This window comes from Hypanus sabinus, chromosome 4 (assembly GCF_030144855.1).
Source record: "Hypanus sabinus isolate sHypSab1 chromosome 4, sHypSab1.hap1, whole genome shotgun sequence".
Classification (NCBI taxonomy): Eukaryota; Metazoa; Chordata; class Chondrichthyes; order Myliobatiformes; family Dasyatidae; genus Hypanus; species Hypanus sabinus.
In genome coordinates this window covers 124,277,527-124,397,169 of record NC_082709.1, presented here as the reverse complement: position 1 = coordinate 124,397,169, position 119,643 = coordinate 124,277,527, and the positions used below count along the sequence as shown (strand labels likewise).

Genomic DNA, 119,643 nt, shown 5'->3' with positions numbered 1-119,643 from the left:
CTTTCATGGTGAACAGTAGAGCCCTGGGGAGTGTTATAGCACAGATGGACTTTGGAGTACAAGTACATAAAAAAACTAGAGGGCGTGGGTTTAAGTGAGGGGGAAAAGACTTAAAAGAGACCTAAGGCCAATTTCCTCACAAAGAAGATTGTGTATACACAAAATGAGCTGCCTGAAGAAGTGGTCGACACAAGTGTAAGAACAATATTTAAAAGTACCTGAACAGTTGTAGAGAAAGGAAAGGTGGATATAGGCCAAATGTGGGCATATGGGAGTAACTTAGATGGTATCTTGGTCAGCATGGATGAGTTGAACTGAAGGGCCTGGTCCTGTGCTGTATAACTCTACGTCACTTTCTTTATCTCAAAAGATTCGAAGTACATTTACTATCAAAGTATGTATGCAGTATAAAACCCTGAGATTTGTCTTTCCCACAGACAGCATCAAAAAGAAACTATGGAACCCATTCTAAGAAAAACAACAAATAACCCTCTGCCCACACCAAAAATAACGAGCAAGGAATACAATATAAAACACAAAATTGGAAAGAGTCAAGGCACAATTCAGTTCAGCTCAGTATTCGCAACCTGCAAACTGCGTAGATTAACCCTTGCCCAAGAACTCCGGCACCATCTTCCGACAGCATCCAGGGAAGGGGTTGGACCATTTGAGCGCAGGGTCCTTCCTTCCGTAACAGTGAGCGAGAGGAAGACAGAGACCATCAGATGCAGACACCTTCCTCCAGCAGCCGTGAACGAGAGGTTGGAGAACAGTGCTGAACACCCTCACACCTTCTGCATCACCACAGTGATTTCAGTCTTGCACGGTGCCTTAATCGGCAAGAAATATAGTCGATCAAGGGCTTGCATCCCGTCTCCAGGGTTCTCAGCCTTGAGGCCGCACACTTCGTTCGAAGCCTCCCAAAACACCCTCGGAGACAGCAAGGTGCCAGCCAATAGTACTAGAATCACATTTGAAAGAGGAAAAAGACGTAGTTTTGTGAACCATCCAGAGGATGTTGCCTTTGGTCATGTTGTTCGCTGGCGCCATCTTCTTCAGCAGCTGTCTTTCAGCAAAGGTAGACATCAGTGAACACTAGAAATGGACAGAAAACGATAGAAGGTAGCAGAAATTGATTTGGTTAAATTAGACCTCCACAAAAATTTCCGTAAATTTTACATGGCTGCCCTATCATGTAAATGGCAATTGATTACACACCCATTGCAACAGCTTGAAAAAGAGGCTGCAGCACCTATTCATTCTGGGTTCTTTCTTTTCTGACCCTGATGAAGGATCTCGACCTGAAACATCAACTGTTTATTCATTTCCCTAGGTACTGCCTGATCTGCTAAATTCCTACAGCATTTTGTGTGTATTGCTCTGGATTTCCAGCATCTGTAGAATCTATTGTGTTGGAGAAACTGCAGATACTATTAATGTAGTTGGTTAAAAAGGAAACAAACTGCTAGACAAACTGCATGTCCTAAAGCAGCAGGACCTGGACAATATCGAGGCTTGCGCTGACAGGTGATAAGTAACTTTCGTGCCACACAAGTGCCAGGCAATGACCATCTCCAACAAGAGAGGCTCTAACCATCGTCCCTTGATATTCAGTGGCATCATCATCACTGAATCCTCTGCTATCAACATCCTGGGCGGTACCATTGACAAGAAGCTGAGCTGGTTCAGCGACATAAACACCGTGGCTACCAGAGCAGATCAAAAGCTAGGAATCCTGTGGTGTGTAACTCATCTCCTGACTCCCCAAAGCCTGTCCACCATTTACAAGGCTCAGGTCAGGAGTGTAATGGACTACTCGCCACTTGCCTGGGTGAGTGCAGCTCCATCAACACTCAAGAAGCTCAACACCATCCAGTACGAGGCTGCCCATTTGATTGTTATCTCTTCCACATGCATTCAATCCCTCCACCATTGACAAACAGTTGCAGTGGTATCTACAAGATACACAACAAAGTTCCTAAGGCAGCACCTTCCAGACCCACGACCATTGCCATCTAGAAAAATGAGAACAGCTGATACCTGGGAACACCAACAGTTGGAAATCCCTCTCCGAGTCACTCACCATCCTGACTTGGAAACATATTGCCGTTCCCACCTTGTCGCTGGGCCAAAATCATGGAATTCCCTCCCAAGCAGCACTGTGGGTGTACCTACACCTCTGCTCAAGAAGGCAGCTCATCACCACCTTCTCAAGGGCAACTAGAGATGGGCAATAAATGCTGGCTTATCTGGCGATGCCCACATCCCGTAAATGAATAAATTTTAAAAAGCTGAACAGGCGAAGGGATCGTTGACATTTCAGAAAAACAACCTTCATCATGACTACAAGTGCAGAGGGTAGGTAGCCAGTAAACAGAGGTGAAGAGAAAGCAGGAACAAACAGGCCATAGATGCAAACTGGTGAGGAGGGTGATAGTCAGCAGATGGGACAGGAATAGAGCTGGGAGACCATGCCAGATGGGTGATAGGTAGAGGTCAAGGGAGAGAAATAGAGAACAGATAGTCTGTTATTGCTACAAGATGAAAAACTGGTAAACAGACCATAAGCTTATTCTTAAAACAATTAGCTTCTGTAGGAACACAAGGAGGTAGAAAAGTATTGTGAACCCATTTGACTACAAGAGGAAATGTGGCACTAATGGAAAGCCTCTTGACTACAAATGGCCTTTGAAAGTATGTGATGTTGATTGGTAAATTAAAGAGATACTAGAAATGTAGTGGTAATTGGAGATAGTATAGTCAGGTAGAGTGTTGCCTGCTTGGTGCCCGGATTCAGGATATCTTATCTGACCTGCAGAGGAATTTGCAGTGGGCAGGGAAAGATCCTGTTGTTCTGGTCCATCTGGGTACCAACATTGATAAAACAAGAAAAGAGGTTCTGCTGAAGGAATTTGAACAGCTAGGGGCGAAATTAAAACGTTAAACCAAAAAGGTGGTAATCTGGATTACTACCTGAGCTGTGTGCAAATTGGCATAGGGTCAAGAAAATTAGAGAGTTAAAAGCATGGCTCAAGGACTAGTGTGGGAGAAGTAGGTTTGAATTCATGGGAAATTGGCATCCGTATTGGGGAAGGAGTGTCTGTACCAATGGGACGGGCTCCACCCGAATCGTGATGGACCTGGATCCTAGCAAATTGCATATCCAGGTCTTTGAAGAGGGCTTTAAACTAAATAGTAGTGGGGTGGGTTCTACAGATTGGAGAAGTATGGATAAAGTGAAAAAGAGGAGTGTGGATAAAGATGAAAAGCAAAAGGTAAGAAAGAGAAAAGTAAGAGTGAAGTGAAGAAAAATCAAGTGAAAAAGTGTAAAAGATTACAAAATTTTAAAAGCACAATGAGTGTAAGGGCACTTTATTTGCATGCCCGTAGTATTTGAAACAAGGTCAGTGAACTTGTAACAAATCAGTAAAAAGAGGTATGATTTGATGCCCATTACAGAGATGTGGTTGCAGGTTGGAGAGGATTGGGAATGAAATATCTAAGGATATCAGGTAATACAGAAGGATAGACAGGAAGGAATGGGAGGTGGGGTAGCACTCTTAATTAAAGATGAGATCAGGGCAATAGTGAGAGACGATATAAGATCTAAGGAACAGAATGTTCAATCCATCTGGGTAGAGATTAGGAATAGCAAAGGGAAAGAACTCACTGGTGGGAGTTATCTATCGATCACCGAATAATAACATCACAGTGGCACAGGCAATAAACCGAGAAGTATCTGAGGCATGTAAGAATGGAACAGCAGTTATCATGGGAGACCTTAACTTGCACACAGATTGAGTGAATCAAGTTGGTCGAGGCAGTCTTGAGGAAGACTTCACAGAATGCATCGGTGATGGCTTTCTTTTTAATTTTTGCAATCTTTTTATTGGCACGTAATATTCTACAGCTATAAAATGATACAAAACTTCAACAAACTAATATATATGTATACAATTAATAAGGCTGAAGAAAATAAAAACTGATAGTAATATATAAAATGAAAAAAAATATATGTAAGGAAAAGAAGATAAAAAAACGAACCCCATCTAACTAAGAAAAAAACCCACTGACTACAAAAGAAAGGGAAAAAAACCAATTAGGAATCAACCACCGGATCAATACATATATATATATATAAAAAGAAAAAGAATCATCAACCGCCAATACATATTTATACAGAATAAGATTGGAAGGAAACCATATAAAATAATTCAAATTAAATGATAATATTTGGCAAAAGAGCCCCACCTTCTCTCAAAATTGAATTGGGGATCAAAAGTTCTACTTCTAATTTTTTCCAAACTGAGACATAACATTACTCGAGAAAACCATTCAATTAATTTAGGGACAGTGGTATCTTTCCATTTTACTAAAATAGCCCTTCTGGCCAATAATGTAACAAATACGATTACATGTTGATCTGAAGATGAAATACTATGAATATGATGTGGAACTATTCCAAATTGAACAGATAGTCTATTAGGTTGTAAATTAATTTTCAGAGCTTTAGAAATTGTAGAAAATAAAGATTTCCAAAACAGTTTTAATAAAGAATATGACCAGAACATATGTGACAAAGTAGCTACTTCAGTTCTACACCTATCGTGGTAGTTGTCTATACTAGTAAATATTTTAGATAGTCTCTCCTTTGTTAAATAATAACGGTGAACAATTTTAAACTGAATTAAACAGTTAGAAGAAGAAGAAGAATATAGAAGAAGAATTTACGTTTTTCAAAACTCACAACCAATCTTCATTAACAAAGGTCATATTAAGTTCTCCCTCCCAATCTTGTTTAATCTTTAGTGAGAGGTTCTCTTTTTGTAATATAAGTAAATTATAATTTCTGCTAATGGAACCTCTCACTAAAGGATTCAACTTCAAAATGGTATCCAACAAATCCGATTCTTGTAAATATGGAAACTTAGATAAATACTGTTGTAAAAAAATGTCTAACCTGAAAATATTACAGAAAATGTGTATGAGCGAGAGAATATTCGTTAATTAACTCTACAAAAGTCATCAATCGACCATCACAAAATAAATCTCTAAAGGAATGGATCCCTTTCTTTCACAATAGGAGAAAAATGGGATCAGTTATTGAAGGTTTAAATAAAAAGTTTCCATATAAAAAACTAGACAACTTAAGTTGTTTAAAATTTTAAAAATTGCGAAACTGAAACCTATTCCATAAGGACTGTTTAATAACAGGGTAAAGATTTAAATTTGGAATTTTAGAGAGTTGTAAAGGTAATGGAGCTCCTAATATTGAAGTTAAATGAAATTGTTTAACAGCCTTTAATTCCAAATCAACCCATAGTGGTTTTTGGCTCTTGTCGAGCCAATATAGCCAAAAATATAATTGTTTGATATTAACAACCCAATAATACAGTCTTAAAATAGGAAGTGCAAGTCCACCATCTTTTCTAGATTTTGTAAATGATACTTATTAATTCTTGGTCTTTTATTGTTCCAAATAAAGGAAGAAATAAGAGAGTCAATTTGATCAAAAAAATTTCAGTTAAAAAGATAGGTATATTTTGAAAAATCTATAAAAATCTAGGTAAAATCATCATTTTCACAGCATGGATACAACCTATTAAAGAAAGAGTAAGTGGATTCCATCTAGAAAATAGCAGTTTCATGGAGTCTATTAAAGGAACTATATTAGCTTTATAAAGATCTTTATATTTTTTTAGTAATTATAATACCTAAATATTTAAAAATATTAACAATTCTAAAAGGAATATCATTATATATAAAAACAGGGTATTTAATGGAAACAATTCACTTTTATTCAAGTTAAGTTTATATCCTGAAAATTTACCAAAATCTTTTAGTATTTCCAAAAGATTAGGAATTGATTCCTCAGGATTCGAAATAAAAACCAAAAGATCATCTGCATAAAGAGAAATCTTATGTATGGTTCCATTCATAGAGATACTGTAGCGATGTGCTACACACAGCACTGAAATAATGACACACAGTTGGTAAGTTGCTTTGAGACTAGTTTATACAAACTTCGCGGCGGAAATGACATCAGAGGCGCATTACCAAAGTCTCCCCCTGCGTGCTGGCTATTTGTGAACTGGTTTGCCTGCGCAGAAAGTGGGTCACCACATAACCCCCCCCCCCCAGAACCGGTGATACACCCCCCAATGTCCACAGTCTGGATCAGCCTCTGTTTGGGAGGTCTGCCTCTGCACCGCGGTGCCTGAACATCGACCGGCTGCGCCAAGTCCACATGGGCTGGTTTGAGTCGGTCCACCGTGAAAACCTCCTCTTTCCCCCAATGTCCAGAACATACGTGGACCCGTTGTTGATCACCTTGAACGGCCCCTCGTACGGCCACTGTAGCGATGCCTGGTGTCTGCTCTTTGTACAAACACAAACTTACAGTTCTGCAGGTCTTTGGGTACATGGGTTGGGGTCCGTCCGTGCTGTGAAGTCGGTACGGGGGCCAGGCTGCCGAGCCTCTTGCGTAGTCTGTCCAGGACTGCCGCGGGTTCTTCCTCTTGCCCCCTTGGGGCTGGTATAAACTCTCCTGGGATGGCCAGGGGTGCACCGTACACCAACTCGGCCGATGAGGCATGCAGATCCTCTTTGGGCGCTGTACGAATTCCGAGCAGGACCCAGAGAAGCTCATCCACCCAGTTAAGTCCTCTCAGGCGGGCCATGAGAGCCGACTTCAAGTGACGGTGGAAGCGTTCTACCAGTCCATTCAACTGTGGGTGGTAGGCAGTAGTGTGGTGTAGCTGCGTTCCCAACAGGCAGGCCACAGCTGACCACAGGCTGGAGGTGAACTGGGCGCCTCTGTCGGAGGTAATGTGGGCCGGTACCCTGAAGCGTGCTACTCAGGTTGCAATCAGTGCTCAGGCGCAGGAATCGGCAGATGTGTCGGTGAGCGGGACTGCCTCTGGCCACCTCGTGAACCGGTCTACCATAGTTAGGAGGTACCGCGCTCCTCAGGACGCTGATGGGAGGCCCATGATATCCACGTGAATGTGGTCGAACCTCCGGTGTGTGGGTTCGAACTGCTGCAGCGGGGCTTTAGTTTGCTTGCACCTTGGCTGTTTGGCACTGCGCGCACGTTCTGGCCCATTCACTGACCTGCTTGCGAAGTCCATCCCACATGAACTTGCTGGAGACCAGCCGGACAGTTGTCCTGATAGATGGGTGTGCCAAACCATGTATGGAGTTGAAAACTCGCTGCCTCCAGGCTGCCAGGCCGATGGGGCGAGGTTGGCCGGTAGCCACATTGCACAGGAGGGTCCTCTCACCTGGGCCTACGAGAAAGTCCTGCAGCTGCAAACCCGAGACTGCGGTCCTGTAGCTGGGCATCTCGTCATCTGCCTGTTGCGCCTCTGCCAGTGCTGCATAGTCCACCCCCAGGGACAGGGCCTGGACAGCTGGTCTGGAGAGTGCGTCCGCCATGACGTTGTTCTTTCCCGAGACATGCTGGATGTCCATCGTGTACTCGGAGATGTAGGGCAGATGTCGCTGCTGGTGAGCCGACCAGGAATCGGACACCTTCGTGAATGCGAAGGTCAACGGTTTGTGGTCCGTGAACATGGTGAACGACCTGCCTTCTAAGAAGTACCTGAAATGCCGGATTGCCAGATACAGTGCCAACAGCTCCCAGTCGAAGGCACTGTACTTGAGTTCGGGTGGTCGTAGGTGCTTGCTGAAGAACGCCAGGGGTTGCCAGCGCCCCTCGATGAGCTGTTCCAGCACCCCACCGACTGCTGTGTCAGATGCGTCCACCATGAGGGCGGTTGGAACGTCCGTTCTGGGGTGCACCAGCATCGCGGCATCTGTCAAGGCTTCCTTGGCTTTACCGAAAGCGGCCGCGGCCTCCTCATCCCAAATAATGTCCTTGCCTTCACCTGACATCAGGGTATACAAAGGGCACATGATATGGGCTGCTGAGGGGAGGAAACGGTGGTAGAAGTTCACCATACCAACAAACTCCTGCAGGCCTTTGACCGTGTTGGGCCGGGCAAAGTGGCGGATCGCGTCTACCTTGGCGGGCAGAGGTGTTGCCCCGTCTTTGGTAATCCTGTGGCCCAGGAAGTCGATGGTATCAAGACCGAACGGGCATTTGGCCGGGTTGAACGTGAGGCAGAAATCACTCAGGCGGGAGTAGAGCTGGTGGAGGTGGGACAGATGCTCCTGGCGACTACTGCTGGCTCTAAGGATGTCGTCCAAATAGATGAATGCAAAGTCCAGGTTGCGTCCCACCATGTCCATTAGCCGCTGGAACGTCTGTGCGGCATTCTTCAGGCCAAATGGCATTCAGGGGAACTCGAACAGGCCGAACGGGGTGATAAGTGCTGTTTTGGGGATGTCTTCAGGGTGCACCGGGATTTGATGGCATCCCCGGACGAGGTCTACTTTGGAAAATATTCTTGCCCCGTGCAGGTTTGCTGCAAAGTCCTGTATGTGCGGCACAGGGTAGCGGTCTGGAGTTGTAGCCTCGTTCAGTCTGCGGTAGTCGCCGCATGGTCTCCAACCCCCGGCTGCTTTGGGCACCATGTGCAGGGGGGAGGCCCATGGGCTGTCGGACCTCTGTACGATCCCCAATTCCTCCATTCTCTTGAACTCCTTTGCCAGGCAGAGCTTTTCTGGGGGGAGCCTTTGTGCGCGGGCATGGAGGGGTGGTCCCTTGGTCGGGATGTGGTGCTGAACCCTGTGTCTGGGCATGGCTGCTGTGAACTGCGGTGCCAGAATCGATGGAAAGTCCGCCAGGATTCTGGTGAATTCGTTGTCCGACACCGTGATGGAGTCCAGGTGAGGGGCCGGCAACTTGGCTTCACTCAGGGAGAACGTCTGGAAAGTCTCAGCATGTACTAGTCTTTTCCCTTGCAAGTCGACCAGCAGGCTGTGAGCTCGCAAGAAGTCCGCCCCCAGGAGTGGTTGGGCCACTGCAGCCCATGTGAAGTCCCACGTGAACCGGCTGGTGCCGAACTGCAGCTGCACTGTGCGGGTTCCATAGGTCCGTATCATGCTGCCGTTTGCAGCCCTCAGGGTGGGTCCTGGCTTCCTGTTGCGGGTATCGTACCCCGTCAGGGGCAAGACGCTGATTTCCACTCCGGTGTCGACCAAGAAGCGGCTTCCCGACTGTTTGTCCCAGACATACAAGAGGTTGTCCTGGTGGCCAGCTGCCATAGTCATTAGTGGCAGATGGCCCTGGCCCTTGCAGGGTGGGCGACAACGGCAGGCTTTTGTGCCCCACTGCTGGTGATAGAAACACCACTGTTCACTGGCCTCCTCACTCCTGCCTCTGTATTGTATGCACCCCCCTGCCGAGCCTGGTCTGGTCTGCTGTTGGGCGCGTGGCCTGGTAATTTGACCGACGGACGCCACGGTCTCCCTCTTGGCTTTCCACAGAACGTCTGCCCAGGCCGCCTCCTTCTGGGGGTCACTGAAATCTGTGTCGGCCAGCAGCAGGTGTATGTCCTCAGGCAGTTGCTCTAGGAACACTTGCTCGAACATAAGACAGGGCTTGTGTCCGTCAGCCAGGGCCAGCATCTCATTCATCAATGCTGATGGCAGTCTTTCTCCCAAACCGTCCAGGTGAAGCAGGCGGGCACCTTGCTCACGCCGTGAGAGGCCAAAGGTCCCTATGAGCAGCGCTTTGAATGCTTCATATTCGCCTTCTTCCGGGGACAACTGTATGAAATCCGCAACCTGTCTCCTGGTCAAGGGCGCTCACCACGTGGTAGTAACGCGTGGAATCAGAGGATATCTGCCAAATCTGGAACTGGGCTTCTGCTTGACTAAACCACACGCGTGGTCGCAGCGTCCAGAAAGTCTGCAGTTTTAGCGAAACTGCGTGAACAGATGAAGAGTCGGTCATCTTTGGTCCAAATCCCATTTGGACCGTCAGGGTCACCAATGTAACGATGTGCTACACACAGTGCTGAAATAACAATACGCAGTTGATAAGTCGTTTTGAGACTAGTTTATTCAAACTTTGCAGTGCTGGCATTTAATCTGTAGCGCCTGCCCTATCCAGGTGGAAATGACATCAGAGGTGCATTACCAAAGTCTCCCCCAACGCGCTGACTATTTGTGAGCCAATTCACCTGCACAGAAAGTGGGTTGCCACAATACCATGAATATTTTTAGCTTCACGTAGTATTATTGCCAAAGGCTGCAATACAAGAATAATAATAAAGGGCTTAATGGACATCCCCATCTAGTACCACGAGAAAGTGAAAAAAAGAGGACCTGAAATTATTAGTAATGACCGTGGCAATAGGATTCTTATAAATCATTTGAATCCACCTATTAAAATGATTACCAAAACCAAATTTTTCTAATACTTTAAACAAATATGGCCACTCAACTCTATCAAATGCCTTTTTTGCATTGAGAGAGAGAACACATTGAGGTTGCTTAGATATTGCTGAATCAATCTCCGAACATTAGAGAAAGAGTAACGGCCTTTAATAAAGCCCATTTGATCCATAGAGATGATTTTATTTAAAACATTTTCCAAGTGATTAGCCATTATCTTAGAGAGAATTTTTGCATCCACATTTAATAGTAAACTAGGTCTATATGATGAACATTCAGTAGGATCTTTATCTTTCTTAAGGATTAAGGAAACAGATGCTTCATAAAAGGAAGAAGGTAAACTACCCTTCTCAAAGGATTCATGAAATATTTCCAAAAGATACAGAGAAAGTAATCTTGGAATTTTTTTGTAAAATTCTACCGAATAGCCATCAAGTCCAGGAGCTTTACCTGATTGCATTAATAAAATAGCTTTCTGAATTTCATGCTCGGTAATTGCAGCATCAAGCATCTGTTGATCTTTAGCAGAAATTTGAGGAAATTTATCTTACGCAAAAAAACCCTTCATTTCGGAGGAATTTGCAGGAAATTGAGATCTATAAAGATCAGAATAAAAATCTTGAAAAATATTATTAATGTCTTCATGGTTACTTGCTATACCTCCATTATTTTTATGAATCTTTAAAATTTGTCTTTTAGCTCTAGCTGCTCTTAATTGGGAAGCTAAGAGCTTATTATTTTTATCCCTGAAAATATAAAATTGACTTTTCAATTTAAGCAGATATCCTTCAATAGGATAAGTTAGTAATAAATTATATTGTGGTTGTAATTCCACTCTTCTTTTAAATGAAACAACATTTGGAGAGATTGCATTGATATTATCTAATTCTTTAATTTGTTTAGAGATCTTATCTAATTATATTCTTGTTAGCATGATTAGAGATAACAATTGCATCATACATTTCTGAACATTAAATAGGTCAAGGGTCAACTATAAAATAATCGATTCTCGATTATATATTATGAACATGTGAGAAGAATATTCTCTTTCACTAGGATGCATATACCTCCATATTTCAATTAGCCCATAATCAGTTAAAAAGGAATTGATAAATGATGCAGAATGATTAGGGAGTTGATGTTTGGGTGATGACTTTTCCTTAAAGGATTTAAACAAGTATTAAAATCACCACACATTAATAACATATATTTATTTAAATCAGGTAATAGAGCAAAGACAACTTTAAAAAAGAGGGATCATCTATATTTGGTCCATAAATATTAACCAAAACTGTTTTCCTATTATAAATTAATCCTTTAACAATCAAAAATCTACAATTAATATCGGCTATAATATCCTCCTGATTAAAAGGAATATTAGAATCAATAAAAATAGAAACACCACTGATTTTACTCTGAGAGTTTGCATGAAACTGAGAACCCTTCCAAGATTTAAAAAATTGATTTTTATCACATAACCTGATATGCGTCTCTTAAGCAAAGATTATATCAGGTTGGAATTGGTTAATAATTTTAAATGTTTTCTTATACTTAATAGGATGATTCCAACCACGGACATTCCAACTTAAAGCATTTAACTGTTTAGATATCATCATGAGACTTTGTATCTAAAAAGAGCAGTTGGACGCATATCAGGATAAGATAGTCAAAAATGGCGGAGATGAACAACAATAATAATTTGTGTATACTCCAGGATTCCATAATGGGGATTAAAAAAAAGAAAAACCCACCCAAACTACAAAGCCCAGAAATAAGTCGATATCAATCGATGCAAGCCCCAAGAAAAGCATAGAAGCGATTATAAACTCCACCTACCTAAATAAAAAAAGGAAAAAAGAAATCTCTCTCTCTCTCTACCAAACATAAAACTCATTACAGTCCACATGTATCCCAACGTAATTAAATTGGAAGGAACAGTGTTTTTTTTTAAAAAACAAAACGACCTTCAATTTTGAAAGTAACCTTCATAATATTAGATAAGGGAAGAAAAACACATCCAAAACAATTCTTGAAATACTTGCACAAAAGAAAAACAATCACCATCTTTAAATTATCCAATCTATCTTTAAAGCGTAAAGAAATCCAAATAATTACTTAAAAGATCTTTACAAAAGCATATGGAACAAAAAAACAGTTAGTTCATTTAAATGCTGCACAGAAAAAATTCTAGATGGTTCAAAATTATGTACCGTCTTTCAACAGTTCTCCTGCTATGTCTTCTGAGGTTAAAACCATCCTAACCAGTTTTTTTTCAGAGATAAAAATACATTTTAAGGTAAAGACTTTCTCTAACCATAAAATCTTTCAATTTCATCACTCTTTACGCCATGAGACAATCAAACTGTTGTAAATCATTCAAACTTCAGGCGTCAGACTCGTCATCAGTCTCGTCAGGCAGAGTTAATAAAACACAATGCTTCGGCTGGGTCATCAAAAATACGAGCACCAGAATTTTTAACAAAAAGCCTTAATTTAGCTGGATATTGTAACGATGGGAAAAGCTTTTTTTGATACACTGATCTCATAGCCGAAGCAAATCCAGCACGCTTCTTAACAATTTTGTGTGAAAAATCTTCAAAAAAGCAAAATCTCCAAACCTTGAAATTGAAACAACCTTTGTTTTCTTGCAAGTTTAATAACGCGGTCTTTGTCTCTAAAAAGGAGAAAACGCACAACAATATGCCTGTTTTTACCTTGATCCAAAAGTTTTAAAGCACCGGTTCTGTGAGCCATTTCAATATTCGGAGGTAACAAACAAACCTCCGGAAATAAAGACTGAAACATTTTAGCAAAATAATCCAATGTGTCAGCAGATTCTGATTTCTCTTCTAATCCAACCATTCGAATATTATTCCAACGCGACTGAGCTTCCAGATCCACAATTCGATGTTGAGCCTTTTCCAAACGAGAAGAAAGGTCAGCCGCATTTTGACTAACTTCTTTAACATTGAGGCTCAGAGTCAATTCTCTCTTCAATTTTCTCTTTTAGTTGAGTTACTTCAGTGCCGGTACTGCTGATTTGAGACTCTAATCTCTTCACCCAAGGGGGTTCCTCCGAGAACTCATCAGTTTTTTTAGACTTTCCGTTGCCTGGGTCCAGGTTCCTTTTGGTGCTTCTTAAAGTAGCCATAGTTATAAATGTTGCTCTACAGATCTGATTGAATAAAGTTGAAATTTGAAAGCTTAAGTTGGAAAAGGGAGAGATTAAAGGCGGACAGAAAGAAACTGAGTCTTACATGTCTGTGAGCGGACGGCGGAGTCTCCCGTGATGGCTTTCTTGAACAGCATGTTACTGAACCTGCAAGGGAATGTCCTGACAAAGGGCCTCGACCTGAAACGTTGACTGCTCCTTTCAACAGATGCTGCCCAATCTGCTGAGTTCATCCAGCTTTTTTGTACGTCTCTGTGCTATCTTAGATTTGGTCCTGTGCAAAGAGACAGTTAGATTTTAAAATTGTGTATTATGCCTAAACAATGGAGACTATGATGGGATGAGAGAGGATTTGGCTAGTGTAGACTGGGAACACCGGCTATATGGTGGGACGGTGCTCAACTAAAGTATATCCAGTTAAAAGCAAGGACAGTACCGGTGTGGAGAGCCATCCTTGGATAACTAAGGAAATAAAAGAAGGCATCAAACTAAAAGCTCGTGCATACAAAGTCACCAAGTGTAGTGGGAAACTGGGAGATTGGGAAAACTTCAAAAAATAACAAAGAACACTAAGCGAGCAATAAAGAAAGGCAATATAGATTATGAAAATAAACTAAAGCAAAATATAAAAACAGATAGTAAAAGATTTTATAATTATGTAAAGCAGAAAATGGTGGCTAAAGTGAACATTGGTTCCTTGGAAGATGAGAAGGGGGAATTGATATTGGGTAATAAGGGAATGGCTGAGGCTTTGGATGACTAATTCTGTCAGTCTTCATTGTGGAGGACATGTCTAACATGCCAAAGAGAGATGATATGGATGTGATGGGAGATGAGGACCTCAATACAATAACTATCACTAAAGAGGTAGTGCTGAGCAAACTTGTGGGCCTGAAGATAGACATCCCAGGGTACTGAAGGAAATAGCAGAAGTTATAGTAACACACACAAAATGCTGCTGGAACGCAGCAGGCCAGACAACATCTATAGGACGAAGTGCAGCTGGCGTTTCGGGCCGAGGCCCTTCGTCAGAACCCTTCATCCTGATGAAGTGTCTCGGCTCGAAACATCAGCTGTACTTCTTCCTATAGATGCTGCTTGGCCTGCTACGTTCTGCCAGCATTTTGTGTGTGTTGCTTGAATTTCCAGCATCTGCAGATTTCCTCATGTTTGCGGAAGTTATAGTAGAGGCTTTGGTGATGATTTACCAAATTCTCTGGAACCTGGGCAGGTCCCGGCCGATTAGAAGATGGCAAATGTCACACCATGTCAGTACCTCCAGTTGAACTCTGTCTTTTTGTGTGTTTCCCCCTAGCTGTCAGTCTGTGGTTTTGTATTGCCATGTGCTTCTGTCCCCACTCCTGCTCTACTCTGGCCCCTGTATCACTGACTACTCCGTCTCTCATCTGTTTCTCATTATTACCTGTATTGCTGTCACCTGTGTTTCATTGTGCTCCACCTATCATCTGCCTCTCTGTTTATTACTCAGTGTATTTCAGTCCTGTGTTTTCACCTGTTTGTTGCTAGATTGTACCAGTGAATTTTCCTGAGCCATCCCAGCATTTGTACCTGTACTCTGTCCGTCTGAATATTGACTCTGCCTGTTTGCCAGTTCTGGTTTTTGGATTTTTCTGGATGATTTGATCTCTGCCTGAAATTTGATGCTGACTTTGTTTGCACCTTGGGATTTGTTACTCAATTAATATCACTGTGTGCACAGCACTGGGTCTGCGATTGGATCCCTGCTCCAGTGTCCTGATGTGCCACTGTTCAGAAAAGGATGTAGGTGAAAAGCAGGTAACTATAAGCCAGTTAGGTTTAACATCAATCGTTAAGAACATGCTTGAAGCTCTCATTAGATAAGAAATAGTGAGGCATCTGGAAAGAAATGGATCCATCAGGCAGATGCAGCATGGATTCAGCAAAGTCAGATCCTGTTTGACAAATTTACTGGAGTTCTTTGGGGAAATAAAGAACACAGGGGATAGACGGCAACAGATAGATGTTATTTCCTTGGATTTCCAGAAGGCTTTCGATAAGGTGCTGCATAAAAGATTTATCCATAAGATAGGGATGCATAAAGTTGGGGGTGATGTATTAACATGGATAGAGGATTAGTTAACTAATAGAAAGCAGAGAGTTGGGATACATGGGTGTTATTCTGATTTGGCAATAAGTGATGAACGATGTGCTGCAGGGGTCGGTGCTGGGCCCACAACTGTTCATGACATACATTAATGATCTGGAAGAAAGGACCAAGTGTAGTGTATGAAGTTTGCTGATGATACTAAATTGAGTGGAAAAGCGAGTTGTGCAGAGGATATGGATAGGTTAAGTGAGTGGGCAAGAGTCTGGCAGATGGAGTACAATGTTGGTAAATGCGAGCTCATCCACTTTGGAAGGAAAAATGAAAGAGCAGATTATAATTTAAATGATAAAAGATTGCAGCATGCTGCTGTGCAGAGAGACCTGGGAGTGTTTGTGCATGAATCACAAGGTTTGCAGGTGCAGCAGGCCATCAAGAAGGCAAATTGAATGTTGGCCTTCATTGCTAGAGGGATTGAATTTAAGAGCAGGGAGGTTATACTGCAACTGTATAAGATACTGGTGAGGCTGCACCTGGAGTACTGTGAGCAGTTCTGGTCTCCTTACTTGAGGAAGGATATACTGGCTTTGGAGGCAGTGCAGAGGAGGTTCACTAGGTTGATTCCAGGGAAGAAGGGGTTAGCTTTTGAGGAGACATTGAGTTGCCTGGGACTGTACTCACTGGAATTCAGAAGAATAAAAGGTCTTATAAAAGCATACAAAATTGTGAAAGGGATGGATAATATGGAGGCAGATGGAAGTTGTTTCTGCTGGCAGGTGAGATTAGATTTAGGGGACATCGCTTCAAGATTCAGGGGAGTAGACTTGGGACGGAGATGAAGAGGAGCTACTTTTCGCGGAGAGTGGTGACTCTGTGGAATTCTCTGCCTGATGAATCAGTGGAGGCTACCTCAGTAAATATTTAAGACAAGGTTGGATAGATTTAGCATAAGGGAATTAAAGGTTATGGGGAAAACGCAGGCAGATCAGCCATAATCTTATTGAATGGTGGAGCAGGCTCAACGGGCCAGCTGGTCTACTCCTGCACCTGTTTCTTGTGTTCTAATTTTGTCTTAGTCAAATATTGACCAGGGAGGGAACTCATCTCAGTTTTATCCAGAAGTAAAAGTTTTTTTTGTAGGTTTGTGACAAAAATGCTCAAACATGACCTGTAATCTCAGAACCCATCAATGCAAGTCACAACTAGTTATGCTTGGGGCCTAATAATCTCTAAATGAGTTATGATTTCATGAAGTTTTCGTGAGTTATGAAGTCACGCAGAACTCTGTATCTAAATGATTTTCTTGCACAATCTTGAATAAACCAAGGAAAAAAAAGAACCAATAATGACTCTGTGGTGAACTACATATACCTATATACCTGTATGGACACGCCCCCCCCCCCCCAACTGACTGCTCCTGTGGCTCCTCCCACAGACCCCGGTATAAAGGCGATTGAGGCCTGAGCCAGGCCCTCAGTCTCCAGGATGTAGTATGGTGGTCAATTGCTGCTTGTTCTTTCTTCCAGTCAATAAAAGCCGATATCTTGCCTCACATCTCAGAGAGTTATTGATGGTGCATCAAATTCTCAAGGAATTACTGCAATCAGAGGAAAAAAATAATACAGGCAGCTTCTGAGTTGCTGTGTATGTGGGGGTGGGGTGTGGTGAGGTGTGTTAATAGGAAATGGCCCATATTATGATCTTCCACATGCATCAAAGACTGCAAGCTGCATAAAATAAACTTTATGTTGATATATTTACTTTTTCTCACACATTCCATGAGAACAGGTTTTATTCCGCACATCAAATTCGTGGGCAGTGGTTTGTCAATTTTGTAAGGACAAATTTCCATAAGCGAGATAGCCTTATCCTAAAATAAAATATCCAAAACAGACTTCAGAATGCTAATACTCTTTTCTGCACAACTTCTGATTTCCTAACTCAGGAAACTGAGGACGGACTCTGCATTTCAAACCGAGAATCTTTAGCTTGAATGTGGAGTAGCCACTTAAGCATGCAGTGGCCTTTTTCCCTTTTCCCTTTTTTATTACTGAAAGGAGCCTGAAAAAAAAACAAAGGAACAAGCACACATAAGTTTTTCAAGCAGTGATAGAGGATTGTTGAAGGATAAAGCAACATTTACACAAGCACATGAAATGGAGGGATAAATATCTGTCATAAGCAGACAGATGCAGTTTGTTTAAATCATCTTCATGGTCAACACAGATACCGTGAGATGAAGGACCTGTTCAGCCTAGTTCTGTTCCATGTCCTATGTTCTATGTCAATAGGCTTCAGAGTCAATAGGCTGAGTCCACAGCTGGAGCCCATTATCTAAAATACAAGCATAGCTTACCAACCAGATAACAGCTGCGGACACGATTGTTGGCATTATGCAGGCAATACAAGACATACAGTCAGGGTCCAGTCGTTACTCCATGAGCTCCTGGTGCTTTTTTTGCAGAAGTGATTGACACAGTTTCAGACTTGGAGGAACGTTTGACTTCTGGTCAGCTGAAAGATTTAAAAATGTTGAAAATGGAGCACACATCCATGCAGTCACATTAGAAAACTTAAATACCTGTCAGAAAAGGCATCCAAGGGTATAAGTGGGGACATGGTATTAAGATAAAGACTGAACCATGATTGAATGACAGAACCATTCCCCTCCCCTATTCCTACTTTTCTATGTTACCATTCACCTAATTTTCATAGTGTTCAGCAAAATGTCAGATTGGATTGAAGGCAGGCCGCTCAGGAGGATTTGATTATTACTGATGTGAGCTGTTGAATTTCATCTTCCATTATAAGGCATGTCAAAGAAAAAACTGGGGAAAAGAAAGCAAGCAGTCCCTATGTAGAGAGGGCACTAGAGGCAACATTTCTGGACAATGAGAAATAAGAAAAGTTGATAGGCAAATTGTTGGAGAACTTGTTAGGCAAGTCTGACATCTGCTTTGTTGATGTAATGGAAATTTTTTTACTGCTAACATGCAGAGGAATCCCTATACAATGGAAGCTTTCTTTCAGCAGTTTACTCATACTGAAGGAATTGTTTACATAGCAATTTCTTATGAACTGTAACTTATAAATGTGTGCCCAGAACAAGCCAGTCGTATGTTGCAGGCTTAAGAGTTATTTTTTTAATTACTGGAACCTAGATTAGTGATTTTATGGACTAAAAGTCAAATTATTTTCCCCTTTCAGGAGATGATAGAAACAGGTATCTGGGGCATATGTGATAAATGTGGGAGGTCCACAGGATAAGTTGAGGAAATTCTAAGATCATACTGAATAGCATAAAAGCAAGAAATCTGTGATAAAGTACTAGTTATAATCGAACTGCGTCATTTTGGGTATTTCCAGGTATCATGATTGAAAATGTATTAAGATTTAAAGATCTTTTAATGATTTGGTCAGAAACATAAGACTTCCACTGTGAGAAGTGGGAATGTTTGCATTGAACAAATGTACATAAAGGGTAGAATTTGTAGAGGTATTCCTAACCAGAATAGTTCTGTGAAGTGAATACAAGGCGGCCTCTTGAATCTGCAAAATTCCTTATAACATTTTAAACTGAAAGTTGTTAGTCGAGCAAGGGAACTATGTATGAGTTACAAAAGTAAATTTTCTAATTTGTCAATTGCAATACTGTATTTATCTATTTTACTATTAATGTAGCAGGGAATTTTACCTGTTGACTTAATCATTGATTAATGAGATCTGGGGGGAGTGAAATCAATGGTCAAAAAATAATGTGAAGCTGTTGTGATCAGTTTCAATCTTGTACTGTTCAACACGTAAGGCTTAGAACATAGAACATAGAATAGTACAGCACAGTACAGGCCCTTCGGCTCACGATGTTGTGCCGACCCTCAAACCCTGCCTCCCATATAACCCCTCACCTTAAATTCGTCCATATACCTGTCAAGTAGTCTCTTAAACTTCACTAGTGTATCTGCTTCCACCACTGACTCAGGCAGTGCATTCCACGCACCAACCACTCTCTGAGTGAAAAACCTTCCTCTAACATCCCCCTTGAACTTCCCTCCCCTTACCTTAAAGCCATGTCCTCTTGTACTGAGCTGTGGTGCCCTGGGGAAGAGGCGCTGGCTGTCCACTCTGTCTATTCCTCTTAATATCTTGTACACCTCTATCATGTCTCCTCTCATCCTCCTTCTCTCCAAAGAGTAAAGCCCTAGCTCCCTTAATCTCTGATCATAATCCATACTCTCTAAAACAGGCAGCATCCTGGTAAATCTCCTCTGTACCCTTTTCAATGCTTCCACATCCTTCCTATACTGAGGCGACCAGAACTGGACACAATACTCCAAGTGTGGCCTAACTAGAGTTTTATAGAGCTGCATCATTACATCGTGTCTCTTAAACTCTATCCCTCGACTTATGAAAACTAACACCCCATAAGCTTTCTTAACTACCCTATCTACCTGTGAGGCAACTTTCAGGGATCTGTGGACATGTAACCCCAGATCCCTCTGCTCCTCCACACTATCAAGTATCCTGCCATTTACTTTGTACTCTGCCTTGGAGTTTGTCCTTCCAAAGTGTACTAAGTCATACTTCTCTGGGTTGAACTCTATCTGCCACTTCTCAGCCTACTTCTGCATCCTATCAATGTCTCTCTGCAATCTTCAACAATCCTCTACACTATCTACAACACCACCAACCTTTGTGTCATCTGCAAACTTGCCAACTCACCCTTCTACCCCCACATCCGGGTTGTTAATAAAAATCACAAAAAGTAGAGGTCCCAGAACAGATCCTTGTGGGACACCACTAGTCACAACCCTCCAATCTGAATGTACTCCCTCCATCATAACCCTCTGCCTTCTGCAGGCAAGCCAATTCTGAATCCACCTGGCCAAACTTCCCTGGATCCCCTGCCTTCTGACTTTCTGAATAAGCTTACCATGTGGAACCTTGTCAAATGCCTTACTAAAATCCATGTAGATCACATCCATTGCACTACCCTCATCTATATTCCTAGTCACCTCCTCAAAGAACTCTATCAGGCACAATCTGCCCTTCACAAAGCCATGCTGACTGTCCCTGATCAGACCATGATTCTCTAAATGCCTGTAGATCCTATCTCTAAGAATCTTTTCCAACAGCTTTCCCACCACAGATGTAAGGTTCACTGGTCTATAATTACCTGGACTATTCCTACTACCTTTTTTGAAGAAGGGGACAACATTCGCCTCCCTCCAATCCTCCAGTACCATTCCCTTGGACAACGAGGACATAAAGATCCTAGCCAGAGGTTCAGCAATCTCTTCCCTTGCCTCATGGAGCAGCCTGGGGAATATTCCGTCAGGCTTCGGGGACTTATCTGTCTTAATGTATTTTAACAACTCCAACACCTCCTCTCCCTTAATATCAACATGCTCCAGAACATCAACCTCACTCATATTGTCCTCACTGTCATCAAATTCCTTCTCAGTAGTGAATACCGAAGAGAAATATTCATTAAGGACCTTGCTCACTTCCACAACCTCCTGGCACATCTTCCCACTTTATCTCTAATTGGTCCTACCTTCACTCCTGTCATCCTTTTGTTCCTCACATAATGAAGAATGCCTTGGGGTTTTCCTTTACACTACTCACCAAGGCCTTCTCAATACCCTTCTTGCTCTTCTCTGGCCTTTCTTAAGCTCCTTTCTTGCTACCCTATATTCCTCAATAGACCCATCTGATCCTTGTTTCCTAAACCTCATGTATGCTGCCTTCTTCCACCTGACTAGATTTTCCACTTCACTTGTTACCCATGGTTCCTTCACCCTACCATTCTTTACCTTCCTCACCGGGACAAATTTATCCCTAACATCCTGCAAGAGATCCTTAAACATCGACCACATGTCCATAGTACATTTCCCTGCAAAAACATCATCCCAATTCACACCCACAAGTTCTAGCCTTTTAGCCTCATAATTTGTCCTTCCCCAGTTAAAAATTTTCCTGTCCTCTCTGATTCTATCCTTTTCCATGATGATGCTAAAGGCCAGAGAGCGGTGGTCACTGTCCCCCAGATGCTCACCCACTGACAGATCTGTGACCTGACCCGGTTCGTTACCTAATGCTAGATCTAGTATGGCATTCCCCCTAGTTGGCCTGTCAACATACTGTGACAGGAATCCGTCCTGGACACACTTAACAAACTCTGCCCCATCTAAACCCTTGGAACTAATCAAGTGCCAATCAATAATAGGGAAGTTAAAGTCACCCATGATAACAACCCTGTTATTTTTGCACCTTTCCAAAATCTGCCTCCTAATCTGCTCCTCGGTATCTCTGCTGCTACCAGGTTGCCTATAGAATACCCCAGGAGAGTAACTGCTCCCTTCCTGTTCCTGAATTCCACACATACTAACTCAAAAGAGGATCCTGCTACATTACCCACCCTTTCTGCAGCTGTAATAGTATCCCTGACCGGTAATGCCACCCTGTGGTGAACTATGTGCCTGTCGGGACACGCCCCTGCTGACTGCTCCTGTGGCTCCTCCCACAGGCCCCTGTATAAAGGAGACCTGCGGCCTGAAGATCGGCCTCAGTCTCCAGGACCTTGTATGATAGACACTCACTCCTGGTTCCTTCTTCCAGTCAATAAAAGCCGATATCTCGCCTACGTCTCAGTGTGAGTTATTGATGGTGCATCAATTTTATTGACTGGAAGTTTTAAAACATGGAACCCGTTTTGCGTCCGGACCGGTTGGATTTGGACCCTCAAGACCCTGACGCAGCTCTCGCTTTTGAACACTGGCTTGCATGCTTCCAATCGTACTTGGCGGAGCTTCGTGCGACTGAACCCGCCGTTATGCACAGAATCCTACTCTCGAGGGTCTCCTCCAAAGTTTACTCCTTTATCCGGGACCTGCCGACCTACGAAGGGGCACTGGACGCCCTCAAACGACAGTACCTGCGGCCGGTGAACACCGTCTACGCAAGACATCGCTTAGCTACCCGGCAACAGCGGCCTGGCGAATCGTGCGCTGAGTTTCTCCGAGCACTACAGACACTCGTCCGAGCTTGCGACTGCAAGACGCTCACGGCAGAACAGCATGCGGAGCTGCTGGTGCGAGACGCCTTTGTGACGGGACTGAGGTCAGTGTACATGCGCCAGCGGCTGCTGGAGAACTCGGATCTTACCTTAAGCTCGGCGATAGAGAAGGCCAACGCTCTAGAAGCTGCGCGGCATAACGCCGACGCTGTCCAGTCGCGCGATTCCCCGCCGGTTTCGTGGACGCCTCAGACCCCGCCACCGCCGGCTCCCGGGAGCGAATTCGCCAACGCCGCCGCCAGTCGCCATTCCACGAGCTCCCCGACCCAGACCACGGCTGTGGCCCGTAAGGAACTCGTGCTTTGTTATTTCTGTGGCCAAAAGAAACATCCTCGACAACGCTGTCCAGCGCGAGAAGCGACCTGCTCCAGCTGCGGAAAGCGGGGCCACTTCGCCAAGGTCTGTAAGTCTCAACCTCGAGCGGAGTGCAGCGCTGCGGGTGAAACGTGGGGGCTGCCATCTTGCATGCCGGGATGTGGGCGGCCATCTTTGTCGACGTCAGCACGCCCCGCCCCCGATCCTCGGATGCTGACCGGGTACCCCGGATGTGAGCGGCCATCTTTGTCGGCGTCAGCATGCCCCGCCCCCGACCCTCCGATGCTGACCGGGTACCCCGACGGCGATCCAACTCTGGCCACTGTGACTCTCGACCAAAGCGCCCCACACCAGCTTGCAAGATCCATGATGGACATCCAGGTGGAGGGGCATTGGACTGGATGCCTGTTTGACACGGGCAGCACTGGGAGTTTTATTCACCCGGACACAGTGCAACGCTGCGGACTTGCAACGCGGCTGGTCAGTCGGAGGTTCCATTTGGCCTCTGGGTCGCAGTCCGCAGACATCCGGGCGGGTTGTGTAGCGACTTTGGTGGTGCAAGGCACAGTATATCGGGACTTTGAACTGCTGGTCATGCCTAATCTGTGTGCACCTGTACTATTGGGGCTGGACTTCCAGAGCCATCTCGAAAGTGTGACTATGGTATACGACGGGCCCCTCCCACCACTCACTGTCAAGAATCCTCAGTTTTGTGGGACTTCTTCACATACCCCGCTACTGACCACACACACACACAGACACACACATCCCATCCAGAACCAGGCCAACAGCTGCGCTACCGACACTTGCAGCCTCTCCACTCTCAAGATCCCTCCCCCACCGCTGTTCGCCAACCTGACCCCCGACTGTAAACCTGTGGCAACCAAAAGCAGGAGGTACAGCGCGGGGGACCGGGCCTTCATTCAGTCGGAGGTGCAGCGGCTGCTCAGGGAGGGGATCATTGAGCCGAGCACAAGCCTTTGGAGGGCCCAGGTGGTTGTTGTTCAGACTGGGCAGAAAAATAGGATGGTGGTGGACTATAGTCAAACCATCAATAGGTTTACGCAGCTTGACGCATACCCCCTACCCCGCATCGCGGATATGGTCAACCAGATTGCTCAGTATAAGGTGTACTCGACAATAGATCTGAAATCCGCTTATCACCAGCTCCCCATCTGCCCAGAGGACCGCCCCTACACCGCCTTCGAGGCGGGCGGCCGGCTCTATCACTTCCTGCGCGTCCCTTTCGGTGTCACGAATGGTGTCTCTGTCTTCCAGAGGGAAATGGACCGGATGGTGGACCAGTACCAACTGCAGGCCACATTTCCCTATCTGGATAACATCACCATCTGTGGTCATGACAGGCCAGATCACGACGCCAACCTCCAACGGTTTCTCCAAGTGGCCGCAGCTCTGAACCTTACTTATAACAGGGACAAGTGTGTTTTTGGTACCACCCGCCTTGCTATACTTGGGTATGTCGTGGAAAACGGGGTTATTGGGCCTGATCCCGAACGTATGCGCCCCCTGTTAGAGCTCCCTCTTCCCACCACTCTCAAGGCCCTCAGACGGTGCCTGGGGTTTTTTTCCTATTACGCCCAATGGGTCCCCCATTACGCAGAGAAGGCTCGCCCCCTGGTCAAGTCTACCTCGTTTCCCCTCTCTGCTGAGGCCTGCGCGGCCTTCAACTGCATTAAAGCGGACATTGCCAAAGCTACGATGCATGCAGTGGACGAGACCGCTCCCTTCCAAGTGGAGTGTGATGCCTCCGATTTCGCTCTGGCTGCTACCCTTAATCAGGAAGGCAGACCAGTAGCATTCTTTTCTCGCACCCTCCAAGGCTCTGAAATTCGGCACTCCACGGTGGAGAAAGAAGCCCAGGCCGTAGTGGAGGCTGTTAGGCACTGGAGGCACTATCTTGCTGGCAAAAGATTCACTGTGCTGACCGACCAGCGCTCGGTTGCGTTCCTGTTCAGCAACCAACAGCGGGGCAAGATCAAAAATGATAAGATTTTGCGGTGGAGGATAGAACTCTCCACCTACACCTATGATATCCTGTACCGGCCTGGCAGACTCAATGAGCCCCCTGATGCCCTATCCCGGGGAACATGTGCTAGCACACAGCTCGACCAGCTGTACGCCCTTCATGCACAACTTTGCCATCCGGGGGTCACCCGATTTTACCATTTTGTGAAAGCTCGGAACCTGCCGTTCTCCCTGGAGGACATCAGGACGATGACCAGGGACTGCCAAATTTGTGCCGAGTGCAAACCGCACTTCTACTGTCCTGACACGGCACAACTTGTCAAAGCCACCCGCCCTTTTGAACGCCTGAGTGTTGACTTTAAGGGCCCCCTTCCCTCCACTGACTGCAATGTCTATTTTCTCAGTGTTATTGACGAGTTCTCACGGTTCCCCTTTGCCATCCCCTGCCCCGACACCACTGCCACGTCCGTCATAAAAGCCCTGCGCCAGCTCTTCACTCTGTTCGGGTATCCCTGCTATATCCACAGTGATAGAGGGTCCTCCTTTATGAGTGAGGAGCTGCGCCAGTACTTGCTAGCTAGGGGCATTGCTACCAGTCGGACCACGAGTTATAATCCCCGGGGTAATGGCCAGGTAGAGCGGGAGAATGCCACAGTGTGGAAGGCCACACTTTTAGCCCTTAAGTCCAAAGGGTTGCCGGTCTCTCGATGGCAGGAGGTCCTCCCTGAGGCACTGCACTCTATCCGCTCTCTGTTATGTACGTCCACCAATGCCACCCCTCACGAACGCCTATTCTCTTTTCCCAGGAAGTCTGTCACTGGGACCACCCTACCAGTTTGGCTGACGTCCCCGGGGCCAGTGCTGCTCCGGAAACATGTGAGGAGCAATAAATACTCCCCGCTGGTGGAGAGGGTTCACCTTCTCCATGCGAACCCCCAGTATGCTTACGTGGTCTTACCTGATGGGCGGGAGGACACGGTCTCCATCCGCGACCTGGCACCCGCAGGTGCAGCAGACCACTACCCTGAAGGCTCTCCGGTAACTGTGAACCCTGCACCAGAGGTGACACCGTACTCACCAGGCCCTACACAGACTCCTCACGACACTTGTATACCGGGCGTTTCATACGCATTTATACCAGGCGCCTCGCACATGCATGAGGGATCACCGGCGCCTAGTGGGCAAGAACACGCGCAACCCCCGTCCCCTGTGCAATCGCCAATGTTGCCGGCACCTATGCGGTCACAGCCGGTGCTACGTAGATCGCAGCGACAGATTCGACCGCCTGATCGGCTTGACTTGTAAGAACCTTCGCTACATGAGGACTTTTTCAAACGAAGGGGGGGTGAATGTGGTGAACTATGTGCCTGTCGGGACACGCCCCTGCTGACTGCTCCTGTGGCTCCTCCCACAGGCCCCTGTATAAAGGAGACCTGCGGCCTGAAGATCGGCCTCAGTCTCCAGGACCTTGTATGATAGACACTCACTCCTGGTTCCTTCTTCCAGTCAATAAAAGCCGATATCTCGCCTACGTCTCAGTGTGAGTTATTGATGGTGCATCACACCCCTCCTCCCCTTTTCCCCCCTCTCTATCCCTTTTAAAGCACTGAAATCCAGGAATATCGAGAATCCATTCCTGCCCTGGTGCCAGCCAAGTCTCCGTAATGGCCGCTACATCATAATTCCATGTATGTATCCAAGCTCTCGGTTCATCGCCTTTGTTCCTGATGCTTCTTGCATTGAAGTACACACACTTTAGCCCTTCTACCTTACTACCCGTATACCCTTTATTCTGCTGCTCTTTCCTCAAAGCCTCTCTATATGTTAGATCTGGCTTTACTCCATGCACTTCTTTCACTGCTCTATCGCTCCAGGTCCCATACCCCTTGCAAATTAGTTTAAACCCTCCCAAACCATGCTAGTAAACCTACCAGCAAGGGTATTGCTCCCCCTCGAGTTCAGGTGCAACCCATCCAATCTGTACAGGTCCCACCTTCCCCAGAAGAGATCCCAATGATCCAAAAATCTAAAACCCTGCCCCCTGTACCAACTCCTCAGCCACACATTCAACTGTCATCTCCTCCAATTCTTACCATCACTATCACATGGTACTGGCAGCAATCCTGAGAACGCCACCCCTGAGGTCCTGTTCTTCAGCCTTCTGCCTAATTTCCGAAACTCACACTTCAAGACCTCATCTCTCTTCCTGCCTATGTCTTCCTTCCTTACAGGATACAATTTCAAACCATCAAAGGTAACAGAGAGCAGGAGATAGATGCCAGAGAATTTTTTTGTTTAAGACTTAACAAATTTCTATCTTGAATGTAACCACAAGGTCTTCAGAATAAGGCGCTGCTGAATCAGTTTTCCTGCTTTCAAATGAATTATTGCAATAAATTTTAATAAAGATGTTGATTCATATTTACAGGTGGACATTGAGCTATTTCAAACAGATAGTGAAGGATGTAGAGGGTACAGTTCTAAGAGCATAGAAGGGAAGTAGTTAGCATAAAGAGATGAGGCAGAGACATAAGGAGATGGGTGGGACCAGATGAGGAGTCCAGTGATGGGCAGGGATGGAAGTGGGAGACCGTGTCTGGTGGGTGATAGGTAGAGATAAGCAAAGGAACAGAAAGGAAAAGGCAGATTGAACCATTTTAGGGGAGGGAAGAGCAGATGTAAAAGCAGAGGCTGAAAGAACAACACCTGATATTCTGCTAAGTGGTCTACTGTATAACCTAATGATAGGAACATTAAACTTCCCAATTTCAGGTAAACTTTCTCTCTGCTGATCCACATCGGTTTTCCCAATACAACCTCTTCCCCCTAACGGCCCCAGATTAGTTGCCTTCCCCCACCTGGTTTTGTCTGTCCACCATCGCTGCCATATCTAGGTCCAACTATCTCCTTCATTGCTTGTCTGTGGCTTCTTCATTCTCTCTGTATCACCTTCTACCCTCTCTGTCCCCATTCTACTCTCCTCTCACCACCTTTCTCTATCCCTCCCCTGCCCACACAGCTTCCCCATTCTCCTTTGCCTCCCCGCCCCTTCCCACTGCACACATCTCCCCATTCACTCTCCTCCCCACTTTCTTTTCCCTTACCATATTATCATGATAGTAGCACATTTAAAAAAAAGGACATGATTCCTGTGGGGATATTACCATCCAGTAATTTTGGCATGAAAGCAAAGATCCATACTTTTCTTACAATTTGGGTCAATGTTTCATTGACAATGTTTGTTTATTCTACTAATCTTATCCTGATCTTTAAATACCCCATTAAACATAGTATTTATGGAATCACAGGCATGTTGTTACTATTATCAACAGTTAGTTTCTTATAGTTCTTTGTGTGATCAGTCCATTCACATGTGACAGTATTTTCATGCTGCTGTTCATACAGGAGTACTTATTCCAGATACTGGTAAGACAAAATGGAATAATTTCTGAAAGATTATATATTTATTTACCCAAATTGACACTTTCCTGAATTCTCTAGAGTTACCTACTTTAAGTGAAAAATAAAATAGAATGATGATTGCTGACATAACTGAAGCTGAACTAAAAACTGCAATTAGTAGGCTTAAATTAAGCAAGTTAGCAGGATCAGATGGGTATACGGCAGAGTGGTACAAAGAATTTAAAAATGAGTTAATTCCTGTTTTACTCCCCACACTGAACTGAGCTCTAACAAAAGGCACAAATGCCACCCAGCTGGAAGGAGGCAATAATCTCAGCTATACCGAAAGAAGGCAAGGATAAAATGGAATGTGGTTCATTAGACCAATATCTGTTCTTAATGTAGATTATAGATTATTTACCTCCATCATTGCCAAACGATTACAAGAGCTCCTACCCACATAATGATCAGACAGCTTTTATACAACAATGCCAAATACAAGACAATATACGAAGGACACTTCACATTATGGATCATATACAAAAAAATTAAATTGAAGCAATAGTGTTAAGCGTGGATGCTGAAAAGGCATTTGATTCAATTAATTGGAATTTTCTTTACAGAGTTTTACATAGATTTGATTTACATGACACAATTATTAAAACTATACAGGCACTATATGACAATCCTACTACTAGGATTAAAATCAATGGATATTTATCAAATAGTTTTACCCTAGAAAGGGGCACGAGACAGGGTTGTGCATGGTCACCGCTACTCTTCACATTAGATCTGGTACCATTAGCTCAATACATCAGACAAAATGAAGATATCAGGGGAATTACTATTAAAGGGACAGAGCATAAATTGGCTTGTTACGCGGATGACATTTTGATCTATCTAGGGCAACCAACATACTCTTTACCTAAATTGATGCAATCCTTTGAACAATATGGTCAATTATCAGGATACAAGATCAACATAGATAAAACCCAATTACTTTCATATAACTATAGCCTACCAAGAGAAATTGAAAGTAAATATCCCTGGGCATGGCACACAGAGTCTTTCAAATATTTGGGCATCATTATGCCAAAAGATTTGGCAAAATTAGCAGAATGCAATTATTCGCCTATATATGAAAAAATGAAGGAAGATATAACAAGACGGAACCTAATTCCTCTTTTTAGTCTCAGTTCAAGGATTGAATCCATTAAAATGAATATACTGCCCAAACTATTATATCTCTTTCAGACCCTACCAATAGAGATTAACCAAAATCAATTCAATGAATGGAACAAAATGTTATCAAGATATATATGGCAAGGTAAGAGGCCTAGAGTTTGTCTCAAAATTTTGCAATTAGCCAAGGGAAAGCGGGGAAGGGGCCTACCTTCTCTTAGAGATTACTATTTTGCAGCACAGTTGAGAGCTGTGATATGTTGGTGCTACCCATCATATGACGCTCAATGGAAAAACATCGAGGAGCGGGTACTTCTCATCCCCATACAAGCAATTTTGGCTGATAACAACCTAAAAGTTACATAAATATTATTGATAACCCATGGGTGAAATAGACTCTTAAAATATAGAAAACTATTATAAAAGAATATAAACTAGAGGGAGATATTGCAATTCTTAAATGGTGTGCATATGACTTGGATTTTACACTGAATAAACTGGATGCTAGATTTAAGGATTGGACAGCTAAAGGAATAACAGTTCTTTGTAATATAATGAAAGAAGGAACACTATTCAGTTTTGAAATGCTTAAAGAGAAACACTTATTAGAAAAGCAAGATTTTTATCGGTATTAGCAGATGCGACAGTATGTTAATAGGGGGGTTAAAAATGTAACCAAGGCAAGTACATGTTTGGTAGAGCTATTTAGAAAAGCATTTAATTCAGATAATGGTAGTAGAATCATTTCAAGCATGTATAAGGGGTTGTCAAATCTTAAAACACATTCGACTTCATACATTGAAACAAAATGGGAGAAGGAAGGAGGGATAATTATATCTGAGGAAGAATGGACAATAATATGGAGGTATCAATGGAAGTGTACCAGTTCACAGAAATGAAGGGAGTTTGGATGGAAAAACTTGATAAGATATTTTATTACACCCTCTCAGAAATCCCATTGTGATAGTAACCTCCCTGTTTGCTGGAGAAATTGTGGAAGTCAAATTGCAAACCATCATATTTTCTGGGAATGCCCCATTATCAAAGACTATTGGAGTGGGATACATAATGCCCTCCAAAGCATCTTAAAATGTGAAATACCCTTAGAAAGTAAGACCATATATTTGGGGAATATGCTCAAGAATAGTTGAAAAGAGATAAATATTTAATGAATATACTGTCGGTGGCTGGTAAAAAGACTCTTACCAGGAAATGGCTATCACAGGAGAGCCCAACTTTAAGTGCATGAATGGAAATTATAATGGACATCTACAAAATGGAGAAGATAACTGCATCTGTTAATCATAAGTTGGAACAATTTAATTCATACTGGGAAAATTGGTTTAATTGCATAATACCTCATAGGCCTGATTTTATTCTCACAAATCAATGAATATGTTGTAAAAAAAAGATCACTCCCTACTTGTACATAGTTTTCTCCTTTCACTTGTTCTTTCTTTCCTCTCTTTTCTATAAGTGTATACTTCAGAAAAATATTAAGTGGAGATTTGCGGCATGATATATATGTATAGTATCTGAAATATATATTGTGGAAATGTTTGTTTGATGATAAACTTCAATAAAAATAAATTACAATAGAAGATTATATATTTATTTCAGTCGGAGTATTGAAACAGCTGTTAATATGTTTCACAAGCTTTTCTCTGCTAAAAAAGTCCAAAGTTCAAAGTAAAATCCTTGTCAGAGTACATACATGTCACCACATACAACCCTAAGATTCTTTTTCCTGTGGGCATGTTTATTAAATCTATAGAACAGTAACTGTACACAAGATTAATGAACACAAAACTGTGCAAATGCATATATAAATAAATAGCAATAAATAACAGGCATGAAATGGCATGAAATAACAAGATAAAGAGTCCTTAAAGTGAGACCATTGATTGTGAGAACATCAGAAACAGAATGAGTGTAGCTATCCACTTTTGTTCAAGAGCCTGATGGTTGAAGGGTAGTATCTGTTCTTTAACCTGGTGGTGTGAGTCCTGAGGCACTTGTACCTTCTATCTGTTGGCAGCTGTGAGAAAAGAGCATGGTCTGGATGGTGAGGATCATGTAAACATGCTCAATGGTTGGGAAGGCTTTACCTATGATGTATTGAGCAGAATCATCTACATTTTGTAGGATTTTCTGCTCAAAGCCATTGGTGTTCCCCTACAGGCCATAATGCAGCCAGTCAGCACACTTTCCACCACACTTCTATGGAAGTTTGCTAAGAGTTTTGAGGACATGCCAAATCTCCACAGATTTCTGAGGAAGTAAAAGCGCTGTTGTGCTTTCTTTGCAATCATATTTAAATGATGGATCCAGGCTAGGTCCTGTGAGATAGTGACACCCAGGAATTTAAAGTTACTCACCCCTTCCACCTCGGATCTTCCAATGAGTACTGGCTCATGGACCTCTGGCTTCCCTCTCCTAAAGTCTACAATCAGTTCCTTGGTCTTATTGATGTTTTGTTATTACACCACTCAGCCAAATTTTCAATATCACTCCTGTATGCTGATTCATCACCACCTTTCTTAGGGCCCACGACAGTGGTGTCATCAACAAACTTGTATATGGAGTTGGAACTGCACTTAGCCACACAGTCACAGGTGTAAAGCGAGTAGAGGAAGGGCCTAAGTACACATCACTGCTGTGCTGATGGAGATTGTGGAGGAAATGATTTTGCCAATCCAAACCGACTGGGGTCTGCAAATGTGGAAATCCAGGAATCCATTGGCACAAGGGGTATTGAGACCCAAGTCTTGGAGTCTACTGATTAGTTTTGAGGGGATGATGGTGTTAAATGCTGAGCTGTTGTATGTATCAGGATACAAGTCAAACCACATTTCAGTAGGTGAATTGGCAAACTCTATAAATAAGTCATAGAATCAAAGGGATGTACAACATGGAAGTGGCCCTGTGGCTCACCATCCATGTTGGCTATCAACTATACTTTTGCACAAATCATATATGATTCCTGGTATTTTTCCATTTTACCCACATTCGCACTAACTCACTTCACATTCAGCCATTCACCTGCACACCAGGAGCTGCAAGGAAAAACATGGTAAATGTCAGTAATTGATTGCTGGTTTAACCTAATACAATTATTTAAGATAAAGGAAGATCTATAACTTTATATTAGTCCTTTGGTTATTTCATTCCAGGTGCTAATAGAGAACTATTTAGTCACTTGGTGGCAGTGTTATACCATTTTCAATAAGATCCTCCCAAAACAGTTGATTTTTTTATATATAGATGTGAAAAAATCTATATATGAAATAAGTGTGGTACCGAATCAAAAGTATCAAGCTTTGCATTTGGTCTTTGCTGGTAGTCCAATATTGTATTAAAGAAATGCACTGACTCTGACAGACTCTTTACTCCACCTGAATCACTATCTAAACAAGTATGACCAGCTTTCTTAATCAATGACCTGTTATGCCTTTCATAATCTCAAGTTACATGAAAAAGCTTGACTGTAGTCACTGCGCATGTTTTGGAAAATGTGGTGGCTAGGCTCCAACAAGTGAGGTTTCTTAACCAGTTTCAATAACACTAGTTGAAGGACACAGGAACATCTCTTTTCTTTAAAGGAACAATCCCTCTGAATGTTGCACATCCTTGAAAGAGGCTAGGAAGAACCATTTTTAATGAATCATTCAAAATACAGCCACTAATTTCTCGTTTGCACACTGTCCAATGGTGCCACCAGTCCCAAATACGGAGTCATTTCCACGTGCATGCTGGCAACAGTCCACCTTTTCATTTCCCCTCTTAGTGTCTCTTTGACTCCACATTGTTGAAAATTTTGAATATGCTGTTTCTTCTCCAGTTCAACTATGAGAGAGATGAAGGTATCAAAGTCCTATATGCTTGTCATCAATTTCATCTTTCTCTGGGGAAATTGGTAAATCAGTTTATTGTTCTCATGTCTACTGTGGTACAGTGAGAAAGCTGTCTTGCATACCATCCATACAGATCAATTCATTACAACAGTGCATTGAGCTGTTACAAGGTAAAACGATAACAGAGTGCAGAATAAAGTGGTGCAGTTACAGAGAAAGTGCAGTGCGGGTAGACAATGAAATCAAAGTCATAACACAATGGATTGTGAGGTCACCAGTTATCTTATTGTACTGGGGGACCATTCAGTGATAGCAGATTAGCTTCATTCATCATATGTACACCAGAACACTGAAACATACAGTGAAGTGCGCCTTTTGCATCAAATTGACGGTGATTGTGCAGAGCAGCTGTAATTGTTGCCATGTTTCTGGCACCAACTTAGCATGCTCAGAGCATACCCAAGCCTATGTCTTTGAAATGTAGGAAGAAACCAGAGCCCCAGAGGAAAGGGGGAGAACATACAGTAGTGGGCACAGGAACCATCTGCCATTGACCTTTTTGACAGTAGGTGGGTCATGGTTGTCTGGGAGGCTGGCGTTAATGTGTACCATGACCAGCCTATAAAGGACTTCATGATGGTGGGTTTCAGAGCCATTGGCCAGCTGTCACATCCAATAGGTCTACCTTCTGGGACCCTTCATTCATTTAAATCTAATGCTTACATGCAATCCCACATCCAGTGCGGTTCACCCGTCACTATGCCGGCTGACTTACTGCCAGGTTCCCAGCACCTGCAATGAAATGTCTCTTCGTGGTTTCTGGTGCTTCAATGTATCAACATACCACAACTCTATAATCCCATCTAGCCTGAAACTCAACTCATTGCTCTATTCCTGTTATTGGCTTTTGTGAACCCCCTTTTTGCCTCATTGTTGACAACAATGCTTCAGCCATCTATGTGTCCTAATCTGGAATTCCCATGTGAAACCCCTCTTTCTTCTCCTTCACAACATCTTTTAAAAACTCAGCTCCTTGAATGACTTTGCATCCCATTGACTGAATTCTCTTTGACTCGATGTCTACTTTTATAATTTCACCTCTGAAGTACACAGGAATATTTTTTTTCAGTTTGAGGAAAAGAACTTTGATGGAATTGATATTTAGAGAGAGGATTTTAAGTAAGAATATTGAGAAAAAGGACACCAAGCAAGGAAATTTAAGGGCAAAGCCTACCCAGAGTCCCAAGGATAGGAGTACAGTCCTCTCCTTCAGTAGCTCCCCATCATTAACTCTCCATTACTCTTGGCCTCTTATTCACTTCCCACCTTGGACCAAGGTACAATATAGACTCTATATTGTACATACAATATAGGATGAAGACTCTATCACCAAAGGTGAATCAAAAGAATAGTGGAGGTGTTATGACATGCACCCGACCGCACCAGCTTACAAGGCTTAGACACTCTGACTCTCTGGAATATGGATAGCTGGTGAGGCCCCTTTAAAGACTCCGGCCTGTTCTGCTATTTGGTGGCCATGTTTTGGCAAATAGATTTTAATATTTAAAGAACACCTGAACCGAGATTTAGTGCTCAATCGTCAGCTCTACTTTGGATTCTCATCTAGCATCTAGTTTGGAACCCTGTCCTTGTTTCAGTCTAGTATCATATCTCGATTCTAGTCTCTGATGCTCCAACACTTTGGCCCTAACCATCCTCACCTAGGCCTCTCATTACAGTACAATTAGGCTGAACATGAACCCAGTAGGGAATCGGAGCCTGTTGTCAACTGTGGGCAGCCACAGCGAGAAAATTGCAAGACACAACCTACACATCATCATGAACCAACTGTCGTTAGGAGGAAGCCAGAATCACTCGGGTGAGGCTGTCAGTCGCTCTGCGGAGTCAGTCCATCTTTTGACCTTGGAGAGATTTTGCAGTGACTCAGGCTCATGCCTCGGTTTCCTCACTCGTTGTGTGAACTCCTGCTGTACTGGCTCTTTGCAGAGCGCGGAAAGGTGGCCTTCGTGTTCTCACTACTGACTGGGAGAGCCCTGGCCTGTGCCAGCATGCATTGGCAATAGAGTTCGGAAATCTGCTCTGGTTCGTAACAGTTCAGAAATCCCTGGTGTTCATCATCCGGCCAGAGCTAACAGACCCTCAGGCCTTCTGATGAAGATGTGTCAGCGTGGTCGGTCAGCAGCTGAACATGCTATTGAGTTTTGGACTTTGGCCGAGGAGTGTGACTGGAACGAAAAGGCCTTGACCATTCTGTACCGCCACCAACTCTGAGGCAAGTTAAAGAATGTCCCTAGCTTGTGAGAGCCAGTGGTGGACTTTGAAGCTCTGGTTGATCAGTCTCAATAATCGCCTGGCAAAGCGTAAGAGGGATTATCTTAGGACGTCGAAGCGGGCTAACCCATGCCCAGTATCAATGCATCACAGTTCCGCTTCTCGACCTCTGACTATCATCTGCCTGTCTCCTGCACAAGGTCCTGTCAAACCCATGCAGATTGGTCGCACAAGGCAAATAGCCGATGAGAGGTCCCATGGTTGGGTTGGGTTCAAAGTTGCTACTTTTACTGTGGGGAAGCAGGTCACCTGTGGGCCAAATGTCCAAAGCTGCAGCAGTCAGGTAAGCTGCTAAGACTGTCCAGTCAGGAGGACTATGACGGTAGTGGCCATTACTCCCAACCCTACTGATTCAGGGGTCATGCTGAAGGCAGAGGTCTTCTATGGAAAGAACCAGCGAGAGGTGAATGGACTGTGGAGCAGCTAGCATCTTCCAGGATTTGGGGACAGACTGCAGGCTCACCATACCTCAGTAGGAACTGAGCCAGCCCATGCCCAAAACTGCTTTGGACACTTGTATCCAGGCAGGTCCTGCAGTAGACATCGGTTTTGTGAATGAGAACAGGGGAACATGTGCAGGACATTTGTTTCCATGTCATCGATGCTCTGCACATACCCCTGATCGTTGGGTGCTCTTGGCTATTCAAGCAAAACCCTTCTGTGAACTTGAACAAAGGGAAGATCATGCTCAAGTTGCTGCAAGAGAGGATGTTTTTGATCCTGAGACCAGCAGCCGATGAGGAGGCAGACTTTTGTTTGGGGTAACCTGAAGCCTTTGGGAGACCCAGTCCTGCCTCCAAGAGCAGACAAGCCAGCTCCAGTCAATGGGACCATGCAAGTCCCGACTCCTACCTGGAGTTCTTCTACCTGGAACTGGAGAAGAAGTCTGCCAATGAAGTGCCGAAGAATTGTAATCGCCAGGTCCCATCAAAATGTAGACCCTTGGAGCCTAGTCCCAGGAGGTCAAGAACTATTCATAGCACCTCGACACCATTGTCTCAGGATACAGATGAGGATTTGGACTCTGTTTCAACTCAAGACTCTTGTAAACCTATGGAAGAGACTCTGCCGAGTTACCCTTGCAACCCACGGACCCTCAGGAATCATCCTCGGAGGGATGTTTGGGGTTGTAGCAACACTCAAACTGGTTGAAATCCCCTCCATCTACGAGGATTTGGAAGAGGCTTTCATCAAGGGAAAGGCCTTAATTCTTCCACAGCACCAATCCTACAACTGTGCAGTTGACCTACTACTGCCTGGTACTCGATCTCCATGAGACTGATTGTAAGCGCTCTCGGGCCTAGAGAGAAGCACTATGAGGAGTACATAAAAGATGCTGACAGTGAGATTCACTTGGCCCTCCTCCACACCAGCTGGCTTCTTTGTCCAGAAAAAGGACGGGAGCCTACAGCCATGCATTGATTCTAGAGGCTGAATCACATAACAGCCACAAATCGTTACTCACTTCCACTCATGAACACGGCCTTTAAGGTTCTCCAAGGGGCAAGAGTACCCTTGAATCTAGACTTGCGGAGTGTGTACAATCTGGTCCGCATAAAGGAGGTGACTGCATTCAACAACTGACAGGGCACTATGAGTACCTGCTCAGCCCTTTGGCCTTGCTAACTCACTAGCAGTTTTTCAGGCCTTTGTCTACTTAAATAACATGCTAATCTTCTTGAATTCCATGGAGGAGCACGTCGCTCATATCAGGGACATCTCACATCAGAGGCTTCCAGATCATGGATGTCACGTGAAGCTGGAGAAATCTGAATTTCATGTAACCACTGTTTCATTTTTGGGTTTTATCATCTCTAATGGAAATCCCAAAGTGGCCTCTATTAAGATACGGAAGGTCAGAGATTGGCCACAGCCATGCGATGTGAAACAAGTCCAACAATTTCTGGGATTTGCCAACTTTCACAGAAAGCTCATCAGGAACTTCAGCTCAGCGGTGGCTCCACTGGAAGCACTAACTAACAGTCCCATGGACCCTTTTGTTTAGACTATTGAAGCAGAGGTCACTTTCACAGAACTCAAACCGTGGTTCAAGATAGCTCCCATTTTCACCTCACTTATCCCGGACCTTCCCTTCATCATGGATGTTGGAGTAGGTGCAGTTTTGTCCCAACGGACACCTTTGGACAATAAACTGTGTCTGTGTGCGTCCTTTCCAGGTGGCTATCCCTGGCAGAGGGGAACTATGACATTGGAAATGGAGAGCTGCTCCTGGTCAAGTTGGCATTGAAGGAATGGTGTCACCATCTTGAGGGGGCAAAGAAATCTTTTATTGTACGGACAGACCACAAAAACCTGTCTTATATTCAGGAGGCCAAAAGACTGAATTCCAAGCAGGCCAGATGGTTCCTTTACTTTAACCAGTTCAATTTTGTTCTGACCTATCAACCGGGTTCAAAGAATCAAACACCAGATGCCTTGTCTTGTCAGTTCAATGAACCCAAAAGAGAGGAGCAGCATACCACCATTTTGCCCCAAGCTAAGGTGATAGTACCCATTTGTTGGGGAATCAACACACTTGTTTGCAAGGCCCAGGCACAAGGGGAGATTCCCAAGAACTGTCCTCCTGGTCTTCTGTGCATCCCAAGTTCTATCAGGTATAAGGTACTTCAATGGGGACACTCATCACGAATGAACACTCACCCAGGGGTTGGCAAAACTCTCGAGTTCTTTAAGAGAAGTTACTGGTGTCCTGGAATGGCTAAAGAGTTCCGATAATACGTGCAGGTGTGCAAGGTGAGCGCCCGGAGCAAGGAGCTCTGCACCCAATCTCAAAGACTCCTTCACACTCTACCTGATCTGGACAGACCATGGGCGAACATCTTCATGGACTTTGTCACGGGCCTTCCTCCTTCCAGGGGGAAGACTGTCATCATGGTAATTGTAGATCGTTTTTCAAAAGCCTGCAAATTCATTGGATTGAACAAACTACCATCAGCAGTGGAGACAGCTGAGATTGTCCTGCATCAAGTCTTCAGGACCCATGGATTTCCAGTGGACATTGTGTCAGATCGGGGTCCACAAATTGCATCAAGTTTTTAGAGGGCATTCTGTACACTGATCAGAGCTACAGAGAGTCTTTCCTCTGGGTTTCTCCTGCAATCCAATGGGCAGACAGAACGGGTGAACCAGGATATGGAACAAACTCTAAGGTGCCTCAGAAAAACCAGATCAGTGGTGTGACTATTTGATGTGGGCAGGGGTCGTCCAGAACACTTTACAGACTTTTGTGTGTGGGATGTCCCTATTCAAATGCCAATTTGAGTATTCTCCATCTCTCTTCCCTGAGCAGAAGTTCAAGATTGGAGTTGTTGCGGTTGAAGATCTCATCTGCTGCTGCAAGGGAAAATGGACAAGGGCTAGAGAGATTTTGATGGCTTCTACCTGGAAGGCTAAAATAAACCACAGCTGAAGAAAGGGATCAGCTTTGCAGCCTGGGCAACAGGTCTGGCTGCGTACTCAGGATTTCCTTCTCTGGGTGGAGTCTAGGAAGTTGGCACCCAAGTTCATTGGACCCTGCAAGGTACTCAAGAAAGTAAACCCGGTGTCTTACACCTTGCAGCTCCCATGACACTCAAGATCAATTCCACGTTCCACATTTACAAATTAAAACCTGTAAGAACCTGTCCATTAGTCCCACTAGCATAAGCCCTATCACCACCTAGGTTTGTCGATGGGGAACATATTTTCACCATAAAATTAATTCTAGATTCACAAACTCTTCAGGGTGTTCCACAGTTCCTCGTGGACTAGGAACAATTATGACAGATTTGGATAAAATCATGAAATTATGACCAGTTAGATTATGTTGACAAAGAAAAGCCATCCCATGCGTCAGCACTCACCCTATCTTCCCACCACCTTAACAGGGATAGCGTTCCTCTTGCCTCACCTACCACCCCAACACACCATTCAACACATCATTCTCCACAACTTCCGCTATCTTCAATGGGATTGTGCCGCCAAACACATCTTCACTTCTCCCTCACACTCCACCTTCCTCAGGGATCACTCCCCCTGTGATTTCCTCGTCCATTTGTCATTCCACACTGATCTCCCTCCCGGCACTAATCACTGCAAGTGGCAGAAATGCTACAGCTGCCCATTCGCCTCCTCCCTCACCCCCGTTCAGACCTTCCAGGTGAAGTAACACTGTGTGAGGTTGTCTGCTGTACCCGGTGCAGCCTCCCCTACACTGGTGTCATCCACATAGATTGGCAGAATGCTTTGTTGAGCACCTCCCCTCCATCTGGAATTTCCTCCTGGCCAACCATTTTAATTCCTGTCCCCATTCCCACTCTGGTACGTCAGTCCAGCAGCTCCTCTTCTGCCACTCTCAGGCTGGAGGAGCAACACCTCATATTGTGTCTAGAATATGCCTACCCCATGACATAAACGTTGATTTCTCTAACTTCTGGTGATTTTTTTCCCTCTTGCCTTTTCTTCATTTCTTCACTTTGGCCCCTTAACTCTTCTAATCACCTGCTTATCACACCATTACATCCTCCCTCCTCCCCTTTCTCCCATAATCCACTCTCCTCTCCTATCAGATTCCTTCTTCTCCAACACTTTGCCTTTTCCACTCATCAGGTCCCAATTTCTTTTTCATCGCATTGCATTTATTTCCATACACAAGGAGATGGACATCAGTTTAGAGTTTCAGGCAGGTGGGTTAGGAAGATAAACAGATTGAGGAGGTGCTTGAGGGAAATAAACTTGTTAGACTGTGTTCAAAGAGCTAATGGTAAACACCATAGCAAAATGCAGGATATGTTACAGAGAAAGTGCAGTGCCTAATCCTGACCCTAATCTTAATCTTTATTGTACAAAAGGTCCATTCAAGAGTCTTGTAAAACAGGATGGAAACTATTATTGAGCCTGGTGTTGCATACTTCCAATCTTATGTGCCTTCTGTCTGATAGAAGTGGAGAGCAGAGAGATTGTTCAGGGTTGGAGGGGTCTTTGAATATGTTGGTTGCTTTCCTGGGGCAGTAGGAAGAGTAGACAGAGTTGACAGAGAGGAGGCTGGCTTTCATTAAGTGCTGAGCTATGTCTCTGCAGTAGTTTTCAATCTCGGTTGGAGCTGTTGCCATACTAACCTGTGATAGGATACTTTGTAAGGTCCATCTATCACAACTGGTGAGGTCAGCAGGAACATGCTGAAATTTCTTTTGGAGAGGGAGAGGCACTGGTGTACTTTCTTAGCCATGACATCTATGTGGCTGTACCAAGACAGCCTATTAATGGCATTTAGACCCAGCAACTTTAAGCTCTCAGCCGTATATACTTCAGCAGCATTAGTACATAGAGGAGGGTGACCATACCCCACTTACTGGAAACAATGACCAGACCTTTTGTTTTGCTGACATTGAGGGAAGTTTGCTGACTTGGCATCATGTCACTAGGGCCTCCATCTCATTCCTATACTCTGACTTGTCATTGTTTGATGTCAGTCCTGTTATAGGTGTGTGAACTTGGCAATGGAGTTAGGGCAGAATCTGCCCTCACAGTCACGAGTGTAAAGGGAGTAAACTGGATTGTCCTGACTGTTCTCTGTCAAATCCAATTATCTGGGGACTGATAGAGAGAATTTTTTTTTAAACTGTATGAGATGTCATTTGGAGAATCCTTCCTTGCCTGCTCTTGTTCAAACTTGGTCTAGTGCAAGTTCAGTTTATTTTTGGAGCTCATTTTTGCAGTTCCCTCTCTTATTATTTCAGCAAGTAAGTTTTCTGTCATTATTTGTTCTTAAGAACTTGAATCACATTAAAAATTCCAATGCAAGTAATTGGGGTAAAACCAAATGAATTTGGAACCAATAATGGGGAGGGAGTCCAGTGTTTGAAATTGCATGCTGATGATATAATCCGAAGACATTGAAAGCCATCTGATTAGGATTGGCTTCATGACAAGCAGCAGATGGGAAGGATGAAGAGAGAGAGAGAGGAAAATCTGATTCAAAACAAAAGAGCGAAAAAATGTAGGAAGTATATTGTCTTCTTGAAATGATATACATTTATGCAGAACCGACTAAAATAATTTGGATAATTTCAACACTACGGTTAAAACCTGAGTAACTCCAGCCACCTTCCACACCACCACCACACCCCCTTCCCGGGTAAATAAGTGATGGAATTTGACAGAATTGACAAATGAGAACTAATTTTTCTTTAATTCGCGAAAAATCAATGTAAGAAGATCTGCCTCCTTGAGATAACCAGTAATGCTCACAGTACGGAAAGGCAACGTGGTCCTTTGAAACTAAACCAGAGTTCCCTCTACTCTTTCCGTACAGTGTTGCAATTTTCAGCATGAGTCCGACTTCCATTTGAATGTGTTACAGACTCGTACACTTTCTTCCTCTCTCCTCCGCGTCTGCCTCTAATCTCAATGCCCCCTCCCTCCCCCTCCGCCCATCCTTGCTATCCGCTGCAGTTCACCTCGGCATCCCCAGTCAGTTCACAGTTGGCTCCTTCAAGCTGCAGCCTCCGGCGGGTCTCCTGAGTTCTGAACCGCGATGAGCGAGCGACACGTCTCCGGCAGATGATAGGGCAGTACAGAGCACATCTGGCCAACTTGATGCTTGAAGTGAGGAGAGCGCGCGCAGCGCTTTGGCTTTTATTATAGCGCTGAAGCGCAGCTAACGGTTCTCACAGCCCAGAGGAGTTGCGACTGGAATCTCGATCCTCTACATGTGCCCCTGTATCGAAGGTAAGGGCATAGCCTCTTTAACCATTTTTAGCAGCTGGGCTTTACTTTTAATCCTTTACCGCTAGAACAAATGTCCAATGGTTCCCAATTGTTCCATTGGATTCTCAAACCGCTGTAAACTGCGCTTTGTACTGTTATCACCTCAACAATGATGTAGGTTGCGTTTGTCCTATTTTGTATAAGCAACAACAATCGACTATTTAAGACCGAGCCTTTTGACGGAATTCGGTAAGTGAGAGTACAGGATTTCCAACATCAGGGGAGAATATTTCGTCCAAGACTGGCCAACCAGATGAATTAAACCCGGCGTACTTTTACAGGAGAACCCCGGTGTAACGCAATTAATCTGTAAATTGATCGTTCTGAGCCTTAAGCGAAGGCTTAAGCGGGAAGTGTTAATCTATTAGACCCATTTGAGCGACACAGTGGCGCAGTTGGTAATGTTGCTGCCTTGCGGACACCCGGGTTAAAGTCTGAACCCAGGTGATGACTCTGTGGAGCTCGCGTGACGCCATGGTTTTCCTCCGGGTGCACTGGCTTCCCAAAGCTCTGTGGACCAGTAGGGTAATTGACCACTGTAAACTGTGCCTAGTAGATAGGTGAGCAATTAAAAGGGCAATTAATGGTATGGGCCCAAGGTCCCGTTCCTGTATTGCACGTGGCTGTGACTGTGCATAAAACCTTACTAGTTGTTTATCAAGCCCAAATGGGCATCCCCCAGCATTCTGTGGAGACTCTTATTACCAGAGTTCTTGAAAGAGCTGTCTTACAGTATAGCACAGGAAGGTATGAAACTGCAGCAAATTGTGGACTCTGTCCAATACACCAAGGGACACCCCTCTCCACCACCATTCACAAATGCAGGAGACACTGCCTCAAGAGAGGACATCCATGGGTAAAGATCCCCACCACCCAAGCGATGCCATCTTTTTGCAGCTACCATTGGGTAGGAGATACAGAAACCTCAGGTCCTGCATCATCTAGTTCAAGAACAGTGACTTCCCTTCAACTGTTTGGCTCTTAACCCAACTGGCATAGCCCTAATCACTGGAGTTTAGCAACTCTAATAACACTTTGGTCACTTTGCACTAAAACGTTTATTTTGATCTAGTTTTGTTCTTTCTTGTAAAACAAAAAGTGTAATTTGTATTTAGTTAACGTTTTTCTGGTAACTGCTGCTTACATGTATTCCAATTCACCTGTGCTTATTTGTACTTGTGCGTATTTCAATAAACTCAACTTTGACTTTAACTTATTGAAGAAAACAGGTACATACAGGAAAATAATCAATATTGCTATCTATGTCTCCTTAATTGATGAGACTGGAGAAAAAAATGAAGTGTGAATCACAACACCACTATAAACTTACAGCCAAGTAGAAAAAGCCTCCTTTATCCACTCTTTGCCACCTGCCAATCAGTGAATCTTCTATCTAAGCTAGTATTTTTCCTGTAATACCAGGGGTTCTTATCTTGTTTAACACCTTGTCAAAGGCCTTCTGAAAATCCAAATACACAATATCCACTGACTGTCTTTTGTCTATCCTGCCCATTATTTCCTCAAAGAATTCCAAAAGATTTGTCAGGCAAGATTTACCCTTCAGGAATCCATACCAGTCTCCAGTCTCACCACTCTTTTACTCTTTATATATATCTGAACAATCTTTTTATATCCTCTTGTATATAATTGGCCTATTCCATCATGTGCCTTCAAGTACCCTGAAACCTCATCCTTGATAATGAAATCCAACATCCTCCCAACCACTAAGGTTAAGCTAACAACCTTATAATTTCCTTCATTTTGCCTTCCTCCCTTCTTCAAGAGCTGAGTGAAATTTGCAATTTTCTGGTATCCCAGAACATTCTAGAATCTAGTGACTCCACAATCTCTTCAGCTACCTCTTTCAGAGTCCATCTGGTCCAGCTGACTTGTCTTGCCTTCAGACTTATCAGCTTCCCAAGTATCTACTCCTTAGTAATAGTAACGACATTCACTTTTGCCCCTGACACACTCAAATTTCTGACATACTGCTGGTGTCTTCCACAGTGAAGACTGATGAAAAAATGTTTTAAGTTTGTTTGTCATTTTGTCCACCACTATTACCACTCCAGTGTCATTTTCTAGTCGTCCGATATCCAGTCTCACCTCTTTTATTCTTTATATATCTGAAAAATCTTTTTATATCCTCTTGCATATTATTAGCTTGCTTACCTTTTAATTTCATAATTTCTCTCCTTTGTGCTTTTTTAGCTGCCTTCTATTAGTGTTCTAAAATGTTCACAATCCTCTAACTTCCCACATTTTTTAATATACTATATGCACTTTATTTGCTCTTAAGCTGTCCTTGACTTCCCTTGACACCTATCAATGCCTCATCCCTTTAGAATATCACTGTTTTCTTTGGGATTTCTTCAGATCTTTCAACTTCCCAAGCACCTTCTGCACACAAGCAACTGCACTCACTTCTGTGTCCTGACACTCTTGAATTTCTAGCATACCACTGTTGTCTTCCTCTGTGAAGACTGACACAAAATATTTATTAAATTCATCCACCATTTCTTTGTCCCCATTTCTACCTCTCCAGTGTAATTTTCCAGCCATCTGATATCCACTCTCATCTCTCCTTTTCTCCTTATGTAATCTAAAAAAAACTTTTGCGATCTTCTTTTAAATTATTGCCTAGCTTATCTTTATTTCATTTCTCCGTATTGTGACCTTCTGTTGCTTTTTAGAAGCTTCCTAATCCTCTAACTTGCCACTAATTTTTAATATATTATATACCCTTTCTTTTGATTTTATGTTGTCTTTGACTTCCTTTATCAGCCACAGTTGGCACATCCTCCAGTTAGAATATTTCTTTTTCTTTGGGATTTATGATATCTATCCTGTGCCTTCTGAATTGCTCCCAGAAACTCCAGCCACAGTTGTTCTGCCATTGTCCCTGCTTTCCCTTTACTCCTGATACTGATATATATAGATACATCTGACTTTATTTTCTTCCTTTCAAAGTGCAGGGTGCATTCAATCGTAATATGATTACTACCTCCTCAGGGTTCCTTTACCTTAAGCTCCCTAATAATATCTGGTTCATTAAAGAGCACCTAAACCAGAACAGTCTGGGCCCTAATGGGTTTAACCACAAGCTGCTCAAAGAAGCAATCTCATATGCATTCTAGAGATTCTATCTCTTGTGAAACAGCACCAATCTGATTTTCCCAATCTGCCTGCACATTGAAAACCCCCATGACTGTTGTAACATTGCATCTTTTACATATCTTTTCTACCTTCCATTGCAATCTGTACCCCACATCTCGGCTACTGCCAGCCGGTGGTGTAGTGGCATCTGCACTGGACTGCCAGGCGAGTGTCCCCGGTCTGACTCCGGCTGGCTCCTTGCACGCTCTCCATCTATGCTAGGTTGAGCATCGAGCTAGCAACTCAGCCTCACAAGAAACAGACAAGTGCTAAAGAAATGGCAAAGGTTGCCACCTGATGTACCACAAGGCACGAAGCGGAACAACAACAGCAACAATCCTGGCTACCGCTCAGAGGTCTGTGTGGGTATGCACAGCTCTTGTGTGGGACAGCTCTTAAATTGTGAAAATAGCAAGGATTCCCTTCATTTAGTTGGGACACTATGCCACTTCGCTGGGGCAGGAGACTGTTGCCGACCAGTTTCTAACTAGCATCAGACATATGGGACACAACACCATGCTAAAGATCAAACAGACTTTAAATAGCGTCGGTTGTGTGCGCTTGTATTCAAAAAGCAGTGATTTTTGTTAGTGATGGTTGGTGAGAAATTCAAATAATTCAGAACCATTTTGCTCCCTGCAGTTTAAAATATTCAGGCTCGGAGATGCCAGAAACAGCCAGGAGTGAAAATGAAATGAATTCACTACTTCAACACGTTAGGAATGACAAAGGTTTTTGAAGGGATCAATAATCATCTTGAATCATGAATGTTACAATGAAAATGACGATGTGGGGGATGCAATTGTCAATAGCGCTGTATGAAGGTAGTCCATGACCTACATGAGGTGTCTGAACTGATATTGTTAATTTACAGACAATCAAAATAATATGCTACCGTACACTGGATGAATAGCACTGTTGATAACTATTAAGAACTAATACTTGGTCTTGTTTTAAAATTCAACCATTTTGGATAAATCTAAGACTTTTATTGGACAAATTACTGGAGTACAACTCCCACATAGCCCAATATTATTTTTATTAGGAGACATTGAAGGGACAGTACCGAAACTTAAATTGAATAAGTATCAGAAAAAATTGCATTGGCAGTAGCCAAAAAAGTTATTGCAGTTACTTGGAAATCTGACTTATATTTAACTATGGATCATTGGAATAATGAAATATATAGCTCTATTCCACTTGAAAAAATTACTTATAATCTAAGAAATGAATATGATATAGTTTTGAAAATTTGGCACCCATATCTACAAAAGATAGGACTAAATATATAGGTCCTTTGAAGATAAAACTACAAAGTAATTGGGAAAAATAAAAATAAGAATTAAAATTATTTTGAACTCTATGGAGCATGTAGAGATCCTCTGATATTCAGGCAATCTTTCTCTCCTTTCTTTTCTCTCTCTCTTTAGATAAGGGTTTAAGGGGGAGGGTTAAGGGGAGGTGGAGGGTCAATATTATTTTTTTAATTCATTATTCTAATATTTCATTTTCTATGTAATTCTCTAAAAATATAATGAATAAATAAATAAATAAATAATAGACAGATAGATAGGTAAATAAATAAATAATGCAGAGTTGTCTTGTACTGTAGTAGAATTGATTGTTCTAATTTGTTCTGTATTTCATTTAAATACATAATTTATTACACAGTAAAATGGCGATTTGTCTTTTTTAAACCTTCTTAGCCATTTATTATATAGTTAAAAATGTACTGATCCCAATGTGTCCCAACTAACCGGAATTCACTCTATATTTTTACTTACATTTATATGTATATATAGTTATAAACTAAGTATCAGTGAAAAGATTTTGACTTGAATTTTTATGAGTGGGACATACCAGACTTATTTCTTTTTCCTCCACGCTCACCTTTTCTGCATCCAGGAGGCTGATCGTGTTTGAGACAGTCTCAGAGCCAAACAGCATTGTCTTTAGCCTTGAATGATGGAAGAACACAGACAGGCCTGACCAATTCTTACTCACATAGTTCCACTGGAAGTCTTTACGAGATGGCATTGAATTTTCCCCTGCATTGGTAATTCCCAAAGCTACCAAAAATAGTAAAAATAATCAGTTTAAATAACTTGCTAACAATCAAAATAAAAAGTAAAATTAACTTTTAAGCTAACAAAACTTGAATAATTGGTAGAAAAAAAATGCAAGGTACCTTATCTTTCCTTTTCTTTGCCTCAGCGCAGCAATCTCTGTGCTGATGAGCCAGGTTCCCCACGCAAATGCAAAGTAATCTACAAGGTGTAACTGGGAAAACTGCCAGCAGATGTGTCTTCTTGATTTGTGGAAAATAAATCTACTCAACTCGACACTGTAAATAAAAAATACTATAATGAAAAAAAAGAAAGTAAAACAGAATAATTAAAACAAAAAAGGAATAATTTTCTTTAAACTGCAACAATACAAAGCTGAAGAGGTTAGATGAATGAAGAAATGAAGAAAAACAGCAGATTTTGAAAATTTGAAATAAAATAAAAGCAAAAAAGAATTTGGAAAAAGTCTTCAGGTCAGGTGGCATCTGAGGAGTTGAGAAATGCTCAATGTATCAGATTGAAGACCCTTCATCAGAACTGAGAAAGGAAGGTTCCAATTTCCAGATCTGGTGAAGGATCACAGACAATAAGCATTGCGGTGATCTTTCCTGATGAGATTTCCTAGCACTTTCTGTTATTATCCCATAGATACAGTGACTTATTTACTGGTCCAAAGGAGATGGATTGGCAGTCATCAATGGAAGTAATATTTATGAAACAATGCTCATGTTGTTAATTAAATGTAACTACTTCAAGAAAGTATAGAGAGAGCACAATGGCAAGGGGTAGTTTTCATTAATCTAACTGTGTTAAGAGTGCTGCAAAACAAACAGAAAGGATTCAAAGCTCACATAGTAGATCAAAAGGTATTATTTGCACCCACAGGGAGCAAACAATTATTATAGAACATGTTCTCCATTTCAGTACTACCAAGGTTTTAGATGCTGAATAGTCAGCCCAACTTTGAAGTGCAGCACCATTGAGGTACAAAGTAAAGGAGGCAAGTCTAGGGCTAGACTTAGTCTACAAGATTATGGTATTGAGAGGTTTGGAGAAGGGGTGGAGGGTTTGGGAGTGGAGGTAGAGTGGAATGAGAGTTGACTGCTAGCAGTTGGTAAGGGTGGGCCTATTGATCACTGATCAAGGTTACTACCTTTGGGGCTGGAGCAGGAGGAAGGGTAGAACAGGATAAGTAGGTAAATAAATAAGTTAAAGTAGACCTATCTGACTTAGTTTACAAACACCAGACTGAACCTGTTTAGAGAAGCCCCTTCAAATCCTGCAGAGATAGCAATGCTTTCTGAACTTTCTTCACCTGGGACAGGATACAATAGGCATTCTTCAGAACCAGGTAGACTCATTTCTCCAGGATCCACTCTAAATGCGTATTACACAGGGAATAATGTCATTACCTGGGAGGCCTGCATGGAAAACACATCACTGCACAGATATAGTTGGCATCAGGAAACGTAGTCAAATTTCCACGGTAGCACGTTTCAACTCAGGAAGCATTATAATCATGATCAACTCTGAACAGAAACCTCAGCTTCTATATACAAAGAACTGCAGAAAGCAAGATTGCTTATGATGCTCCCTGTTAACGTGATGCAGAAAATAAATATCCAATAAAACCTGGACTGGTTTGTATGATGCATTTTGAGTATTTCACTAACATCTTGCAAAGTAAGTAACTTCTCACTCTGTGGGAAATTTTGCAGAAAGCCCATGGTAAATAAAAAAAACCAGGATATTCTACAGATGCTGAAAGTCTAGAGCAACACGCACAATATTCTGGAAGAACTTAGCAGGTCAGGCAGTGTCTGTGGAAATGAATAAACAGTCAAATGGTTAGCAGTATGTTATTAAACTCTAGAAGGGAAAATATTTTTCAAGATTTCTTTTGTGCTGCACAGTTCTTTACCAGCTTGAAGACTTTTTTTCATATTGTTCTGATAAATTCCAGTCACCTTCCTTTCTTTTTGTCTTCATCTGTGTACCTATGCCCAAATAATTCATTCTAGCTTTTCACTTTGACCCATGCTGCTGTGTTAATGCCACACAGCCAAACTTTTCTAACAAGCTGCGCTGAAACACTCTGTTGAACACAGAAATATGAATTCACCCAAGGTCCTGAACAGGCATCCTTATCCACAGCTGGTCCAGGTTTAGCCTGGGAAAGTGTGAGTTCAGAACTTAACCTTAAATGGGTTAGGTTTCTAAAATAAGGAAATAACACTTCAATTATAAAGTGGTCAAAATCAGAGTAAAAGTAAAATTTATTATCAAAATATGTACAGTATATGGTACATATACTATCTTGAGATTCATTTTCTTGCAGGCATTTACAGAAAAATAAATACAACAGAATTTACAAAATGCTACACATAAAGATTAACAAACAACAAATATGCAGAAGAGATAAATTGTGCAAACAAAAAATAAATATTGAGAACATGAAATGAAGAGTCATTGAAAGTTGTGGGAACATTTCAGTGATGGGGCGAGTGAAGTTAAGTGATGATATCTCCTTTGGTTCAAGAGCCTGATGGTTGAGGGGTAATAACTGTTCATGAACCTGGTAGTGTGGGATCTGAGGCTCTTGCACCTCTTCCTGATGGCAGCAGTGAGAAGAGAGCATGACCTGGGTGGTGGGTGTCCCTGATGATGGATGCTGCTTTCCTGCGACAACGTTTCATGAAGATTTGCTCTGTGGTGGGGAGGGCTTTACCTGTGATGGACCAGGTCATACCCACTACTTTTTGTAGGATTTTCTGTTCAATGGCAGTGGTGTTTCAATACCAGGCTGTGATGCAGCCAGTCAATGTACTCTCCACCAAACATCTGTACAAGGTTGATTTATAGGAGCCCGATTGTTACCGGTTATGTGCTATCATATGGAAAGCATGACAGTGCCTCTTCTTTCTTAGATGGGAAAATTCAGTATGTCATCTAAAACTCTGACGATCTTCTACAGTTGCATAGAGGAGAGTATCATGACTGGTTGCATCACTGCCTGGTATGGAAGCATCAGTGCCCAGGAATGGAAAAGTCCATGGAAAGTGGAAGAAATATCCTAGCTGTTCTTTGCACTTTAATGAAACTTCAAAGCATAAAACAGCATGCAATATTAAAAGTGAATAATTTTGTACGACTTTTGAAAGGTCAAATTGTTCAGTCATTAAAGTCTGAATGACCCTGGATGGTGGCTATCAGGATATTCAAAATATACCTGCAATAGATGATTCTTTACCATTGGTTGGAAATTTTACTTCACATGTTTAATCAGCCTTGTGACAGTTGCAGAGTTGTCAAGTTATCTGTATTATCAAGTGACACAATAATTTGGATTTAAAAATGACAACCTTGTACTTTTAATTGGGTTTCTAATTTGTTTCACCATTACACATCTCATTCTTATTGTTTCTAGTGTTGACTGTTACAATTTCTTTATGATAGTTGACTCCTTAATCTTTCTTGAGTGTCTTTTAGTCTGGACCTCTTTGAACATGATTCATCATGATGCTTGATTTGGCAATATGATAGATATCTTAACAATTCTATTTAAGATGAAGCATAAACTGCAACTCTTTCCATTGGTTCAAAAAGTATTGTATCAAAAACTAATTCCGCCCAGAAAACTGACCACTCTCACCCAATCATACATTGCAGAATTAAGCTCTTGGTGGGTATTTATAACCTTTTGCAAAGATTGTAAAAATTACATTGCTTTTTGTAGATGTGCTAATTATTTCAGTAAGAATTTTTGGTGAAACTGGTTTACAGAAATTACATAACGTATTGTATTGTGTGGCTCTGTAGTCTTTTTTCAGTTAAGATCAACATTAGATTAGTTTTGGTTAGCATCAGGTCATTCAGCAGTTGAGACTTACACTCTCATGTAAAAAAAGTTCTGCATTGTTTGTAATAAGTCCTTTTTCACATTAATAAATATAATTTTATGTAAAGCTCTATTTCTTAAAGACAATGAAGATTAGCATTGAACAGAGAGTAGGTACAATGTCTAATATAGAAACCAGTGCTCGTCAGTTCAGAAAGTATCCAATGCTCTGTTGAGATTCCCTAATACACGAAGTGGGCAAACTCTGATACAATGAACTCGAGGAGATCATTAAGTCTGCAAGAAATACATCGTTGTAACTAGATGGCAGGATTGCATCAAACTCACTTATACCATCCTTTCTTCAAAATGTTTATCCATTTTCTCAGCAATGTTAGCTGCATTTTGCGTAGGGGTATACTGAAATAGAACACAAGTCATGCGAGTATTACCAAAGTCCAAGTGATAATGTAGCAGTGTCAGAAATATATTGTTGTTTACATTGATTTCTTACCCTAAGAACTGAATTACACTATTTACATGATAAAAAATACCAATGTATTCCATGACCTATTTAAGAAAATGCAGTTGTAATGACTTGGAATATAAAAGTCATGAACACTACACAAATACAACACATTAAATTTGAAAGTATATATTTATCATAAACAATTGTATTTCCCTAGTTTGTTTTATTTTTGTGCATAGTATAGCAACATTGCCACAGATCTTGAACGACTACCAAAGCATTTGCATCTCATTGTACTGTATTTTAATGAATCTATAATAAAGTACTTGTCATGGCAATAAAGCAGAGTTCAAAGTCTGGTTTAATGCAAGTTGAAACTTAATATGTTCAGGGCATGTGTATGCTTTGGTGATGTATTATTAAGATCAAACCATAGGGATTTTGCAGCAATAAAGGACATCTTTTCCATAAATATGCCTTCTATGAGCAATATAAATTACAAACATAATGTATCTATGCATTCTTTTATTACTTTTACAAAGGAAAGGAAGAGGTTGGATCAGATCCAGTTTTGTACTCTCAGATGGTTTTAAATCATGCCCCACAACAGTATGAGAAGGATTTTGATAAGATCTTGTATCACCTGGAAAAGGAGGTTGTTTTATGAGGGAAAAGTCAGGCTGGCTAAGCTGGAGGAGAAACGATATCCTGGTCCAGAGCTTTAATTCTGCTGCTCGGGAGGTTTTATATCAGTTGGGCAAGGGGATGGGAACCAGAGCACTGGGTCAGGAAGTGAGAAATTGAGTAGAATGTGGATGTCATGAACAATAAGACAAGCAGGACACAATAGAGTGGATGGGTTGAAGTTTGTATTTTAATGCTAGGGGTATTATGGGTAAGGATAATTGACTTAGAGCACAGACCAGTACATGGAACTATGATGGTTGTAGCCATAATGGAGACTTGGGTCAGAGAGGGACAGGATTGGATATTAATGTTCCAGGGTTTTAATGTTTTAGAAAAGATGGAGGAGGAGATAAAAAGGGGTAGTTTTTTTTAATCATGGACAGTTTCAGAGCTGCATTCAGAGAAACATAATGAAGGCTACATGGGTAGAAATCAACAATAAGGTGCAATTACTGATAGGACCACACCCGTAGTCATTGGGACATGGAGGAACAGATATGCAGGCAGATTAGAGAACGGTGCAAAAACAACACAGGTGTTGTACTCAGTGACTTCAACTTTCCTGATCTGACTTGGAATTCGTTAGTAGAAGAGGTAGGTTCAGATGAGGTAGAATTTATTAAGTGCACCCAGGAGAGTTTCTTAAATCAATATATAGATAATTTAAAAAAATGGAGGTGTTGCACAGGACCTGGTGTTGGGAAATGAGCCTGGACAGGTAACTGGTCTTTCAGTGAGAAAACAGTTAGGGGACAGTCATCACAACTCCAGTTTTAAGGTAGTTATGAATAAGTATAAATATTTAGTCAAGAGAAGAGAAAGGAAATTAATGCAAGGTTTGGGAAGCTGAAACCAAACTGAGCCCTTGAGGACCACAAAGAAGCCGGAAAAGAACTCAAGAAGAAAAGTAGGGAAGGCAGGAGGGCCATGAAAAGACTAAAGAGAATTTCAAGTCATTGTATGCATACATCAAGAGTAAGAGGATAAATAGTAAGTGGGTTAGAACCACTAACAGTAAGGGAAGGAATGTGTGCTTAGTGGTGGACCTTGTGGGTGATGTCTTAAGTAAGTACTTTGCATCAGTATTTACTAAGGAGAAGGACATGGAAGACAGGCAATCAGTGTGGAAAATTTCTGGGGTAAAGAAGAAGGTCATGCTGGGCCTCATAACATTAAGCTGAATGAGTCTGCAGGGCTAGATGAGAAATACCCAAATCGTTAATGGAGGCAAGGGCTAAGATTGCTGGGACTTTCTCCAGCCATAGGCAAGGTCTTAAAGAATTGACAAGTACAAATACTGTTCCATTTTTCAAGGGAAATGAGGATATTCTTACAAACTACAGTCCAGTGAATGTCATATCAATGTAGGGAAGTTACTGGAAAGGGTTCTTGGGGATAGGATTTATGAGAAATCGGAAAATCATGGCTCAATTAGGGAGAGTTTCCACGTCTTTTTGCAGAGCATGTTTTGCTAATTAAGTTTCTCAAGGAGGTGACAAAGCTGATTGATGAAGGTAGAGCAGTGGATGTTACACACAGATTTTAGTAAGATACTTGACAAGTTATCTCATGGGAGGTTCATCCAGAGATTAAAATGCATAGGATCCACATCTTAATTTGGATTCAGCATTGACTTACAGTAGAATCAACAGAAGGTAGTCATTGATCAGGCTTATTTTGGCCTAGACCTCTGTGATTTGTGTTGTTCTGCTAGGATCCATACTAAGACCTTTGTTTGTGATGCAGTGTATAAATGACCTGGATGAAAACATAGATGAATAGGTTAGTAGGTTTGCAGACAATGCAAAATTGATGGTGTGTGGACAGCATAGAAGACTAGCAAAGGATATAATGTGATACAGATCAGTTGCAGATATGGATGCAGCAAAGGCAGAAGGAACTTAATCTGACCAAATGTGAAGTGTCACACACACAAAATCCTGATGGAACTCAGAAGGTCAAGCAGCATTTCTGGAAGTGAATAAACTGTTGATGTTTCAGGTTCAAAACATCGACTGCTGATTCACTTCCGTCCATAAATGCTGCCTGACCTGCATTTTGGCTGTGTTGCTCTGGATTTCCAGCATCTGGCAAAACCCTTAACAGTGTTGATGTGCAGAGAGATCTTGGGGGTTAAATACCATCACTCCCTGAATGTGGTAACACAGATTGATAGGGTGGTAAAGAAAGGCATATGGCATGCTTGCCTTTTTGGCACAAAACTGAGTTCAAGAGTTTATGTTTCAGCTTTGTAAAACTCTAGTTGGGTTTCATCTGGAGTATTGCATTCAATTCTGATTGCTTCACTATAGGAAGGATCTGGAGGCTTTGGAAAGGGTACAGAAGAATTTACCAGGATGCTACCTGGATTAGAGGCCACGTACTATAAAGAGAGATTGGTCATACTTGGGTTGTTTTCTCTGGAGCGGCGGAGTATGAGAGGAGATCTGATCAAATTTTGTAAGATTATAAGAGACATAGTTGGAACAGACACATCCAATATCTTTTTCTTCAGGTTGAAATTGAGCATTGAGCTACAATAAGATAAAGTAATAACAATGCAGAATAAAGTATCAAAGCTACCAAGAGTGCAGTGCAGGTAAACGATAAAATGCTCATTGAGCCTGCTCTGCCATTCTATCATGGCTGATCCTGGATCCCACTCAACTCCATACACCTGATTTCTCACCAAATCTTTCGATCTCCTGACTGATCAGGAAACTATCACTTCTGCCTTAAGTATACCCATGGACTTGGCCTCCACTACAGTCTGTCACAGATTTTCTAATCTCTGGCTAAAAAAATTCCTCCTTACCTCTGTTCTAAAAGGTCACCCCTCAATTTTGAGGCTGTGCCCTCTAGTTCTGGATACCCCCACCCCTATCCTCTCCAGATCCACCCTATTTAGTCCTTTTAACATTCAATAGCTTTCAATGAGAACCCCACACATTTTTCTAAATTCCAGTGAGTACAGGCCCAAAGCTGCCAAAAGCTCCTCATATATGAACCCTTTCATTCCCAGAATCATCCTTGTGAGCCTCTTCTGGAGTCTCTCCAATGACAACACATCCTTTCTGAAATATGGGGCTCAAAACTGTTGACAATACTCCGTGCAGCTTAACTAGTGTCATATAAAGCCTCAGCATTATCTCCTTGCTTTTATATTCTCCCTTGAAATAAATGCCAACATTGCATTTGCCTTCTTTACCACAGACTCAACCTGTAAATTAACCATCTGAGTGTCTTGCAAGAGGACTCCTAAGACCCTCTGTACCCCCTGATGTTTGAATTTTCTCCCCACTTAGACAGTCTGCACTATTATTCCTTTCACTAAAATGTATTATCATACATTTCCCAACACTGTGTTCCATCTGCCACTTTTTTGCCCATTCTTCCAATTTGTCTAAGTCCTGCTGCAATCGCATTGTTCCCTCAGCACTACCTACCTCTCCACCTATTTTTGTATCATCCACGAACTTTGCCACAAAGCCGTCAATTCCATTATCTAAATCATTCACAAATAATGTGAAAAGTAGCGGTCCCAATACTGATCCCTGAGGAACCACTAATCACTGACAGCCAATCAGAAAAGGGTCTCTATATTCCTATTCACTGTCTCCTGCCTGTCAGCCATTCGTCTATCCATGCCAGTATATTTCCTGTAGCGCTGTAGGACTTTATCTTGTTAAGAAGCCTCATGTGTGGCACCTTATCAAATGCCTTCTGAAAATCCAAGTAAATGACATCCACTGCCTCTCCTTTGTCCACCCTGCTTATTACTTCCTCAAAGAAATCTAAAAGATTTGTCAGGCAAGATTTCCCTTTACAGAAACCATGCTAACTTTAACTTACTTTATCATTAGTCTCTAAGTACCCCAAAAGCTCATCCTTAATAATAGACTCCAGCACTTTCCCAACCACTGAGGTTAGGCTAACTGGCCTATAATTTCCTTTCTTTTGCCTTCCTCCCTTCTTAGAGTGGAGTGACATTTGCAATCTTTCAGTCCTCCGGGACTATGCCAGAATCAAGTGATCCTTGAAGGATCATGACCAATATATCTGTTATCTCTTCAGCAACCTCTTTCAGGACTCTGGTTCAGGTGACTAAACTACCTTAAGACCTTTGAGTTTGCCTAGCACTTTTTCCTTTGTAATAGGAATGGCACTCTCTCCTGCTCCCTGACACTCACAGACGTCTGGCACACTGCTGGTGTCTTCCACAGTGGAAACTGATGCAAAGTATCCATTAAGTTCATTTGCTATTTCTTTGTTCCCCATTACTACCTCATTAGCTTCATTTTCTGGTGATTCAATATCAACTCTCATCTCCCTTTTACTCTTTATACAACTGAAAAAACCTCTAGTATCCTGCTTTATATTATTGGCTAGTTTGCCCTCACATTTCATTTTTTCCCTTCTTATAGCTTTTTAGTTGTCTTTTGTTGGATTTGAAAAGCTTCCCAATCATCCAACTTCCCACTCACTTTTGCACCTTATATGTCCTTTCCTTGGCTTTTATGCAGTCCTTAAATTCTCTTCTCATCCACTGTTGCCTATCCCTATCTTTTGAGAACAACCCCTGTGGGGTATATCTATCCTGTGCCTTGTGAACTATTTCCAGAAACTTCAGCCATCTCTGCCCTGCCACCATCCCCACCAGTATCCTCCTCCAATCCACCTGGGCAAGTTTCTCTCTCACGTCTCTGTAGTTCCCTTTATTCCATTGCAATACTGATACCTATGACTTATGTTTCTCTCTTTCAAGTTGCAGTATGAATTCAATCATATTATGATCACTGCCTCCTAAGGGTTCCTTTACATTAAACTCCCTTATAATATCTGGGTTATTACAAAACGTTCAATGTAAGATACCCTTTCCCCATATAGGCTCAAGCACAAGCTGCTCTAAAAGGCCATCTCATAAGCATTCAACAAATAACCTCTCTTGTGATCAACACCAACCAGGTTCTCCCAATCCCCTTGCATATTGAAGTCCCTCATTACAATTCTGTCATTACCGTTATTACATGCCTTTTCCAGCTCCCTTTGCAATTTCAACATCTTGACTACTATTTGGAGGCCTTTATATGATCCTGATAATTGTTTTTTTTTAACCCTTGCAGTTTCTTAACTCTACCCACAAAGATTCAACATTCTCTGAACCTATGTCACCTTTTTCTAAAGATGTAATTCCATCTCTTACCAATAGAGTCACAAACAGCAATCCCAAGGTCACTACCCTTGAGGTCCTGCTTCTCAGCTTCCTTCCTAACTCCCTGTATTCTGTTTTCAGGACCTCCTCCCTTTTTCTACCTTTGTCATACAAGAAGACTGTCCAAGAGTATCTTAACAACGAGATAGACACTGCCCTTGATCATGCCTGTATATGCTTTTAGGCTTTGCATCTTCTGCCCATTAGGAGAAGGGAGAAAAGAGAATGTCTGGGGTGGGTGGGGTCTTTGGTTATGCTGGCTTCTTTACTGAGGAAGCAAGCAATATAGACACTCCATAGAGGGGAGTTTGGTTCCTGTGATGTGCTGAACTGTGTCCACAACTCTGCAATTTCTTGCAGTCACATGCTGTGCCATTGTCATACCAAGCTGCTATGCACCCAGACGGAATGCTTTCTATGGTGCATTGAAAAAATCTTTTTCAGAGTTGATGGGGACATGCTGAATTTCTTCAGCCTCCTGAGGAAATAGAGGCATTGATGAGTTTTCTTGGTCATGGTTGGACCAGGACAGGCTGTCTGTGATGCTCACACCTAGGAGCTTGAAGCTCTCAACATTCCCAACCTCAACACCATTGATGTAGACAGGACCATGTGCTCTACACCTACGCTCGGTCCGCCAGAGAAAGCAGGATCTCCCAGTGGCCACACATTTTAATTCCACGTCCCATTCCCATTCTGATATGTCTATCCATGGCCTCCTCTACTGTCAAAATGAATCCAAATTCAGGTTGGAGGAACAACACCTTATATACCGGCTGGGTAGCCTCCAACCTGATGGCATGAACATTGACTTCTCTAACTTCCATTAATGCCCCTCCTCCCCTTCTTACCCCTGACATATTTAGTTGTTTGCCTGTTCTCCATCTCCCTCTGGTGCTCCCCCCCCCCACTTTCTTTCTCCTGAGGCCTCCCATCCCATGATCCTTCCCCTCCTCCAGCTCTGTATCACTTTCGCCAATCACCTTTTCAGCTCTTAGCTTCATCCCACCCCCTCCAGACTTCTCCTATCATTTCTGATGCACCATCAATAACTCTCGGAGACATGAGGTAAGATATAGGCTTTTATTGGCTGGAAGAAAGAACAAGCAGCAAGTGACCACCACACAACATCCTTGAGACTGAGGAAGGGGTTGTGCCTCCAATCGCCTTTATACCGGGGTCTGTGTGAGGAGCCACAGGAGCAGTCAGCAGGGGGGGGGGGGGTTGTGTCCAGACAGGTATATGTAGTTCACCACAATTTTGCATTTCCCCCTCCTCAACTACTTTCAATTTTCTTGCTACCTTTCTTTTCAGTTAGTTCTGACGAAGGGTCTTGGCCTGAAATGTCGACATTATAGATTCTGTCTGGCCTGCTGTGATCCACCAGCATTTTGTGTGTGTTGCTTGAATTTCCAGCATCTGCAGATTTCCTCGTGTTTACCATGTACCATTTACCCTTCTTGAAGTCAATGACCAGCTCTATTGTTTTGTTGACATTGAGGGAAATATTGTTGTCATGACACCATGGCTGTAATCTCTCTATTGCCTTCCTGTACTCCAACTCATCATTATTTAAGATATGGCCCACTACAGTGGTATCATCCACAGACTGTGGATGAAGTCAAGCAGAATCTGGCCATGCAGTCATGAGTGCACAAAAAATACAGTGGAGGGCTGTAGTTGCAACCTTGTAGAGCACCAATGCTTAGAGTAATCATGGCAGAGCAGTTACTGCCTATCTTTACCTCTTGCACTCTGCTGGTCAGAAAGTCAAGGTTCCTGTTGCAGAGGAAGGCATTAACTCCCAGGGTCCAGAGTTTATTTATGAGTTTGCTTGGAATAATAATATTGAAGGTAGAACTATAGTCAATAAGTAATAGTCTGATGTGTAGATAGGTGGCTTTACTGTGAAGATGCTCCAAAGATGAGAGTAGAGCCATGGAGATAGCATCTGCCATAGACCTCTTTCATCAGTAGGCAAACTGCAGTGGATCAGGTTTGTCTGGAAAGTTGGAGTTGATGTGTGCCACAGACCAGTCTCTTGAAACACTTCACGATGGTAAATGTTAAGTCACTGGGCGTTAATCATTAAGTCACATTATTTTGTTTTTCTCAGGTACCAGGTATTCTTAAACAGGAGGGAGCCACCATCTGAAGGCATAGTTTCAGATGGAGAGGATAAATGTGTCTGGAAATTATCATTGCTAATTCTTCTTCAGTTCATTGTGATAGAGCCAGACTGCATGGAAGCTACCCCTGCCAATCACCAAAAGATTGTTACATACTAAATAACAATAATTCTATACTCATTCCTTTTTATGCTAGCCACATTCTCCTCAACTCCCCCCCCCCCAAATTCCACCAATCATCTATCTCTTAGGGCAATTAACAATGGTCAATTACCACACAACTTGCACATCTTTGGAAACCAGCAGCCCCCAGAGGAAAACTCATGAGAAATCATGCAAGTTCCACAAAGACAGCAGCTGAGGTCAGGATTGAACCTGGATCCCTGCAGCTGTGAAGCAACTGCCTCACTGTGCCACCACTACGTGGGTAGTGGTTAAGGTGCTCTACTCACGAGATGCTCTGCACAATACAGTGGACTCCAGTTAATTGGTTCATCGGTTAATCGGGACAGCCAATTATTTGGGACAACTCATCAAAAACAAAACCAAATAAAAAACTAGCCAGGATTCCCCTCATTAATTTGGAACAGTATGCCGCTTATTTGAGACAGGAGACTGCTGCCAAACAGTTTCTAATTCGGATCGGTCACATGTGCTTGCATGTCCGTTAGACACTGCACCGTGATTAACATCAGTTGGATCTGTTTGAGTTCAATAATTGGCAATAAATAAGCTGTAGGACAATTCAGAATTGTTTTTCTCACTGCAGTTTCAAACATTCAAGCTGGGAGATGCCAGAAATGGCTGTGAGTGAAAATGAAATGATTTCTCTACTTCAACAAGTTAAGAGCTACAAAGAATTCATCTTGATGAATGTTACAATGAAATTGAAGATTTGGGAGATGCAATCATCAAAAGCGTTGTATGACCTGCACGAGGTGTCTAGGAATTCTCTTCTCAATTCTGCTCTCAAATCATACCATTCTGCTCTCCAATGGACATTAAATTGGACTAAATCTGTGGCAACAAAATACTCGGCGGGAGTACAGAAACCGATGGAATCCCAGATGTTTATTTATGTAACAGATGTTCCTCCAAGGCATCGTACTACCAACCTACTGCCCTCTGCTGTGCCTATTGTCTTGTTTATTATTTATTGTAATGCCTGCACTGTTCTGTGTACTTTATGCAGTCCTGGGTAGGTCTGTAGTCTAGTGTAGTTTTTGTATTGTTTATGTAGCACCATGGTCCTGAAAAACGTTGTCTCATTTTTACTGTGTACTGTACCAGCAGTTATGGTCGAATTGACAATGAAAAGTGACTTGACTTGACTTGATTTCTCCTCTCAGTGACCAAATCCCACCCCCCAACCACATTCCTCTGTTCTGCACTCTGACCCTTCACTTCTTCTCACCTGCCTATTACTTCCCCCTTGGTCTCCTTTTCTTTCCCTTTCTCCTACCGGCCACTCTCCTCTCCTATCAGATTTTTTCTTCTCCAAACCTTGACTTTTCCCACCTGGCTTCACCTATCACCTTTCAACTAGCCTCATCCCCTCCCCCAACATTTTTATTCTTTCCCCTTCCTTTCCAGTCCTAATGATGAGTCTCAGCTCAAAACGTCAGCTGTTTATTCATTTCTATAGATGATGCCTGACCTGCTGAGTTCCTCCAGCATTTTGTGTGTGATGATTTAAATAGGTGATTTTTAACTCAGTTAAAGGGCAGTTTATTTTTTCAATACTTTTTAAAATTCAGTTAACAAATTGTACTGGTCCAGGTGTGGCCCAATTAACCAGAATCCACTATATCTTGCCAGTAGTCCAAAGCCCAATATGGCAGCCAGTAACCAAACATTTTGTAAGCAAATCTTGACAAATTCTGGAGAACTTTCCCAACATTTGTGCTCAATGTTCTATGATGGGGGAAAAATGAATTGTGGTTTATCATTCCTTATCTTAGTGCTTATGTGCCTAATTACCACTTTAATATTTCCTTGATTACCAGCTCAGAATAATTATGTTCAAAATTTTACCTGTAGATCAAACTGTGGAGAACTTTAAAATAATATAAATTTTCCAATCATGCCTCTCGTTACTTCCAGCTGCTCTAGACATATCATTACAGGACAATTTAAAAGTTGGATTCCATTGATCACAGGTATCTTGTTAAATATAAAGTACTTAACCAATTGCAACTCATCAGTGTTAACACAGAACATGGGGATACAGAACAAAACTCAATTTCAGATCATTTCTGTTTCTGTTCAGTCAATCAGACTAATGATGGGAATAATTTTAGATTAAACAGGAAATTAATGGAGTTGAAATATTGTGTTCCCACAAGATTGATTTCACTTTTCAGTGAATTACAGAAAAATATTACTTCTTTTGGGTGTAAAACCAATATTTCAGCATATCTGGTGTGTTACTGCCTTTTCAAAGATCACCTGAAACCTGTCCTGATTCAGAATCACTGAGCGACAGACATTTCTGCCCATTGAGTCTGCACCACCTAGCAAGCATCTATTTACGAGAAATCTACACTGATCCTTTTTTTTTCATTTTCCCCACATCCTTGGCTGTTGTAAAACCACTTATCCTAGACAGTTCATGCCCTTAAAGTATGAAAGTGCATTGATTTTGTGACTAGTGGATGGGAGAAGTGGAAATAGAAATACATGGCCAGCCCTGTTGGAATGTTTAGAAATTATTGGAAAGCTAAGTTGATGGCTGAGTTCACTGGGAGGAGGGAAAGGACGAACTGCAATTCAACAAAGAGGGAGTGTGAGCATTACACATAGAAGGAAGTGCAGTCGACCAGCATTACACTTTTAATGATTATTTTGGTCCATACCTCAGTAACCATTAATGGGGAAACACAGCACAATCTAATGTCTCACATTCCTTATTCCTTGGGTTTTCCAGTAGGCATAGCATCCCTTTTTCTTTCTGCACAAGCCCCAATTTCCATGAACCGCAGTTGATCTTTCTTGTCCGAGCATTTACTGAACAAGCTAACACTACATTCTTTTCCCCCTCAAACTGAAACAATGTGTTCTTCCCAATTACACTGCACAGCAGGTTTATTTATTTCTATGGGCTTCTCTGTGTGAGCTTCTATTCGCATGGAAGTAAAATGAATGCACGGTGTTTGAAATGAACTCCTCCTCCAATGTCACAGAGCTGGCTGTGCGTTGATCTGGCCCCTACCACGGCATTTATCAGGGCCACTGATCATGGCATCTAGTGCAGGGAAACTGTGATCCTTGTCAACAATGCTTGTCATTAAACAGGTAGCACAGAGGGATCATTAAAGCTAAAATAAATGCCATGGCAGGGACCCTTTAATTCATGAGTGGCTTGCAACTTCCTACACAAGGTCTTCATTTATCTTCACCAACTATCTATAATCACAGCCTTGGTATTCAGATCCACCTGCCACATAAGTTGATGACATTATCAGATGCAGGAAGTGGACCAGGGAAATGGGTGAAATGCACAAAGAAGTGCCTGATCTAATTTTTAACAGGCAGGATGTCCACCGGATCCAGATACAAACACTTCTGAACATGGAGCACATGAAACACAATGCACTTCATATGTAGGGTTTAGTTATTTCTACTCCAGTGAGCACTTGTTTCATAATTACTCAGAAACTAAACTGTGCTCTACTAGTAGTACGGCCTCTCAGAATGTGGCAGGAAAGTGAAGAGATTTGAGATTGCTTGGCAAATATGTGCTTTACGATGGTGCTTCACCAGTAGGTTAAACAAGTCCAGAGGAAACACTGACAGCAACTGGGATAGAACAGATTAGGTTTAAGATGTAAGTAAGTAAACGTCAGCAGTAGCATTGATGGCAGAATATCAGTAGTGCTAAGCATACCATTAAGTTCAATCAGAAACAGAATCAGGTTTAATATCACCCACCATATGTTGTGAAATTTGTTAATTTTGCAGCCACAGTACAATGCAGTACATGATAAATACAGGGGAAGGAACTGTGAGTTACAGTAAGTGCATATCAAATAGTCAAATTAAAAGCAGAATTAAAAAGTAGTGAGGTAGTGTTCATAGATTCAATATCCATTTAGGAATTGGATGGCTGGAGAGAAGCTTTTCCTGAATCAGTGAGTTTGTCCCTTCAGGCTTCTGTATCTCCTCTTGATGGTAACAATGAGAAAGGGGCATGTCGCGGGTGGTGGGGTCCTTAATGAGTTACGTCACCTTTATGAGGCACCAATACTTGAAGGTGTCTTGGATACTGTGGAGGCTAGTGCCCAAGATGGAGCTGACTAATTTTACCACTCAAATTCTAAATTCAGGTTGATTGTGGTTCAATCATATACATGTGATCTGTTACTGATCCTTTCATCAATTGTAAGCGATTTGCCTATCATCACTGTTTGTGTGCATTGCCCAATTTAATCAATTGTTTGTTTATGATTATGTGACCTCGGTTTATGATTACCTTCTGATTCTACATTAATGTAAGACGAAATGAACCCTGAAGCAATTGAAGAGCACCAAGAGAGGCTCAGGAAGTATTCAGTCAATCGTTCAAAGTAGAGTTTATGTTGTCAGATGTGTGGTGAAATAGTTGACTCAAAGCATGTTGTCCTTCAAGAAAGAGTGAGTTCTCTTCTTGCCACCATCAAAGTCTTGCTTCCTGTTTCTGACAAATCCAGCAGAGAGCCAGTTTGCCAGTCCTGACTACTTGGATCTGAGGTTCAAATGCATAGATCATGCTCTTTAAAATTGCCAGGAGCAGAATCAGTCAATCATGAGATCTGTTTCTTTTAACCAAAAATAAGCAAGTGGTTTTTGATTCCACTTATGAGATCATCGAATTAAGAAGAATGCTGTGGAAAATCTTACAAATTAAAGAACACATACCATCTCATTTAGTGTGGAATATCAAGAATGCAAACTTAAGTGTAAGGTTTTAGTTGCTAATTATACCGTTATAGATTCCTCACGCTCTCATCACCTCATCATCTAATACTGCTTTGAGTCTGATACTTCTGTCTATTTTTTTACCTCATTTGTAACATTCAACAGCACACATTATCTTATTAGCCTTGTTTGTCTAGGATTACTCAGCTCCATTTCTTACTTAATAGAAAAGTCTGAATTTCTGCCAGCATCAAGCTAGTTCATGAGGATGAAGGAAAGCCAGACCTACTGGCTCATACACATGCTCATTCTCCTAAACTGTGTTCTCCAAACCTGCTTCTGTTTCTATGTGGGTGTCAGGGGAGTGGGAAAGAAAATTGAAAAGGAATAATATCTCCATGTTTGCTTTCGCTGTGACAAAAAACTATTGTTATTGAAAGCAAATATCAGCTAATTTACATTTACTTCCTTTGGTGTTTCTATGGTATTTTGTGGTTAGAGAGATCCAGTTACAGCGATAGAGCTGTTGTCCAAGCAAAAGAGGTTTAGGTCTTGATGCTATGCACTTACTTGCAATTCAGAAAACTGAGTTGGCTTGACTTGTAATCCCAGGCAAACGTGGACAGGAACCAGATGAAATTAATTGACAGAATTGTAAAATAGTTCAGCACAGAAAGAGACCAATCACTACATTGAGACGCAACTGTTCATTTTAGAGAGCCATTCTGTTCACCTGACTTCCCCCCCATATCCTTTTAATTATCTTCTCTTTTCACTAAATCTTAAACTGTAGTTATTTCAGTCAGACAATGCATTCCAAGTTCGAATCATAGTGCAAATAAAACACCTCCACCCTGTCTTCTCTGATTATTTTGCCCTTAACTGTAAATCGGTATCCTTTACCTATTTACACTAGAATCTTTTGAAACAGATTTGTCATATTTTCCTCCAGAAGTTTTAGTAAAACTTCCTGAGGTTTGTTCTCACCATTTGCCAGTTTATAGATATCAATGGCTGGTGTTCCCATGCGTGATCCTTTATTCCTGACGTATGTCCTGTAAATGGTTTGAGATGGCACTGGTGAAGCCCAGTGACTGGTTGTTGATGACAGATAATGCAAAGAGAACAACTAAATAATTAATTACTCTTTTTCTGCTAAACGATCACTGTAAACAACAGACTGTAACTTCCCTGTTGGAGTTGAGCTTTTGAACTGTCTATATGACCTAGCATTTTTGCAGTGGGAACGGTGCAGGACAGCTGTGGCATGGTGTTTGTGGGCTGAATCAAGGTGGTGAGGTCCAGGTCAGAGAGCAGGGAATGAGCCAATGTTTAGTCATTCCTGGAACAAACTTGGAGGCAATTCAACTTGGGAGAACTGAGGCAATGCAGAGTCGGGTGGGGCCCGGATCTGGGCCTGAGAGTGAGGAAAGACTCGCAGTTCGATCGATTTAAGTGCCAAGTCGAATTGGAAAAGCTGGGTACAGGCCGAATCGAAGAAGCTTAGCATCGGCCTGCAAGGGTAACAAAGTGGTAGGGTCCAGGTCCAAGAGCAAGGTCTGGACAATTTAAGCACTGGCCAGATTGAAAAGGACGGGGTGCTGGGTATGGAGGCGAGGCATCGGCTGATCAATGTCCTGCTCTGTGAGGTTTACTGCTCTCTGTGCCGAACTTTAACTTACTATTCTGCACTGAACTGTGGCCATGGTCTGCAACTGTCACTTCTGTGAACTTCAGTTCTGAGCGCTATTTGCTTACTTTCATTGTTTGAACTTTTTTTCTTTTTCTCCTCTGCATGTTGTGTGTTTGATGGTCTTCTGTTTTAATGAGTTCTGTTGGGTTCCTTTGTTTTGTAGCTGCCTGTAAGAAAACAAATTTCAAGGTTGTCTAAAGTATACATACTTTGATAGTAAATATACTTTGACTTTGACCTTGAAATGTCTTTGTGCCACTGCAAATCAGTTTACACCACGAGCTTCATGTGAGCAAGGAATTTCAATGTCATATTTTAGTTTATATGACAATAAACTGATCTGAATCTGAATTTGCCACAACCTCCTTCCCAAAGTGCAGTGCCTATTATTGGACAACAGAGCAGGACCAGTGCTTGTCATAACTTCTTCTTTCATATTCTCAATTGTTCATAAAGTCCTGAATTGTCAAGGACATCTCCAAGAATAATCATTAAAGTTTAACAAACTTTTCAAAGTGTAATTAAAGAGATATTCTGAAACCAAAATAATAATTTTTCTGTTTTGTTTCAGCCCTCTGGAACCTTTAATTCCTGATGGCATCCTTTGCAATGGTGTTTAGATTTGCCAACGTCACAGACCCTCTCCTTGGATGGCTTAATTCAACTGACCATGACCATTCATACAACTACTTTTCTCTGTTCTTTATACTGCTGATCTTTGCCATTATTTTCGGGAACATATTGGTGTGCCTTGCGGTGGTGAAGGAGAAATCTTTACAGACAACGACCAACTACCTTGTTGTCAGTTTAGCAGTAGCGGATCTGCTAGTTGCAACTTTGGTGATGCCATGCGTCGTGTATCTGGAGGTAAGGTCATTTTTTTTTCAAGTTACATTGTTGCCATGCCTAATTTGTGAATTTCCAGTATTTTGCATATTGATTGAGGGGCAATGGGAGATTGAGACTGATATATACTTAGATGTAGTTTAAGATTAGTTAGCTTCACCTTGTATTTAGTACAGTTTAATCCTCAACTATAGAACAAAATTCTACTTCAATCCTAGTTCATGTTATCTGTTGGCTTCACTGTCATTCCATGCCAGATTTCCAGTTTTTGACTTTTTGTTTACTTTTCCATCAGATTTATAACTAATTTACTTGCTTGACTTTGGACCATAAGTCCAAATGGTCACCGATGCCCTCCCGTCTCCATCGTCCTCTGAAATCGATGGAGTTCATCAACGCTTCTGCAATCCATTGCATCCACTGTACAGGGTATTCGCCTATACCGCTTCACCAGAACCCTGTTGGCCGGCCTTACCCGTTTCCACCTCTCTCGACAGGGGCATGGGGTTAGACTTTGAGAAGCACAAACTAATTAACTACAATGATTTGTTATAACTAACCCCTCTTGCTGTATAGACTTGTTTCTGAATCACTCAGATTTTTGAACACGCTCTCGACACTTCATCAACATTTCACTTTTGATATTTAAAACTGCCGCACATTGTACATCAGAAAAACAAAAGGACCAAATTCCAGATTTTCACCTTCTGGATGACATTAAGATGCTACTATTTCTCACCTGGATCCATCAATTCCTTGCTAGATCTTTCATCACCCTGTCCCTTCACCTTTTTATGCAGTTATCACATCTTGAATTAAAACCTTGGTTGTGCCTTGTGTGAAAATTTCAAGATAAAACTTTAATGCATTTGTATTGCAGTTCCCTTATCAGCTCTTTTAATCAGAACATTAGTGCCTTGAAAACAACTTAGTTTGTGTCACTGTTAAAAGATAGGTCATGTAAATGTTTTATAAACACAGATTTAAGTTAACTGGCTGAAGAAATAAAGAGGTGAGAAGAATCTCTTTCACACAGTATTGAAAAGAACTGGATTGCATTGCATGAACATGAGATAGATTCAGATTTAATAGTTCCTTCTAAAAGAAAACTGTATACAAGATTGAAGAGGAAGAATGGGGAAAGAACAGAGTGGTGAGAATAGTTGTACCATTCCATCAAAGAACAGGAGCCACCAAACTTCAAAGTAAATTTATTATCAAACTGCTTACATGACACCATATGCAACCCTAAGATTCATTTTCTTGTGGGCATTCTCAATAAATCCATAATAAAATAATAATCATAACAATAATAATAATCAATAAAGACCAAACCAACCAGTGTGCTAAACACAACAAATGGTGCAAATATAAAAGGAAAGAAACAATAATAATAAATAAGTAAACAATAAGTATCAAGAATATGAGATGAAGAATCTTTGAAACTGAGTTCATAGATTGTGGGAACATTTCAATGATGGAACAAGTGAAGCTGACTGAAGTTAGCTCTTTTGGCTTAAGAGTCTAATGGTTGAGGGGTAATAATTGTTCCTGAACCTGGTGGTGCGAGCCCTGAGTCTCCTGTACCATCTTCCTGACAGCGGTAGCAAGAAGAGAGCACATCCTGGGTGGTGAGGGTCCCTGATGGTGGATGCTGCTTTCCTACGACAATGCTCCATGTAGCTGTGCTCAATGGTTTTACCCACTACATTTTGTTAGCGTAATGCACTGTAAAGTTTTACTGCTAATGTAATGGCTCTCTGTAATGTTTCACTGCTAAGGTAATGGTTTTTCTGTAGCAGCAACGTTTGTGTTATGACTGGAGATAACGAGACTTTGGAATGTGCGCTATCCAGGGATTTTGCGGTCTTTTGGTGGGGAGGGATGAAGAGAGAAGACGCAATGGAGAGAGTTGGTAGACCACCGGATGGAGCAGACTTGGAGCGAGGGTCTGAGGGTCAGTGATGCTCAGAGGAGGTCAATGGAGAACAAATGGAAAGAACCATGAGCTCCAATGTTGTGCATTAGACTCTTTCATGTGAACAGGCCCTTTTTCCTTTTTTGTTTCTTTACTAACCATATAGCCAAATAAAGAATTAAATTAAAGCTCAGTTGTATATTGCATACTGTTTGTTATTTCGTGGTACTGATTCGTAACAGGGGAACACATCACGCAGCATCCACCCAAACAAGATTTCTTAAGTTTGGCTGGGCAGGGAGCTGTCTTCCCCTAGATTAAGCCGTTAGCCCAACCGAGGGTTACATTAGATTTTCCATTCAAGGGTCTTGGTGTTCTCATACCAGAATGTGATGCAGCCAGTCAATATATTCTCCACCAAACATCTACAGAAGTTTGTCAAAGTTTTAGATGTCATGCCGAATCTTTGCAAACTCCTCAGGAAGCAGAAGTGCTGCTAGGCGTTCTTCATAATCGCACTTGCATGCTGGACCCAGGACAGGTCAAGCGAAATAATAACACTGAATAACTTAATGTTGCTGACCCTTGCACCTCAGATCCTCTGATGAGGACCTGGCTCATAGACTTCTGGTTTCCTCCTAATAATCAGCTCCTTGGTCTTGCTGACACTGAGTTACACCACCACTCAGCTAGGTTTTCAACCTCTCTCCTATATGCTGGTTTGTCATCAGCTTTGATTTGGCTTATGACTCTGGTGGCATCAGCAAACCTGACCATAGCATTGGAGCTGTGCTTAGTCGCACAGTCTAACGTGTAGAAGGGAGCAGAGCAGGGGGATAAGCACACAGCCTTGTGGTGCACCTGTGCTGATGGAGGTTGTGGAGGTGATGTTGCCAATCCAAACTGACTGGGGTCTGCACGTGAGAAAATCAAGGATCCAATTGCACAAGGAGGTATTGGAGCCAAGGTCTTGAAACTTAGTGCTCAATTCTGAGAGGATGATGATATTGAATGTTGAGCTGTAATTGATAAAGAGCATCCTGATAGATGAATCTTTGTTGTCCAGATGTTCCAGGGTTGAATGAAGGGCCAATGAGGTGGCATCTGCTGTGGACCTTGTGTTTCAGTTGGCAAATTGGAGCAGATCCAAGTCACTCCTCAGGCAGAGGTTGATATGTTTCATCACCAACCTCTCAAAGCACTTCATCACTGTGGATGTAAGTGCTGCTGGACGATAGCCATTGAGATAGTTTACCATGTTGTTCTTAGGCTCTGGTAAAATTGAAGCCTGCTTGAAGCAGGTGGGTACCTCAGACTGCAAAGCAAGAGGTTAAAGATCTCAGTGAACACTCCACCCAGTTGATCAGCACAGGTCTTTAGCACTTGGCCAGGTACCCCGTGTGGTTCGGATGCTTTTTATGGGTTCACCCTCCTGAAGGCTGCTCACCTGTCAGCTCTGAGACTGAAATCACAGAGTTTCTGACCGTTCCCCCATGTTTTGACAATCAAATTGAGCATAGAAGACATTGAGCTCATCTGGAAATGAGACCCTGCTATTGCCCGTGTGGCTTGATTTAACTTCATAAGTGGTGATTGTATTCAAGCCCTGCCACAACTGTCCTTTGTTGATTCAAGTTTCATCTGGAATTGTCACTTCACCTGTGAGATGGTTTTCCGGAAGTTGTACCTGCACAACTTGTTACTTTCTTGGTCACCAGATTTGAACGCCTCTGATCTGGCCCTCGGCAGATTTCGATCTGGTGGTTCATCCAGGGCTTTTGTTGTGGAAGACTCTGAATCTCACCCACAGCTGTTTTAATAAAGTCCATTACAACCATAGTGTACTCATTCAGATGCACAGATGAGTGCTTGAACACGGCCCAGTCCACCAACTTGAAGCAATCCCTTAGCCGTTTCTCAGCCTCCAGCAACAACGTCTTTGTTGTTCTAATCACTAGAGCTTTGCTTTTTAACATCTGCCTCTATGCAGGTAGGAGAAGGACAGCCAAGTGTTCAGATTTACCAAAATGTGGTCAATGGTCATAACTGTAAGTCCATGAGACATAGGAGCAGAATTAGACCACTCTGCCCATCGAGTCTGCTTTCCTATTCCATCATGTCTGATTTATTATCACTCTCAACCCCATTATCCTGATTCTCCTTTGATGCCCTGACTAACCAAGAACAGCTCAACCTCTGCTTTAAATATACTCAGTGTCTTGTCCTCCACAGCTATCTGTGGCAATGAATTCCACAAATTCATCAGCATCTGGCTAAATAAATTCCTTCTCATCTCTGTTTTAAATAGACATCCCTCTATTCTGAGGCTGTGCCTGTTGGTCCTGGACTCACCCACCATAGGAAACATCCTTTCCACATCCCCCCTTTATAACCCTTTCAATATTCAATAAGCTTCAATGAAATTTCCCCCTCATTCTTCTAACCAGGGTTCAGGGGCCCCTTGACTAATGGCATTGGTCCATGGCATAAAAAAAGGTTGGGAACACTGTGCTCATACATTAACCCTTTCATTCCTAGAATCATTCTCGTGAACCTCCTGGAATGTTTCCAAAGGCAGCACATCCTTTCTTAGATAAGGGGCCCAGATTTGCTCACAATACTCCAAGTTTGGTCTGACCAATGCCTTCTGGAGTCTCAGCATCACATCCTTGTTCAGTCATGTCTGCACATCCATTCTCTCAGTGCTTATTGCACAAAATGTCACTGTAGAACCATAAGGCAGAGGTAGTCTGGTGTAAGGAATGGAGATTAATATCACTATCAAATTCTGGTCACAGATCCTTCAGTCTATTCTCCTGCCTTCGATCTACTATGGTGGAAGTACTGAGCAGCTTCCGGATAGACCAAAAGCAATTTCCACCAACTGCTTCTTTCTGAACCCAAGAGTGTATTCCACATTATCAGTTACTCCCTGTGGGTTTATTTTCAGCACCCACTAGAAGGGCTGCACATGGGTTTCACATGGTTTGCTAATTAAGCAGATTCTGAATGGAAATTTATCTTCAATCCTGTATATTTCTGTGCCTTCCTATGCCTTTGCATTGTGCACTTCCAATGCCTAAAGAATACACAGTGCTCACTTTATTAAATACACCAGCTCGTTAATGCAAATACCTAATCAGCCAATCAAGTGGCAGCAGCTCAATGCATAAAAGCATGCAGACATGGTCAAGAGGTTCAGTTGGTGTTCATTCCAAACATCAGAATGGGGAAGAAATGCAATCTCAGTTACTTTGACCATGGCATGTTCTGCTTAAGGTGGTGCTGGTGAAACACAGTGACAACTTTCTAGCAGCAAACAAAACTACTAGCCACCCTATTAATCACACTTTTTCTGTAAAGCGATCACTGCAATCAATAGCCTGTAACTTCCCTTTTAGATATGAACTTTTGAACCTCCTGTATGACCTAAAATTTTTGCAGTGTGAATTGAAGTTGCCGCGTGGCGTGCCTGGGCTGAATTCAGATGCAGGGCCCGGGTCCGAAAGCAAGGAATGAGCCAATGTTTGGCCATTGCTGAAGCAGACTTGTAGCTGATTCAAAGCAGCTGATCTGAGGTGAGGTAGAATTGAGGCAGCAGGGCTCGGGTCCAATAATGAAGTGAGGAATGAGCCAGTATTTAAATGGCTTAAGTGTCGGCCCAGATGGAAAGGTCAAGATGTCAGGGCCGGAGGCAAGAGATAGACCGGTGTTTGACTGTCTGCTCGGTGAGGCTTCTGCGCTGAACTGAGGCTGTGTCCTGCCACTAACGGGGTCCTGGACTGGCTGTGATTGGCTTTGTGATTCTGAACTTCAGTTTTGAATGGTATTTGCTTTTTTTATTGTTTACATGATTTGTTAGTTTTTTTGCACTTTTTTTGTTGGTTCTATTGGGGTTTCTTTGCTTTGTGACTGCCTGTAAGGAGATAGATTTCAAGGTGGATGTGGTTTATTTGGACTTCCAAAAGGCATTTGATAAGGTGCCACGCCAAAGATTATTACTTAAAGTAAAAAAGCATGGGATTGGGGATAAAATTCTGGCATGGGTGGAGGATTGGCTTTCTAACAGAAAACAGAGAGTTGGGATAAATGGTTTATTCTCAGACTGGCAGTTGGTGTTCCGCAGGGGTCGGTGTTGGGACCCCAACTCTTTACAATCTATATTAATGATTTGGAGAAAGGGACTAAGTGCAACGTATCAAAGTTTGCTGATGACACAAAGATGGGAGTGAGTGTAATGAGTGCGGAGGACATTGAAACCCTGCAGGGGGGACATAGATAGGCTGAGTGATTGGGCAGACATTTGGCAGATGAAATATAATACTGACAAGTGTGAGGTCTTGCACTTCGGCAGGAAAAATAATAGAGCAAGTTATTATCTAAATGGAGAGAAACTGGAAAGTGCTTCTGTGCAAAGGGATCCGGGGGTCTTGGTGCAGGAAACACAAAAAGTTAGTATGCAAGTGCAGCAGGTGGTCAAGAAGGCCAATGGAATGCTGGCTTTTATTGCTAGGGGGATGGAGTGTAAGAACAGGGAGGTCTTACTGCAGTTGTACCGGGTATTGGTGAGACCACACCTGGAGTACTGCGTGCAGTTCTGGTGTCCATATTTAAGAAAGGACATACTGGCTCTCGAGGCAGTGCAGAGAAGGTTCACTAGGTTAATTCCGGGGATGGGTGGGTTGATGTATAATGAGAGGTTGAGTAGATTGGGACTCTACTTATTGGAGTTCCGAAGAATGAGAGGCGATCTTATTGAAACATATAAGATTGTGAAGGGGCTTGATCGGGTGGATGCGGGGAGAATGTTCCCAATGATGGGTGAAACTAGGACCAGGGGGCATAATCTTAAAAAAAGGGGATGCCGTTCCAGGACTGAGATGAGGAGAAATTTCTTCACTCAGAGGGTAGTGGGGCTGTGGAATTTACTGCCCCAGAGAGCTGTGGAAGCTACTACACTCAATAAATTCAAAACGGAGATAGACATTTTCCTGGATAAAAATGGCATTAGGGGATATGGTGAGCGAGCAGGTAAGTGGACATGAGGCTAGGTTTAGATCAGCCATGTGATCTCCCAGACCAGTTTTCGATAGCTTGGATGGGTCGGAGAGGAATTTTCCAGATTTTTTCTCCTCAATTGGCAAATCGTTTTTTTTCCCCCCAGGTGATCACATGGGTTTGGGCGGGATGAATAATAAAATAAAATGGGCGGTATGGTGCCCTGTTGGTTGGCACTGTTGCCTTGTGGGATTCGGTGATAACTAGAGTTAAGATTGGATCAGCCATGATCTTGTTGAATGGTGGAGCAGGCTTGAGGGGCCGATTGGCCTAGTCCTGCTCCTATCTCTTATGTTCTTATGTTGTATATAGCATGCATATGTTGATAATAAATGTACTTTGAATTTGGACTAATGGTTGGTGCCAGATGGGGTTTTTTGAGTATCTCAGAAACTGCTGATCTCCTGGGATTTTCACATACAGCGGCTGCTAAATTTTACAGAGAATGGTACAATAAATTTTAAAAAATCCAGTGACTGACAGTTCTGTGGGCAAAAACACCTTGTTAATGTGAGAAGTTAAAGGAGAATGGCCAGACTGGTTCAAGCTGACAGGAAGGTGACAGTAAGTCAAATAACCACGTGTTACAACAGTGGTGTGCAGAAGAGCATCTCTGAATGCACAACATTTTGAACCTTGAAGTGGATGGGTTACAGCAGCAGAAGACAGTGAACATTAGGTTCAGGAAGTTCCTAATAAAGTAGCCATTGAGTGTATTAATGGTGCAAATAGATTGTGGCTAAAAAGGATGTTCTTTCCCCTCTATGGAGGTAAACTAGTAATAACCAGGTCATAATTTTGACATGAACATTTTAATGCTCCGATCAAACAATGCTTCATAAAAATTTAATATAGGATGTAGGAACTGGGAAGAAACAGTTTGCTATTTCTTGGTAAAGAGTCTTGGATCAAAACGCTGACTGTTCATCACTTTCCATAAATGCTGTCTGACTTGTTGAGTTTCTTCAGCATTTTTCGTGTGTTGCTCAATATTTACATATTAAATAGTTTGCTCTTTCATTTTTGTTCTTTTAGCGGATATGATACATGAGGTTTAACTGGTGCTGCTGCACGTAGGCACACACTCTAGAACCGCCATGCAACATCCTCCTGAAGATCTCTCTGATATTGCCCAAGAGTGAAAATTTAGGGAAGCAATCAGATTTCAATAAAGTCCGGACCAACTTTAAGGTGTTGTTTTTGAGCAGTCTCCTGAGAAATAGAACTGAAGTTAGATCAGGAAAAGCCATGGGTGAACAAGGAGCATCTCCATTTCAACCTCATGTAGCAGATTGAAGCAGACACCTCAAAACAACAAACCTTCCAACCAACGGCAGGGCTGCCAGACTCGAGCATTCATCACAGACTGAAAGGACCTTGGTATCAAAAAAAAATCAGAACATGTGGCAATCGTTTTGATCCTCAGTTCTTCTAGCAGCCCTGCTTTTAAATAAAATATAACAAAGCATATACTTATCAACTCAGCCAGATCAAACACACGGCATGAAACACAGTGGGTGCTTTGGACCATTGATATTTTAATTCTGTCCATTTGCTCTTGATTCATACCCTTGAATATTTTTCCTTCATGTCTTTCTGTCATTCATTCATAAATATAATGGCTTCACAAGCCAACTGCAGTAATATATTCTTTCCTTAATAATTATTTGTGTGAAAAGTCACTCCTAAATTCTGCCTTTATGTGCTACTTCATAGCTGGTCAGGAAATTTTAAGCAAATATTTCATTCACCAGGGTAGAGATGGTTAAGGGGAGATGTACTAGAAGGTGAAAGGATTTAAAGAGGTAATGGGAGCAAATGATTGCTCAATGAGAGGCTGAAGATAACATTTGTTGACAGATAGAATGCCTTCACCATAGGTGAACCAAGGTAAGGATGGGGGAAATGGAAAAACAAGATGATAAATATTCAATATAATTTATAAGAAGAAGCATTAAAGCAGCTTTGATGTTCTGCGAACGCTGATACAGAAAAAAATTACCAAGTACTGAATCTGTAACCTAAAAGTTGAATGTCATGATAGATTTAAGTTCACCTCTGTATTTTCATAATATAATACAACTTTCCCTTAAATGAACTGGCTTCTGCATACAGAATGTTTTCTGGTAGCCAATAATTTTCCAGGATCTTGTGTTATTTAAGGATTTATATAATCATTTTTGGTATTTGAAATGCTTCAATTTAAGACCAAAGGCTCCATTTCAACCAAATACGATACAATCAAGCCATCATTTCTGTCATCATTTTTTTTATAAATTTCATTATTTAATAAATCAATACCTGATTGGTGGCACACAGTTTCAAATAGCAAGAGCAAATAACAAAACTGGGGTGTACTGTAGAGCTCCACCCACCCGGGAAAATACAGTTGCAGAACCTGAAAAGCAATAAATTGTCATGCAAGAAGGGTGAGCTAAATGCCGAAAGCATCTTGACAGGTCAGGCAGCATCTATGGAGGAAGAAATAAACAATATTTTCAGTCAAAGCCAGAACCAAAACGGTTAGAAAGCAAACCTGTTTTAAGGGTAAGGAGTAAAGAAAACAACGAGACTGTCTGAAATAAGATGAGGAACAAAAACAGAATGACTCAGTATAGGTTAACGCTCACAGAGAGGTATCTATTGTGCCTGGAAAGAGTGTTTGCCTCCCTGGATAATGGAAGAAGAATCTGAAACATTAATTTTACACACAAGATCCTGCAGATGTTGAACCCTCATGGTTCTGTCCCTTCCCACCTACACCTGTGACATTCATATGCTCTTAATCTCTTCATCCACTTTCATTTTGCTAGCCCTGACTGCCTCATTTTCATTTTCAATCCCTATAGACGTCTATACCAATCAGCAAGGCATTGAAGCCCTCCACTTCATTCTAGACAACAGGCCTAACCAGTTCTCCTCCACCACCTGCCTTTTTGTCAGCTACATGGAACTGTCTGTTCTCTAAGCCTACTCTGGTAACACTCCCCAACTCTTTCTGTGCTACACTGATGCTTGCATTCATGCTACTTCCTATACCTATGATGACCTCTTCAATTTCAACTCCACCTCAACTTCAACCATGCCCTCAAAAATTACTTGGTCCACCTCTGACACCTCCCTCCCCTTTTCTTGATTTCTCTGTCTCCGTCTATGGAGGAAGATTGTCTACTAATATCTTTTATTAACCTGCTGAGTTTCATAGTTATCTTGTCTTTATCTCTACCAAGCCTGTCACTTGTAAAAATGCAATTCTCTTTTCTCATTTCCTCTGCCTCCACCTTATATTTGTTCTTTGGACAAAGTTTTCCATTGTACAGCATCAAAGATGTCCTCCTTTTCCCTTTCTTCTCCATCACACCAATCACCCTCACTCCATCTTCTCATTGCCAACACAGGGATAGAGAACCCTTGTCCTTACCTACCACCCCACGAACTTCTGCATGAAACACATCATCCTCTGCAACTTTCACCATCTTCAACAGGATCCCACAAGTAAACACACCCTTCTCTCCCACCTCCCACTTCGCTTTCCACTGGGATCACCCTCTCTGTGACTACCTTGTCCATTAATCCCTCCCCATAGATCTCCCTCCTGGCATTTATCCCCACAAGCGGGACAAGTGCTGCCTGCACCAGCTTCTTCACCTCTCCCACACAACCATCCAGGGCCCCAAACAGTCCTTCCAGGTGAGGCAGCAAAACAGCAGACTTGCAAGTCTGACAGTGTCATCTACTGTATCTGGTACACCAGATACAGCTTCCTCTGCATTAGCAAGACACTACATCCAGTTCTCAACCTTCATCAATGTGCCTTGTTACATCCTCAAAGAATTCAGTCAGGTTCATATGGCACGACCTGCCCTTGAGAAAGCAATGCTGACTATCCCTAATCAGATTATATCTCTCCAAACACTCATAAATTCTGCCTCTCAGGATCTTCTCCAACAACTTGCCCACCACTGAAGTAAGACTCAGTGGTCAATAATTTCCTGGGTTATCTCTACTCCCTTCCTTGAACAAGGGAACAGCATTTGCAACCCTCGAATCCTCTGGTACTTTTTGCATCCTTGTTGATGATGCAAAGATCATCATTTGAGTCTCAGCAATCTCCTCCTTCGCTTTTCACAGTAGCCTGGGGTATATCTCGTCCCAGTGACTTATCTAACTTAATGCTTTTCAAAAGCTTTCGCACATCCTCTTCCTTAACGTCTATATGCTCAAGTGTTTCAGTCCACTTTAAGTCATTCCCACAATGGCCAAGTCCTTTACCCTGGTGAACATTGAAGCGAAGGTTTCATTAACTACCTCCACTAGCTCCTCCAACTCCATGCACATGTTTCCACTATTAAGCCTGATTGGTCCTATTCTCACATAGCTCATCCCCTTGCTCTTTACGTACTTTTAAAATGTCCTGGGGTTTTCCTTAATTCTGCTCACCAAGGCCTTCTTGTGGCCCCTTCTAGATCTCCTAATTTTATTCTTAAGCTCCTTCCTGGCAACCTTGTAATTTTCTAGAACTCTGTCAGTACCTAGTTTCTTGAAACTTTTGTAAGCATTTCTTTTCTTCTTAACTAGATTTTCCACATCCTTTGTACACCCTACCACCTTTTACCTGTAACTCTGAGGTTTGGCCAGTGTACGTTTGTCTAGGGTAAGACAGTCTCTGGCCCAGCCAAACTGAGAAATCTTGTTTGTGTGGATGTTGTGTGATGTGTTGCCCCGTTACAAACCCGTACCGCAAAATATCAGACAGTACACCGTATACAATTAAACAATTGAACGTTATAAATCTTAATCTGACTATAGGGTTAGTAAAGAAAAGAAAAAGAAAAAGGGGCCGTATTAATGAAGCAGTCTAAAGTGTTCATTGGAGCTCACGGATTCATCCATTCGTCTCCCATCGGCCTCTTCCGAGGGTCGCTCATCATCAGACCCTCGCACGGAATCCATTCCGTCTGGCCGTCTACCAACTCTTTCCATTCCCATCTTCTCTCTTCATCTCTTGCTGACCAAAATCCACAAAGTGCCTGCTCCCAGACCCACAAGAAAGAACAACATCCCACTCATTGGCTAGCATACATTCCAAAGCCCTTGTTATCTCTAGTCATAACCAAAACATTGCTGCTACAGAGAAACCATTACCTTAGCAATGAAACATTACAGAGAGGCCATTACATTAGCAGTGAAACCTTACAGTGCGTTACATGCCCTACCATCCTTTCCCTGCCTCAGTGGAACATAGCTATGCCACATTTCTACCATGTATTTCCCTCCATACTATTTTTGTCCAATATGAACTCCTGACAGGCCTGATCTTTCTCTCCTACTGAAACCCTGTTTACTGGACACTAGGACATACGTCCTTAATTTCCTACAAAGTTAACTTAAGGCAACACATGCATTAGAACTGATGAAGGTAGAGCAGTTGATATAGTGTATATGGACTTCAATAAGGCAGTTGATAAGTTTCCCCATGCAAGGCTGGTTTAGAAAGTAAGAAGGCATGGGATCCAAGGAGACCTTTCATTATGGATCCAGAATTGGCTTGCCCACAGAAGGCAAAGGGTGGTTGTAGATGATTCGTATTCTGTATGGAGGTTGGTAACCAGTGGCATTCCACAGGTATCTGTTCTGGGACCCCTTCTCTTTGTGATTTTTATAAATGACCTGGATAAAGAAGTAGAAAGGTGGGTTTGTAAGTTTGCTGATGATACAAAGGTTGGGGGTGTTGTCGATAATGTGGAGGTCTGTCAGGACATCGATAAGATGCAGAACTCTGCTGAGAAGTGGCAGATGGAGTTCAACCCAGATAAGTGTGAGGTGGTTCATTTTGATGGTCGAATTTGAAGATAGAATATAATATTAGTGGTAAGACTCTTGGCAGTGTGGAGGATCAGAGAGATCTTGGGGTCCATGTCCATAGGATGCTCAAAGCTGGTGTGCAGGTTGACAGTGTTGTTAAGAAGGTGAATGGTGTGTTGGCATTCGTCAACCATGGGATTGAGTTCAAGAGCTATGAGGTAATGTTGCAGCTATATAAGATCTTACTTCAAGTACTGTGCTCAGTTCTGGTCACCTCACTACAGGATTTATGTGGAAAGTATAGAAAGGGTGCAGGAGAGATTTACAAGGATGTTGCCTGGATTGGAGTGCATGCCTTATGAGAATAGGTTGAGTGAACTTGGCTTTTTCTCCTTGGAACGACAGAGGATGAGAGGTGACCTGATAGAGGTGTATAAGGTGATGAGAGGCATTGATTGTGTGGATAGTCAGAGACTTTTTCCCAGGGCTGAAATGGCTAACATGAGGGGGCACAGTTTTAAGGTGCTCGGAAGTAGATACAGAGGGGATGTTAGGGGTAAGTTTTTCACACAGAGAGTGGTGGGTGCGTGGAATGCACTGCCGGCGACAGTGGTGAAGGTGGATACAATAGGGTCTTTTAAGACACTCTTAGATAGATACATGGAGCTTAGAAAAATAGAGGGCTATTCGGTAGGGTAATTCTAGGCAGCTTCTAGAGTAGGTTACATGGTTAGCATAAAATTGTAATGTGCTGTGGATTTCTATGTTCTAAAATGAAATTTCATTTCCTGTAGGTGGTAGGGGCTTGGAGATTCAGTCGAACAAGCTGCAACATCTTTGTGACACTGGATGTGATGATGTGCACTGCAAGCATTTTAAACCTCTGTGCTATCAGCATTGACAGGTAAGTTAGTTCTTCATGCATGTTCAGGCCTTGAAAGATGTAGTTACTGGGCATTAATCTGCATGCTGTTGTGTCTGGCCCCCTACCAACTGACCTATCATGGAATGGAATCCCATCTGTTTCTGATACATCCTCGAGATGAAATACGACATCATTAGTAAAACTAGAGTGCAGTCAATGGCACTCTGTCTTTGGGACAGTCACAGTCCTGGAGAAGCAGAATGCTTTGTGTGCCTGCAACTTTCCTGTAAGAGGAAATGAGTGCATCTAGCTGTCTTGAAACAGAGCACACCTATGAATTTCATCACAAGGTGGTACATTTCAAATTGGGATGTAGCCAATTCCAGCTTGGAAGATCCTGACTTCAAAGGAATTTGTAGCAAGTTTGCCATGAGGAGATTGGCTCAGCATTAATTATGCACCCACACACTAAATCACAGGAGCCTCGTGCATTGATGCTCACTGAGGTCAGCCGAGAAGAATTGCTTCTGGACGACCCAAAGACAACAAAAAATACTGAAGAGAACCTTTCTCTCTCCCTCTCTTCCAGAAGACCTCTCTGCTTGCATGTTCTCTTCATAGTGTCCAAGTCTGGAAGGAACAGTTTCTATTGCATCTGTATTTAAGAGCTGGCAATCTCAGAGGCCTTGAATTCAGCAGAAAATCCATGGCCTTCTAGCATGTCATGTTTGACAGTATTCACAAGTTCTAAACACATCTGAAAGCACCAAATGTTACTTTACTGAAGCCAATATTCCTAGGAATGGTGTGATTGATCATCCAAGTGACTTCTTTTCACCTAGCACAAGCAGTGAACCCCCGCCACTGCTGAATGTCTATCCTCCATATCCATTGAATACATTGGAATATCCTACATCTGCAAAGTCAGATACCACAGGTGATTACCTACAATTCTTCCCTCTGTGCGAGAGGGTATGCTTACACGTCACAGACCATACTGGACACAGTTCAGTACAAAGCCTCCAATTGACGAGCTCTACACAGTCAGCTGTTGGGTTACTGTTGAAAGGATAATACCAAGAAATTGGTAGAAAGCCAATAAAGATAGAAAAAGGAAAAGTCTAAATCTTATATATGTGTGGTGTCATCACCTCTAGACCACTGTTTTCCATTTCTGGATATTGCTCAAACTGATTGGTGCAGTGAATATTGAAATTTGTCCTTAAGATTACTGCCTTAAATCCATCCAGAAATAAACTCTGCCTAAGCTCTCCTGCAAAAAAAGAGTCAATTTCCTTTGATGTGCCAGAGATGGCGAGATCAAGGGAATTTAATTTCTCCATTCATTTCCCCCAACTTCTGCCTTAAACCATCCCAGACAGAAAAATATAGTGGCACAAAGTCAATGATTTTGAGGGCCCATGTTAGTTATGACCTGGAACAGCACACCTGGGCCTTTTTGTTTGTGTGCTGGAGCTGAATAAATCGATGATTTTGGTACTTCAGTTGAAGATTGTTTCCCCTTGTTTACAGGTACACTGCTGTGGTAATGCCTATCCGATATAATACAAATTGCAGTTCCAGGAGACGGGTGACTCTAATGATCATTACTGTGTGGATATTATCATTAGCAATTTCTTGTCCCCTCTTGTTTGGTTTCAATACGACAGGTAATTTTGCTGTTTGTTTTAAATTAAACAAAATGAAATATTATCACATTTTGAAAATATTAAAAATGATTAAGGATCCTCAATTAAGAAATCTGGTCCAATCTGATCAATACTGACTATAATTCCAACAAAACCAAATCATAGGGTGATAATTAGCAATATGTGGATTTCAGTTCTCTAGTCCCACTGGAAGAGTGATTGAGTAAGGTATACCAGACACAGTACTATTCATTGGCTGTTAAAGATGCAAAAGGCCACATTGTGACTCATTGAATCAAAGAGACAAATAAGGAAACAGTCCCTTTGGCCAACCATATCCACACCGACCATCAATCTGACCACACTGACCATCAGCCATATCCACACTGACCATCACCCATATCCATACCAACCATTAATCTGACCACACTGACCATCAATCGCACATCCTATATTAAATCTAATTTTATTCTCCCCACTTTCTCATCAAATCCTCCCACTCACCTACACACTAGGGGGAATTTCCAGTGCCCAATTAACCTGCAAGCCTACTCCTCTTTGGGGTGTGGGTGGAAACTGGAGCACCCAGGGGAAACCCACACCATCACAGGAAGAACCTGCAAACTCCACAAAGGCAGCACCTGAAGTCAGGGTTGAACCTGGGTCTTTGACACTGTGAGGCAGTGACTCTACTTGCTGCACCATTCATCAGTGAATCACCCGGGATGGAAATAATTGTCATCAGTGGAAGGCAATGAATGCCTAACATGCATTCCAATAAGTGGAGCTTAGTTGGTACTAATGAAACCAGCATTTACTATCCACCCCTAAAAGCCCTGAGAAAGGTGAGACGAGCTGCCTTCCAGAACTATTGTAGTGTGTGTGAGGAAGGGATTCACATACAGCTATCGGGTAGAGAGTTCTCTTTTGACCCACTAACCATAAAGGACAAGTATACTTCCAATACAGGGCAATATGTGACTCCAGTAGCACTTGATGATTCCTTTGCACCTGTCCTTGCCCTTGAGGGTAGAAGTTGCAGGTTTGGTAGTATGACTGATAATGCTTTTGTGAATTTCTAAGATGCATAACTTAGAGAGAGTGTAAGTTAATGGTGGTGTTTGGAGTACTAATCAATCAGATTGCTTTGTCCTGGATTGTGCTGACATTCTTGAGTGTTGTTGGAGCTGCACTCCTGATGTGCTTTTGAAAGTCAGAGGGTTGGTTATTTGGTGTACAATGCTGTAGTCTTGTAGCCTCATATCTATGTGACTGGCCGAATACAGCTTCTGCTCGACAATGTCGATTCTTCAGGGACTTTGAAAATAGTAAAACCACTTATAAACAGGAGTAGATGGACAAGGTCTCCCATGTTAAAAAACTTGTTTCCCTGGTATTTGCATGACTAATGTTATTTCCTGCTTGTCAACTACATGAGAATTTCCTCTGCGTGAGCACACAGACTTCACCCTTCAAGTGAAAGCTGTAAGCAGTTAATTCTACTTTATTTTATTTTTAACTCTTATGCCTAAAAAACTAGAAAATTGACCCCAGTTGGTAGAACCAATTCTACTATGTGAGTGATGTCATGCTGTGTCTTTGTCTCTGTGAAGCTTGTTCTGGATACCACCTTCATTTGCATAAAATTAACATTCTGTCACTTGACGAAAAATTTGGCTTAAGCAACCACTGCCATTGAAAGGTCTGGGCTACACACCAATTTATAGACCTTAACAGGAGACAAGAGACATTTGCATTCATTAACCTAGCAAAGAGTTCAAGGTGTTTGGTCAGATAAAAAATAAGTTGATGGCTACTCTATGCTGCAGCCCATCCTAGTTGCTTCCCCAACCATCTCTGTCCTCTCTCAATATCCCTCCCCTCACTCTTGCCTTTTCTCTGGAAACCCAGCATGCCTCTTACCTATGACTACGTCACTCCTCCCTAATTATCCCACCCTGCCCCAGACCCACCAGAGGAAAGACTTCAGTGTGCATTTTTGCACACAATAGCCACAGGCTACCTGAAACATTTACCTCCTCCACTGGAACATACAGTGTATGTCATCACAGGACAGTTGTGCCAGATGATGTGGTTTTCTTATGTAATGTCAATTTTATTGCAATATGACACCCTATATCCAACATAGTATTAATGCAAAAGTTGTTTCATTTTAGGCTTATCTGCATTTGCTGTTAACTGTAAATTAGCTATTATGGAAAGATCCATAATACTTTAGAAAATGGTATTTAATAAATTAATAACCCCCATAACATTTTGCTATTGTTATTTTGCAGATGACCCCACATTATGTTCTATATCCAATCCCGACTTTGTTGTCTACTCCTCCATTGTTTCCTTCTACTTGCCATTCTTTATAACACTGCTGGTGTATATACGTATTTACATTGTGCTGAAGAAAAGAAGGAAACGCATCACTTTAAGACAAAACAGCGCTACCATGGCTACAGAAAATGTCACACAAAGCCAGGTAATCCAGATGCAAGAAGAGTTTAATTAGACAGTGGAATTTATTCTTTGTGTTCTTTGAAAGGGATTTAGCATTTTCCCAATGAGTTCCAATGTTCTGTCAATCAACCACTTACACTAATCCCACACAGAGTCTGAGTCTAGGGCAGGGGTCGGCAACCTTTACCACTGAAAGAGCCATATGGACCCGTTTCCCACAGAAAAGAAAATACTGGGAGCCACAAAACACGTTTGACATTTAAAATGAAGTAACACTGCATACGTTTTTATGTATAAACAAACTATAATGTGTTGCATTTATGAAATTGATGAACTCCTGCAGAGAAAACGAAATTACATTTCTGCATGCAACAAAAACATTTTGAACTCCAAAAAAAAGATGTTGGGTTGAAGGTTACTACATCGTTAGCCTACCTTGGATCGAAAAATTAAGAGAAATCGCGCACTGGCGGGTGTCAAGCATTGGCAGTGGTGACGTATATTAATAGCGATAAAAAAAACACGTTGTAGCGGTGTGCTACACGCAGCGCTAAAATAACGACACGGAGTCAGTAAACTGCAGTCAAGGATAACTTTATTCGAACTAAACAGCCTTGCTTTAAAGCCTCCCTCAACGCCCCCCCCCCCCGTGGGCGCAGATGCTCCAAAAGACACGTACTCACAAACCCCCATAGGCTATCTCCCTTAGCCGGAACGGTGGCTAATTGTGAGCCAGTTCGGATGTGCCAGGAAATGGAGTCGCCACAACGTTTTATTTAGATTGTACAAGATCACCATAATCTTCAAATTTCGAATTACATTTCAAAAACTGAGAAACTAACATAAAATACATTTTAATTAAATACTCATAATTTATTTTCCAAAGCCACGGGGAGCCGCAGCACAGAGATGAAAGAGCTGCATGTGGCTCTGGAGCCGCGGGTTGCTGACCCCTGGTCTAGGGTCTCCATCGGTCAGAGCTGACCATGGATACTGCATCCAAGCTGTCTAGACATGCAATCCCTGGGCAGAACAACATGGGGAGCAAGCTGTTGCCCATGCAGGAAGCTCCTCCTCTTCATGCATCTGATGAACCGAAAGGAACGGCAGAGACTTATTCAATTTGGAACCAGAAGCATTGCAGGAGTTGCCAGTCAGCGTTGAGCTCAACGCAGGATGCCTTAGGGACTCCAGCTTCAGAATTTTCCCTCTGGATTTAGTTCCGAAGCCTTCCCCATGAGTGAGTACAGCCGCAAGGCATCAGAGGTTTGAGATCAGAGTTTTCCTTCTCCTAGATGAGCTGCCAACCACAGCTCACGAGCCCCATCTGCCCAAATCCTACATGAACTCAATTTTATTCTCCACTTGTTCACTTCTACTCTCAACTGTGCACTGAGGACAATTTACAGCGTTCAAATAACTCACTAAACTATGGGTCTTTGGAACATGGGAGGAGGAACTGGAGCACCTGAAGGAAACCACACAACCAGAGGGAGAGCACATAGACAGCGCTGGAGCCCAGGCTGAACGTAAGTTATTGTAACTGTGAGGCAGCAATTCTACTATCTGCATCACTGTAATACTTTGGCGTAAAGTGAGTAACATACCCATGGAAAATATTTCCCACACCAGCTGAATTTGTAGTTAGTAAAGAGTCAAATAGGGGATACTGTTGCAGGAACTGAGATGCAGAATTGTCCCATCCACCACAAGGAAATATAGAGCTAGTGTAATGGTGACATTAGCATCCAGCTTTGTCCTTAGGTTACCACCAGTCAGTTTAGGTAGCTGATGACAACTTTATAAAGATGCTGCAATGAAATGGAAAATATCATCACCTCAAGAGAGCAACAGAACCCACCAGGTCTGTGTCAATTCCTCACTCTCACATTTGTATTCTTAACACATTTATCGGATTATTAGACCACAATATTAATTCAGTGTCTATTTCCTGAGATCTTGTTTGAGTTGCTGAGATAGTCCCGTGTTTCTATTTGTTTTTAGATTTCAGATTTTCCATTTGCTCCTGGTTTATCACCTCTTTGAACTTTGAAGTTTAGAAGGATGAGAGATGATCTTACTGAAATATATAAGATCCTAAACAGTCACGATAGGGTGGACATTGAAATGTTTTCACTTGTGGGAGAGTTGTGAAGGGGGGAGGGTGTGGTGGTGATGTAGAAAGTTTATCTCGAAGAGGACAGTGAATCTCTGGAATCCTCTGCCTCAGTCAGTGTGAAGGCCCGATCAATGGAACTTGTTAAAGTGGGGATGGATTTCTTTAAGGCTTGGGAATTAAGGGCTATGGGGATCTGGTACAATGAGTAGCTGGGGCCTGGAGTAGATCAGTCATGATGATGTTGAAAGGTGAGGTGAGCTTGAAGAGCCAAGTGACTTACATTCTCTTTATTGAGATACAGCGCAGAATAGGCCTTTCTGGCCAAGAATTGTTGGGGGGTGGGAACCGAACTCAAGTGACTGGGGAAGAGGAGTCTGGCTCACAGATAGAGAAAGCTTGTAGACAGTGCGAGAGGGAGGATAGGCAGGTGATAGAGAAGGGATGCGCTCAGACCGATGGTTTGAGATGCGTCTATTTTAATGCAAGGAGTGTTGTGAACAAAGCAGATAGCTTAGAGCATGGATCAGTACTTGGAGATATGATGTGGTGGCCATTACAGAGACTTGGATGGCTCAGGGACAGGAATGGTTACTTCAAGTGCCAGGTTTTAGATGTTTCAGAAAGGACAGAGAGGGAGGCCAAAGAGGTGGGTGCGTGGCACTGTTGACCAGAGACAGTGGCATGGCTGCAGAAAAGGTGGATGACATGGAGGGATTATCTATGGACTCTCTGTGGGTGGAGGTTAGGAACAGGAAGGGGTCAATAACTTTACTGGGTGCTCTTTATAGGCTGCCTAATAGTAACAGGGATATCGAGGAGCAGATAGGAAAACAGATCCGGGAAAGGTGTAATAATAACAGAATTGTAGTGATGGGAGATTTTAATTTCCCAAGTACCGATTGGCATCATCCTAGAGCAAGGTGCTTAGATGGGGTGGAGTTTGTTAGGTGTGTTCAGGAAGATTTCTTGAAACAATATGTAGATAAGCCCACAAGAGAAGAGGCTGTACTTGATTTGGTATTGGGAAATTAACCTGCTCAGGTGTCAGATCCCTCAGTGGGAGAACATTTTGGAGATAGTGATCATAATTCTATCTCCTTTACAATAGCATTGGAGAGAGATAGGAACAGACAAGTTAGAAAAAACATTTATTGGAGTAAGGGGAATTATGAGGCTATCAGGCAGGAAATTGGAGGCTTAAATTGGAAACAGATGTTCTCAGGGAAATGTACGGAAGAAATGTGGCAAATATTTAGGGGATATTTGTGTAGAGTTCTGTATAGGTATGTTCCAATGAGACAGGGAATTTATGGTAAGGTACAGGAACCGTGGTGTACAAAGGCTGTAATAAATCTAGTCAAGAAGAAAGGAAAAGCTTTACAAAAGGTTCAGAGAGCTAGGTAATGTTAGAGATCTAGAAGATTATAAGGCTACTAGGAAGGAGCTTAAGAAGGAAATTAGGAGAGCCAGAAGGGGCCTTGAGAAGGCCTTGGTGGGCAGAACTAAGGAAAACCCCAAGGCAATCTATAAGTACAGGTGTCCCCCACTTTACAAATGTTTGCTTTACACCACTTCGCTTTTACAAAAGACCTACATTAGTAACCTGTTCTCACCTTACAAAGAGGATTTTCACTTTTACTAAAATTTTTCTCATATAAATTAATGGTTCTTCATTTTACGCCATTTTGGCTTAAGGTTTCATAGGAACGCTCTACCTTTGTAAAGGGGGGGGACACCTATGTGAAGAGCAAGAGGATAAGACGTGAAAGAATAGGACCTATCATCTGTGACAGTGGGAAAGTGTGTATGGAACCAGAGGAAATAGCAGAGGTACTTAATGAATACTTTACTTCAGTATTCACTATGGAAAAAGATCTTAGTGATTATAGTAATGACTTGCAGCGGACTGAAAAGCTTGAGTATGTAGATATTAAGAAAGAGGATGTGCTGGAGCTTTTGGAAAGCATCAAGTTGGATAAGTCACTGGGAACAGACAAAATGTACCCCAGACTACTGTGAGAGGCGAGGGAGGAGATTGCTAAGCCTCTGGCGTTGAACTTTACATCATCAATGGGAACGGGAGAGGTTCTGGAGGATTGGAGAATTGAGGACGTTGTTCCTTTATTCAAGAAAGGGACTCGGGATAGCCCAGGAAATTATAGACCAGTGAGTCTTACCTCAGTGGTTGGTAAGTTGGTGGAGAAGATCCTGAGAGGCAGGATTTATGAACATCTGGAGAGGTATAATATGATTAGGAATAGTCAGCATGGCTTTGTCAAGGGTGAGTTGTGCCTTACGAGCCTGATTGAATTTTTTGAGGATGTGACTAAACACATTGATGAAGGAAGGGCTGTAGATGTAGTGTATATGGATTTCAGCATGGCATTTGATAAGGTACCCCATGCAAGGCTTATTGAGAAAGTAAGGAGGCACGGGATCCAAGGGGACATTGCTTTGTGGATCCAGAACTGGCTTGCCCACAGAAGGCAAAGGATGGTTGTAGATGGGTCATATTCTGTATGGAGGTCAGTCACCAGTGGAGTGCCTCAGGGATCTGTTCTGGGACCCTTCGTGATTTTCATAAATGACCTGGATGAGTAAGTGGAGGGATGGGTTAGTAAATTTGCTGATGACACAAAGGTTGGAGGTGTTGTGGATAGTGTGGAGGGCTGTCAGAGGTTACAGCAGGACATTGATAGGATGCAAAACTGGGCTGAGAAGTGGCAGATGGAGTTCAACCCAGGAAGTGTGAAGTGGTTCATTTTGGTTGGTCAAATATGATGGCAGAATATGGTATTAATAGTAAGACTCTTGGCAGTGTGGAGGATCAGAGGGATCTTGGGGTCCAAGTCCATAGGATGCTCAAAGCAGCTGCGCAGGTTGACTCTGTGGTTAAGAAGGCATTCGGTGTATTGGCCTTCATCAACAGTGGAATTGAATTTAGGAGCCAAGAGATAATGTTGCACCTATACAGGACCCTGGTCAGACCCCACTTGGAGTACTGTGCTCAATTCCTGTTCATTACACATCACCAAGTCCAAAATAGCCTCGTTCCTGGTTGGCTCAAGCACAAGCTGTTCCAAAAATACATCCCTTAGACACTCCACAAACTCCCTATCCTGGGGTCCAGCACCTACCTGATTCTCCCAGTCCACCTGCATGTTGAAATCTCCCATAACGACTGCATTACCTTTAGCACATGCCAATGTTAACTCCCTAATCAACTTGTACCCAATATCCACGCTACTGTTTGGTGGCCTGTACACAACACCCATTAGGGTCTTTTTACCCTTACTGTTCCTCAGCTCTTTACCCTTACTGTTCCTCAGCTTTTTATCCTAACTGTTCCTCACAGTATTTGCATAGTGAATCAATAGTACCAGTTGGCTGAATAATAAATTGCAAAATACAATGAAAAATATCCATAAATTTACTCAGCTTATTGATTATTATTAATCAATGAAATGCTAAGAATGGTAATCTACATACTGCTGATTTAAGTATAGGGCTTTGAACCTTAAAGCAGGGTAATAGCTATTCAGGTAGTAGGATGGAGATATGTCTCTACCAAAGGAGGTGTAAGGCGCTCCTTCCCTTTGCCAGCCTGCAGGTCACCTTTGGGCAAGGTGTAGCACCTGATTAGCCCCCCTCCCCACCTGATCAGGGTCATGTGAAACCACGGGAGCAGATGCTCGATGGTCATATGAGCAACTTTTGCTTGTCACAAGTCCTGGTTATGCGACCACTGACGCCAGGCAGACAATCTCTGATGAGTATTGATAATGGCTGAGGTCACCCATCTTGTAAAGATACTGCCCAGAAAAAAACCACTTCTGTGGAAAAATTTGCCAAGAACACTCACGGTCATGAGACCACGATGCCCACGTCATACAACACAGCACAGGATGATGATGATGATGGTGAATAGCTGCAGATATTTGTTCAAAACTAGCAGATACTTAAAAGTGAAACTATGGCTGATCATAAAATAATTTTGGAACAAACAGTATGTAAATAGTGCAATATCTTACTTTTACTCTAAAACAACATGAAGTACATCAGTGAAAGTAAATTAAAGTCCGGCTAATTATCTTTTAGTGTGAAATGAGAATGAAACATATTGTTAGGACACCAGGAAAGTCCAAACAGGTATTATTTAAATAGACTCTGTGAAACTCTACGAATCTATCACAAGTAATAAGGCTCTCTGATGCATGAGAAGATGTAGGTGGCACTGTACTTAACACCTTATCTGAAGAACCTTATCACAACCAACCTAGTTTACTTGTCCAAGTCCTGAAACAGAATTTAAATCAGGAATAAATTTCTAGTGTCAACCTTTTAACTGACAGTGTAATTAATTGAATCAAACTAAGATGATAGTAGAAAGAAAGAAAAAGGAAAAGACAGCAAATTCATTCAGAAGCTAAGATTAGTTCAGTTATACAAAAATTGAAAAGTGTAAAATGCAGACAATGCCAACACACAAAGTTAGAGAATGGTAAAAGCTGAGGGAAAGGAAGAGTGGGAAAAGAAAGGGGAGGATTTGGAAACAAATGGAAACACTTGAAGTGATCAGATTGATTCAGGAGGATTCCTTCTGCACGAGTAGATCTCTGAAGCTAATGTTAAAAGTTAAGCCTTGCATACTGGAGAGAATGCTGGTGGCCCTTGAACACCCGGTAACCATCCACTACACCCTGGACATGTCTAGCTCAGTGAAAGGCATTCCAGGAACCCTCACACACTCCAGCAACCTTTTCCCTGCAGTGGCAGCCATCAGTCCCCTTTGCTACTTCTGGGAAATACAAGAAGGTCTGCAGATGCTGGAAATCCAAAGCAACGCATACAAAATGCTGGAGGAACTCAGCAGGTCAGGCAGCATCCATGAAAATGAATAAACAGTTGACGTTTCAAGCTGAGACCTTCTTCATGACTGAAAAGGAAGGGGTAAGACACCAGGATAAAAAGGTACTGGGGGGAGGAGGATAACTTGAAGGTGATAGATGAAGCCAGGTGGGTGAGGAAGATAAAGGGCTGGAGAAGAAGGAATCTGATAGGAGAGGGGAGTGTACCATAGGAGAAAGGGGAGGAGGAGAGGACCAGGGAGCAAGTGCTAGGCCGGTGAGGAGAATAAGCATCTACCTATCTATCAGGACAGCATCAAAGTTCTTGTGGTAAACCATATATATCTGTCTGGACACCCCCCTCTGCTGACTGCTCCTGTGGCTCCTCCCACAGACCCCTGTATAAAGGCGATTGTGTCACTGCTCCTCCCTCAGTCCAGGGCGGTCATCCAGCATAGACGTGGTCCACTTTACTGCTAATAAAAGCCTTTCAGTACTTACTCTACTTCCGGTCTTTTGGAGTTATTGATGGTGCATCAGTTCTTTAATATAATAAGGTGGTGATCATCACCAACAATGATGAGACAGCCTACAGAGAGGAGGTGGAAAAACTTGAGGCCTGGTGCCAGGCAAATAACCTCTTCCTAAAGAAGACAAAGGAGATGGTTTTCAGCTTCAGGAGAACTCGCTGCCCTCACACCCCTCTTTACATCGGCAGTCCACAGTAGTAACTACGGGCAGTTTCAAACACCTGGGAGTGCATATCTCCCACAACTTCTCATTGTTCTGGAACACATCCTATACAATCAGGAAAGCTTACCAATGCTTCAACTGTCTGAGGAGGCCCACCCACCATCAAGGAGATATATACAGAGTCAGCAGGAGACGCTCATGGAGTGAGTACTGTTTTGGATTCGCTCCATAACCTTTACTTTTTTTAACCTTTGATCACCCTTATTCAGCTTATTTTTACCTATACCGAAAGTTTCTTTGTTATTTTTTTTGTTTGGATTTACTGCCAAGAGTTTGTTGTGAACTTTTGAAGATATGCAAACAGAAATGTCTCTCAGATCTAAGGGACGGGATCCCGGACGCAATCCGAACGGTAACGGAAAGAAGCAGGCTCCACCACAACAAACTCAATTAACTTTTGAAGTGTTTATGGAGGTTTTGGATAAAAAATTTGCTGAACTACAACAATTTTTTAAAGAAGATATAAAGGCTTTTCAAGAGTACATGGTTAAGACGGATTCAGTAATTAACCAGCAAAAAGCTCTTATCGCGTCTCTGCAAGAAGATGCTCGGAAGCGAGATTTGACTATTGAAAAACTGCAACAGGATTTAATTTCGACCATTAAGCTGATGGAAGCCCTTAAAGCCAAGAGTGACGATTTTGAGAATCGGTCCAGAAGACAGAACCTACGTATACTTGGTCTTCCAGACAGCATAGAAAAAGATGACCCTTCAAAATATTTTGCTCAACTTTTAAAAGAAGCGTTTCCGACGATTTTCCCGAATAACCCTCCTTTATTGGATCGGGCACATAGAATTCGGCGTCGATCACCGAGTGTTACAGACAAACCTTCGGTGGTAATTGTCCGGTTCCATTATGTACATGACAAAGAACAACTTATACGTGCAGCTCGTGGGGCAGGAATGATTAAATTCAAAGAATTTTGCTTCCGCCTGGTAGAAGACTTTAGTCCTGACCTTTTAAAAAGAAGGCTTCTTTTTAAACCGTTGATGGCTAAATGTTATGAGAAAAATCTGAAACCTGCGCTTCTATACCCTGCAAAGCTTCGAATATCTCCGTCGAATGCTCCACGACAGGTTTTCATTTCAACTTCAGAAGTGAGAAAATATCTGGAGGAGAACTTCCCTACTACTACAGACACCGGTCTCTAATAAATGAACGATTCTGATCGTGTAAGATGGTTCTCGATCTCTTAAACCAGAATTAAAATCTGGTTATTGGTGTAGGTTCATCCTATACTTTATACTTAAGTTGAAGTGTGTTTTCGTCATATTAATCGTTTTGCCTTATATACTTTAATCATTTAACTACATACTTGTCCATTAACTTTGTTCCTTCGAAGGTATATTTTTATTTCTTTGAAGGTGAATTTTTCTTTGATTAAGATGGTTTTTTGAAAAAGATTTTTGGTTTTGCTTAAGATGGCGTTATGTTTTTATTTTTTTCACCTTTTTCCTACAATGCGTCGCTTATCATAGCTTAAATATGTTTTGTTTTGTCTGGGCTAGAGCCCGATTTATAATAATTTTTTTTTTAGTGATTATATTTTTATTCTTTTTACAACTAACTATACTTAAAAATATGGTTTTTATTATAGCGATTTTAATTTTTAAAGTTGGGGTGATTCTCTTATATATATCCTTTATATATGGAGTGTTCTTCAGCTGACATGGGGGTAGGATTAGTCTTACTTTTTCCCTTTTTAAGTCATATTTTGGCTTTTTCTCTTTCTCTTGGGGGGTGGGGGGATGGTCTGTTTTCTAATTCTATTTTTTTACACCAGTTTGTGTTAGTTTTTTTTATTTGGGCTGTTTTTGAACTTTAAATATGTCTGTGTTGTCGTCACTTCCGGGTCTTCTCTTTACTTTTGTTCCTCTTCCGGGTGCATGAGTTTATAAGTTGGTTAACCCTTTCTATACCAAAGGGTTGATTTTAGAATTATGGCTCAGACCATTAATTTTGTGTCTTGGAATACTAATGGTTTAAATCATCCAATTAAACGAAATAAGATTTTCAAAGTATTCCAAAGACTTAATGCTCATATCATTTTTGTACAAGAAACTCATGTGAGGAAGGAGGACAAATTTCGTTTTTTTAGATTTTGGCGGAGTCAACAGTATCATGCAAATTCGAATGCTAAAGTAAAAGGAGTTTCAATTTTTATTGACTCCTCTATTTCATTTGTTCAACATGATATTTTTTCGGATCCGAATGGCAGATTTTTGTTAATTACGGGTTTACTTTGTAATAAAAAGGTTGCTTTGGTTAATGTTTATGCTCCAAATGTGGATTGTCCTGACTTTTTTAAGTCTTTATTTACCTCTTTACCCAATCTAAACGAATATAAGTTAATAATGGGTGGTGACTTTAATTGTTGTTTAAATCCTCTGATGGATAAATCTTTATCTATTCAGACTTTACCTAATAAGTCGGCCACTTGTATTAACTTTTTTTTGACTGACAATGGAGTTTTTGATATTTGGAGATTCCGGCATCCTAATGACAAAGAGTTTTCTTTTTTCTCACAAGTTTATCACTCTTATTCGAGAATTGATTATTTTTTTGTAGACTCTTGTTTTATTCCATTGGTAATCAGTTGTAACTATGATATTATAGCTATCTCTGATCATGCTCCATTATTACTTTCTATGAAATTTATGGATACAGCTTCTAATGCTAGACAATGGCGATTTGACTCTACCTTGTTGCAAGACTCTGACTTTATAAAATTTATGGAGGAGCAGATCGACGACTTCTTTTCAACTAATTCTACAGATGATATTTCCTGCGGAACACTTTGGGACACTTTTAAAGCGTATATATGTGGACAGATTCTGTTGGTTTGAGGAAATGTACTAAGATGGAAACTCTTATTGGTTGATAAAATTAAAGAGATTGATAAGAAATATTCGATTGCTCCTAGTAAGGAGCTTTACAAACAAAGGGTTGAACTTCAAATGGAACATAGTTTATTACATACATCCTCGATTGAAAATCAATTAATGAAAACTAAATCTGATTTTTACATACATAGTGATAAATCTGGTAAACTGTTAGCTAGTCAATTGAAGAATGCTTTGGTTAAACGTCAAATAACTAAGATTGGTCAGCAGAATGGGAATCTGACAGTTAATCATGATGAGATAAAAAAGGCATTTCAAGACTTCTATACCTCCCTGTATCAATCTGAATTTCCTCAAGATCATAATACCATGTCTGATTTTCTTGGGAAATTAAATTTTTCAAGATTATAATCTGACGATCTTTTGATATTGGATACTCCTATTACGGATGTAGAAATTAAGGGGGCTATTTCCTCAATGAATTCTGGGAAAGCACCGGGTCCAGATGGTTATACAGTTGAATTTAAAAAAATTTTTTCCGCTACTCTTTCCCCTTGGTTAGGTAAGGTTTTTGAGGAAGTCATTAGATTGGGGAATTTGCCACAATCTTTTTATAGAGCTTCCATTTCTTTAATATTGAAGAAAGATAAAGACCCTACTAACTGTGCTTCTTATAGACCTATATCTTTATTGAATGTAGACTCCAAGATTTTTTCCAAGTTACTGGCATCTAGATTGGAGAAGGTATTACCCAAAATTATTTCAGATAATCAAACTGGTTTTATTAAAAATCGTTATTCTTTTTTTTAACATTAGGAGATTGTTGAATATTGTTTATACTCCCTCACATGACACTTCAGAATGCGTGATTTCATTAGATGCGGAGAAAGCATTTGATAGAGTTGAATGGCCTTACTTATTTAATGTGTTGGAGAAGTTTAATTTTAGTCTGATATTTATATCATGGATTAAATTGATTTATCATACTCCAGTAGCCTCAGTGTTTACCAATAATCAAAGATCTCCCTTTTTTCGCTTATTTCGGGGCACTAGTCAAGGATGTCCTCTTAGTCCATTACTATTTAACATTGCCTTAGAACCTTTGGCAATTGCCATCAGACAATCACAGGATATTTTGGGTATTAATCGTGGGACAGATAAGTTATCTTTGTATGCAGATGATTTATTATTATTAATTTCTAACCCGGAGAAATCCATTCCAGCAGTTTTATCATTATTGGCTCAATTTAGTGAGTTTTCTGGGTATAAGTTAAATCTTAATAAAAGTGAATTGTTTCCTTTGAATAAACGGGTCCCAATTTATGGAAATTTACCTTTTAAATTAGTTAATGACTCTTTTACTTATTTAGGGATCAAAATCACAAAAAACCATAAAGATTTATTTAGATTCAATTTTTTACCCTTAATTGATCAGATTAAAGATTTGTTTACTAAGTGGTCACCTTTATCTTTATCCCTAATAGGTAGGTGTAATGCTATTGATGGTTATTTTACCTAAGTTTTTATATATTTTTCAAGCGATACCAATTTTTATCCCGAAATCTTTTTTTTACTAATGTTGACTCTAAAATTTCTTCATATATATGGCAGAATAAAAATCCCAGGTTAGGTAAAACATATTTACAGAAGACAAAAAAGGAAGGCGGGTTAGCATTACCTAATTTCAGATTTTACTATTGGGCAGTTAATATTAGATATTTGTTATGTTGGTTGAAAGATGGGGGTGTATCTTTTGGCCCTTGTTGGGTGAGTTTAGAAACTAAATCGGTATCAGCTTATGCTCTGGGTTCGATTTTAGGGACTTCTCTCCCTTTTGCTCTTTCTAAATTGTCGAAACGAATTGACAACTCGATAGTTAAACATACTTTGCGTATATGGTTTCAATTTCGGAGATTTTTTGGGTTGACTCAATTCGTTTTAAATAGTCCTATTGTATCTAATTGTTTTTTTCACCCTTCCATTATAGATCAAGCTTATTCAGCTTGGAAAACTAAGGGATTACTAAGATTTTCTGATTTACTTTTAGATAATTGTTTCATGTCTTTTGAGCAATTATCCAACAAATATAACTTGCCTAGATTTCATTTTTTTAGATATTTACAGATTAGACATTTTTTAAGTTCTGTACTCTCTACGTTTCCAAATTTTGTGCCTTCAGATATTTTGGAGAGTTTATTTGAATTAGACCCTTTTCAAAAAGGGCTTATTTCAAAACTTTATAATATAATTATGAAGATAAGTTCAGAGCCTCTTTATAAGACTAAAAAGGATTGGGAAAGAGTGCTTAGTCTTAGTATTTCTAGTGAGAATTGGGATAGAATTCTTCAATTAGTTAATACATCATCGTTATGTGCCAAACATTCACTAATACAATTTAAGGTCGTACATAGGGCCCATATGTCCAAGGATAAATTAGCTCATTTTTACTCTCATATTAGTCCTATTTGTGATAGATGTCAATCTGAAATTGCGTCTTTAACTCATATGTTTTGGTCTTGTTCATTTTTGGAGAATTATTGGAAAGATATTTTTGATATTATTTCTGCGGTTTTGAATATCGATTTACAACCTCATCCTATTACCGCAATTTTTGGTTTACCAATGTTAGACTCACTGCATTTATCTTCTTCTGCCCGTCGAATGATTGCATTTCTAACTCTGATGGCTAGAAGATCTATATTGTTGAATTGGAAAGAAATTAATCCTCCCACTGTATTTAATTGGTTCTCTCAAACTATGTTATGTTTAAATTTAGAAAAAATTAGAAGTGGTACTTTTGAGACTTCTATTACATTTGAAAAGTTATGGAGACCATTTATTCAACATTTTCATATGATGTAATATGACCCTGTGCCAAGTTCACTTGATTTCCCAGCTTTTAGCTTATGGATTTTGAAAGGACCAGAAGTGACGGCATTGATGAATACTTATTTTTGTGAGATATTATAAACAGCCCCCTTTTTTTTCTCTTTTTTGCTTCTTTTTTCTTCTATATTAGTTATTAGATTAGATTAGCTAGTTTGGTATTATATTTTTTTGGGGGTTTTTTTTCTTTCTTTTTTCTGTTTTCTTTATATCATATATTATGAAATATTTAGACTTACTATGTTCATACATATATTTTATGGCTTATGTTTTGGTAAACTCATTTATATTGTAACTATTATGTATGTTTTTTTTCATATGTAATGGAATTTATATGTTGGTAATTTCTTTATCAATATATCATTTGTATTCTGTCCATATTACTAATATTAATAAAAAGATTTAGAAAGAAAGAAAGGAGATATATACAGATAAGTGCAAAAAACATCATGCAAGATCCCACCCATCCGGTTCATGGACTGTTTGTCCTACTCCCATCAGGGAAAAGGCTATGTAACATCCATGCCAGAACCACCAGACACAAGACAACTTCCCCAAGCAGTAAGGCTAATCATGCCTCCACCCACTAACCAACCCTCCACAGTCTCCACCACCACTACTTTATCATTTCCTGTCAGTCACCTTCTGTACAGACATTCCTGTGCCTAGCGTCACTTTATAGAAATACAGTCTATGTATATAAGCCATTGTATTTATTGTGTTTAGTAATTATGTTCTTTATCTTTATTCTGTGCTACATCAATACTAGAGTAACAATTATTTAGTTCTCCATTACACGTTTACTGCAAATAACATTAATCCTGAATCTTGAATGAAACCATGCAATCCATTTGGCCCAATCCAATGAGGCAAACACAACTAAAAGGCTTGGAGAATTGAATGGATGCAGATCACAAACAAACTACTATTAATGATCGGATGTAGAAGGATCCCTGAATTTGAATTTCCAGAATGGCATCGCTGTTAGAACCACTGCCTCACAGTGCCAAAGACCCAAGTTCAATCCCAATCTTGGCACTGTCCATGTAGAGTTTGCTGATAATGTATTGAACTTAATTGGTTAGGGAATTAGCTTCCTGTAACTTTAGTTCTCCATCAATGGTTATTCCAAGATATCAGCAGCATTGTAAAGCAGGTGTTAGTACAGTTCATATGAAAGCTAAGAAATAAAGTTTTGTACAGACTGCAAAATGTTGAGCCCTTCCTTGCAACTCAAGCCCTAGATCCACAATTTAATACACAGTAATCTCTTTGTTTTTGTTATTCTCCAGGTTACTAAATGTTACATTGATCCAAATGCTCGGAGGGAAAATGCCATCTGAAAGTAGTCTTGTTGAATATGCTGCACTGTTTAAGCATGAAGATAATATGATCACTAATGTGATTTAATTTCATCCAGAAACATATTGATTTTCTCCGTTTTTAGATTACCTTTTTTTCTCTCCCCAAAGGCTCAGAAATGCAGCAACAGAGCACATTGTTTTTAGCACAATATGTTATTATACAATGTGCAGAATAGGAGAACTGTTCAGTCAGGGCTGGAACAAAAGTGGAAATGTTGGAAGCAATTACAAGACCAGGTAACATTTCAGGTCAGGAAAGATTCACAGTGTTCGATTGACAATAAATGAATTGAATTTCTTGACCTGCTTTCATGACCTTAAGATACCTCAAAGCCATTTACAGCAATTAACAATCAAACAGTTTCCATTGATATAGCACCTATATCATCACAAACATACTCCAAGTTCGTTCACAGGAGCATTAATAAACACAAAAAAACTTAAATTATAAAATCGAGACTAGGCATTATTTAGTTATGTTTTAAGTTTGGCCCCTGCTTTAGTAGGTGATGTAACCACAATTTCTGCACACAGCAATATCTCACAAATATGATAATAATAACCAAAGTTCAAAGTAAGTTTATTAACTAAGTACATATATGTCACCATATACAACCTTGAAATTCATGTTCTTATGGACAATAAATCTATAGAATAATAACCACAACAGAATCAATGAAAGGCCGTCAAACTAGGGTGTTCAACCAGAGTGCAGAAGACAACAGACTACGCAAGTACGAAAGAAGAAATGATAATAATAAATAAATAAATAAATGAGCAATAAATATCAAGAACATGAGATGAAGAGTCCTTGAAAGTAAGTCTATTGGTTATGGGAACATTTCAATGATGAGGCAAGTGAGGTTGAGTAAAGTTATCTGCTTTGGTTCAAGAACTTGATGTTTGAGGGGTAGAAACTGTTCCTGAACCTGATGGTGTGAGTCCTGAGGCCATGTCCTGGTGGTGGAGGGCTCCCTGATGATGGATGCTACTTTCCTGCAACAGCATTTATATAGATGTGCTCCGTGGTTGAGGGGGCTTTACCTGTGCTGGACTGGGCCGTATTCACCACCTGAAGGACTTCCTGTCCAAGGGCATTGGTGTTTCCATACCAGGCTGTGATGCAGCCAGCCAATATACTCTCCATAGAAGTTTATCAAAGTTTTAGATATCATGCTGAATCTCCCTAAACCCCTAAGGAAGTAGAGGCAATGCCATGCTTTCTTTGTAATTGGACTTACATGCTGGGCCCAGGATAGATCCTCCAAAATTAGTGATAATGGTTTCATAGATACATGTTGACGATGACAATGGAAAGAACCTGACTGCTCTTCTGGAAGCAGTACCTCTGTATCTATAACTATCTACCTCTATGAATATTGCACTTTGCATTGTGCTCAACAACTACAGGTTACTCATTTAGTGTAATGCTACTTTTATTATTTCTGAGTAGGGTTCAGAGGAGAGGGGTTGTCCAACTAAGAGCTGATGCTGCACTTTTTCTGGATCACTGTATCGACGGGAAGAGAAACTAGTCACTAAAGCGACTTTGCAAAAAGCAAAGTTCAGCACATAAGCCAGCAACTGGTTTGAAACCTAGAGGAAGGGTGCATCTGCTCTTTCAAGGAAATATAGAGGATCCAGAAGAACTATTTCACATTTTTGCTCTCACATTTGACCATGTTAGCATTTCCATCAGCCTTATACTTTCGAATCCTCTCCCTCAGGCCTCTTGATCATCCCAGAATTAATTGTTCCACTTTCAGCTTCAAAACTTCCTGCCTAACCACTTGTCTACCTCTCTTTTAAGATAATCCATAAATGTTAGCAATCTAACCAGCCTATGGGTCATTGACCCTAATGTCATTTAAATCAGTGACATTACTTAATTGTTTGGTGATGCAACTGTGAACCATTTTGGGATGAGTTGCAGATGCCTTGTTAATGTAGGTTGCTTATTTTCCCATTGTGAATGGCTTTGAGACATCTTGAGAACATGGAAGTGGTTCTGTCAATACTAGTTTCTTTTGCTTTCAGTGATCCAAAGAACGAATCTGTGTTGTCACCAAGTTTACTGATCTTATTATATTGGACATCTGCTTTTGTTTCAAGCCTAGCTGGAAAACCCTTTCCCTCTAACACAGTCAGAAGAAATATATCGTGCCATCAGAGGACAATTGGCACATTTCTGAGTCATTCACTGAAAAACTGCTGAAAATACTTGGACGGTTTGGCAACATCTAGGGCATAGTATATAGAACAGTACAGCATGGTACAGGCCCTATGGCCCATGATGTTGTGCCACCCTTTAACCTACTCCATTGATTTAACCTACCTATTGATCCAAGATCAATTTAACCCTTTCCTCTTGTATAACACATATGCCCATCTAAGAATCTCTTAAATATTCCAGATGTAGTTTCTCTATCTCCACCTCTGGCAGTGTGTTCCATGCACAAAACCTCCATCTAACATCCTCCTATACTTTCCTCCAATGACCTTAAAAAATGCCCTCTTGTTTTAGCCATTGCTGCCCTGGGAAATAGGCGCTGGCTGTTCACTCTATCTGTGCACCTCTTATCAAGTCACTTCTCATCCTCCTTCACTCCAAAGAGAAAAGCTCATTCAGCCTTTCCTCATAAGACATGCTTTCTAATCCAGGCAGCATCCTGGTAAATCTCCTCTGGACCCCCTCTATAGTTTCCACATCCTTCCTATGATGAGGTGACTATAATCCAACAGGTTCCTAAGGTTGTCTTTGCTGGGGTGATAGTGGGGATAAGCTCCCACTACCTATAAAGTGCACCAAATGGCATGCAACTCTAACAGCCTCTGACAACGAAGTCCAACTCTTGGCCTTCACGTGTGGCCCGGCAGAACCGTTTCCACTGACAAGAGAAGGGGCAAAGGTGGACCACTGGTGCCTCAAAACCAGTTGCTTTGGGCAGGTGGGACTCGCCAGCCTTGGACGGTAGCCCGCCTAGGGGAAGGAAAACTCTGATTTTAAACCTCTGTTGCCCTGCGGCCATACCCACCCACGGGAAAGGCTTTGGGAGAAAACCCTGTGGAAGAAATCCGGAGCCGGTGTCTATAAGGCACTTTGATGTTGTTTACAACTTCACTCTGGCAACTTCTGCGATGACACTGGTGCCAAGCTGTATCAGCGCTTGCCCTTCCCTTGGACTACATCAGTGATGTGGAGAGGGGGAGCCTGCTGCTTGGATAACAGCCGGTTCTTCAAATCTTCCCACCCAGGCTTGCGCCCTGGAGAGGACACAGTCCACCAGAGGGGCAAACCCATGATTCCCTGCGATCAACGGCTGCCTACTACTAACCCTACAATCTGTGGAAAAAGAAACACTTTTAACATTTCAGGTTGAAGACCTATAAGACTGATTCCCTTCACTGAAAGATAAGGTAAAACCTGTTCCCACTGTACCTCATATAAAAACTAAGAAATGCAATTGGTTACATTGCCGCTCTTGATTGTGCTTTCATGAATTTCGCTGCCCTAACACTGCAATATATCCAACAAGACTCCTTCCAAGAAGTGCTGGGCTTTCATTTTTGACTTGACTTGATAAACACTTCTAGGTATTGATGATTTATTTAAATATGACTTTTTTATGTTAGGAAATGAAAGAAAATTTTGCCAGAAGATTACATTCGACTGCCTGTTTGAAACTTAGCAAGCAAACATGTCTCCCTCCAAACAACGAGCTGCTTTCCCCCATCGAAATCGCAAATTACTGTAGCATAAGCCAGACTTTGTTCGTAAAGTCAGAGAATGAGATTGAGGAATCAGAGAGAAAAGGCAATTGTGCGACAAAGCATGCATGCGAAGTGAAAAATCTTCCTAATGGAAAGACTACAACTACCCTAAGACCTGTATTAAAACGCAGGAACTTGCAGCTGAGAGAGAGAAAAGCAACTCGGATGTTGGTTGTTGTGCTGGGTAAGTGACCAGTCATTCACTCCCTCTTTTATAAAATTCAATGAAGATTTAAAGGCATCAAGGTCTTTGGGAATAATCCAGAAACATGTTTCTGGATTAACATGCCACACTGGAACAATTGCACTGTTGTAGCTCAGGGAACACGTATTATGGGACCTCATAGTGTAGCCTCTATTATGGATGTTTCAATCTCAAATTTTCTTACATAATAAATGGCAAAGAATATCAATGACTGACTTAATTTATGTAACTGATGTGTGTGAGTGTTTTTTTTTTGTTTAAGCTGATTGTGGTCATATAGAGAATGCATGTTTTCAAATTGTCGTTGAAGAAAACCAGGAGACACTTATGAGCAATTTTAGAAGCACTAGGAGAGATTCACCCAAGATATTCAGTGAAGCTCCCATCAGGCAATGCTCCACGGGAGCTTTCATTTACTGCATGAGGCCCAATGAGATTAAAAAATGTGTTCAGTCATTTACCTAGCCCTCCAAGAATAATCCTACAAGCACACCCATTGGAACAAAAATGGGAAAATAATTCTGGAAACACTTAGCATGTCAAACAGCATCTGTGGGAAAAAAAACCAGACTTAACATTTCTGATTGAAGACCTATCATTGCAAATTAGTTTCTTTGTTATTCCCAATTAGTTTGTCCCCAGTACAGGTCCATTTCTATGTTTTTGATCAGCGCGATACTAAATGAATACTAGGAGGCTTTGTGATGAGAATGAACAATTTATATTGCTTTTGTTATTACTTAATGAAAGTGTTTTAAAGAATCTGGAAGATAATATAGTGAGTTTTTGCCACATCAAAACAAATAATTATCGGAGCATGACAGAATAAATCACAGTATGAAAGTCCAATGAAAAATTTGCAATTAGTTCTTTATCTGTCTGACTGTATTATGATTCAATTTGAGGTAGTGTTCAGGATCTTGGTCAATGCCAGTTTCTGCTTTTCAGCTTTATAACTATAGGGCCTATAACTATATAGCTACGACTATACCTATCGGGGAGCATAGTGGTTAGCATACCACTTTACAGTACGGGCAACCTGGGTTCAATTCTTGCTACTACCTGTAAGGAGTTTGTACATTCTCCCCATGACCACGTGGGTTTCCTCCAGGTGCTCCACTTTCCTCCCACAATCCAAAGATGTACCAGTTGGTAGGTTAATTAGTAAGTGTAAATTGTCCTATGATGAGGCTGGGATTTAATCAGGGGTTTGCTGGGTGCTGTGGCTCAAAGGGCCAGAAGAGCCTATTCCATGCTGTGTGTCAATCAATAAATAAGCTTCATCTTACACTTAACTCCGTTCAACGATGAAAAGCTCCAGTTTTCTTTTTCACTTTTACCCTATACTTCAGCACTCTAATGCCAAGGATCGGTCTTTCAGTTTTCTCAGTTCTGTCCCTAATCTTCTAAGATATTGCTTAGGTGTGGTTCCCCAGAATGTAATAAAATATTTAAGGTGTATCTAATAAGTGTGTCTTTTTTGACTGGTGTGCTACAGAATTAGCTATGTCATCAGTCATTCTATTTGGTACTTTGTGTCTCTGGAAACTTTTAGCTTCCAAATTTAAATTGCATTTTTTTTTCTATTTACGCTAATTAAAATGGACATTCAAATTATTTTTGGATTTGTAAACTCGGCAGTTAGTGTTTGAACATTTGCTGACCACTGCTTGGGGAGGTGCACATTCTCCTGCCTTCATCAGCAGTGAGAGGATTGAGATCTCCAAGTTGTTAGGAGTGAACCTCGCCAATAACCTGTCCTGTCTGACCATGCAGATGCCACACCCAAGAAAACTCACCAGTCCCTCTACTTCCTCAGGAGGAGAAACAAATTTGACTCGTTGACCTTCAGCAACTTTTTACAATGCAGCATAAAAAGCGTCCTGCCTGGATACATCACTGCTTAGTATGGCTACTGCCCTTCCCACGAGTGCAAGAAACTGCATGGAATTGCAGACACAGCTCAGCACGTCATGGAAACCAACCTCCCCTTCACAAACTCTGTCTATACTTTCTCCTGCCTGGGTAAAGCAGCCAGCATAGTTTGACACCCCACCCACCTCAGACTTTCTCTCTTCTCCCCTCTCCTGTTGGGCAGAAGATACAGACATTTGAAAGCATATTCCACCAGACTCTCGGACATCTTCCATACCTGAGACTCTTCTGCACAACCTTCCACTCAGGGTCCCCATTTAGAACAGAGATGAGGAGGAATTGCTTTAGCTGTGGAATTCATTGCCTCAAATGGGTGTGGAAGCCAGGTCATTGAGTACACTTAAAGCAAAGGCTGAAAGATTCTTGATTAGTAAGGGTGTTAAATGTTACAGAGAGAAGGCAAGAGAATGGCGTTGAGAGAGATAATAAATCAGCCATAAAGGAATGGTGGAGCAGACGCGATGGGCCAAATGGCCTAATAATGCACCTATGTTTTATGGACTTATGTAAACACTGTTTAATAAACTTGAGGTCCAGTTGAGTGCTTGCTGTTACAATAAAAAAAATTCCTTGATTCTCTTGGTCTTAGTGAGTCTGTAAAATACTCCACTACACAGTACATGAAAAATAAAATACACTACAGTGGAAAACCTTTTATGTTAAAGGCTAACAGCAGAAGCATATACTTTACAGTCAGGAAAATGTGATGTGTGTGGTCTGACAATCATGTAGATTACATTGGGAAGTAATGCTGGAGTGAAATATCAGTTACATTACCATGTACAATTGAGGATGAAGTCCAGAAGTGTTTGTCAAATGCTTGTTCTAATCCAATGATGTTGCCTTTTCTGCTCACAGGTATATTCCTCATATGCTGGCTGCCATTTTTTATCATACACATTCTGAACACCCACTGCAAACAGTGCCACGTGTCACCAAAGCTCTACAGTGCTGCCACCTGGCTTGGGTATGTCAACAGCGCCATAAATCCGGTCATCTACACTACCTTCAACACTGAATTCAGAAGAGCATTCCTCAGGATCCTAGCTTGCTAAATTAAGTCTTAAAGATATTGTTAAGTGGTATTTTAATATTTACTCCCTGTTAATCCCAACCACTATACTGTATAATGTCTTTGCTTAATTGGAGTCGGCTCTCATTATCCACTGGATCTGTGCCCACTAAAATACCGATATGCTTCATTGAGGTACAGTACATTTCTTACCAATAGTGATATTTTAACATCAAAATTGAAGCGCAGTCATCTGCTACAAAAAAATGTAGCCAAGATGTTGTATTGCTTAATGCTGCCTTTCTGTGCCATATCAGTGAAATCTGATCTTATCCACAGCGAAGTGTGATGACAACCATCTCGGAAACATTTGATGTTCAGCCAGGGACACGTCACGCTGGAAACCTGCACGGTTTCCTAATCACTTGTGAATGGGATGTTGCCAATCCCCCTTTTGGAGCTTTGTGGGCAAATTGAAACAAGCTGACATTGGATATCCTGGCATTGGACACTCCCAGGTGAACCAGGCTTCAATAGCATAGGGCTAGATTAGGATTCCTAAACTTCCTTGTGATATATCATGCGAACCCATCTCCCTCCCCAACACACAAACACTGAAGCTCTCAATCCCCCCCACTCACTCCACCACAAATATCACTTGCAGGTATCAGAGGGGGTCCTTTATTGCCATGAAACCCCAACCCTTGTCATCAGGTTCTTATTCATTTTGCAAGATCTTAGCATTGTTGGTAAGACCAGAACTTACAGGCTGTCTCTGCCTGCCCTAGAGAAAATGGTGGTGTGTCTCTTTCTTGAGTTGCCCTGGCTTTTCTTTTGAAGGCAGGGAGTTCCAACAGGAACAATGAAAGAGCAGCAGTATAGAGCCTAGTACAGATGGTGAGCAATTTGGAGGGAAACCTATGGGAACACCAGTGAATGGCATGATTAGGTGGTTAGGCTGCCTTTTGTTGTAGATGGTTATTGCCTGTAGTTTTAATGATATATATGTTGCTTGTCACTTAACCTGCCTCTGCCTAAATGTTGTTTAGGCCTTGGTGTGTACAGGTATGGATAGTTTCTTTTTCTCAAGAGTTAAGAACGGAACTGAATATTTTTCAATTATCATTAAAAATCCACACTTCTGACTTTATAATGAAAGGAAAGCCATTGTAAGAGGAGCAGTAGATGGTTAGGGTTAGGAAGCTGTCCTAAGGAGCTTGATGGCCCCATGGTGGCTTTGGGTTGGGATCAATGGAAATCACCTGCTAGCGTGTGAAGTTGGGTTCTGACTGTCGGAGTGCTTTTCCCTTCATTCCAATGAGCATCAGTTTTACCTGGGCTCATTCGTGCCACACCATTTCAACCTCAATCTCAAGGCAGCCACCCTCATCTCATCTCAGCATTTCAGCTCTTGCTCCATGTTTGGAACAAGGCTGTGATGAGATGAAGCCCAAACTAAGTATCAGTGAGGTTAATGGTGATGACAACTTTCATATACTGAGCAGTATATGGGCAGTAATTAGCCAAACTGGCGTTCTCCTGCTTTTTGGTCAATTTTCTACAGTGTTCAATAGATACCACTATTCTAATTGTACAGGAACAGCTTGACCAGATTTCAGAACAGCATGTCTAGATTTCAAATGCTGGTCTTCAGCAGGGAATTTGAGATGTTGTCCAAGATGAAAGTCTTTTGCTATGTTGATTTTATTGATATCAAACGATGTGAATAGAATTGGCTGAAGACTGACTTTTGCAATAGTGGAAATGGCAGGAGGAAGCAGAGGTGGGCTATTCATCACTCCTCTTTAAACATGATCACAAGTACTCCACAACTCGCACGTTGAGTTTGAAGATGTGGATGTCTTTAGAGCCCCCTCCTCCCATTAGCTGTTTAATTTTTTGCCATCATTCGATATTGGGTGTGTAGTACTGAACTGATCTGATGTCTGTGAGGCCAGTCGATGTGTGACGTGTGATGTCCATCGTGTGATGTTTCTGCTGTATGGCAAGCAATTTATATTCACCACCAGTTTGGCATTTCTGCCTTGTGCTTTCTGCCTTCTGCACTCCTTGAGAATCAGGGCTGATCCCCTGGCTTAATGACATAAAAGATATTTTGGCCCATGAGGTTCCACAATATGTTGGCAAACCTTTCTGCTACTCAGTTTTGAGTTGCCCAAATCTACTCCAATCTGCATTTGATCAGATTAATCACTTCCATCCACACCCTGCTCCAGATCCTGCTTGCTGACTCCTCTCACAGTCTCAAACTATCCAGCGAATTACCCTCCCCATACTTGCAGACAACCCCCCCATTAAACCACTTACCTTGCTCCCTTCCCAAACAGAGTTCACAGTTCAGTTAACTGTCGTATGCACAAGTACTTGTAGGTACTCCCTGATTCCATTCATTTGAAAATGTGGAACACCATTTCAGTAGCACCTGATTCTTTGGATTTCAGGCACCACTGGTGATTTCATTGTTAGATCTGAAACACATTGGATTCATCAGAATTTTTAAGCCCAGGAGGCTTATATCCCAACAGCATGAAGTTTGTTCTTTGTGAAGTAGTCTGAAATTCTCGAACCACCATTGACTGAATGAATCAATCTTCATTTATGTATCTGTGAAATATTGCCAAACCTTTTCAGTTCCAACTTGAATTAATCTGTTAGTCTTGTGTGTATTTCTTTGATGCTGGAAATGTTCCATTTAAATAAAGTAAATTAAAAATATTTAAGAAGCTATGATGAATAAACACTGAATACCACCAATGCTGACATGTCATCTTAGATTCTTTAAAAGCTTTTCCTGTTTTGTGTCTCAATCCTAACGTGTTATTTTCAGTTTGATATAAAAGGCAGCACGGTAACCGAGTGGTCAGCACAATGCTTACAGTCCCAGCGACTAGGGTTCAAATCCCACTGCTGCCACCTTCTCCCCGTGACCGCGTGGGTTTCCTCCGGGTGCTCCGGTTTCCTCCCACAGTCCAAAGATGAACCAGTTAGTAGGTCAATTGGTCATTGTAGATTGTCCTGTGATTAGTTTAGAGTTAAATCAAAGGGCTGGAAGGGCCTATTCCACACAGTATCTCAACCCATAAATAAATAAATATGCTATTTCTGGCCAATATTAAAATTCAGGACTGTTGAAATGTATGTCGGTTACATAAAGAGTAGATAGGTTTGAGAAGTAGTTAGCAATGATATACTTACGGCATTTGGTTTCCCATAGTTAACTGGACGTAATTTGTAATGATATAACATGATTTCCAAAGTTGGTGTTTCATTGTTTAGAACAGCAGTTCTTAGCTTCCTGATTACCAACAAATGAGCACTTCTGTAAGAGGATGACAGAGGGGCTGAATTAAAAAAGATAATTTAATTTACAAAACACGGTTGAATCCTGAGACAGCTGTTACCCAAGGCAATTTAAAGATTTCAAGGACTTTGCTTATAAAAAAACTATCAACATTTAGATAATCCGTAATAATTTTGTTTCCTTAACTTACATTACTTTTTATTCCAACAACTAGCTGGTATTTTTAAAAATTATCTTATCATTTCCTGAAGAATTCTATTTCCAACATTCAGTTGTTAACCACTGATGCACCATCAATAACTCTCAGAGATGTGAGATGAGAGATAGGCTTTTATTAGCTGGAAGAAAGCACTGTCAGAAGCAAGAGGCCATCACACAACATCCTGGAGACTGAGGGAGGAGCAGTGCCTCCAATCGCCTTTATACCGGGGTCTGTGGGAGGAGCCACAGGAGCAGTCAGCAGGGGGCGTGTCCAGACAGGTGTATGTAGTTCACCACACCACCAGATCTGGAAGTGATTATAACACAGAGCAAGAGGACAGGCGGATACTTCAAGCTACCTGTGTTAGTTTTCAGCTGGATATGTGATGGGTGCCCAATATTAGCAGGGTCCTCCTTTGAACCTATGTATGGAGATCTAACCACAATTGTAGCTCAGCAGTAAGACAGAAGAGATTTCTCTCCAGAATAATCTTTTGATGCCAAACAAGAGAAAATCTGAAGATGCTGGAAATCCAAGCAATACATACAAGTTGCTGGAGGAACTCAGCAGGCCAGGCAGCATCTATGGAAAAGAGAACATTGTCTACATTTTTCAGGGCAAGACCTTTCATTGGGACTGCAAGGAAAGAGGAGAAGTCAGAGTGAGAAGATGTTGTGGGGGGGGATGGGAGAAAGATGTACAAGGTGGTAGATGATAGATAAATCCAGGAGAGGGAGAGGGGTGAAGTAGAGAGCTGGTAAACGAGATAAAGGGCTGGAGAAAGGGGACTCTGATAGGAGAGGACAGAAGGCCATGGAAGAGAGAAGCAGGAAGAGATGGCAGGTAAGGAGATAAGGTGAGAGAAGGAAATGGGAATGTTGAAAGGAGAAGGGCAATTACCAGAAGATAAAGAAATTAATGTTCATGCCATCAGGTTGGAGTCAACCCAGATGGAATAAAAGGTGCTTCTCCTCTAATCTGAGTGTGGTCCCATCACAACAGTAGAGATGGCCATGGACTGACATGTGGGAATGGGAATGTGAAGTGGAATTAAAATGGTTGGCCACTGGAAATCCCACTTTTTCTGGAGGACAGAGCGTAGGTGCTCGGCAAAGTGGTTTCCAAATCTATGCCGGGTCTCACAGATATACAGGAGGCCACCTGGGAGCACTGAACACAGCAGATAACCCCAACAGACCCACAGGTGAAGTGTCTCATCACCTGAATGGTAGTGAGGGAGCAGGTGTAGGGGCAGGTGTTGAACTTGTTCTACTTGCAAGGATAAGTGCCAGAAGGGAGATTTTGACTTTGAGAAGCCTAAATATAGGTCTCATTAGATAGTATTTAGGCTTTCTTTATCACGGACACAACAATTTCTAGCAACACCTGGGAACAAGCTGAGCAAATTGCTGGTCCCAAACCATTTGTATCACCTCTACATATAAACTGTAGACCTGATCCAGCTCTCTCATTCCCAGTATCTAATCTACCAGGTTCTGAGACCTCCTCCTGCCAATGCACAGCAGTGTACTAGAATTTCCATACAAAGAGAAACTTCCTTTTCAAAAGAAGTAATTGATAAAATAGATTTTTGTCTTACTGTTATTCACAAAATGCCAAGCAGCCTTATCTGAAGATGGACTAATTTTGAGGCCAATATAAATGGAAAGAAGTCTCTTGAAGCCTGGGTTTGACCTTCAAAACAAACTTTTTTCTTATTACAAGTTGATGTTAACTGTGTTTCACTGTCATGTTCTATGTGAGCTATGAGTAATTTTACTTTCACCTAATATGTATGATGATAAGCTTCCTCCCTGGAGTTTATGGGATCATTGGCAGGCTAGTAACCCCTTCATCTCTCTGTATGCTACTAAGCCAAGAATTCACAATTTCCTACTATGTTATAACTTCCATACAGCACTTGTCTGGCATTTCTTTAATGTTGACAGTAATTTTGCATCCATGATTCTCTCAGGCAATGTCTAGATGAAAAATATCACTTTCATATACTGTACCCTCTAAATTTCTTACTCATTGATCAATCTATGTTCTCTAGTTCTATCCACCCTATTCTATTTAAACCCCTCATAATTTCCACTCTAAACCTCCCTCTTTCAGCTTCTGCCATCCTTCTTCAAAATTGAACCATTCCATTTCAAGCAACACCTTGATGAATCTCATCTGCACCCTCTCCAACACTATGAGATCTTTCTTACAGTGTGATGACCAGAACTGTACACAATACTCCAGTTGCTCTACGTATTTCTATGGAACATTGTGCTCTTCCTCAGGCAAAGAAATAATAGAGAGAAAGAAAAAAAAAACTTCCCAGGGGTTTTCTTTGTTAGATTTTGATCTAATGGACAGAAGAACTCCTCTGTGTAATGAAACTGTAAACCAATTCATTACAACTATTTTAAAGATTTTCTCTCTATAAAACATAGTCATGCACATTTAAGATATTTTAGGTTCTCTAAGATTTTTATCTGTTTGGACTTTATGTAGGAAGACAATTGACAGAATTGCTCATTCAGAAGGAATATATCAATTATTTAAAAAAAGACAAAACCTATCAATATAGAAAATTTCACTGGACAATTGCTAGTTTAATTAATACTATCCATGGTCAAAAGAATTTGAATGAGTACAGGTCTATAGTTCAAACACAGAAACTCTGCCCAGTTTGATTGAAGTTCTCAACGTTTACCCAACTAGCAAGGCTTTTCTTCAAATTACAAATACAATAAAAAAGAGCAAAACCCATCACAACTAGAATGATATTCAGTACTCAGATTTAAAGTAATCTTTCTTTCCCATTTACCTTCATCATTGCAAGATCATGTCCCTTGAGCTTCTCCTTAATGGCACAGTAGTTATTCCACAGTCTCATTCTTATTTCATGGCTAAATAAGAATGGGAATTGCATAATCACCTTGTCAGCATGGAATCAGCAGTGGTGACTTGTTATATAACACTTAAAAGTTAATCTGCTTCCTGAATATACTTTATAGAAGGAATTCTGGTAGTCCAACATTCCTAGCTGATATCTGACTTTAGACCCATTGCAATGTGGGTAACTTTAAACTGATTCTGAAGAGTTTGGGAACACCTGGGCAGAGCACTGAACTCTGGCATTGTTAATGCAGTTCACAAACTGGGAATGAATAACTGTTTCTATCTGATAAAGCTACATTACTTCTGATTGTCTATATCCCCTTTTCACTTTGAAAGCAAAGGTGTCTGGAATGACACTGATGGAAGGCGTAAGTTTATCAGTCTCCCAGCTTCTTAATGGGGCTGCATGCAATGAACTAAACCTTTGAACACGTTTTGCATTCCCCTCACAGCTGCCGCTCTTCAATGAAATCCTGACAGCGGAGTCAGAAAAATGTCGCAGTTATAAGACACGCACAACAATTGGACAGGTGTTGAGGCTCGCAATTTGATTCAACATGGGGAGACTTTCTCCTTTTCATTCGCTCACATGCTGGTGAAGGTTTTCTGTACATGGATCAGACACGTCTATCGACATTATAGTTCACTTTACCTCAAAAATGATGCAAGTATCCCATTTGATACACTTCACCAACTGTAAATGCACTTTTGGTCAGGTATTGGATTGGTTTTTGTTAGTATAGAATTTATTGCTACTGACATAGTTCATTCTTGCTGAATGAAAATGTCCATAATGGCAAATAACTACAGTATATCAAAAATAATAAATTTCTCCCTTTTTGCTGCAGGAAAGCTTCAAACTGAGAGCAGCCTGAGTGGTTTAAGCACAACTGGAATCACATTCACCACTCAGAGTTACTCAAATTCATCACAAATTGGTACTAACTAATTAAGTGCTCTGAGAGACACAGAAGAACATTGGTGTTAAATCTGGAAGTATCAAGCTGATAACAAACATGCAGAAGTCTGCAGATGCTGGATATCTAAGCAATGCTTAATTAAATCCCACTTAAAGCTTGGCCTTCCTGGTGACAGAGGAGGGTATGATGAGGGAGTATTCTGGAGTTATGTGAAGTATCGCCAGTATTCAAGCAAGAACAAATCTTCAGTTCTTAATGTAGATTGTAATTTGTGTGCAGTAAATTGAAGGCACACCTTTGCAAAATGATGGCCATGAGATATTTGCATATGCTTCAGCCTAACATTAAGATAATGGGGCACTGGGAGGTTGCTGGACTACCATGGTACACTGGGTAGCAACTGGTGGACTGATAACTCTGGGTATCGTAGTGTTATGCTTTGTACATATGTAGCATAGTGGGGCATCCAAGGGAATTATCCACCCCCCCCCCCCCCGGAGGACTGGGTGTCATGGTGTCGCATCTTTTGAGGGGTGGAAAGTTGCAGTAAGTGACTATCTTACAGTGCCTGTAATTGCACTTAACTCCAGAATATGCCCTCCTCGCGGTCTCTGGACTGAAAACTGTCCCAGGAATGCCAAACTTGAAGTAGGATCTAATTAAGTATGACAGCAAAGATGCCCTTCACTGTGGATGCAATCCCCAGTTACTAATCTCTCAGGTCCTTATGTGTACCTACATCTGTAATCCCTAATTGGGTATCTACGAGATTGAGCAGAGGTGGCAATAAAATGTTCCAGAAATTTGATCACATTCTCTTCTTGGACACGTTTGCCTTCTCGATTTCCACCAGTCTTTAAACTGCAACTGTGCCCTTTGTGAGCTCGTTGCCTGCTTCCCAGCTGGCCCATCACAGATGTCATGTTCACTCTGTGTCTTCAGCATTCAAGTCCCTGTCTCTTTTCATTTGCAGATCTTCTTCAATCAGGAGGTTGGCGGCAATTAGATAAATAATGAGATTGTTACTGAGCTGACTCGCTTGGTCTGCCTCGTTCTTCTGGTTCTCTCCAGTCAGCAATGGTGAACTCTCACTGACATTTTACGCATCACATGTTGGACTTCAAGCACATGGTAACGCAGTGGTTAGTGTGATGCTATTGCAGCTTGGGGCATCAGAGTCTGGAGTTCATTTCCAGCACGTCTGCCAGGAGTTTGTACATTTGCACTGTCACCATGTGGGTTTCCTCTGGGTGCTCTGGTTTCACAATCCAAAGACGTACCTGTTAGTAGATTGATTGGTCATTGTAAATTGCCCTGGGATTAGGTTAGGGTTAATCAGGGGCTGCTGGATGATGGGGCTCATTGGGCCGGAAGACCCTGTTTGACACTGCATTCATTTAAAAAAAATTAATTCAATTTTTAAGATAATTACATAGAATGAATAGAATGATAGAGTAATATGATATCTGCCTTCCCCCTCCCCTTAACCCTCCCCCCCTTAACATCCCTATCTGAAAAAGAGAGAAAAAAAAAGAAAGAAAAACTGCCTGGATATCAGAAGATCCCCACATGCTCCATGGAATTCAAAATAGCTTTAATAAATGTATTTATTTCTTTCCCCAGATGATGAATAACTTCATCTTCAGATATATTTGATCCTATCTTTTGTAAGTAAGGGTGCCAAATTCTCAGAAATATGTCACATTTGTTTCTTAAATTGTAAGTAATTTTTTCAAGTGGAATACAGCTAAAAATTTTTTATTCCAATGATCCATTCTTAAGTATGAATCTGATTTCCAAGTAACTGCAATAGCCTTTTTGGCTACTGCCAATGCAATTTTTATAAATTCTTTCTGATATTTGTTCAATTTAGGTTTCGGTTTTATCCCTTCGATATCACCTAGTAAACATAGTATTGGGTTATGTGGAAGTTGTGTTCCAATAATTTGTTCCAATAAAACTCTTAAAATTTATCCAAAAAGGTTGAATTTTTAAACAAGACAAAGTAGAGTGTAAAAAAGTACCAATTTCTTGATTACATCGAAAACATTGATCAGATAAATTTGTGTTTAATCTATGTATTTTTTGTGGTGTAATATATAGCTGATGTAAAAAATAGTAATGTACTAATCTAAGTCGGACATTAGTTGTATTTGTCATACTGTCAAGAAATAGTCTTGACCAACTTGTTTCATCAATTTTAATATTCAAATCAGTTTCCCATTTTTGTCTTGACTTGACTTATGAATTCCTTGTTTAATTGTCTGTTTTTGAATCAAATTGTACATCCAAGAAGTAAATTTTTAAATTTTTCCTTTTTGAATTAAAATTTCTATTTCATTAGGTTTTTGCATTAACATTGTTTGACCCAGTTTATCGCTTAAATAAGCCCTTAATTGGAAATAACAGAAGAGAGTATTATTTGATATTTTATATTTATTCTTTAATTGATCAAATGACATCAATATACCTCCTTCAAAACAATCTCCTACATATCTAATCCCTTTTTGAACCCAGTTATATAAAAGTTGGTTATCCATTGTAAAGGGAATGAGTCTATTTTGAATTAGAGATCTCTTTGCTAATAAAGATTTCTTTATCTCATCATCAACATTTGTCTTGTTCCATAGATCAATCAAATGTTTTAATATAAGGGATTCTTTCTTTTCCCGTATCCATTTAGATTCCCATTTATATATAAAATCTTCTGGTATATTTTCTCCTATCTTATCTAACTCTATTCTAATCCATACCGGTTTATCTTCATCAAAAAAAGATGCAATAAATACAAGTTGATTTGTTTTATAACAATTCTTAAAGTTTGGGAGTTGTAACCCTCCTAGGTCAAATTTCAATGTCAATTTTTCCAATATTCTTGACATCTTCCTTTTCCAAAGAAACTTCTTCACACATTTATTCAATTCTTGAAAAAACTTCTGTGGCAGTTGCATTGGTAATGTTTGGAATAAATACTGTAATCTAGGAAATATATTCATTTTGCAGCATTGACTCTACCTACTAATGTTATTGGTAACATCATCCATTTATCAAGATCTTCTTGAATTTTTTTCAATAATGGCAAATAATTCAATTTATATAAATTCTTTATATCATTATCAACTCTTATACCTAAATACTTTATACCATTTATCGGCCATCTAAATTGAGTACTAATTGGCATGACTATAATCTCCTTCAGTAAGGGGTAGAATTTCACTTTTATCCCAGTTTATTTTATACCCTGATCTTTCCCATATTCTTCCGATCTAGAAGATAATTTATGCAACAAATGCGATGGGTTTGTTAGATAAATCAGAACATCATCAGCAAATAGATTAATCTTATATTCCTCCCGGTTAACTCTGAAATCCATAATATCTAATTCAGTTCTAATTAATTCAGCTAATGGTTCTATCACCAATACAAACAAAGCAGGTGATAGTGGACAACCTTGTCTAGTTGACCTTGTTAATTGAAATGATGTTGAAATTTGGACATTTGTCACTACTTTAGCTTTGGGACTAGTATTTAAGGTTTTAATCCAATTTATAAAAGGTACTCCTAACACATATTTTTCTAATACCTTAAATAAAGAATCCCATTCCAATCTATCAAATGTTTTTTCTGCATCCAAAGCAACGGCCACACTCATTTCATCTCTCTTTTGTGCCAAATGAATTATGCTAACCGAGTTACATTATCTGCCAATTGTCTATTTTTAATAAATCCTGTTTGATCCATATGTATTAATTTTGGTAAATATTTAGATAATCTATTAGATAAAATTTTTGCTATTACTTTATAGTCAGTATTCAACAAAGAAATAGGCCTATATGATGTTGGTTTTAAAGGATCTCTTTTTTTTTGGCAATACTGTTAAAAACGTTGTCGAAAAAGATTCTGGAAGTTTATGTATTCTTTCTGCTTGGTATATTAGCTCCATAAAAGGAGGGATTAATAAATCTTTAAACTTTTTATAAAATTCAGGCGGAAAACCATCCTCTCCTGGGGATTTATTACTGTGGAGTGATCCTAGAGCTTCTTCGACCTCTTTTAATGTAAAAGGCATACCTAATCCCTTCTGTTCTTCTGAATTCAATTTTGGGAGAGTTATTTGTGGTAAAAATCTTTCTATCTCAACAACAACATTTTGTGATTCCGATTGATATAATTCAGAATAAAAATTTTTAAAGGTTTCATTAATTTCTAAAGGCTTATAAGTAATTTTATTTGCACTTGTCCTAATTGCATTTATCATTTTGGAAGCCTGCTCTGTTTTGAACTGCCAAGCAAGAATCTTTCACCTAATTCATAATATCTCTGTTTAGTTCTCATAATTGCTTTTTCTGTTTGGTATGTCTGGAGCGTATTATATTGTAGCTTCTTATTGACAAGTTGTCTTTGTTTATCTTCTGTCATATACCTTCGAGATTCTTTTTCTAATTTAGTAATCTCTTTTTCCAATTGATCTATTTCTACCATATATTCCTTCTTAATTTTTGAAGTATAACTTATTATCTGGCCCCTCAAATATGCTTTCATCGCTTCCCATAATAGAAATTTATCATCAACTGAATATGAGTTTGAATCCAAAAAAAAATTGAATCTGTTTTTCCATAAAATCACAAAAATCTTGACATTTAAATAATATTGAATTGAATCTCCATCTGTAAGTCGGTTCCTCCTTATCCATCATTATCATTGTCATTATCAACGGGGAATGATCTGACAATATTCTCACTTTACATTCCATACTTTATATTCTATCCTGAATATTCGTTGATAATAAAATAAAATCTATCCTTGAATAAGTTAAACTTATTCAAGGATAGGTTTTTTTTATTACCACACTGCATTCTAAATAAATATAATTAGATTCTATGAGACAGGAATGGCCTGAATTAGACACACACCGTGACTATATCTGAACTTTGCAAAGTTCTTGCCAAAAGAGTTAAAGTTCAATCAGTATGTTGACAAGACACACTATCTATATTTTAACCTTTGGAGCATTCACGTTAAGAAAAGCAACGTTTCAGTTCACACACCAGATGCTCCAATTTCCCTCCAAGAACATAAATTTCAAATTCCCAGTTTGAGTATACACCCAATATTCTAAAGTGCCAATTCCTTTCTTAAATTTCATCACCATAACCCAGTCTCCACATGGCCAGTGTGAAATCTGGGTTTCTCTCTAAAATCAATTCCATAGAAAACAAATAAAGGAACGCAAACTAAAAACACAAATAAGACAAAACAAAAATCTGCGTTTGTACTTTTCTTCCTTCTGAAGTTTTGCAAATAACTGAAAAATA

The 119,643-nt window shown here is 41.3% G+C and overlaps 1 protein-coding gene across 1 annotated transcript; it reads left to right on the top strand.

Annotated features, from left to right (window-relative positions):
* Positions 1-67,237: 67,237 nt before the first annotated feature.
* Positions 67,238-107,032, top strand: drd3 (dopamine receptor D3). Its single transcript, XM_059966159.1, is given in 6 exon segments — positions 67,238-67,510; positions 81,065-81,174; positions 82,669-82,805; positions 85,082-85,308; positions 103,700-104,021; positions 106,836-107,032. Coding segments are annotated over 6 exon segments (1,266 nt in total).
* Positions 107,033-119,643: the final 12,611 nt, after the last annotated feature.